Raw genomic sequence first — 144,179 nt, forward strand, 5'->3', positions numbered from 1 at the left:
AAGTGAAAGAGGGGAATAGTAGAATTAATTGATGTAATAGCAATATTATGAATTTAGAAGAGTTCTGACAACTTTTGGGCCTAGTACCACTGCACCTACTGCACCATACAAATCATGCCCCTAGTGCCTACAAGATAACTGCATTGGTGACTGCCTGTTTAGTAGAAAATATAGCAATATTTGGTGTTTGGAGGAGTTATGACAACTTTTGGCCCAGGTGCTGCTGCTCCTGCTGCACCATTCAGATCATGAACCTATTGCTTGTCCGGTAACTGCAGTTGTGACTGCCTGTTTATTAGTAAAATACTCAAATATTTGGTGTTTAGAGGGTTTCCTAGAGCTTTCGGCCCTGGTGTCACTGCAAGTGCTGCACCTTTGAAATCAAAATCCTACTGCCTACAAGGTAATGCACTTGTGATTGCTAATTTAGTAGTTAAATATAGCAATATTTTGTGCTTAGAGGAGTTCTGACAATTGGCCCTGGTGCTAATGCACCAGCTTTGCCATTGAAATCATGGATTGTGCCTGCTAGATAACCGCACTTTTGACTGCTTGTTTAGTTGTAAAATATACCAATATTAGGTGTTTAGAGGAGATCTTAGAACTTATGGGTCCGGGGCTACTGTGCCTGCTGCAGCATTCAAATTATGACCCTGTTGTCTGTAAGGTAAATGCACTTGTGACTGCCTGTTTAGTAGTATAGCAATATTAGGTGTTTAGTGGGGTGCCTAAAGCTTTTGGTCCTGGGGCTAATGCACCAGCTGCACCATTCAAAGCATGACCCTATTGCCGGCTAGCTGAATGCACTTTTGACTTGCTTGTTTAACAGTAATATTTAGCATTAATCAGAGTTTAGTGGAATTCTTAAAACTGTTGGACCCGGTGTCACTGCACCTGTTGCAGCATTCAAATAAGGACCCTGGTGCTTGCAAGATAACTGCACTTGTGACTGCCTGTTTAGTAGTAAAATAAAGCAATATTTGATTGTTTAGTGGAGTTATTACAATTGTTTGCGCAAGTGCACTGCACCTGGAGCCCCATTTAAATCAGGCACCTATCAATTGCAAGGCAGCTGCAATTGTGACAGCCTGATTAGTTGTAAAATATATCAATGGTATGTATTTAGAGGAGTTCTGGCAACTTGTTGGCCTGGTGTCACTGCACCTGTTGCACCATTCAAATCATGACCCTAGTGACTGCTAGAAACCTGCAGTTGTGACTGCCTGCTAGTAAAATGTAGCAATATTCTGTGAATAGTGGGGTCCCTAGAGCTTTTGGCCCCGGTGCCATTTCACCTGCTGCAACATTCAAATCAAGCCCTTTTAACTGCAAGATGACTGCAATTGTGTTTACCTGTATAGTAGTAAAATATGGCAATATTAGTCGTTTAGAGGACTTCTGACAACTTTTGGGCTTTGTGCCACTACACCTGCTGCACCATTCAAATCATGAGTATTGTTTGCAAGGTAACTGCATTTGTAACTGCCTGATTACTAGTAAAATATAGCATTTTTTTGGTTTTAGTGGGGTGCCTTAGTTTTTGGTCCTGGTGTCGCTGCACCTACTGCATCATTGACATCATGACCCTGTTGTCTGCAAGATAACTGCATATCTGACTGCCTGTTTAGTACCAAAGTATAGCAATATTTGGTTTTTAGAGGCTTCATGACAACTGTCGGCCCCGGTGCCACTGCACCTGCTGCACCATTCAAATCATGAACGTACTGCCTGTAATGTAACTGCACTTGTGACTGCCTGTTTAGTAGTAGAATATTGCAATATTTGGTGTTTAGATGGGTACCTTGAGCTTTGGGCCCAGGTCTCACCACACGTGCTACACCACTGAAAGTAAGACCCTAGTACCTACAAGGCAACTGCACTTGTGACTGCTTATTTAGTAGTTAAATATAGCAATAGTAGGTGTTTAGAGGTGTTCTAACAACTTTTGGCCCCATTGCCACTGCTCGAGCTGCACCATTGAAATCATGGCCCTAGTGCCTGCTAGATAACTGCACATGTGACTGCCTGTTTAGTAGTAAAATGTATCAATATTCTGCATTTAGTGGAGTCCTTAGAGCTTTTGGCCCAGATTCCATTGCACCTGCAACACCATTCAAATCAAGCCCCTTTTAACCACAAGATAACTGCAATTGTTTCTGCTTGTATAGTAGTAAAATACAACAATATTAAGTGCTTAGAGGAGTTCTGACAACTTCGGGGCTCGTTGCTACTGTACCTGCTACAGCATTCAATTCATGACCTTGTTGTCTGCTGGTAACTGCACTTGTGACTGCATGTTTAGTAGTAAAATATCACATAGCTCTTATATTTTGACTTTATTTTTAACGTGCATTGTTTATTACAACATTTAGGATTTGATCATAATGACCACATAGATGACATTGAAAAAATCAATCTGATAAAGCCTACAAAGTGCTTAGAAAGGTACTGAGGCATGAATAGGAAATGCAGCAAACATTCTACAGCTAAAGCATCTGCTTTAAAAAGCGAAGTAATAAAAAGCAAGCCTTCCAGCGTACTGTTAGAAGCTATCTGTCTTTTCCTGGGAAGAGATCTTATCTTGATAGTGAATGGTGCTTAAACAGTGTGAATACCTTCAGTAAAGGTTTCGTAAATGTGTGCAACCAGGGGAAGTTACAAAAATCAAGTACTACCCAAAAGCGATTGAATACAGTAATTTAGCCCTGGGAAGTGATAAGAGCCCCCTTTTAGGAAATATTAAATACAAGAGATTTCACAAGCACACTGCAAGTGCTGTGCAGGCAAAACATAAAAAGCTCCTACAACCTCATATCTATGTCCAGTGCAACCTAGAAACGAAGGAGATGCAGAGGATAGTGAAAAAGGTAATACACAAACGGCAATGGAAAAGGGAGGGGAAGTGGTAAGGGGCTAGTAATTTCAATGCAAGGAAGGGGCACAGAAGGAAAGAGAACCTCGATGGTTTTAGGGAAAACAGGTAAAACAAGAATGTCAAAGACGAAAAAGTAAGAAGGAATGGTCAGGGGGATAATATAGCAGAAAGATGGCACTTTGGGAGGGGCGGATGTAAGAGAAAAAAACAGCAGGGAAACAGAAGTTAGGGGAAAAGAAAATCATGCAATCATTATTTTTCGCCAAGAAGGATATTAACGACCAAAATAAAGAATAGCATCAGCTCGATATGAAAGTGGCCTGAATAACAAAGTCACGTTTCTATTTGCATCTCTCTTCACATTAAAAAACAGCCGTAGGTGCGATATTCGATTTGAATTAAACCACCATAACCCACCATAATTGAAATCACTGGACTAAAATACAACAGAATGATTGCACAGAAGTAACAGAATATGAAAGGTGCTGACAGAAACTGGCAGAGGTGTGGAATTAATTAATTTGTACTCTGCTGTAATCCAAAGAACCTCCGGTTCTCTTAATGGAAAATGCAGGAAAACTAGGGCAATTGTGGAGGCTATTTTTGTCTATGACATTCAATTTTAAAATAGAAACCAGTGCAAAAAAATGAAGTCTCTAGTGTATCTAACCAGCCCAGACCACAAAATGAGAAGGCTAACACATAACATGAAAGAGATAATGCAAAATATTGAGTATTATTTTTGTATGCACTGTTAATCATTAGAAACCTGATTGCTCATCTTTTCATGTCAAACATTATGAAACAACTTAAGAGGTCGTTTACGCTTAAGAGTATATATGTCGGTCTCTTAAAGCAAATGGCAATTACACCGGACCGGGGTGTAAAAACAAGCATTGCCAAAGCCAATTGGTCGAGCCTGTGCAAGATCTGTGGGCTTTGTCAATGTTTTTCAGCCATGTTGTACAGCAGTCAATCTACTGTGATAATAGCGAACTATAACCAGGGCTGGACTCAGAACCCAAAGCAGCCCTGCAATTTCGTCAGTTGTCACCATCCTGGCAGAGGTGGGGGGAAGTGTGAAGCACTGGAGTATAACAAAACCGGCCCCAGAACTGCTGCTTTTGCTACTGGGCGTCGATATTGTATACTCTCTGTAAAACCGGCCCCCAGTAACAAAACCAGCACCCCACTGCTCCAAAACCAGTCCAACACTTCCAGCCTCCTGAACAAACACCTGATGCCCAGTATGGCCAGCCTGGCCCTGCCTGTAACCCGAAAATTAGCTTGCTTCATGAGACCTGCCTGGCTGGTCATGGTAGTCCATGGTATTGGAAGGAGGGATCACGGTGTGGGAAGGTAGGGAAGTGGAGGAGAGCGAGGGAATGGAAGAAGTGTTGAGAGGGGAGGGAAGGGAGTGCAAATGTTTAAAAGGTTCATTTGATGAAAAGAGGAAAAGCAGGATGGGCAGGAGGAAATAGGAGATGAGAATTTGTGGTAGGGGTGATAAAGAACACTCCCATTGAAGAAGGACGTGGATGAGAGACAGCCAAAAAGTGAGAGGGCAGTACTTCATATTCCTTTGGAAGAAAGTGGATATTGAGAAAAGTAGAAGGAAGTAGGGTTGAGAATAGAATGCTGCCATGGATAAAAGGATTTGCCCAAGTAAACAGGAAATGAGGTGGGTCAAGAGTCGACATGAAACCTTTGCTATTTCTGGTATATTGACACTGCGAGACAGTGAGAGCATCCCCACGTTTTGACATATAAAATATTTGATTACAGAGTGTGAGAAATTGGGTTGTTGGTTGACTGGAGTGGGAGCCCTGGTTAAGCAACAGTCACAATCCCTTGCAGGGTAAACCACAAAAGGTCAGTAAACTAACCACGTGCTTAACCCTGAGAACCTAAGCACAAAGAGCTAATCTAAGGCTTAACTTAGAGGCAATGTGCCAAGTATTTATTCAGCACACAAACATAAATCAAGAAAAATCCCAATCATATTTAGAAAACTAAAGTACATTGGCATAAATAATTTGACACCAAAAAACAAAAATCCAATCAGTAGAAGTAAAGTTATGAATTTTTAAATTTCTAGTAAACACAAGCCCTTAAAAAATCAAAGCGTAGCCCTGGGCATCTAGTTGTGCGAAACTGGGCTGAAGTAAAAAAAAAAAAAAGCGATAGAGCAGGGTTTGGATACAAGCAGTGGATTGGGCCCAGTCAGTGCTTACCTTTGATCTTAGATAGAACTTTTTTGAGAAAGAGTCTGAGAACATAAGGTTGAGCAGGACAGGCTCCAAGAGGTGCTCAAAGAAGGAGCATAATCATCGGATGGCCTTGGGTCAAAGCCACAGTGAAGATTTTTACGTTCAGACTTAGTACCAAAATGGAAGTCGAAAATCTGCACCGGGACAAGGCAGAGGGCTGTAGCCTATGACAGTCCTGAGACTTCAGATACCCTCTTAGCGAAGGACCACTGAAAATCATTTGCTGCTGCAAAGAACATAGGGGGAGAAGCCGCACAGTTATTTCGATCGGGAAATGCACTTTGGGTGGACAGGCAAGTGGGCTGGTCCCGGTCTCTTCTTGGTTCTAAGAGCTTTTTTGAGCAACATTTTTCTAAATCCTCAGTTTTGGAGTTTGGCCATCTGGGCACCTTTAGCAACGCATCTAAGGGTCAAGACCGGTCAGACACTTTTGGGGGTCAAGGACTCATGCTGGGTACAAGTGCTGGTTTCAGATGTTGGAAGCCTTTTATGTCCCTGTGGCTCTGAACAGGAGAGCAGAGAACTAGTCTGTCAAATTATTCAAGTAGTCCTGGTTGCAGGAGAAGTTGTAGGATGCAACAGTAGAACTTGTCTCTGAGGGTTTATGGCAGACTCAAGGCAGCTAAGCAGTCCTTCCAGGTTCAGCTGCAGTTTGTCAGAGTGCACGTCAGGTCACAGCAGGAGCCAGTCCTCTGTGAGACCTTCTGCAGTAATAGTAGTGAACTAAATAGTGGGTAGGAGGGTCCTATTTTCATACACTGGGGTCTTTCTTCTAGAATATGGGAGAAGCTTCTGGAAAGGTTCTTTGAAGTGCATGGATTTTCCTGATTCCCTTGCCCTGGCTTCAAGGTGGCTGCAGTGACAATGCAGGGTTGTTAGGCCCTTTGCGTACAGGAAGAGCAAAGGCTATTAAGTTGCAAGTTGGGCTGTGCTCAGCTCTGCCCCCCCCCAGCACTGAGGCACACCTACTCCCTTTATTGTGTGACGTGGAGGAATTCACAAAGTCGGTCACTACACCTAGTCAGGTGACCCAAGACAGGCTGCAGGCACAAAAAGGTCTAAGAGCAGGAAAATACAAAATTCCTAAAAGTGGCATTTTCCAAATCATAATGAAAATGTGCTTAACCATTAAGGATGATTTATCATTACAATTTAATAGATGCCAAACATGACATAGCTCCTACTCCCATTTGAAAATTACATCTTTACAAAAGTAACAAGGTATCCTCAATGTTATTCTATGGGAGGGGTTGGTCTCACATTAAGGAAAAATGAATTAAATGTTTTTTTTCACTACCAGGAAATATAAAACACAAACATGCATGTCCAACCCTTTATTTATACAGCATCCTACCCTATGGGCTACCTAAGGCATGCTTTAGGGGTGACAAATATAATGAAAGAGGAATTTAAGGTGTGGTGAGGGGGTTTAAATGCCAAGTCAAGATTGCTTTTTAAAACAGCATTCAGGGTGCAGTGACAGGCCTGGGAGATGATTGAAAGTACTAAGCATGGGTGTAAAATTCGTTCCGCTTGCGGATTTTGCGGATTTTCCGCAATTTCGCAATCCGCGAATCGCGCAAAATCACGGCAAAATCCGTGAATCCGTGAGCGGGACGAATTTTGCTCAGGTAGCACTTACAGGGTTAAAGCAGGTGCCCAAGTTGAAGCTAATTTCTTTGTAACCATTTACAAAATGGTTACAAAGAAATTAACTTCAACTTGGGCACCTGCTGTAACCCTGTAAGTGCTTCCTGAGCGGCGCCTCGTTGCCTACTTGCAACTATTCTCTGACCGTGCTCTGACCCTCGAAGCAGGGTCAGAGAATAGTTACAATTAGGCAACGAGGCTCCTGTCACTAAAATTAAACCTCAGCAGGAAGCCCCAGTTGAAGCTCAAATTCAGTAACGCATTATAATCAGCCCAAGCATCTAGTGAGCATGGTCGATGCTAGGCAGGTGTGCTTTCTCCCCAGATCTACCGTCTACAATTAGCTTTAATCCATGATGGAGGTCTAGGCATCCACGAGTTTCTCGAGCGCAATCCCGCTGTACTTCCAGTGACCAGGAGGCTGCTTTCTCCTCATCTGCTGCGCTGATCGGCCTCTGACCCTTTAAACGAGAGGCATGTGAACTCGCACAGAAGCCCGGCCCCAGCCCACACACACTAGGCTTTGCAATCTCTTTCCGCCCTTACCCTCACTGTGATGGACAGCTCACTCGAGGGACCTCGGCGCCTATGGGCGCGGTGGCAAACTTACAGACACACGGGATCACTAGAGACAACTCTTCTGGGCCTTTACACAGCTGTAGTGAAGGTAAAGCACAATACATTTACCCAACGAGGTAGCACATACTGCTTTCTCCTCATTTGCTGCGCTGATCGGCCTCTGACCCTTTAAACGAGAGGCATGTGAACTCGCACAGAAGCCCGGGCCCAGCCCACACACACTATGCTTTGGAACCTCTTCCCGCCCTTTCTCCCACTGTAATGGACAGCTCACTCGAGGGACCTCCAAGCCTATGGGCGCGGTGACAAAGTTACAGACACACGGGGTCACTGGAGACAACTCTTCTGGGCCTTTACACAGCTGTAGTGAAGGAAAAGCACAATACATTTACCCAACGAGGTAGCACTTACTGCTTTCTACTCATTTGCTGCGCTGATCGGCCTCTGACCCTTTATACAAGAGGCATGTGAACTCGCACAGAAGCCCGGCCCCAGCCCACACACACTAGGCTATGCATCCTCTTCCCGCCCTTTCCCCCACTGTGATGGACAGCTTACTCGAGGGACCCTTGGCGCCTATGGGTGCGGTGGCAATGTTACAGACACGCAGGGTCACTGGAGACAACTCTTCTGGGCCTTTACGCACTTGTAGTGTAGGAAAAGCACGATACATTTACCCAACGAGGTGGCACTTACTGATTAGCCAGTAGAAAGTACTCCAGTTAAATATGGTGCAAATCGCAAAAAAATCCATGTTTTGTGGGAAAATCCGCAAATTTGTGGATTTTTTGCGATTTTGCACGAATTTGCTGACCGCTGATTCGCAAAATTCGCCCATACTTAGTCTCTGGTTGGGCAATCGGCCCATTGAGTTTATAGTCATCAAGGTTTGTTATACGATTTAGTTGGTTGTACTACATCTGGGTTTGTTTAGATGATTCTCGTTGTGTTCAGCCCCTCTTGGGCGACTCGGTTTGTGTGGGTGTCTCTTCTTCAGGGGTGGCTCAAGTCTTTCCGGCGGGAAGGTAGTGTTGCTTTTTATTCATTTTCATGGGTTTGGCTACTGCACTCCATCCGTCGAGCCATTTTCTGGCCTCTTGCGGCGTGGCAAAGAACAGTGCTTTCCCCTGCGCCTCTACTCTCAGCCTGGCTGGGAATAGCATAGAATATTTAAATTCTCTGTCCCTCAATTCTTTTTTGATGTTAAAGAAGGTGCACCTTTGTTTCGTCACTGCTGCCATGTAGTCTGGAAAGAAAGTGATCGTGCTATGTTCGAATCTCACCGGAGGGGCCACTCTGGCTGTTTTTAGAATGTGGTCCCAGTCTCAGAAGTTAAAGATTCATGCCAGGATGGGCCTTGTAGGGGCACCTGCTCTGGGTCTGCTTCCTGGGACGCGATGTGCTCTTTCCACTGTGAAGTGGAGGGAGAGGCCCTTCGGTTGCAGGTGCTGCCTAATAAGATCTTCCACGTAGAGGTCCATTGCTGAGCCGCCTGTCCCCTCCGGCACCCCCACTATTCTGACGTCATTTCTCCTTGATCGGCCTTCAAAATCTTCTAGCTTAGGAGCCATCACCTTGCTCTCAGTTTCCAGCAGGCGTACTTGGCGTTTAAGTTCAGTAGTATCTTCACTCAGATTTCTCGTGGTGGTTTTGAATTCTGTGACTTTGGTGCTCATGTTTTTGAAGTCCGCACAGATGAGAGAGTGTTCCACTGTTATCGTGCCTCTCCACGAGTTGAGGGCTGTGTGTACTTTATTCAGAGTAGATAGAATGTCCTGTGGAGTAATTTCTTACCCTTCTGGTGTAGTTTCCTCCAATGTTTTGTCGTTAGGTTGGTCCGCTGACTCCTGCTGGGTTTTCGTGTACGCATATTCATCGACTATTGTCTGCTGCGTAGCGTGTTGTCCTCGACCTCCCATCTTTTCTGCCTCAAGATGTGTCAGACTATTGCAATAAGGTGGGTCTATGTACTCAACACTGCCTGCCCAGGTGATTCAGTGTCACCTGCTGCCTTTCGGGTTTCCCAACCCCGAGTGTAGGCTGCCACACAGTCCCTGGTTTATATAAATGCTTGGTGAAGGGGTCACAGTGAGGGATTGTGTGGTGATCTGTGGTTACAGGCGTTATTTCAGGTGCCTCCACTGTTGTAGCGTGCCGTGAAGGCGGATGTATGACGTTACAACGGATGCTTTTACCACGCATGCCGTTACAACGCAGTTTTTAAAACGCAAACCTTTACAACGCCTAGCGCTTTGGGGTGCTGGATAGTGAATAGTTTAATTTACTATTCCAACTCCAGTCCCCGTGGACACTAGGGAAGGTGTTGGATAGTAAATTAAGTCTATTCCCTATCCTAGAGCGCCCCCAGCGCAATGCGTTGTAATGGTTTTCGTTGTAAAACCTGTGTTGTAAAAGCACTGTGTTGTAAAAGTTTCGTTGTAAAGGATGTTTCCCAGTGAAGGCACGTGGGCTACTATGCAGGCACTATTGTCCTCAGTGGGAGGCGAGGTTGTATTTGCCACAGTTTGTGAGGTGTTGTGCTGGGCCGGCTTTATCAGAGGAGTCTGGGAGGGAGAAGCAAGTCACTGTGGGTCTCTCACTGCCGCAGCTCCGCTATTGTTCATGTCCTACTGTGTCCCGCTGGGAGGCCCATTCACTCATAGATTCATCTGGCATGTTGCGCATTAGTCTGGCACGTTGCGCCTTGCTCATTACAGCCGTGCGGTGTGGGGGCAAAGGCAATCGATGTAGAGGGGGGCACTGTCAATGACAGACAGAAGACTCACCCATTCTGTGAGGCAGGTTGGTGCTTATGTAGTGTTGTCCTGAGCTCCGTCACTCCAGCCGCAGGGATTGAGGGGTTCAGCGCCTGTGATCCCGGGCCTCAGCACACTGTTGGTCCTGGCTTCTCCTTTGCGTGCAGGCCGCAAGCACTTCTTTGGACACGGCTGCGTCTGTGGGTATTCAAGCATAGCCGCAGGTCAATCCATTGGTGCCCAGATCTCTGAGGCGTGTAGACCACCGTGGGTATACTGCTATGCAGTGTGGATTAATGTATGGATGTCCTGTGGGGGATCGGTGAGATTCTAGGTGGCAGCCACTTCTCTTGGCTGCTAGCCACGTCCTCCTCAATAAATATTAACTTTGATTAATCTAACATTGTGCACCATTTGATATCCAATGAGAAGATTTTCACTTTGGAACATGTCATGAAGGAAGGACCACTGGACTTGCAACCAGATGGACTGAACATCACTTGCAATAGTTTAGGCTAGTCTAGTCTAGCCCTTATGGGACTTCCAGCGCTAAGTAGCTATTATCAAGATCATATTTAACTGGTTAAAACAAATAGCAACGTTTTTAACTGTTTTCTGAAATTCAATTCCTCTTTAGTTTCGCATATCTTCTCAGGTAACTTGTTCCAAAGCCTGGGAGCGAGATGTGCAAATGATCGGTCCCCACATCTAACTTTCCAGATCTCAGGGGCGATCTGTTAATGTGAACCAGTTGATTGAAGAGATCTATTAGAATGTAAGGACATATAAAATGATTGGTGGGCCACGCAGAGTACTTTTGACTTAAGCCTCAGTTTAACAGGTAGCCAGTTAAGAGAGGCCCATGAGCCGTATACTTGTATGTGTTTTGGGATCTTTAGCAGGAGGCGTGCAGCTGCATTTTGCACCACATATAGTTTTTTTTTTTACATATTGTGGGCTTCTGAGGTAAGGCGAATTCCTGCAATATAAACAATGGGAATTTGCACCTAAACCAGGGGGTTGGAAGGCTAAGAAATCTGACCAACACATCAGTGACCAATGTGAAGTCATTAGCTAATGCCATGACTTCCATTTTATCCCCATTTAGCTTGAGAAACCTAGCTGACATCTATTCTGCAACATCTTTTGGATGCAACCTAAACTGATACAAGTTAAGAGTTGTATCAGGCATGAGAGAATTAACAATCTCAGTATTCTCAGCATATGGCACTACTGTGAGGCACATTGCATGATTTTTGGCAATGGACGTACATATAGATTAAATAGAGTGGAGCTCAAAAATGAGCCTTGAGGTACTCCATGCTTCAAGGAGTTAATCTTTGAATAAAACGTCTTCTCATATAGCTGGAATTCCTATCTATTAGGAAATTTGAAAACCAGTTCAAGGCCTGCTGGGCAAAACCTGCCTCATTCAGTCTCTGCAATAATACTGGGTGTGAAACAGTATGACAAGCTAGACTCACATCCAGCAGTATTACTGCTGCTGAGCTGCCATGGGGAAGTATTTTTCTCAATATTTCTGTGACCGCTAACTGCACAGTCTCTGTACCATGTCCGGGCCTAAAACCTATCTGGGTGGGAGGGAAACACCCCTGGCTTTCCCAAAATGACAAAAGTCAGTAATTAAGATGTTTTTTTAAGATTTTACTTTTCTCCAGAAGTAAGAATATTGGCCTATAAGTGTCTACTACTGTTGGGCTTCACAATATTTTTTTTAATGAAGGCCTTACAATCGCATGTTTCCAAGGAGTAGGCACTACACCGCTCTGTAGTTAAGGATTCAGCGTCTCTTCCAAAACAGGCAGAATTAAACCAACACCTTGTAGACGATAGGAAGTTGTGCAGGGTGAAACTGAGAGCTATATTTAACTGTTTTAATTAATCCTGCTAAATCTTTGTTACTAATAAGGGGAAATTCCAGATTTCAAGATATATCAGGACGGAATGGATTACACTTTCCACATGGACTCTTAATCATGATGCTTTTTGAAAACCCAGCAGTGTCAGCTATCAGAAACTGAGCAAACATGTGTGTGCTTCCTTAGTAAGGTGGAAGTTGAAACATTGTAGTGGAAATATATTTTTGTAGTTGGCAAATCCATGTTTTTGAGTCAGTATTTGGCACAAATTATATTATATTTGGGCATGAGCTTTATTTGTTTTAGATAACTTCAAGTGGAGAATTTCCATGGTTTTGTTTGCTTAAAATGGTATGTTCTATCTGACATTTCCCCCTAACTGTAAAATCCCATTATACTTAGTTTTTTCACTGAAGTTCTAAGGCTTTTAAAAATGTAAGGTAACATATTATGAATGAAATGGAACTTGTATAGAGCATAGCTGCCCTGAGGCCTCCCGGAGCTGTGGAAAGATCAAGTGGGCAGGGGAGCAGGTGTTAAAGGGGGTTGTTGAAAAGATGAGTTTTTAGGAGTTTTCGAAATGCTAACAGGTTAGACTCCTTCCGCAGATGGAGAGGGAGAGAATTCCAGGAGTTGGGAGCATTAAAAGAGGAGTGCCCTCCCCATCTGGCCCTCCGTATTCTATGCGTAACGGCAGAGAAGGATAAGTTGGAGCGGAGGCTCCTGGGAGAATGATAGGGTGTGACCAGGAATTGGGTAATTGCTGGGCTACACTTCCAGAATGCCTTGTGCACCAGGCACATGGCTTTGAACAGGATCCTTGCCCTGATAGGGACCCAGTGAAGGTTCCTTAGTGCTGGTTTAGCAGATTGCCTGCACAAGATCTGGAGAAGCATACGGGCAGAACAATTTCGACTAATCTGGAGCTTATGATTGGTGGTTTGGGGGGCTCCCAGATAAATAGCATTACCATAGTCCAAGCATGAAAGAATGAGGGCTTGGACCAGGATCCTTCTTGCCTGGAAGGGGAGAAGGGGGAGGATCTTGCGAAGCATCCTCAGCAGGCCGTAGCATGTTGCTGAAAGCTTGGTTGCGTGATAGTTAAAGCTAAGAGTGCGGTCAAGCCACATGCCGAGGCTTTTGATCTGGTCTTTTGAATCTTTTACAGGACCGAGACAGTCGGGCTAGAGCAGAGCAGGGTTGAAGGAAGGGGAGTTGCCAAGGAGCATGAGCTCAGTCTTATCCCCGTTGAGCGTGAGGCAAGAGAATTCCATCCACTTGGCAACCTCCTCTAGGCAAGGACCTAGGGTGCTAGATGACCTCTTGGGGAGGTTTAATGCCACCACGAGTTGCGTTTCATCTGCATAGGTGATGATCTTTATGCCAAATGAATAGACAATCTCCGCCAGGGGTCTCATGTACAAGTTAAATAGCGTGGGGCTCAAGGAGGAACCCTGACGTACCCCACAAGTAAGAGGCAGCCGGTTGGAGACGACATGTCCTTCAAACACCTGAAAGAAACGGTCACTGAGGAAGGACTGGAGCCACGTTAGTGCAGTGCCAGTCACTCCCCAGCTCATAAGTTGGAGGATCAAGCTGTTGTGATTGACGATGTCGCAAGCGGCACTGAGGTCAAGGAGGATGATTTTGGCAGTGTCTCCTTGGTCCAGTATTCTCCTGGCTTCTTCTGTTACAGCAAGGAGAGCAGTCTCAGTCCCTAACTGAGGGCGGTACCCGGTTTGGGTGTAATGGAAGATATTTTTAGATTCTAAGTGCTCTACCATCGCAGTGTTTATATGCTTTTCAAGCACCTTGCTCAGCCAGGGAAGGAGAGAAATGGGATGATAGTTGGCTGAATTAGACTGGTCATGGTTAGTTTTTTTTAGAAGTCCCTTGACCAGAGCACATTTCCAGGCAAGGGGGACCATTCCAGAAAGAATAGATTAATTTAAAAGATCAAGGATTGCAGGGCGGATGATGTTGGCAACTAATTGAAGGTACTGAGGGGGGGCAGGGTCAGTGGGTGCGCCTGAGTTTACTTCAGCCTTGATTGAAACCTGTAAGGCTGGGTCCAGGAGAGGAAATTACCTTAGTGAAACATGAGTTTCAGCAGGCAGTCCTGAGATATGGAGAATGGGTTGTTCACTCTGGGAGGCAGCGAAAGACGGATAGATGTTTTGAATTTTCTGTTGAAAAAACGCTGCCAAGTTGTTGTTTCGCATAAGTGCCCCCTCTGAAGTTTGTTGTTTCTGGGGCAGGTTGGAAAGAGTTTTAGCAATTTGGAAAATTACTTTGGGGGAGTTTGCAGCTGAGTTGATTTTCTCCTCATAGAAGTCACTTGGGGAGCGTTAATTCCAGATTTGTAGCATCTAATTGCCTCTCTATAATCTAGCTTTCTGGATTCAGAGTAATTCTGTCTCCAGCTTCGCTCTAGTCTTCTGCTTTCTTGCCTAAATTGTCTTAGCTTTGGGGAGAACCAGGGGGCCGTTTTCAGTCTGCATTTCTTGTGGGTGAGTCTTTTAGGGAGAACTGAGTCAAGGGAGCTTGTTATTCAGTGATTGAACTTTCCATTGGCCAGGGTGGGATTAGGATCACTAACCGGTCTAGTGGCTTCGAGATCCGACATCCAATGGTCGGTAGGGAGCTTGGGCCCATTCTGTTCCAATACTGGGATAGTGTTGGGGGGGAAAGGGGTCGCTGGACTGCCCATGTTAAAGCGACCAAGGATGCGGCCTTGGGGTGCCTACGATGAGCTCATGTAGGTTACTGAAGACCGGGTCAAGTAGGTGGCCTTTGATATGCGTGGGTGATAGTGCTTTCTGAGTGAACTGAAGTGCAGAGAGATTCGTAATCAACTCATTGGCCATATAGTCATTGCAGGGATCTAAATGGAAATTGAGGTCCCCAAGCACAGTAAAATTGGAAGGGGCAAAGGCTAAATTAGCAACAGAGGTTGGAAGGGCAGTGGTAAATTGACATAGCCCCGGGGGAGCGATAAATTAATAGGCCAGAGAAGGTACTCGTAGGACAAAACTCCAAGGAGAAAGCCAGGCTCTCACATTCCGGAAGAGAGTCTGTGGTGATGCGACAGTTATGTGTGTCTTTGTACACCACAGCTATGCCCCCTCTTCTACCAATCTTGCGATCAGCCCTCAGTATTAAATAACCGGGGGATGGTTTGGATGAGGACTGGATCTGCTTCAGCGTGAAGCCAAGTCTCAGTTAAAAAAAGAGGGTAAATTTTTTATTCTGGCAGGAGTAAGGCCAATTCAGTTGAGTGTTTTGAGAGTGATCTGCAATTCAGGAGGAACAGCCTAAGGCGTGGTGAGGTGGTCACAGGAATCATAGTTTTAATGGATGGCTGGAGGGCAAAGTTGTAGTGTGAGCAACGTGAGTGTTCATTAGAGGCGTTCAGTGAGTGCCTGCAATTTATGTTTACGTCCTTTCAGACCGAATACAATTTTTGGGGGCTATAAGCTATGAAGTTGCTGGGAAAATATGCAGGGGTTGCAGCCACAGGATCCCTCTCGGCGTGGGCAGGCGCAGACGGGCTTGCATTTGGCGTGCCGGCGGTGCGCCCGCTGCGTGTGTCTGCTGCGCGCATCCGCTGCTCAGAGGATCTGACATCAGTGTAAATTGGGAGAAAGCTCTGGCCCCTCAGGTCTCCTGCCCGGAAGTGGGGTGGGGCGAGAAAGGTGCTGAGTACCCCCTCCGCTCAAGCAGGTAAAGCCTGTGGTGGACCGGGGAGCAGTGCGGTTCATACGGAGAGGTTAGAGAAGTGTTTTGAAAAGATTACAACGACGTAGAGTTTAAAATGCAATTTAGAACAATGAGTAGTTCAAAATCAGCATGCTCACATGCTTAGCTTCCCTGTCAGCCTGTGGGCATCTTCTGCACTGAGGATCTGACAGCGGTGTAAATAGTGAGAAAGCTCCGCTCCCTCCGGTCTCCTGCCCGGAAGTGGGGAGGGGCAAGAAAGCTGCTGAGTACTCCCTCCACTCAAGCGGATAAAACCTGTGGTGGACCAGGGAGTAGTGCGGGTGGTAAGGAGAGGTAAGAGAAGTGTTTTAAAAAGATTACAACAGCTTAGATTTTAAAATGTAATTGAGAACAATGAGTAGTTAAATATCAGCACGTTCACACGCTTAGCTTCCCTGTGAGCCTGTGTACGTCCGCTGCGCCGAGGATCTGACAGCGGTGTAAATAGGGAGAAAGCACCGCCCCCTCCGGTCTCCTGCCCGGAAGTGGCGAGGGGCAAGACAGCTGCCGAGGACTCCCTCCACGCAAGCGGATAAAACCTGTGGTGGACCAGGGAGTAGTGTGGGTCGTAAGGAGAGGTAAGAGAAGTGTTTTTAAAAGATTACAACAGCGTAGATTTTAAAATGTAATTGAGAACAATGAGTAGTTAAATATCAGCACTTTCACATGCTTATTTTCCCTGTGAGCCTGTGCGCGTCCGCTGCGCCGAGGATCTGACAGCGGTGTAAATAGGGAGAAAGCTCCGTCCCCTCCGGTCTCTTGCCCGGAAGTGGGGAGGGGCAAGAAAGGCGCCGAGTATACCCTCCAATCAAGCGGGTAAAACCTGTGGTGGACTGGGGAGTAGTGCGGGTCGTAAGGAGAGGTAAGAGAAGTGTTTTAAAAAGATTACAACAGCGTAGATTTTAAAATGCAATTAAGAAGAATGAGTAGATAAAAATCAGCACATTCACACGCTTAGCTTCACTGTCAGCCTGTGTGCGTCAGCTACGCCGAGGATCGGACAGCAGTGTAAATAGGGAGAAAGCTCAGCCCCCTCTGGTCTCCTGCCTGGAAGTGGGGTGGGGCGAGAAAGGTGCCGAGTACTTCCTCCACTCAAGCGGGTAAAACCCACGGTGGACCGGGGAGCAGTGCGGGTCAGAAGGAGAGGTAAGAGAAGTGTTTTACAAAGATTACAACAGCGTAGATTTTAAAATGCATGCTCACACGCTTAGCTTCCCTGTCAGCTTGTGCGCGACCACTTATTGCAGTTCCTATCCATAACGCCATATTTACCTTTGGATTGATTTTTCTGTGAATATCTATTTTTTATAAGATAAAGTATGATGTTGATCGCCATGTGCACCATGGGGTTTGGCAAAGGGCCAGGCCATTCACTCAGCCCCCTGCGAGTGCCCTATGCCCACAGCATTAAATATTTGGCAGTGCGCTGCGGCGGTCCCTCCATACCAATTAGGATGTGACCGCCACCCTGGCAGTCACATCCCATATCTTTAACCTTGCGGCGGGTGCTGCTCGAAGCAGCACCCGCCGCAAGGTTAAAAATGCATGCTTTGCATTTACATGCACAAAGCGGCAGGCATCGCGCGGTGCCTGCCGCTTTGTGCATGCAAATGCAGGGGGTACCATAGGTACCCCCCCATGTGCACCCCCCATCCCCTGACACCCTGGGGGCCCGCAAGGGCCCCCCAGAAGCTATTGTCCACATGCTTTTCCACGGCGGTAAATCCGCCGCGGAAAAGCATGTTTACAAACCCATCGTAATTTGGCTGGCGGTGTCTTGCAGACAATGTTCTGTCATTGTGAATTGTAAGTGTACCCTATAAAATGTCCCTTTTTACACATAGCTCTGTCCCTGGACCCGGTCAGCAGAGCCCAGGGAACAGGCAGAGTCAGTTAACACCCAGTAGCATTCAGCAAATATGGGGTGTGAACAGGGCTAACATGACTTTCTAACACCATGCACCAGCCATGGTATACCCCCTTGGCACTATGTGCTGCTTTGCACTTCTTTCAAGTGATATCCCACTACTAAACAAGTTTAGCACTGGAAAGTAAATTGGTAAAAAGAGGAATAGTGTTGTTTTGAATCACTTGTGTGATGCAAACATGCGCTAAAATCTAGTAAATATCCTTCTTTGCATTACAGGCTGTTTGTTCACACAGTCTTTCTAGAACACATTGGATTGATTTACAGTTGACCTGTTACTTGTGTAACATACTTTCCAAAGCTTCACACTACACCGCTACACTACATCCATGTGGGAGTGCCAAGGTCTTTCATTCTCTCGGGGCGTGGCTACACCGTGAACGGGATGGCTGAACAGAGCAGAAGCTCTCCCGGCCTCGGCAACCAAACAACCGTTTCCCGGACTCTGCTGCGGTGCACAACCCCGGGATAGCAGGGTGAACCTCCCGGGACCACGATGGTGATGACTGTGGCGTGTAATTCAGCCTGAAAGAGGAGAAGCGATTGTGGTCCGTCCCGCTCCCTGCCGGAGCGTATTACAAAATGGCAGCGGTGCTGTACCCTTCGAGAGCGGAGCCTGCAGCTGGGTGAGGAGGCGACCCGAGATCACTACGAGGGCGGTGCGGTAAGTGCTGCGTGCGCCTCGGCGCGACTGTAGCTCTTCCAGTGGTACAGCAGGCGTCCCGCGGTCTGGGAGCTCCGTTTGGCTCCTACGCGGTGTGAGAAGTTAGCCTGGCATATGATGTCCACTAGTTCTAGTGGGCACCTTGTACCAGTCTAATCAACCCTTATTGATGGTAGTTGTAAAGTCAACCTTATAGAGAGCTATCCTAGTGGTAGCATGAACCAGCAGTCTTCAGGCTAAGACTTCAGTAGGCGAGTTAAGCAAGTTGTTTTACCATATATAATCCCTTGAATACCAAATGAAAGGACACCACCAAAGGTATATGTCAAATATATATGTATTTAATCTAAACACAACCCCTCTGCACTCTTTATGAGGTCAGAGGTAAAAATACAATACAAGTCACACAGTTAATAATAAGTTGCACAGTATACGTTATGCCCTAGGGGCCTCACTAACCATCTACTAAGAAAGTGGTATAAGTACCACGTGAGAGTTAGAAAGCAGGCCTAGGGCCTGTAGAATCACTGGGTCTACACTAAATAACCAAAGGTTAGGAAGTAGGAGACGCACGGGAGCCGCATGCAGTGTCTAAACACAGGCGCGGGTTCCCATTGACTTTCTATGGAGTTCGTAAAAGTTACAAAGTTACAGATTAAGGACACTTCCGGGTGGACTAGGATGGAACCCTTTTAAACTAGGACACTTCGAGAGTCAAGACCCACGGGAGCACCAGAGTTCTCGTGTTACCTCACCCAGGGAAGCCGGGTCCATAGGTGCCTTTTCGTGTCGGGTTTCGTCGTCGTTTCCTATGGAGAGCTTCAAAGAAGTGTTGCAGGCGACCAGAGGAAAAGTGTCCGGGTAGATCCAAGGGTGGATCGGAGATGTGAAGAAGCTGAAAGCAGAGGGGACAGAGTCTGGGTCACTAGCCAGTGACCAGGAAGGTACCAGGAAGGAACCAGGCGATGTTGGGTGCTTGAAGGTGAAGAAGGTGAGTTTGTCTCTTCAGCCATGAGGTCCAGGCGGCATCGACGATGACCAGGAGGTGGATTCACGCTGTCCCACAAAGGATCTAGATGACTGCAGCATTGGTATCCAGATTGGACCCAACAAGTCTTGGCAACCACAACCCACACAGGATGTCGAGATTGGCTCTGTTGCAGACCAGCAAGGTCTGTGGCGCTTCTCCTTTTCAGGGATGCTGGAACAAACCTGGAGCAACTAGGATCGCAAGTTAGATTCAAGATGGCGTCTTCAGGGGGCTCACTAGCTAATGGGCAAGGAGCCAGGAAGACGCATCGAGCACAAATATAAAGGCAGGGCCCACGGGACACTCGCACAGTGTGGGGGCCTGAGCTTTGGCTCAAATAATGCTCGGGCAGGGGCTTCTTGTACCCCAATGCACAACTTACGGAGGCTTCAGGAAAGGAGTGCAGGTAGCAAAATGCAGGATATCCAAGATGTCCGGTCCCACATCTCTCGTGTCCGCCACTGGTCACAGCTTTGCTGTGGATTTGGGTCGGGGTCAGAGAAGTCTGGAAGTCTAGTTCTTGAGTCGTAGAGTCTTCGGGTCCTGGCGGGAGCCTTGAAACTGCAGACCAGCAAAGTTGCTGTTGGTGCCTGTTGGCACAGGGGGGTCATTCCTTGACCACAAGGGAGATGTCTTCCATTTCCAGTCAGAATGGAATGTCGAAGGTCCAAAATATGTCTTACAAACATCCATCCAGGATAATCTAAAGTCCCAGGGACACAGCTCCTATACTTATACTAAGAAAGGGGCCTGGATTACCTGACTAGGTCCCTCCTATGGGTGGACCTGAGAAGGGGGTGGTTACACCCCTTTCCCTTTGTCCAGTTTTGCACCAGAGCTGGGGCTGGAGGGCCCCTGCAACTGGTTTGAACCGGGCTATGCATGGAGCACCTTGTGTGCCCCAGGCAGTGTCTAGATCCATTCACTGAATGCAGCCCTCCCTGCCCCAATACACAAAACCCCTGTCTGAGGGGGTGCTGGCACCTCCCTGGACAGGAAATATATTGTCCAGGCTGCCCTTGCTGGAGTTTCCCCCAGCAACAGGAGGTCAGACTCGTGTCTGTGGCAGCAGCATCCATTTTGTGATGCTGAGGCTCTGTTTAACTTTAACCCGGTAAAGCAGTACCATACATGCCTTTTCCCTCTAGAAGGGTGGAATGCTACCCCCGCCTCCAGAATTGGCGGGTTGGTAGTATCCCAAAGTGTTTGACACCTTATAACGACATGTTTTGATAAAGCCAAACCAAAGTTAGCATTAACCGCGAGGATTATAATGCACTTAAGAGTATATGGTATGGTGGACCGTCGGAAGCGCCGGAGGGACGCGGCTCTAGTGACTGTGAATTGCTCAGGTCACGGTTACGGACACGTGAACATTTGGCACGGTGTCCTGAGGAGTGACGCTGGTATGTGCCGACATAGCGCACTCCAGGTCCAGTATAACGTGAAAAGTTTGAGAATAGTAAACCCCTCATATGCCCTGATGAAATCGCCACAAGAAGGAGCGATGAAACATGTCGGCTTGAGGAGATAAACTTTGATGGTATATAAGTAACCATTTTTAATCAGTAGTGCTTTGCTGCATCAGAATAAAACGGTATCAGCAAGCAAAGCACCACTACACAATTTATTCGTTTTTTTGGTGTGGTTTGTTTGGGGTTCTGTTACGTGTCGCTGAACACATTTAACAGGTATCAGTGTGCTGATACGTTGGTCACTATTTGTGTTTTTCCTTCACTATTCTCACGTCCGCACTACTCTTCTGTTGACTGCACGTTTGTCTTTTCACAATAGAGAGAGTCACCAATGATGAGAAGTGGGTATACCGGGAATCATTAACCGGGAACCCCCTCAGGTTGTTCTACCGTGAGGTACTCTCTCTATCTTTCACACTTTTCTTTGGGTGAATGATCTGGTCCTGTGTGATTTTGTATTTGTAAAGAAAACATCCAGACCTTTTGGTTTATGTTATTGGACATATTCCAGGTAGTATTGAAAATGTATATCTCTACCCGGTCCACGTAATATATGGATGTTGACATGGGTGAGGCATTATCTGTTTGAATACTGTTTGAGTGGGGGGCTGCCTCGCCCATCCCCATCCCCCTCTACCCCTTCAGATTGTGCATGGCTATATCATAGAACAGCTATAAGGAGATGGTTCCGAAAGCTGCAGAGGGGCTCAGCTCATGCTAGGGCACCCTCTCACCTAAAACCAAGCACTATGCCACCAGGATTGTCGAGGCCTACCATAGGAGTGGCTTATAGGTGTATATGTGTCTGTATGTAAAGGTAGATATAGGTATACTATATCTAAGTAAGGGGTGATTACACCACCTTACCCAGGCTGTGTGAACAGACCTGTGGTGTCGGTTTGGAAGGCAAACCAGGGGTGGCACAATACATGCGGCAGCCCCTGGTAGGCATAGGGTGCGCCTATTCCCTGGGTACCTATGGTACATTATAAAGGGGCTCACAAGGGTGACCCAGTAACCAATCTGGTATGTAACTAAAGTACATGGAGTCCATTTTATATAGAAAGCAGATAGTCTGGGGCCCTGAATGGCAGGGAACCAGGCCAACTAAGTCAAAAACCAGCAAAACACCAGGAAAAAATTTGGTTAACCATATAGTCAGATTCCGCCTTCCTACACACGGCGCACACATTGAGCCTCGGGAGCCGCGAGCGCTGATTGCAGAGGAGAAGAGGCCTATTGGATCTCTCCACAGTGGGCCCTGACAACAGCACTTTTTCCTGCGTCTTTGCGGCTCTCCCGAGGGCAAAGATAACTTTGAGCTCTGGCGCATGAGTGCGTGTTGCGCTGCCCCCCTCTCCCCACCGCCCACCTGAAAACAGCAGCACTTTGACCGTGGCCTTCCTCCACCGGAGTTTGCGGGCTGATCCACGAGCTGGCCCCTCTCTCATCACAGGGCCAGCTCAGGAATACTCATACTTTTGACTGCTCTGCACCTCGCCCGCTGCCATCTAGACTGCCACTCTGCGGATACTCTCTCCCTCTATTGCTTGCACTGTGGGACCCATTGTGTGCTCTTCTTACACTCCGTTTGTTGCGGTCCTGAGCCTCGCTGTGTCCGACGCATGCTTGCCACTGTGACAAGGTGATCCTACATGCTTTTTTGCCACATAAGGCTCCCCCTGCAGCGCTTTCTCAGCAGCCTCACACACTGACTGTGCTCTCACCTCCTTTTTCACGCCTTCCAGTACGATCACTGCTTGAGCCGCAGAGACCCTAAGTAACGTGTACTTCCCTTCGAGTAACTTGTGGAATCTACCCGTGACCAACCTAGTGACATGGCGGAAGACCGGCAACCCCCTTCTACCTCGGCAGACGACGCTAACCACTTGAATCCATTACTGTTGTAAATGAGGGTGGTATTCAAGGCGCTAGATGTCCGCTTTGACTCCTTGGACAAACACATGGCAGATATGGGCGCAAAGCTCCAGGTGCATGATCGATGCCTTGATGTGGTGTAGTCCCGCACGTCTGACCTGGAAGATGGAATGGCGCAATCTGTGAAAAGACCACATGGAACGGATCCTAAAGGAGGTTGCGACGAAGAATGAGGATTTGGAGGCGCAAAGCGTCGTAACAACATCCGCCTTATGGCCGTGCCCGAGTCCACAGCTTCGGGGCGCATGGATAACCTGGTAGAGACGATACTAACAGACTTGTTTGGGAAAGAGGCCTTTACTTCTGTCTTAGAAGTGGAATGCACCCATAGGTCACTTGGAGCCCCTCTCTAACCCAGGATGCCCGCCTAGGCCCATCATTGCGCGAATAATTGAATTCAGAGAGAGGGACAGAGCACTGCGACTGGCACGTGAACAAGGCGAACTCTCCTGGCAGGGCTCCAAACTATCTCTATACCCTGATTTCACTACCCTGGTTCAGGATACGAGGAGGAAATATCTTGGAGTTAAAGCAACGTTCAGGAACCTGGGGTTGAAATACGGTATGCTATACCCTGCCAGGCTACGGGTGGAGGTAAATTGGCATGTCCTAGTCTTTGAGAATCCTACGGAGGTGCATGAATTCTGCCACACTTACAAACTCAACAATAAACTCCCCACCGAGACAGACGCCACCCCACCCCCACACAGTGGTTCAGCTGTCAGTGTGGATTTATTCTCGAACTCTGGTCATGGCTGGCTGATGGAGCAGAGTGGGAATGGCTGCATTATTGTTTTTAGCACTGCGTGCGGTATAGCATTCTTGAACAATAAACTTCAGATTTTGCATCACATAACATTGCAAGTGATACTGAGTTAAAAATTGGAAAACAGCAAAGAGACTTCACGGGATGTTAATAATTATGTACTTTGAAAGTTATACGTTTTACTGTTATGTTCAATTGACATTTCATACTCATTCCAAGCCATAAACCTTTCTTTAACTACATCACCCCTAATGTAGACTGTATTTAGGCTATAGAGTAGGGTGCTATGTGCTTAGAAAGTAAGACATGTACGTTCATGATTCAGTGAATCAAATGCACATTTCCAGACCAATATGCTCAATTAAACATCTAGTTTCCCACCCACACTGCAACTAACATACCTACTTACAAAAGCGTAGAGGCAATCACCCATACAGGCAGAGAAAGAGCCTCTTACACATTCACTCTCACAACCACACAGCACTTATGTAACAAACAGTATCAGACCCAGTTGAACAAACAGTTCTATAACCCAATACTCAGTAAAACAGTCAGTAACCTATACGGGCAGTTACATCCACATACACAGACCCATAGAGATACTATAGTCATATAGCGACATACTAACCTACATATCTAGTGACACATGCACAGAAGAAATGGCACACTCACTCAGATGTTTACTCAAGTAATGACAGAACCAAGTTAGCCATCCAGACAAGTCACCATTCAAAAATGACTCAGGCCTGCTGCTGCACAGCGTGTGTGCAGTTTTAGTGCTAGCAACTAGCAAAATTTGAGAGGAGCACTCAATAATGTGAATGACAAGCAAATGTTTATGAATTGATATAGATCTTCCGTTCCTTCTTTATTCGTTTCTTTATTTCTTTTCTTTACAAAATGCAGAGGCACAGCCAACGCGTTTCATTCCCTTTTTTATGTGCCTTGGGAATTTCGTCAGGGCAATAATTTCATCGTCTCAATCCCATATTCGAAGGGAAAGGCTCACCATAGGCGCAGACGAATTGTTATCAATAACCGACTGTCCAATACCTTCATAAAAGGTGATATCCCAGAGAGAAATCCAAGTACGTTCCTCCGTGTGTGGGAATAGGTAATGCTTGCAGACAAGGCAGACAAGAGTTCTTACCCCCTTTATTAGGGTTCACGGCACCGTCAGTTCCTTCGTCCGTGTTCGGGAAAGACGATCACTTTCCCGAACACGGACGAAGGAACTGACGGTGCCGTGAACCCTACTAAAGGGGGTAAGAACTCTTGTCTGCCTTGTCTGCAAGCATTACCTATTCCCACACACGGAGGAACGTACTTGGATTTCTCTCTGGGATATCACCTTTTATGAAGGTATTGGACAGTCGGTTATTGATAACAATTCGTCTGCGCCTATGGTGAGCCTTTCCCTTCGAATATGGGATTGAGACGATGAAATTATTGCCCTGACGAAATTCCCAAGGCACATAAAAAAGGGAATGAAATGCGTTGGCTGTGCCTCTGCATTTTGTAAAGAAAAGAAATAAAGAAACGAATAAAGAAGGAACGGAAGATCTCTATCGATTCATAAACATTTGCTTGTCATTCACATTATTGAGTGCTCCTCTCAAATTTTGCTAGTTGCTCGTGACAAATAGACATCATTGGCAGTGGATGTGGAGAGCGGTAGCACCACAATAACATAAGAAACAGCGGAAGTTAATGTGCTAAACCTTGCTCATCTGCTGTTGACTTGTGTTTTTGCAGTTTTAGTGCTAGGCCGACGTCCAACTTAAATCGCTTTGCTTAGCCTTAAAATCCCCATATACTACATATAAGTCATCCCTAAGGTAGGCAGTAGGTAGCCTATAGGGCAGGGTGCAAGGTGCTTAACACCTTGCCTGCGGTGCCGATTCTCCCCAGTGCTGAACATTCCATTTGCGGGTGTGGTCATGACGGAACGGTTCCGTCATGAGCACAGCGCGACTAATGCTTATGATGGAACTGTTCCCTCATGAGCATCGACGGGGTTAAAAGGTAAAGACATGTACTTTGAAGTAACAGTGAGTTACCCATGCACATACAGACTCATAAACCCAGTTATACATTCAGACTCCCACCCTTATTGTGATTCACATACCTATTTACAAAAACATAGAGCCACTAACACACCCAGTCACACAGAGAAAGAGGCACTTACACATTCACACAGCCATACAGCACATACTTATCCAGCAGCAACAGAGCCAGTTGCACCCAAAGGTTCATACCGCAACAGGTACTAAAACAGCCCGTAACCAATCCATACACCCTCTTAGATACAGATTTAGAGATCCATACAGGTTCTAAGATACCAGTCATATAGTTAAATACTTACTTACATAGCCAGAGACACACACGAGTACTATCACAACCAACGAAATCATCCAAGCAAGTCACCCGTTAACATTTCTTGAACCTGATACTGCAGAACCTATGTGTGCACTTTTATTGCTAGGCCAACTTGCCATTTAAAACCCCTTGCCAAGCCTTAAACTCCCCTTTTTTCTAGATATAAGTCACCCTTAAGGTAGACCGTGGATAGGATATAGGGCAGGCTCCTATGTACTTAAAAGGTAAGACATGTTTTTTATGTTTTAGGGAGTTACACATGCATTTACGGTCTCATATGACCACTTATGGACGCAGTCTCTCAGCTAAGCTGTGCGTCCCATACCTACTTAATAATAGTGTACTTTTAAAACGTATATGTATATACTGTGTTATGAGTTGTACTACTAGGTTGATTTGGTATTGATAACCCCTAGACAAGTTTTAAACTCTATTTTTTTTATAACGAGTTACCCCCAAGGGAGGTTGTAAGTAGGCCATAGGGAGGTTGCTATGTGCTTAGAAGGTAAGACATGTAGTGTGAAGTCTTAGTTTTTCACAGGCACATTTGCAGACCTATGTGCCCGCTATACATCCAGTCTCCCACCCATACTGGGATTCACATACTTATGTACAAAAGTATAAAGCCACTCACAGGCCCAGTCAGGTAGCAACAGAGGTATTTACAAATTCACCCACAAACACATACAGCACTTATGTATCCAGCACTGACAGCCAGATTCACATACAGTTAAATATTCTAACACTCACTAACACAACCAGTAAGCAAATCATACAGACACTTCATACACATTTACAGACCCATGGATTTACTAAGAACTAGTCATATGCGGACATAGTTGCTTACATATCCAATGGCATGCTCACAATGGGATTGATGCACTTATTCAGATGTTTACTGCGGAATGGCCATACCAAGTCACCCATCCAGACAAGTAGCCTTTAAACATGGGTTGGGACTGCTACTGCAGAGCCTGTGTGTGCAGTTTTACTGTCAGGTCGAGTTGGCATTAAAAACTGCTTGATAAGACTTAAACTGGTGCTTTCGCTGCCAGACCAACAGACAGGGTGGGTGGCACCATATTTTTTTTACTTGCCCATGGTTGAGGGACTTTTGGGAGACAATTTTTGTAGACATAGAGCTGGCAATTGGGAAGAGAGTTCAGCTTGAGGCAGAGGCTGCTCTGTTTGGATTATGTAGAGACAGAATGATGTTAACAGAAGCTGAAAAAGTTTCTATATTTATTTCTTGTACTTTAGTTCGTTCTTTAATTCTTCAGAATTGGAAATCTAGTGATGCTCCCTCTCATTTGAAGTGGTTTAATAAAATGAAAAAGACACGAAATTTTTAACAAGCTTATGCAAGACGGGTGGGAGCCACTAAGAAATGTGAAAAATAATGGAATTATTTTAGTAATTTAGAAAAATTAAAGGAGGGATATTACCATTCAATATTGATGTAGAAGTTGTAGCAGTTATTGCGATAAAGAGCACTAGCACTTTTCTTGCTGTTGCACTTTAGAAGCACTAGCACTTTTCTTGCTGTTGCACTTTAGAAGCACTAGCACCTTCCTTGCTGTTGCACCTTACTACGTTTTTGCACATTGTTATTTTTTGTAATTATTGTTGATGTTATTAGCTGCTACAGCCATATCTTTTTAAATTTTGTCATGGAAAGAAGAAGCTATCGTATCTTTGTAAAACATGGTTTCAATAATTATTTTAATTATAATATGTATATCATGTACTAACAGGTCTAAATGGAATGGAGGATTTGATTACTCTTCTTTGATTTTACTGGAATATTACTAATCTGAGTACGCTGCCCAGCACTTTTCACATGAAAATCACTCTTAAAACCAATTTGTGAATGAAAACATATTGAGTCTGTAGCTGATAAGGCAGTTGCGCTGAAGAGGAAGCTATTTATTTTGAAACTAAACAGAATGAGAACACTGGCTAAACAATGTTGTCTATGAAAAGAAGACAAAATAATAGCTTTGTGAATGGAAGTAATTTTTGCAACATTTTCAGAGGTGAATAGAAGTTCCTCCAGTACTGAGCCTGTCTTTAATGAAGAAAGTTACTTCCAAGAGAACTCTTTAGTGCAAGCAGTCCAAATAACTGCTTGATGTTACAAAGTGAATGATGGTACATTGCAAAGAGGAGATGGTTCCTAGGAATGTAGAGGAAGCGATGGCTGAAGAGGTACGGGGAAGTCATAGACAGGCCCCTGTATACAAATGGAACTGTGTCAGTATTTGTAGTGTTCATGAGCAATCAATTAATATATTAATATATTAAAAGCTTTCCATGCAGAACTCTGAAAGAGCAATTAGCAAAGTAAAGAAGTAGACTAGTTTACAGGGACATTCACTGGCGAGTCATCAAAGACAATGTGCAGAAAAAGTTTTTCTGTACTTCAGAATGTTAACTGTTCATCACTATAAAATGCTAAATTTTGTTCGGAGACTTTACTTTGTGAAAACTCCTGACTTATGTTTAGAAGAAATGAACTGAGCTCTATTGCATAGTAAAGTACCAGAGGTAGAAAGAGTTTCTGAAGATATTCACTTTGATTTCTTTGGTCCTGAACAGGAGTCTAGGGTAAAGGAGCAGTTGGTATGTACAGGTGTAGCGGAACAGGACATAGGTGTTAGTATTGATAACTTTACACAAAAGATTGCAAAGTTTAACACAGTTTCTTCAGAGAAACCAATCTGTGTTTGTGTTTCTTGTCGATGCACTCACTACAAAAGGCAAACTCGCAATGTTATTTTGTTCTAAAAAAAGACAACAGAGAAAAGTGGCAAAAATTCACTTTAATTTAATTGTAGAGGAAACTTTGATTTGTCAACACAGGAAATTATATGTAAGTATTGCTATGATAAATTAGAGGATAACAAAATGCCAGACAGAGCAATTCATAACAAGTAAGAATTGGTATCATTTCCAGAAGAACTTTGAGAATTAAATATACATTTTGGAATCATTTCTCATCCAATTTAAACATTCATATTAGGCAGCAGTTTGAATGGAGCGAAAGACAGGGAAGCAGCCACAAACTGATTTAAGAAAGGCCTTAACTGAAAAGCTGTCTACTTATCTTTTACATTTTAAATGGAATTTTGAAACTGTTAAAGTAGACAGAGATGTTGATGAGCCACGTATCATTCTTGTAAACGGGATTCCTACCAAAAACAAATCAATCTGCCAAGAGTTAGTGGATGTTAATAAAGTAATAAAGCTGTGCTATATCTCAAACTGACGAATATCTATACTACTATTATAAAGGCATTCCGCATTTTGGTAAGCTTATTAAGGCTGCCAGACCGCTGCGCAGGTCAGATCTTGCACCAGCGCGCTTGTAACTGCTGTGGCGTTTTTTAACTGTGTTGCTTTTAATATTATCAGCGCTGCTGGCATTACACTTCAGAGCCACTAAAGGGCTCCATTGACCGTGCTGCTATTCCTTACCGTTTAGAGGCGCATTGTTAGGCCGGGATCCAGCTCAGGCTCACCAGCATTTAAATGTTTTTTTCACCCGCACTTGGCGGGATATAGTTAGGTTAGCGGGTCCGAGCGCCATCTTGGGTTGGGGGGAAGGCGAGGAGCACTCCGGGCGCCATCTTGCTGAAGGCAAGGGACGCCGGAGGCGGACTTCCGCTCGGTTGAATACCTCATTAGGATGGAAGACCAAGCGCGCAGCGGTCACGCGCAGCGGGCGCGTCGTAGGCGCGCCGGAGGTGCGCCAGAGGTAGGCCCGTTTGCGCCCGTTCGCGCAACGGGCGCGCCTAGGGCCGCTACCTCTGGTTATCCGCACTTAACCCGCTTGGTCTATTCCCGAACGGATTTGTTGGAACTAAGACCGTCCCAGGCACCCCTGATACAGAGGGCCATTGATCTATCTTCGCCCCAATCTCTGTCGTGTGGGCTGCTCAACGTTCGATCGCTCTGTAAGCACCATACTGAGATTGCCTTTTTGATTGACTCCTCAGTGCTGGATGTCCTGTTTTTAACCGAAACGTGGACTAGGGAGGACTGCCTAGTTGAACTGGGTTTGGCTTGCCCCCCAGGCTTTAAAATCATCCACACCCCTCGGCCGAAGAACCGCGGTGGTGGAATTGGGATCATTTATCGTGAAAAGCTGGGTCTCTTCCAGCTTAAAATTAGCGAGGTATCGGGGTTCGAACTGATGGGGTTCTCCATTAGAAATCTGGAGAACACACTGATTTCGGGTGTGCTGTGTTATCGGCCGCCGGGCTCGGCTCCCTCTCTATCAGAGTTTCTTGACCTAGTGTACGATCTATCTAATACCCACTCAAAGTTGTTAGTCCTGGGCGACTTCAATTTATGGCAGGGGGGTCCTTCAGACCGAGCGTTTTCGTCTCTCTGCCAAGCTCTTGCTGACATCCAACTGCAGCAATTGGTTTCCTCGGCGACTCATAGGGGTGGTCATGTCTTGGACTTGATTTTCGCTGACGTTCAATCGGCAGTGATTAATGATATCTTAGTCCAATGCTGGACCGATCATGCGCTCGTGGCCTTCTCCCTATGTTTAGGGGACTACTCCTCCGAAGCCGCCGGGGTAGGACTTTCGAAACTGGGTAGACCCTGGTCCCGACTGCTCAGCTCATCTCCTTTGCCTTCCCTAATACCTGCTAATTTTTGCTTGAGTAACTCGGTGGAAGAAAGCTATTCCTCCTTGTGTCGGTCTATTACTGACACGCTGGACAAGGTGGTGCCCCTCCGTAGATCTAGAGGGAGAGCGAACAGGGCTTTTCCCTGGTACACGGAGGAGCTACGACAACTGAAATTGAGCTGTAAACGTGCTGAGAGAGTGTGGAGGAGGGAGTACTCCACCTCGGCAAAAGCTTCGTTTAGGCTCGCACTGAGAGGCTACAAGGTTCAGATTAAGCGGGCCAAGGCGGCTTTCTTAGAAGCTTCCCTGACTCAGGCGCCTAATAAATCTCAAGCCTTGTTCAAATTTGTCAGGGACCTGTCTCACCCTGCTTGTGCGGCTAATACGGTTCGGGCGTCGCAGGCTCTTTGTGACTCGTTGGCGATTGCCTTCGAGGAGAAGACTGCTAAGATCCTAGAGGGACTAACGCACCCTTTACCTGCGGGAGCTCCGAGTCATCCAGTCGACCCCGGTCGACTGTTCTTGCCCTCCTTTCAGGACCGCCTGGTACGGGAGCTCCGGTTGGCCTGCCCAGTCGACCTCAGACGGACACTGCTGACCTTGGTCTGGGAGCTCCGGGCAGCTCATCCAGTCGACCCCAGTCGACCGGCTCTGCGGGTGTATTGGGAGCATCTGGTGTGGGAGCTCCGGTGAGCCTGCCCAGTCGACCCCAGACGGGTGTTGTTGACCTTGGTCTGGGAGCTCCGGGCAGCCCTTCCAGTCGACCCCTGCCGATCGCCCCTGACCTTTGGTTGAGAGCTCCGGATATTCCCTCCAGTCGACCCCAACTAAGGTCTTTCCCTTTTCCCTCCTTTGAGGAATTCTGTAAGGTGGCACACACGGTGTCCTCAGGGTCCCCGCTTGACCCGTTGCCCCCTAAATTCTGGAAGGCTTTCCAGGCAGAACTTTTCTTGCCTTTGTTTTCGATCTGTCTCCAATCTTTGGATTCGGCATCGGTGCCAGAGTGCTGGAAGCTAGCAGTAGTGTCACCTCTGCTAAAAAAGCCAACCTTGGACCCGGCCTGTCTCTCCAATTACAGGCCTATCTCTCTGCTCCCTTTTCCGATTAAGATCCTGGAAAAATGGGTGACCCGCTCACTCTCAGGTTTCCTGGAGAACATCGGCTGGTTCGATGAGGCCCAGTTTGGCTTCTGCCCCGGACACGGGACGGAGTCCGCGCTGGTGACCGCGTTGGACAACCTCGGTTCGCGTGTCGACAGTGGCCGGGCAGCCTTTTTAGTGCTGCTCGGCATGTCGGCCGCGTTCGACACGGTCTGCCATCGGACCCTTGTCAGGAGACTGGAGGAGTGCGGGGTCACTGAGGTGGCTAGAGACTGGCTGATATCCTATCTTGGTGGCAGGCAACAGCTGGTCTCACTCCCGCCATTTAGCTCTGTGCCAAGGAGTGTAGGACGGGGGGTTCCACAGGGCTCGGCCATCAGCCCTATATTGTACAACCTGTACCTTCGCCCTTTAGTCCAGCTAATAAAATCTTTCGGTGTCTCGGCATTTAATTATGCCGATGACACCCAGCTGATCTTTTCTCTGGAAGGGAACAATGCGGTCCCGCTAGATACTTTCCATCGCTGCATGGCAGCTACAGCGGACTGGTTACGAGCTAATTCCCTCCAATTTAATAGCTCCAAGACGGAGGTGCTCCATTGTTCCATCGACCGGATTCCACGGGCACTTCCAGAGAACTTCTGGCCTAGTACCTTCCTTGAGCCAGTGGTGGCGGCGGAATCAGCCCGTAACCTGGGGGTGATCTTTGGCCCTAACCTACAGCTTGACATACACGTCAATAAGACTACTGCTACGTGTGTGATGCTGTTGCGTATGCTTCGCAAAGTTCTTCCCCTTCTCCCCGCTCAAGCCAGGCCGGAAGTAGTTCGCAGGACCATACTAAGTCGGCTCGACTATTGTAACGGGCTGCTTCTGGAGGCCCCAAAAAACCTGACGGGGAAGCTACAGCGGGTGCAAAACATGCCTGCTAAGCTGGCTCTCTCCCGCCCTAGGTCCAGCTCCTCTACTCTTGCCCTACGAGATCTACATTGGCTCCCGGTAGACTCTCGGGCACAGTACAAAGCTGCCTGTCTGGTGTTTAAAGCTGTACACCAAAAGGGCCCTATTCCTTTACAAAACATGTTTGCGTGGTATCATGCTTCGAGGCCTCTCCGCTCTTCATCGGCGCATCTTCTTGTGGTTCCGAGGTTTCATAGAGTGAGGATGGGTGGCCGCTCCTTTAGCGTTGCAGCGGCCAAACTCTGGAACTCCCTGCCACTCTCCTTGAAGAGTCACAAGGACTATCTTCCGTTTAGGAAAGCGTTAAAAACACACCTATTTCCAAAGACGGTCTGAGCGGTTAAGTGTACGGTTTCTTGATCAAAGCGCCAGGATGCCCTCTGGGTGACAGGTTCTGTGCTCTATAAATATACTAAATAAATAAATAAATAAATAAAGGAAGAACTTTGAACCTTTGAGGCGGGTAAACTCGGGAACCACAGCGCCAATCCACACACCCGATACATCGTTGTAATCGTCAGGGTGTTCAGATGGACATAGGCTATATAAACGTAATAAATATACGTTATTTAAAAAATTTACCGGAAAAAAAGTAGTCCCTTGGAAGGAGCGCCGGCCGCGACGTGCATGCCCGACGTGAGGAGCGCGGGGAGGAGCGGCGTCCAGGAGCGCGAGGAGGACCAGCAGACATGGCGCGGGGAGGAGCGGTGAGGAGCAGCGAGGAGCGGCGGACAGGCGGTGCGACGGACAGGCGGTGAGGAGCGGCGGACAGGCGGGGAGGAGCGGTGAGCGGCGGATGAGGTAGGTTATTTATTTATTTATTTGGGAGCGGTGAGCAGCGGAAAAATGAAGCAAAAATGAAAATCGTGAGCAAGAGGAAGCAAACGGAGCATTACAAAAGTGAGCCAAACGGTGCATTACAGGAGGAAAAAGTTACGTGTGCAGGTTACAAAAGCGTAGAAAGTAAACATAGAGGTATAAGAGGAAAAAGTGACGTGTGCAGGTAGCAAGAGGAAGCAAACGGAGCATTAAAAAAGTGAGCCAAACGGTGCATTACAGGAGGAAAAAGTTACGTGTGCAGGTTACAAAAGCGTACAAACTAAACATAGAGGTATAATACTGCAATATATGGAGGAAGGCTCTGGGGGACCCAAGGACAACGTCGGGGCGGGCGGGGGCCCTGAAGCCTAATTGCTCCCGGACAACGTCGGGACGGGCTGCTAGTTTGTTATAAATATATAGATGTTGTTGGAGATGTCAGTTGTATTGAGGATTAAACAATACCATCAAGTGGGCAGATCGATGAAGTGGATAGATCCAAAATGGAAGAAATATATAAACACTATAGTATGCATCCATTGCATTCCAAAGAAGTAATTGGCAATGCTATTCATCTCCTTCACATTAAACAAGCAAAAATATCTCAAATGAGTGAGTGGGAGATAAGTTTAGAAGTTTGTTGTTTTTATCAACCAGATTATATTCAGAGGATGACATATTTTGGCAGTGTATCCCATACATATTCCATCTAATATTTAGGAGTTACTTGTCTGTACTATCATATGCTATACACCACATACTGAAGATGGAGCTAATCTACAAAATTTCTCTTCAAAGGAATTCGCTGAACAAGTTCATGGAAAGGATAAAAGGTTCAAATACAATTTGATTCATTTGATGGCATGCCAACGTGGGTATCGTCTTCATGGAGAACCGTAATGTATGTTGAGGAACCTAGATGCACCTATTTTTTTTACGACAGTCAGCTTTGCTGAATACTCCTAGGATTACTTACATGAGGTTTTTTTAGAGAAGCTAACTCAAACATTAAGGACATCAATGTGAAGACAACAAGAGAACTTTGCTCTTTGGATTCTGCTAATGTTTGTAGATATTTCAACCACAGGTTTCAAGCCATGCTGTCTTTCATCCTTAACAAAACAAATCCTCCTCCTGGCAAAGTAAAAGATTTATTTTGATGTAAAGAGTACCAAGCTAGAGGTGCTCCTCATATTCACATGCTGTTATGGATAAAAGATGCACAAGAATTTGGTGCAGACAGTGATGACTCTGTATTCTCTTTCATAGAGCAGCATGTGACATGTGCTATCCCCAGTGACAGTGGTGAAATAGGCCTGAGACAACAAGTTCTGTGTTTTCAAGCACATAGATTTCACAAGTTCTGTCATCAACGATACAGGGCTAAAGAAAAGTTTTATAATTTTTGATTTACAAGGCCTGTGATTTCCAAATGAAAAGTGAACAGCTTTTCATCTGCAGTGACACATATTGAATCAGAAATCACCCAAAACACTTAATATCTCAGAAGAACAGAGAACTCCAAATATATTAATGACTATAATCCTGTGATTTTCAACATGTGGAGAATATGACTATCACCTTCATCCAACACCCTACACAAGGTACACCTATTCATCTAAAAGTCAACGCTACATGTGACACCACTAATTAATGTGGTATACTTTCTGAAATGCCCTTGTGGTTTCCCCTACGTGGGCAAGACTGAGCGAAAAATCTAAATCAGACTCACAGAACACCGCAGTAACATTATGACTAAAAATACTAAATCTTGTGTAGCGGTACATTTCACCAACCACTCTCACAATGTCAGCCAGTTACGTTTCCTGATTTTGGAAGTCGTGAACAAAGCCGCAGGAAGAGAAAATAAGAAATTTCTTTTACAAAGAGAACATTATTGGATGCACAAACTGAACCCCATACATCCTAAGGGCCTCAATGAGAGACTCGAATACAGTTGCTATCTATGAAACATTTCTGTGTGCCAGCTGAGTTGTGTTTTGATCCCTCTGCTACCTTTCCTACTTTTTTCACCTTACAGTCTTTTTTCACCCATTTTATTCAGACTGGTTACCTATGAGCTTACTTTTTCGTGTCTTCCATTCTTCCTATTCCTATACTTCTGAGACTTGATCCGTTTCTCACTTGCTCTAACACTCTCTGTTTTGTACTTTTTCACACTTCTTACAGGTTCACCTTTGCCTACTGTTCTTCTCAGTCAGAACACATTTTCCTTTGGTGCTGGATGCACTTTAGCCTATAGTCATTTACACCGTTGCAGTCTCTTCCGCTTTATTCAGGTCTTTCATTCTTTTTTTACCTTCTTTTTTACCCTCTCGGTATTTTCTCGGTCTTCACACTTGCCTGTCCCACATTCCATCCTGATTTGTTTAATTATTCCACTTAAATTTTTTTTTCCAGTATTATCTTTACCCATTCACAGTGTGGTTGCTATTTTGTTCGATTATTTCCACTTTCCTCACACACATACATTTTAGATTCTGCATTTTTTATGCCGATTTTGTCACCTTTATTACGTTTTCCTGTGTTTATTTCATTTATTCTTCTCTGACACAACTTTATTAACTTGGTGATTGTCTTTATCCATTTCTTTCACATTTGCACTTTCAGTCCTCTTTCTATCTCTGCCCCGCGCACACTGATAACGCCATTTCGTTTTCCGGCACAGTTCAGTGCGTTTGGTCTACCTAAGTGCATGCTGTTTTTGCACAATGCGGTAAGCAAATACTGATCGTTTTTCACCCCCTCACGGCTTAATTCTTTGCAGCTTTGCTGTTTACCTGTTGGTTCTGTATCATGTTTAAGTACTTGCACCGTTTGACTCGATTCATTTTTCATTTTTTCACTCTGAGCATGCCTTCCTGCGGCACACGCTTAATGGCGTTTGTAGGAGAGTAGGGTCTGCTGTCCTATGGTCACCCCAAATTTTTGCTTTTTGCTTCACTGGTTTATGACTTAATGTGGCTGTGGGCCTGCTAATCAGACCCTCAGCCTGCTGTTCTCTCTCTAAATGAATGCCCATGCACATTAGGTGCATTACGAAATTGGAACTGGTTCACCTTATTGGCCCCTGTAACAGTGTACCCCAGGTACCCAAGGCATAGGTGCTTCCAAGGCCTACCAGGGGCTGCAGCACGTATTGTGCCACCCCTGGCCTGGCCTCCATATTTGACACAACTGACTGATCACTCAGCTGGGGTAAGTCGGTGTAACCACCCCTTACTTAGGTATAGTATGCCTATGTCTAACCTAAAATGGACACATATGTTCCTATCAGCCACTCCTATGGAAGGCCTCATCAATCCTGGAGGCAGAGTGCTTGGAAATATGTGAGATGGTGCTCTGGCATGAGCTGGGCCTGTCTACAGCTTTTGGAACCAAGTCCTTTAGCTGTTTCATGATACTGCCATACCATATACTCTTAAGTGCAATATGAACCTCGCGGTTAAATGCTAACTTTGGTTTGGCTTTATCAAAACATGTCGAGTAAGGTGTCATACGAATTGGAATATTACCCCCTCGCCAGTTCTGGTGACGGGGGTAGCATTCCACCCTTTTAGAGGGACATGACATGTACCTAACCTGAACCCCGGTTAAAGTTAAACGTGAGCCTTAGCATCACAAAATGGATGCTGCCACCACAGACACAAGTCTGACCTCCTGCTGCTGGGAGTCCTTCCAGCGAGGGAGGCTCGGACAAAGGGTTTCCTGCCTTGGGAGGTGCTAGCACCACCCCAGACAGGATTTTGTGTATTGGGTAGGGCAGGGCTGAATAGATTGAGACATGCCTGGGGCACACAAGGTGTCCCTGTGCATAGGCCAGTTCAAACCAGTGCTGGGGCTCTCCAGCCCCAGTCTTGGCACGAAGTTGGACAAAGGAAAGGGGGTGTAACCGCCCCCTTCCTGGTCCCACCCAGAGGAGGGACCTAGCAGGTAATCCGGCACCTAGATTTAGAATAAGAGTAGGAGCTGTGTCCCAAGACTTCAGATCATCCTGAACTCGACATTAAATAAAGAAGAAACTTGGACTTCGACATTCTGCTGCACAGAAGACTCAAGAGAATCTCCCTTGTGGCCAAGGAGTGACCACCCTGTGAATACAGGCACCAACCAGCAACTCGACGTCTGCTTTGCTGCCGCCTCCCGCCGGAGCCCGAGCCCAGAGCCTGACAAGACCCAGACTCCCAGACATCTCAGAGCCCGATCCACAGTCCCTGAAAAGAAGAGACCCATGGAGGCACCGAGAGACGTGGGACCGGACCCCTTGAAAGACCCCCGAGAAGCTGACTGCGCAGCACCCAAGGCATCCTCGATGCTGTGCTTTAGGGTTTGAGAAGCCCCATCACCGAGCAGCATTTGCACCGAAGATCAGCCCCCCAGCTTCTCCACGATCTGCGTGGGCCCCTTTTGTACTTTGCCACTCGACGCACCATCCCGGCCACTTGCCACGTGGCTAGCGGCCATCTTGGCGACGAAAACTACAAACAACACCACTGGTCTGGTTGCTCCAGACTGGCCATCGCTCCCCTGAAAAGGAGCACCCACTCTGACCTTGCTGGTCCGAGTGAGAAGCTTGCATCGATTTCTGCGTGGCTTGCATTAGCCAAGGCCTGTTTGCTCCGATCAAGAAGCCAACACCGCCGTCAGCTAGAGCCTTCGTGGGACAGCTCTGGACGTCCTTGACCTCTTCGTGTCCACGTGGCAGCAGAGACAATCTTCACTTCTTCACCTGTTTGCACCCGACATCGCCTGGTTCCATCCTGGTTCCACGGTAGTCACTGGCTAGTGACTTTGAACATTGTCCCCTCTGCTTTCAGGTCTTCACATCTTCAGATCCATCCTTGGATCCACCGGAACTCTCCTCGACGACCCGCCTGCAGCATCTTCATCTCTAGGCACCATCGACCTGCGTGACGAAACCCGACTCGACTTGGCACCCGTGCACCCGCTTCCTGTGGGTGAGGTAACTCAGCAACGCTGGTGTTCCTACACTAGTACACACCTCTAGTGCCTAGCTCTAAAGTTTTGTCCTTCTAGGTCAGTCGGAAGGTTCCTAAAACACTAACTTTGTAACTTTTACGCACCATTGACATTGCATTGGTCCATGCGTGTGCTTTAAGCGCTGCACCCGAGTCCCGCGGGCCTTTCCCGACTTCTTCACTGTTAGTCCCGAACAGCTCCAGCGATTCCCCAGGCCCTAGGCCTCCTTCCTTTCCCAATGGTGGTTATTATACCACTATTTTAGTATATGGTTTAGGTGGCCCCTAGGGCTCATCCATATTGTGCAACTTTTGTGTATTTAAACTGTGTTTTGTTTTAACGCATTGGCTTCTGTGCTCATAAAGAGTATAGGGGATTTTGTAGTAAATAAATATATATCTATTTTCAATATATCTGTGTGGTGTCCTTACATTTGGTATTCAAGGGGATGGTGTATGGTAAAACAGCTTGCTTCACATGCCTTTACAGAGTTTAGCCTAAGACTGCTTTGTCCATGCTACCACTAGGATAGCTGGTCTATAAGGTTGACTTACACCCAATCATCATAAGGGTTGCTTGGCATGGTACAAGGTGATCACTAGAACTAGTGAGCAGCATATACCAGGCCAACTTCTCACATTGGTGAGCAGCGGATTGGAATTTGAGCTTGATGTTGTTTTACCATTACAATCTTTGAGAGTATCATTTGAAAGATCATACATGTACCTGTTAGGTACATTAAAAACAAGACTAGTATACTTAAGTTCTACTGAACTTAGTTGTTGTAGAGGATAGGGAGTAGCACACCCTGACTACAACTACTAGATATGTTTAGTAGGTAAACACCAGTGTAGGTAGATTGCAACACATCCACCCACTCTAGAGCAATGTCTGGAGCAGAAGGGTCCACTCGACCTATCTCTGTTGAGAATGACCCTCCAAGGGCACCATCCAGATTTGCTATATTCAACTTTCAAGAACTGAGGCAGCTGTGTACCTTAAGAGGTATCAAGACGGGTCCAGCCCTACCACAGTACACCTCAGAGAGCTTTTAGACCAGTCTGAAGCTCTAAAGACCTCCAAACCAGGCCCCTCAGGGAATGGAGATGGAGGCTCTCCTTCTGAAGATGATAACACTGATGCCCCTGTCCCTGTCATCCAGATAGATGATGAAAACCAGACCACTGGGGATACTCAGCCTGAGGATGAGGATGAAGAGGAAGAGGAGGAGGAAGAAAGTGATCCTGATGATGGCAGAAATAGTCAGGTGTTAGTCAGCAGGCTTAACCAGGCTAACTTAAGCCTATTTGGGACTGAAAGTGGGTCCAACCCATTCAGACCCCCAAATGGACTTAACCAGGAGCAAAGGAGGAGGAGGAATCACTCAGGTGAATCCAAAACCTCCCAAGCTTCTAGAGGCTCTCATGGTCACTCCAGTAGAGTGATGTCTAGCCCTCAGAGAAGGGAACATGAGGCCAAAATGAAAGAGGCTGAACTTAGGATCCAGAAGCAAGAATTAGAAGTTGCCTTGGCCAAAGGGAAACTTGCTAGAGCAAGGCAGCCTAGAGAGAGTGGATTAGGATCCACTGGTGGCAGCATTATCCCCAAGGATAAAGACAGGTCTTTTGATAACAGAAACCTGAGTAAGATTGTGCCCCCCTACAAAGCTGGGGATGATATCCACAAATGGATGACTGCACTTGAGAGAGCCTGCAGAGTACAGCAGATCCCTCAGGAGCAGTGGGCAGCAATCTTGTGGCTCTCCTTGAAGGTAGAGGCCGAGACAGACTCCTCACAGTTAGTGATGGGGATTCTAGAAACTACCTGGTCCTGAAGAGTGCTCTGATTGATGGGTTAGGCTTAACCACTGAACAGTACAGGTTAATGTTCAGAGACACCCAGAAGACACAGACTCAGGACTGGTCTGAATTTGTTGAATGTGCCACTAAGGCCCTGGATGGCTGGTTGATGGGAAGTAAGGTTACAGACTATGAAGGATTGTACAATTTGCTTATGAGAAAACAGATTTTAAATAACTGTCAGAACCAGCAGTTGCATCAACATTTGGTTGACTCAGATCTAACCTCTCCCCAAGAATTGGGAAAGAGGGCAGACAAATGGGTTAGAACCAGAGTTAAGCAAAAGAACCAGAACCAGGGTGGTGATCAAAAGAAAACAGACCAGAAGGGTGGGGAGCAGAAAGCTAAAGACCCGAAGTCTTCAACAGGGCCCCAACCTAATACTGAGGGTGGGTCCCAAACTTCCAAGAAGAAGAAGAAAGACGGTCAAAGGAAACCCTGGTGTAGTACTTGCAAAAACACCTCTCACTGGACAAGTGATTGTAAAAAGGGTGGAGCCCCAACACTGCAGCCCCTAAGGCACCAGCACCCACTAGTACAGTTAGCAGTGTTGGTCCACAAACTAAGGGGGTAGTAGGTATGACCTTGGGAACTGAGGGACATTCTGGCCTAGTCAGAACCCCTACACAGGCTGTTCTGATTTGTGATGTGGAAATTGATTTGTCCACTACTGTCAGTCCCAGTAATCTGGGCAAGTACAGGCAGACGCCTTTGATTAATGAAAAAGTGGCTCAAGCATACAGGGACACATGTGCCAGTGTCACCATGGTGACACCTTGCTTTGTGGACCCTGGACAATACATACCAGGTGATAATTACCTGGTGACCAATGCCAGCAATGTCACTACTACCCATAGTGTGGCAATTGTTAACTTTTCCTGGGGAGGGGTAACTGGCCTAAAAAGAGTTGTGGTTAGTGCAGATATCCCAGTTGAATGTTTGTTGGGCAATGACCTGGAGAGCTCTCTTAGGTCAGAATTTGAGTATAGGACTCATGCAGACATGTTAGGGATATCATCACATGTCCTTGCTGTGACCAGGTCACAGGCCAAAAAGTGCCTCTCTGAACCTCAGGTCTTGGACCCTGGAACAATGGACCAAGCACCTTCCAAGACAAAGAACAGGAGGGTAAAGGCTGTGCCTTCCCAACTGCCTACAAGTGAGGATCAGCCTTCACAGGAAGATGATCTTGAGACCCCTGAAGGAACTGTCCCTGAAGAGCTTGAACCTGATCAGGTTGAGTTTCTGGGGACAGGGGGACCTTCTAGAGCAGACTTGGGGCAGGCTCAGTTAACCTGTCCTTCTCTTGAACCCCTCAGACAGCAGGCTGCTGCTGAGGCTGCTGGGAATGCTCAAGGTACCCATAAAGTATATTGGGATGGTGGGCTCCTTTATTCAGAGGGTAGAGACCCCAAGCCTGGCACAACCAGGAGGTTGGTCATACCTCTGCAATTTAGGAGCTTCCTTCTTACCTTGTCCCATGATATTCCCTTAGCAGGACACCTAGGCCAGAATAAGACTGGGGGGGACAGGCTTGTCTCTCACTTTCACTGGCCTCACATGTCTGAAGATACCAAGGAGTTTTGTAGCTCCTGTGTGACCTGCCAAGCCAGTGGCAAAGCAGGTGGTACCACAAAGGCCCCCCTGATACCACTACCTGTGGTGGGGGTGCCCTTTGAAAGAGTGGGGATTGATATTGTAGGTCCAATGGATCCCCCTACAGCATCTGGGCACATATTCATACTGGTGGTGGTGGACCATGCCACCAGGTACCCAGAGGCAATTCCACTTAGGACCACAACAGCTCCTGTTGTGGCCAGGGCCTTACTTGGAGTTTTCTCCGGAGTGGGGTTTCCTAAGGAGGTAGTATCCGATAGAGGTGCCAACTTCATGTCAGGATACTTAACAGCTATGTGGAAGGAATGTGGTGTCAACTACAAGTTCACCACTCCCTGTCATCCACAATGCAATGGGTTTGTTGAAAGATTTAACAAGACCCTAAAGGGTATGATCAAAGGATTACCAGAAAAGCTCAGGCGGAGATTGGACATCCTTCTACCCTGCCTTCTGTTTGCTTACAGGGAGGTCCCACAAAAGGGGGTTGGCTTCAGCCCCTTTGAATTGTTGTTTGGGCACCCTGTAAGAGGACCCCTGTGTTTGGTGAGGGAAGGATGGGAGTTACCTCTCAAAAAGCCCAAGCATGACATAGTGGACTATGTACTTGGTCTCCGCTCCAGGATGGCTGAGTACATGGAGAAGGCATCAAAAAACCTTGAGGCTAGCCAAGAATTACAGAAAGCTTGGCATGACCAAAAGGCTGTCTTGACTGAGTACCAGCCTGGACAGAAAGTATGGGTGTTGGAGCCAGTGGCCCCAGCAGCACTCCAAGACAAATGGTCTGGACCCATACTATCATTGAAAAGAAGGGAGAGGTTACCTACTTGGTGGACCTAGGAACTCCCAGGAGCCCCCACAGGGTGCTCCATGTTAACAGTCTGAAGGCATATGTTGACAGGGCAGACATGGGCTTGCTCATGGCTACAGATAAGGGGCAGGAGGAAGAGAGTGACCCTCTCCCAGACCTGCTGACTCAGAACCCTGAGGATGGCTCAGTTGATGGTGTGGCCTTAGATGGCAGCCTCACTGAACATCAGCAAAATGACTGTAGACAAGTTTTGCAGTCAAATAGACATATGTTCTCCCTGACACCCAGTCAGACTAACTGGTGTACTCATGTGGTGGACACTGGTGACAGTCTTCCTGTGAAAAACAAGATTTACAGGCAACCTGACCATGTCAGGGATTGTATCAAGACTGAGGTGCAAACAATGCTGGAATTAGGTGTTATTGAGCCTTCAGAGAGCCCCTGGGCTAGCCCAGTGGTTCTGGTCCCCAAACCTCACACCAAAGATGGAAAGAGAGAGTTGAGGTTCTGTGTGGATTACAGAGGACTCAATGCTGTCACCAGGACAGATGCACACCCTATTCCAAGGGCAGATGAGCTCATAGACAAATTGGCTTCTGCCAAGTATTTGAGCACATTTGACTTGACAGTTGGCTACTGGCAAATCAGGTTAGCTGAGGAGTCTAAAGCCAAAACTGCATGTTCTACCCCAGGTGGGCATTACCAATTTGTGGTGATGCCCTTTGGTTTGAAAAATGCACCTGCCACCTTCCAAAGGTTGGTGAATCAAGTCCTTACTGGGTTGGATGACTTTTGCGCAGCATATCTGGATGATATTGCTGTCTTCAGCTCCACCTGGGAGGATCACCTGGTCCACCTGAAGGAAGTGCTAGAGGCTCTGCAAAAGGCAGGCCTCACTATCAAGGCAACCAAGTGCCAGATAGGGCAGACTAAAGTTGTATACTTGGGCCACCTTGTAGGTGGAGGCCAAGTTCAACCACTGGATAGTAAGATCCAGCCCATAAAGGACTGGTCCCCTCCAACTACCCAGACTCAGGTCAGAGCTTTCTTGGGCCTGACTGGGTACTACAGGAAGTTTGTTAAGAACTATGGGTCCATTGTGACTCCTCTTAATGATCTGACATCCAAGAAGATGCCCAAAAAGGTTCAGTGGACAGTAAACTGTCAAAAGGCATTTGACGACCTGAAGAAGGCCATGTGCTCTGCACCTATCCCGAAGAGTTCTGACTACCCAAGAGAGTTCATTGTCCAAACAGATGCTTCTGAGTTGGGAGTGGGAGCTGTGCTTTCACAACTTAATGTAGATGGTCAAGACCAGCCCATTGCTTTTATTAGCAGAAGGCTGACCCCCAGAGAGAAACGTTGGTCAGCCATTGAGAGGGAGGCCTTTGCTGTGGTGTTGGCCCTGAAAATGTTGAGACCATACTTGTTTGGCACTCACTTCAAGATTCAGACCGACCATACGCCCCTCTTATGGCTTAATCAGATGAAGGGTGAAAACCCCAAACTGCTCAGGTGGTCCATTTCCCTACAGGGGATGGACTTTACAGTGGAGCACCGCCCAGGGACTGACCATGGTAATGCAGATGGTCTCTCCAGGTACTTCCACTTAGAACATGAAGACACAACTGGTCAAGGTTAGTCTAATGTCTCTGCGTTTGGGGGGGGGGTTGTGTAGGAGAGTAGGATCTGCTATCCTATGGTCACCCCAAATTTTTGCTTTTTGCTTCACTGGTTTATGACTTAATGTGGATGTGGGCCTGCTAATCAGACCCACAGCCTGCTGTTCTCTCTCTAAATGAATGCCCATGCACATTAGGTGCTTTACGAAATTGGAACTGGTTCACCTTATTGGCCCCTGTAACAGTGTACCCCAGGCACCCAGGGCATAGGTGCTTCCAAGGCCTACCAGGGGCTGCAGCACGTATTGTGCCACCCCTGGCCTGGCCTCCATATTTGACACAACTGGCTGATCACTCAGCTGGGGTAAGTCGGTGTAACCACCCCTTACTTAGGTATAGTATGCCTATATCTAACCTAAAATGGACACATATGTTCCTATCAGCCACTCCTATGGAAGGCCTCATCAATCCTGGAGGCAGAGTGCTTGGAAATATGTGAGATGGTGCTCTGGCATGAGCTGGCCCTGTCTGCAGCTTTCGGAACCAAGTTCTTTAGCTGTTTCATGATACTGCCATACCATATACTCTTAAGTGCATTATGAACCTCGCGGTTAAATGCTAACTTTGGTTTGGCTTTATCAAAACATGTCTAGTAAGGTGTCATACGAATTGGAATACTACCCCCTCGCCAGTTCTGGCGACGGGGGTAGCATTCCACCCTTTTAGAGGGACACGACATGTACCTAACCTGAACCCCGGTTAAAGTTAAACGTGAGACTTAGCATCACAAAATGGATGCTGCCACCACAGACACAAGTCTGACCTCCTGCTGTTGGGAGTCCTTCCAGCGAGGGAGGCTTGGACAAAGGGTTTCCTGCCTTGGGAGGTGCTAGCACCACCTCAGACAGGAGTTTGTGTATTGGGTAGGACAGGGCTGAATAGATTGAGACATGCCTGGGGCACACAAGGTGTCCCTGTGCATAGGCCAGTTCAAACCGGTGCTGGGGCTCTCCAGCCCTAGCCTTGGCACGAAGCTGGACAAAGGAAAGGGGGTGTAACCGCCCCCCTTCCTGGTCCCACCCAGAGGAGGGACCTAGCAGGTAATCCGGCCCCTAGATTTTGAATAAGAGTATATATATAAATTCTTTATTCGGCTTGTTTCACAATGGAAAAAACCATAAAAAAGCAGGGAATCATACAATACAAAAATGCAAGTGTTACATAAAATTTCATATAAAATTCATTCCGCAGTATAAAACTTAATCAAGGGGTGCGAGGGGCCGCTCGAAGTTAAAACTTACAGAGATTTTAAAGGTTCTTTCTATGTCTCATAATACATTTTAGAAAACTACTAACAAAATAACAGACATTTTCCGTTTCCAACATTTGCAGTCTTAAGAGAACAGGTCTGCACTGTCTTAGCCCCCAGGTTCTTAATATCGGTAAGATCCAAGTCTTTCTGTGGGCTTGATAGTATTTACAGAGCAGGATCACATGCAAATTAGACTGCGCTGACAGACCGTCACATGGACAAGGGGAAAGAATGTCACTCCAACAGTTTTGGATAGGAAAAGTAACCATTCTGAAGAAGGTATTAAGCCTGAATCTTGTGATTAGCATTCTCTCGTAAATTGTTATTTGAAGTGCCAAGTACGGGTGGATGACGGGGGCTATTTGGATCATATTTGCATGAATGACTGCCGTTTTTGAGGAAATGGATGCAAGTCTTAAAGTTTCCAGGTGTCTTAGTGCTTTCTGTTTAAGGTCTTTTTTCGAAATGTCTGTTACTGACACCGGGTCCAAGTAGTAGTTCTCAACGCCTAGGTCGTTAAAAAAGTTTCTCACGTAGGAAAGCCATTTTATTTTTGCGGAGTAATCCAAGTTCATTGTGTCTGAGATAATGGCTTGTGTCAGGGCGTTTTTATCTGACTTCCAGATGCGTTGCCACAACATCAACGGTTCAATTTTAATTAGGTCCTCTATATAGGGTATGGCTAATTCTAAATGAATTGCATAGGTAGAGGTACCTTTGGGGGTGGCTAGCAAAAATCTTAAAAAGGCGTTTTCAGCTTTCTGAATGAGGCTAGTGTTTGTGTAACCCCAGACTCCCGCGCCGTATGTTGCGATTGCCTGGCATTTGGCGTTATAAATCTTGAGGAGCTCTACTGGTGGTCTTTTACCTAATCTCTGTGAAAAAGTTGTTAGGGCAGCAATTGCCCTCTTAAATGAATGTGCCCTAGTGTTCACTGCTGGCTTCCAACTAAGTTGATCATCTATCATGACCCCCAGATAGGGGTACTGAGGGGTAGCTTCGAGCTTTTGGTTGTTGAGGAAAATGGGGTTTGTTCTTTTTTGGCCTCTGCCGACTGTCATGACGAACGTTTTTTTTACGTTCACCTTTAAGTCGAGATTGCCCATAAATGAAGTGTACTTGATTACTGCTTTCTGAAGTTCTCGGGGCGTTCGCGCAAGGATGACAGCGTCATCCGCGTAGAGCAGGGCTGGGATCAGGCGGCGATTTATGCGTGGGAGGTCCTGGGCCCCCCTCAACATCTCCTCCTCCAAACCATTAGTGTAGAGTGAGAAGAGGAAGGGGGCCAGGACGCATCCCTGCCTGACCCCACGCCCTACGCTAAACGGTGACGTCAGCTCTCCGTTTACCCCGAAGCGAACTCTGGCTGTTGCCCCGGTTTAGAGCTCTCTTAGGAGATCTAAAATGGATTGATCTACTCCCATCTGAGCTAAGACCTTCCACAGCTTTGCGTGCGAGACGCAGTCGAAGGCTGCGGACAGGTCGACAAAAACCATGTATATCTTAGAAGGAGTAGCCTGGGTATATTTGCCCATTACTAAATGGAGATTAAGGGCCTGCTCTAATGTACCAAAGCCCTTGCGGAAGCCAAATTGGATATCGGAAATTATGCCCCGGTCCTCACTCCACTGCTGGAGACGCTCTAAGATCACTCTCCCCACCACTTTCCCGAGCGAGTCCAGCAGTGAGATGGGCCGGTAGCATTTTGGATCTTGGCGGTCCCCCTTTTTAAAAATGGGGACCATTATTGATTTGGTCCAAGAGGTAAGGATTCCCTCATTCACTGCCGCTGTGCAGGCTCTAGTTAGGATGGGTGCCCAGAGGTCTAGGTTGTTTTTAAAAAAGTCCACTGGGACCCCATCCGGTCCTGGAGCCTTGCCTGATCTACTGCTCTGGAGTGCCTCTGTAAGGTCTGAGATATCGAAGGGAACCAAAATGGGGTAGTGTGGCTTTGAAGGCATGGGTTCTGTTAGTGAAGTATTTCTAAAAATTTCTTCAAAGTGAGAGACCCATGTATTTTCATCAATGGCGACTTCTATTTTTGGAGTGCCATTATCAGTAAGGTATGGAGTTCTTACTGTGCGCCAGAAAAGCTCGCTGTTTTTTGAGACTGCACCTTTATGAAGATCGTCCCATAATTTTTGCTTAAGTTGGGCAGTTCTCAGCTTTCTTTCCCCTGTGTATTGGCGCCTTAGTAGTTGAATCTGGGCTACATCTCGCGTTTTGCTTTGAAGCGCAGATTTTAGTTTTTTTAGGGCCGCAGTGCAGTTATGGTTGAACCATTTTGGTTTAATGGAGCGGTTTAGTTTGGGTTTTGAAGTAAGTAGGTCCTTTATAGAATCCAAGATTTGTTTGAAATTTATCAGGACCTCCTTGTGACTCGATGTAAGGTCCAGGCATTTCACAATGTTTGGGTAGGCCCGTGTTATTAATTTTTTCAAAATGTCAGATGGATTAATTTTTGCCCACTTGATTGTAAAACCATTGTGTTTACCAACCTGGATCTTGTTTTGTGTAAGAGTAATCGCCATCTCCAGTTTATGAGAGGAGTTGGGTGACATGAATAACTTTATTACTAAGGCGGAATGGTCACTGAGGGGGGTGGCGATAACCCTGAAATCTTTGAGTTTATTCATAAGGGTAGATGTGAGAAGTATGAAGTCTACTGTGGTTTGGTGACCTCTGCCCACATAAGTCGGAGCAAATTCGTTTGGGTCTGCATCTAGGTGGTTTACGATGTGGAGATCCAGATCCGATAGGACGGTGTTAATAGAGTTTCCTAATTTATTGTGGGCAAAGTGCGCCGTTGGGACGTTGAATTCGTCCATTATCCCGCAGCGCAATGGGTTGGAGACTGTACAGGGGTGGAGATTGAAATCTCCGCCCCAGATTAGATGGATGGCCTTATTTAAGGATCTCCGATGGTGAATCTGTTTTAATTTATCATGAAGGGTAGTGAGAAGGATTGCAAAGTTTTCTTCCGGTAGGTTATTATAACTATTGATCAGGATTATTATTTCTTTGTTTACAAGGGTTAGTGAAAGAATTTGGTGGTTGGGATCCTGAGAGAGAATAGCCACTTTATTAAGCGGAAGGATGTTTGAAATGTAAATTGTTAACCCACCCTTTGGTCTGCCCATTGGGCTTGGTAGTGCTGGGACAGACAAGGTTTTGTAGCCTAGTAGGTGTAATTCCTCTACAGACCATGTCTCTTGGAGACAGATAAGTGAATATGGATTTAAAAACACCTGCGCGGAACCATCCTCGATTTTGTTTCGGAGGCCTGCGGTGTTCCAGGAGAGTACTGTGATTAGTGAGGAGTCAACAGTGCATTCATCTGTTGAAACTGCAAGTTCATTGTTTTTGGGGACTAAGGAAGTTATAGGAGACTGAGGGGAGGGAGGTGCCTGAAGCTCATTTGAGGGGATTTCTGTTGATGGTCAATCGACCATTTCTAGGCCATTATATCTATTGTGTAGCGTGATGTTATGCCATGGGTCCCACCGGGACTCATTGAGTATAAGGCCTTCTGTCGTCCCAACGTCCACCCTGATGGCGTTGTCCTACCGTATGCCAGGAGTAATCTGGCTCGTGTAAGTTAGGGGGACCGTGGTATCTGGGGATTAATAGTTCGTCCTGTCTAGGGAATGGAGCAGACCAGAGAGGCTCCTGCTCCTGTATATAGCCCCCTGCCTGTCTGAATGGATAAAAAAAAGAGAGTGGTTTGATCTTGATTCCTCCGTTTGGGGTAATGTCTTCCCATGCGCAGACATAGTCTGTTATTCGCGGGTCCTCAAATGTGATTGTTATGCAATCACCGGGAATGGTTTTTCTAGTACTGCCCACCCACGGCACCCTGGCAACAGATCTAATTCTTCCACGCCAGGAAGATGGAATCGGGCGGTTGGTCTGGAGCCAGTGCTGGGCTTTATTTTTTAAAGACCAGATAGGTTCTGGGGTAGAATCTGTTAATTCGGGTACTCCAGCCATCACCACCACAAACGGTGAGGCCTCAGGAGGGAAGTCTGCCTGGAGTCTCGGAGGACCAGGATTCCTTGCAGCATTTCTCTTGGGCCTATCCGCTGGGGTTTTTGGTGGAGGGAGTGGAGGGGCAGAAGTTTTTGGTACTGGTTTAATTACGTTCTTAACAGAGGTTTTGTTAGTAGAAGTACTAGGTGCTGCCGGGGTAATGGGAACTGTAGGTGCCACGCCTGGGGAGGTTAAACTGATTATCTGCTGCGAGTTATTAGTGGAGGACACGACTGTTACAGTATTTGGTGTTTTAGATGGATTTGATGTATTTTTATTAACGGGAATGTTTGGTGTAGTTATCCGGAGCGTTTTTTGTTGTGAGTTAAGGAGAGATGGGTTTGCAGTAGTGATTGGTTTTTTAGTGTTGTTTCCTCCTGTTTTCTGTGGGCACGATGGGTAAACTGACTGTTGAATTTTTAGAAGTTTGGAGATTTGTGACTCTATAGTTATTAACCGGTGTTCTAGTGGTTGTAATGCCTGTTTAACTATATTAGCTATTCCGGTGGGGGTTAGCTCCTTAACCCCCGTAACCTTTGAGTCCACTTGGGCTTGTTTGTTGGAGTGGAGATCCGAGGCTATCGGGGGGGCTCTTTCCTTCTCTATCTGATGGACTGATGCTAAGATCTCTATTTGTACTGGTCTATCATCATGAATTTGTGGGGTGCTAGATGGTAGTGGAAGGCTTTCTAGCGTGATGGAATTTCTAAGCGCCCTTTTCTTGCTAATGGCTCCCTCCCTCCTACCCCTTTCTATTCTTTTGTCTGTGGGGGAAATTTGTGTGGGTGTTGTCGAAACCAGTTCTGGGGTTTTTTCTAGATCAGAGCTGAGCTGGGAATCCGCCAGCTGGGATACTGACAGATCTACTGTGTTTGGCAGGCTACGCCTCTCGCGTGTCTGTGCTCTCTCGGCGTTTGAGGCTCCCCGTGCTGGAGATCTGGCTTCCGCTAAGGTACCTAGTGAAGATCTTTTAGCGAATGCCAGATCTAAGGAGACCCTTTGTTCCATTAATGATATACTTTCATCTATAAGGGTGTTAGCCTTCGCTAGGAAGTCGTCCATGGGGCCAAGTAATTTACCTGCGGAGGTGGGGGTTTTGGATTTAGGTTTCGAACCCCTCGTATTCACCAATATTATCCTTATTAAATTCAAAGGAGTGACAGGTATATGAATAAGGATGTCAGGGGGGTGGCCCAGTCCAGTCTCTACCAGCCTCTAACGGCCTAGAACGGCCCGGTCTTTGCCCGGTCTTCGCCCCGGGCTGCGACCCGCGCGCGACCCGCGACGCGTTAGAGACTGGCTGATGTTAAAGGAGGAGATGAGGGCGTGGCCTCCGGGGGAAGAGGCGCCTGCTGCAGAGAGCGGTGGTTTCTGGGCCTCGCAGTCCCCCGGTAGGCTTTTCCAAGGCACAGCCTATGCGCTACAACCTGGGCGGGTCGCGCTGAGAGCGAGGTGGAATACCGCCGGTTGCAGTAACGCTCCCACCAGCCGACCTCAGCCACAGGGAACGCGATGGAGTTCGTTAGCAGGGAAGCAGTTCCTCAATCCAGGAGCAGGGAGCAGGTCAGTGAGCTTGAATAAGAGTAGGAGATGTGTCCCAAGACTTCAGATCATCCTGAACTCGACTTGAAATAAAGAAGAAACCTGGACTTCGACATTCTGCTGCACAGAAGACTGAAGAGAATCTCCCTTGTGGCCAAGGAGTGACCACCCTGTGAATACAGGCACCAACCAGCAACTCGACGTTTTCTTTGCCGCCGCCTCCCGCCGGAGCCCGAGCCCAGAGCCTGACAAGACCCAGACTCCCAGACATCTCAGAGCCCGATCCACAGTCCCTGAAAAGAAGAGACCCGTGGAGGCACCGAGAGACGTGGGACCGGACCCTTTGAAAGACACCCGAGAAGCTGACTGCGCAGCACCCGAGGCACCCTCGATGCTGTGCTTTGACGTTTGAGAAGCCCCATCACCGAGCAGCATTTGCACTGAAGATCAGCCCCCCAGCTTCTCCACGATCTGCGTGGGGCCCTTTTGCACTTTGCCACTTGACGCGCCAGCCCGGCCAATTGCCACATGGCTAGCGGCCATCTTGGTGACGAAAACTACAAACAACACCGCTGGTCTGGTTGCTCCAGACTGGTCCTCGCTCCCCTGAAATGGAGCACCCGCTCTGACCTTGCTGGTCCGAGTGAGAAGCTTGCATCGATTTCTGCATGGCTTGCATTAGCCAAGGCCTGTTTACTCCGATCAAGAAGCCAACACCGCCGTGGACAGCTCGTGACCAACGCCTGGACGTCCTTGACCTCTTCATGTCCACGTGGCTGCAGAGACAATCTTCACTTCTTCACCTGTTTGGACCCGACATCGCCTGGTTCCATCCTGGTTCCACGGTAGTCACTGGCTAGTGACTTTGAACATTGTCCCCTCTGCTTTCAGGTCTTCATATCTTCAGATCCATCCTTGGATCCACCGGAACTCTCCTCGACGACCTGCCTGCAGCATCTTCATCTCTCGGCACCATCGACCTGCGTGACGAAACCCGACTCGACTCGACTTGGCACCCGTGCACCCGCTTCCTGTGGGTGAGGTAACTCAGCAATGCCGGTGTTCCTACACTGGTACACACCTCTAGTGCCTAGCTCTAAAGTTTTGTCCTTCTAGGTCAGTCGGAAAGTTCCTAAAACACTAACTTTGTAACTTTTACGCACCATTGACATTGCATTGGTGCATGCGTGTGCTTTAAGCGCTGCACCCGAGTCCCGCGGGCCTTTCCCGACTACTTCACTGTTAGTCCCGAACAGCTCCAGCGATTCCCCAGGCCCTAGGCCTCCTTCCTTTCCCAATGGTGGTTCTTATACCACTATTTTAGTATATGGTTTAGGTGGCCCCTAGGGCTCATTCATATTGTGCATCTTTTGTGTATTTAAACTGTGTTTTGTTTTAGCGCATTGGCTTCTGTGCTCATAAAGAGTATAGGGGATTTTGTAGTAAATAAATATATATATATTTTCAATATATATCTGTGTGGTGTCCTTTCATTTGGTATTCAAGGGGATTGTGTATGGTAAAACAGCTTGCTTCACATGCCTTTACAGAGTTTAGCCTAAGACTGCTTTGTCCATGCTATCACTAGATAGCTGGTCTATAAGGTTGACTTACAACCAATCATCATAAGGGTTGCTTGGCATGGTACAAGGTGATCACTAGAAGTAGTGAGCAGCATATACCAGGCCAACTTCTCACAGCGTTTTCACCACAATCCCCAAATTCTTTTTCTTTTCCGTTGCACTCATTCGGGAATTTTTAATGTCACACCTTGCATGCGGGCCTTTCTCGGGTTCTTTTTGTACATCTTTACAATAGCACAGAATTGTTTTCGTGTATCTTTGCTTTTGTGCTACTTTCAAATTAACACACGTAGCAGCATGTTTGACCTGTAATAGCATTGGTTGCCATCGACAATTTACATAGCATTGTTATAATTTTTTTGCTCCCACCTCGCGCTATATCTCCTGTATCTTTCGATTTATTTTCAGACATTCCCCCTGATGAAGAGCACTGCTCGAAATGCATAGGGGATACATTGATGAACGACGTGTACATATATACCTTGCTTGAAATGCAGCAATGTTGCAATTTGTTTTTTGAAATCATTCAGCATATGAAATAATATTCTGAAGATGGATTCAAATTAAAGCATTTACTAAAACGAACATTTGAGATTGTTTTGGAATTTTACTATCTAAACCTGTATTTACGCGCCAGGAAGAATCGAGATTTTTATCTTACACTGTGTAAGATTTTCTTTGTTGGATTCAATTTTGCAGTGCCTCACAGTCAGGAGGTGAACATCTCGATACCCCTAACCTTGATAACTCGCATTTACAATTGGATTATCTTTGTATCATCCCAGAGTGCTGTGGCCCCTTCAACTTATAGAGACTATGACTGTGAAAGACAGCATTCAGTGTTCAGTTTTTACAAGCTATTTGAGAATATTATATGATGAGATTGAACAAGAAGAAACTTTTGCTGCTGAGATAGCTAAGGAAAGTTCACAAAGCAGCCAAAGTTTAGGATCACTGAGACAAGATCCTGTTGGACAGCCAATTATTGAAAAAAAGGTGCCATAGCCATGAATGGGTTTGAAAAACCAATGCAACAAGCAAGACAGGAAAGTGTTGATTTGGAACAGTTATTTGGACAACTGAAGGAAGAGAAAACATAAATATATATGGAAGTAAAAGAGACAATAGAACATGGATTTCTTCATGGGAAGAAATAGTGTGCATGCACAACATTTAAGCTAATACTATTATGGAGCTTCTTATGATTTTGGGCTGAATCACTTCCGCCCGACTCGGTCATGGGTCCTGACCTCCTCATTTGGATGCGACTGAACACTGTTTGGTCCCATTCCTATATTTCACTATGAGAGCATGCATTACGACCGTAAACCAGCCTTAATGAATGCTCCCATAGTGAAATGGAATGTGCAGTTCATCCCTGCACCCCGAGGCAGGCACCTCAAGGTGCCAGTCCCAAGGGGCAGGGAACAACCTTGACCTCCAACTCAAAAGCTGGCCCTGCCGGGGGCCCTCAAACATGCTTCCCAACATGGTTTCCATGTTAGATAGACATGCTAGGAAACCATGTCGGAAATGTCAGACAGACCGGCATGGAAACCATTTCGGAAACTGTGCATTGTAATCTCAAGGGCAGAAAGGCTTGCCCTTGAGGTTACAGGTCACATTCCAACTGGCAGACAGGCTCTCTGAGCACGTTTGAAGCCAGCTGGAATGACCGTCTGGTTTATTTTCCAACCGCCTCCAAAATAATAAGGCGGCCGGAAAGTAATCTGACCGGCCCATTACAATGCAGCCTTAAGGGCTCTGACCAAAGGTCAGAGCCTTTACGGGCCGTACTGTAATCAACCCCTATATGTCAGTAGTCAAGTTGGCACTGGGACAAGCTTTTTAATTGAAAAGCTCATTGCTTTCCTAAAGAGTACTACAGACTTTGTCATTTGTAGTAACAGCACCCACAGGATTAGCTGCATGCTACATTGAAAGAATTACTTTTGCATCGACTTCTTATACTGCTTTTGGAACATGATAACAAACTGGAGTACCAAAATACAAAGAACTACTTAGGAATGTGCAGAAATATTCTCAAGGATATTAGAGTAGGAGTTCTCACCAGAGAGGTACAACATCAATTTGAAAATCGACTTGTTGAGAAACTGTTTCCTACAACCAAGACAGCAGCAGAGCTCATGTTTAGTTTCATTAAAAAAAATCAATTGTCTGCCTAATGTCTACACTTCAAGAGTGCTCCATTTTTAATTAAAAATTACTAAAATTGGAGAAAGAATCAATTTTGCAGCTCACAGTAATATACAAAATGGAACAACAGGGTGTGACAGTAATCCTAAGTATAAAACGACAAGCAAAACAGGATTGAATGGAAACATCTGTATCCAGAACTGAGGGATTGGAGAAATTCTTAAGTGTTTGCAAGAACTGTAGAGTAATTTTGTGTAGAAATGTAAATGTAGAGGAAGGAGTAGTGAACAGCCTATGGGTACAATTAATGATTTCATTAACTTTCCAAATAGGAATGAGATTGAATACTTAGCAATAATATTTGATCAGATTGATAGCATAAAGCTGATGAGTAGGTGCAATGTATTGTTTTTGCTTGTAACCTACTTGTATGTTCGGCAGCAGCAGGTTCCAGTTTCTCTAGCATACACTGCACCTAGCAAGCCTGGGCATAGTTTGCAGAGTTTTGCTACAAGTAGTTCCACAAGTGGAAAGGTGCTGTAATCTTTCTGCCGCTCGGGTAGAAATTCTATCTGAGCGGCAGCTTGCGCTCTCGAAGTTACCATTCACGATCGTGAGCAGGGAAAAAACTATGCTGCACTACACAAAGTGGAGTTTTCTGCACTCCATGAGCTCAGCGTAGTGCACAAAACTCCGCAAACTCCATGAACGGAGTGGAGTTCACCACCCAGGTCTAGTGACTATCCATAAATCTCAAGCTTTAAGTGTAGAAACAGCTTTTATTAATATTGGAAGTACTGTGTTTAAAGAAAGTATGTTATATGTAGCGTTACTCAAGTTAGAAGATGGTCCAGTTTGTTTTTGATTAAATTTGATGACAGGAAACTAAGTGCTGATGCTAGTTGTGTCAAAGAGTAGAATTGGTTAAGAAGTGTATAAGTGTCTCATTTAGGACAGTATCCCATTTATGAAAAATTGATAGTCTGTCCAAAGCAGCAGCTTACAAAGGATTCTAAGGATATTGCTGAAAAGAAGGAGAACAAGGAATCTGTCAAACTCGTCTGGTGTCAACTGCTATGCTAATGTTGTTTTCAATGTACTCTTTCAGTTATAACATATTGTAAATGCAATTGAACAGAAACCAAAGACGATATTATGTACTGCACTGTGTAGTATGCTGCAACGTTTACATAGTGATAGGACTGTAATACATTATGCTTAAGGCATCCAAGTTCTAGTAGATATATGTAGTGGATCAGTACACACAGCAACATGTACAGGAGTTTATAATGGTTATCCTTGGAGATTTAGAAGAAGAAGAAATAAGTATTGATTATTTTTGAGTTAAAGATGGAACCATGAGTGTGAAGATTGCTCTCTCATGTCAAGTACACAATTAGATTCAGAGCAATTTCTTTATTTAACACTACCAACTTACAAAACTGTGTCTTTTGACAGATTTATAAAAAATCTAACCAAAACAACACCTGCTCAAATGGTTCAATCAGAACAAACAATGATACAATGATGCAGAGCACATGAAAGAAATTTGGAAACTGGGATTACAAACTTCAAATTCGGACAAATATCTATTTCTCGAAAAACTTATACTACCATGTCCATCATCTTTTCTGAAGGACTTGGTGTGACATCTGGACACTATACTGTCTATTTAAAGAGAGAAACTGGATGGACAGAATGCAATCACAGCAACCTTAAATTCAAACTAAAACTGCTTTTCAAACTGGCAAATTTGTATCTTTTGTTTCTTTAAGCAAAGGTCTAAGAAATATTACTATTAAAAAGTGGTATAATGTATTTGCTCTACGTCTATCATTAGTGTTTGTCATCATACGGCCTACCAGTGGTGATTTCACTTTGAAGGTTTTCATATGCCAGTGTCCTTTATATCTATTAGTAGTGCAATACGAATTTTAATAATAAAGTCGTTATTTTCACATATTTTTGTTTAGATTAGTTCAGTAACTATAAGTAAAACAATTGATTAAATAATTGTAGTGAGTGCAGTGTATAGTGTCACTTACTTGTAGTGATATAGTCTTCAGTTCTGTTTTTCTATAATCTATATGATTGTTTTTCCCCACTCTTCAAGGATGAATCCTTACAAGGTACATTATCAGAGGACAAAGGATTTTGGGGTATAAATATTGGGACCCCGATCTCAAGAAATTAGATCACTTTTGGACAAACAAGAAGAAACCATTGCTGAGGAGAGGAACCTGTAGAAACTGAGGAGAGACTATCCCTAAGCTGAAGTGCTGCTTGGAGGATTGGCCTGCAGTGGTTGCCTGACTGCCAAAGAAAGGAGAGAGGAACTTTGTGTGTACTTTCATCAACTTGTGTTAGGATCTCCAAGGGCTTGGTACAGAGCTTGCCTCCTACTGAAGTCTCAGGGACAACAGACTTCACCCACCAGCTCCTCAAGAGTTCTCCTGAAGTGCCTGCAGTTGTGCCGGACTTTTTGGGGACTTGCATTTCGTAAGGAGCTAGAAGCTCGACTCAAGATCGAGAAGCGTCTCGCATCGCCGGAGGAGACGATCGATGTTGCAGCAGATGCCGCCGCATCGCCTGGCAGTGTGTCGCAGGAGTAGAGGATCGACATTGCATCAGACGCCGCCGCATCTACGAGAAGCGTGCCGCAGGGGTCTGTCACGGCTCATCGCTGGAGAAGAGGATCGACGTCGCAGCAGACACCGCTGTATCACCGGGAAGAGTGTCGCCAGGCCTGTCGCGGCTCGCATCATTGTGGACGCAACTCGCATCGCCAGGAGAGAGGATCGATGTCGCAGCAGATGCCACTGCATCACTGGGAAGCGTGTTGCAGGGCCTGTCGTGTCAAGCATCTTGCATAGCCGGGGGAGCGGATCGACGTCACAGCAGATGGCGCCACATCACCGGGAAGTATGTCCATCAAGGAGAAAGCTCCATCTTTATTTCTTTGCACCGGATCTTTGCCGCATTTCCATCGCATTTTAAGAACTAAAGAGAACTAAGCCAATTCTATCATTTTAAGTACACTATGGTGGATTTTTGTTGTTTGTGGTCTTGTGATAAGTCTACATAAAGAATACTTATTTTTGATTTTGAGATGCACCATCTAGTGGAGTAATGTACTTTACTAAATATTTCCTACAGTGTTCTTTGACAAAATTACATTTCCAAAGTACACACACACACACTGAGGCAGTTAGTGATACAGCTACTAAGATATTCAGGTACACATTGATACAGTCACTAACATATCCAGTCAGACACCAATATATCCACTCACGCAATCACTCAGTCAAGCATTCAGCCACTGACACATTCACTCACTCACCTATATAGCTACTCATCCATACAGACACGCATCTTCTCACTCACCCATCCAAACACTGACAGACCTAGTCGCTCGCCTATATAACCGTTGAGATACCCACTCACATACCCACTTCCTCACACAGCCACTCACAGTCACCCATCCACCCAATAACACAGCCACTCACTCAACTATACAGGTACTCACACAGATACTCACACAGATACTCATACACTCTTATAGATACATACATCCTTACTCACCCATACAGCTACTAACACACACTCACTCACCAAAACGCCACTCACAAATGTACTCACTGAGCCATAGTCACTGACACACCCACTCACTCATACATATAGCCACTCACACACAAAGTCACTCACTTATATAGCTTCTCACACACACACAGTCACTCACGCATACAGCCACTCACACACATGCTCACTCAACCATACAGTCACTCTCATAGCCACTCACCCATACAGTCACTGACACACTCAGTTACTCACCTATACAACTACACACACATCCACTAGCTCACTCATAAAACTATTCAGACATGCACTCACTCATTCATACAGCTATTCACATATACAGTTGCTCATCCATACAGCCACACACACACGCAGTCACTCACACAGTCACTAACACACCCTCTCAATCACCCATACAGTCACTGACACATCCACTCACTCATCTGTCCAGCTATTAACTCACAAGCTCACTCACCCTTACAGCCACTCAGGCATTCACTTCCTCACCTGTACAGATACTCAGAAACGTAGCCACTCATCCATACAGCCACTCACCGATGTACTCACTCATCCATACAGTCACTGACACATCCAAACACTTACCTATAAAGCTACTAACACACACACTCACGGATGTATGATGGTACAACGCGGTACATAACACCGCAGTACCATCACAACGCAGCTTGTACAACACAAGTTGTTACCACGACTTGCGCTGTAGGGTGCTGGACTTAGGAATAGTATAATTTACTATTCCAACTCCAGCCTACGTACAGTAGGGAAGGTGTTGGAATAGTAAATCACACTATTCCTTAGTCTAGAGCGCCCTCCAGCGCAAGTCATGTTAATGACTTGCCCGCGTTGTAATGGTACTGCGGTGTTATGACCGCGTCGTAATGGTTGTTTCCCCACACTCACTAACCCATACAGTTACTTACACCCCCACTTACTCACCCATACATTCATTAACACACAAACTCACTCATACAGCTATTAGCATACATACTAACTTACCCCTACAGCTACTAACACATACTCACTCACCCATACAGCTAACACACACTCCCTCCCCCATACAGTTATTGACATATACACACATTCACCCATACACATGCACTCACTCCCAATACAGTTACTGACACCCACTCACTCACTCATACAGCTATTCACACATGCATTCATTCACCCATAGATCTGCTCACTCATATACCCCCTCACTCACCCATACAGTCACCAGCACATCCCATCACTCTCCTATTCAGCTACTCAAACACCCACTAACTTACCTATACAATCACTCAGACGCCCACTCATTCACAATTTACATAAATACCCACACATATAGTAACTCACCCATATAGCCACTCACACATGCAGTCACTCACTCAGTCACTAACACACCCACTCACTCTCTCATACAGTCACTGACGCATCCACTCACTCACCTATACAGGTACTAACACACTATCTTTCACCCATACAACCAATCAGACATCCACTTACCCGCCCGTACAGCTACACACACATGTAGTCTCTCACCCATACAGTCACTCTCATACCTACTTACTCACCCATACAGTCACTGGTACAGTCACTGGTACATCCTCACACTCACCTCCACAGTTACTAACACACAAACTCACCCACCCATACAGTCGCTGTCACAACCAATGACTCACCAATACATCCATGAAAATACCCACTCACTTACCCATACACCTACTGACACACATATTCACCCGCCCATACAACAACTAACACACCCACTCACTCACCCATATATCTACTGACACATGCACTCATTTATCCATACAGCCTGTCAGACATCCACTCACTCACCCATACAGGTACTCACACATATAGTAACTCACCCATATAGCCACTCACTAACCGATACAGTCACTCACATATTCATTCACTCACCCATACAGTCATTGACATACCCAGTCACTCTCTATACAGTTACTCACACATCCTCTGTGAGAATGTGGTTTGGACCATCTCATCCACTCTGATTTTTACTTATTGATCACCTGGTTTTTCACCTTTTACTTTGGAAGAGCCTCATAACCTGTGACTCACCCACAGTAAACTCATGGTAAAATAGACTACAATTGTTTACCAACAGAGTGTGCCTGTTAAGATAAGGCTGCTGTGATGCAGCCAGGCAATGGGGCACTTGGCTGGTTATACGTGAGCACACGTGTGCACCCATGAGGGTTGCATGTGGGAGACTCCTGTTCTGTGCAGCCCCAGAACTGCACCCAGGCATACTGGCACAGAAGAGACAATGCAGAGTTGGGTAGTAAGCTGAAACAGGCCTTATAATGTCAGTGTACACATGTACGCGATAATCAGTGTGCTTTACTGTTTGACTATAGAGACCATTCGATAAACTCCAATGGGTAAGGTTGCCTTAGCGTGCAGCTCCAGTTCTCTGTGGGGTAGAGACTCCAGAGTTGCACCAATGTACACAGTAAGCTGTGTGAAAACAACAATTCTGTTATGTCCAAAAGCATATCTGTACAGTTTAAGGATCATACAGGTATTTCATAGTTCTCTTCTCAGCTCAGTATCAGAGCCTAGGCCATGTTTCACACTGCTGGGCTGGGTTATTTATTTTTCTCTGCAGCCGCAAGAGCAGACGCCTCACCCCACAAAGGGAGCAATTACCCTTGATTAGGTCAGTTCCTCAGAAGGAAAAGGTGGAGTAGACTGCTCTATGTCAATCAGCAAGCAATCATGTGCCAGGAAGAGGGCCGGCCTAGGCCCTCTCAACAAAGGAGAGAGCCCCGAACTCTGCAGCCAAACCAAGCGGGCTCCATTGAAGATTTGCACAAGCAGACCCTGGCAGTGATGTCAGCGAGGGGTGGGGCTGTGACCCCCCAGATTACATGTGGCAATTGGCTCCTTGGTGATGCCATTTTGAGTTACTCCAGAAGACTGTGCAGGGAAGTTGGAACATGGGTGGAGAGATGATGTGGCACATCAAGATAGGCCAGAGGCACAGCCCTGCTGACACCCTCCAGCCTCCACTCAAAAGATCTTGCACAAAGGAGAGAGCTCTGTTGATTGTGGATTTTTACAGAAGACTGATACTGGAGGCTGGTGCCATGGATAACTGGAAGGGAGAAACCCTTGAGTCCCAACTGGACCAAGAACTCTTCACAAGGAAAATTAAGCCCAGAAAATACAAAGTGAAAGGTTGGCCCAGCGACCCAGCGAATATAGCTCCCTGCAAAGTGTGTCACCTTTGTAGACCAGGAGGCCTGCAGAAAGTGTTCCTGAGGGCTAGGGCTATCCACCAGGAGAGAAACAACACCAAAAGCATTGAATTAGCCCAACAGTGCCTAAGTTATAGCCAAGTTAAAGCTGGAAGACCTTTGACCATTCCTGAACCTGGCAACAAAGCATATGGGTTCTGCGGCTGGAATTTATCATGCCTCTGTGGTGGTCCAGGAACAGGAGGCTGCCCCAAGCAGAACATAAATGAGGTTGCACATTGCGCATCCCTCGTGAGGTAGGGACAGGGCCCATGATCCCATCTCTGGACAGCAAGGTGCCACATATTCAGGGTAGTGCTATCGCACAGTGCCCACCATGCAGGAAGGTGGCAAGGAACCCATCCCTAAGCCCCAACAAAGAAGAGAATCTGGGAGCGCCATTGCATTCTCCGAGTAGCCGCAGGTGGGACCAGGACTTCATCCCAGGGCCCAGTAAAAGAAACAAAGCAGGGCAGCACCATTATGCTCCCTGTGAAGATGGCAGGTGGGCTCAGGACCCCATCCCTGGGCCCAGCAAAAAGAAGTCCTGTGTAATGCTATTGTGCTCCTCTGAATATGATGGGCAGGACCCCATTTTAGGGCCCCAGCGACAAGAAGAAGAAGAATGCAGCCACTGACCCTGCCACACTGCATGTGTCTGCCTGCAGGAGCTGGCAGAACAGAAAATAAGTGCTAGCTCCAGTGGCAGCACGCGAGTGTGCTGGCCATGTGGGAAGCTGGTGAGAGCAGCCAGGGGGTGGGATCCCATAGCTTCTCTCCAATGATGTTTAAAGGCCATCGGTGCCCAAGTGGGACCAGACACCCCAAGAAAAAGGAAAGAGCATGGCAAGGCCACTGAAGAATCAAAACCTAACAAGGAAACCATAAAGCTCTCCCCAACACAGATGGGGGTCTGCTGTTTAAAAACACACCCAAATTCACAGAGGAGCTCAGAATAATGCCTTGCGGGCTTGACAGTTTCAGCCACATTCCAAAGGGATAACCTAGGCTTGTGCTGTCCCCAGGAGAGTTTGGTCACCACCAAAGTTTTCCGAACGAACGTCAAAGAGTCCCCACTCTGTTTGGTGGGACTCTATGAAGAACAACCTCTCAAGGGTTTCAAGTATTTTGTAACTTTTCCCTTCGTTGGAAATTTTGTTTTGCATTAGAAAAGACTGAGCCCTCTGTGGGTAAACAAGGTGTGTTTCCCCTCGTATTTCATATTAAAAAGCGATCTGAAATCCTTAATGAATCTGATTGTATTGTTGATAAACTGGACAGAACCTGATCTGTAGTGTCTGTGACAAGTGATTTCTTTCTTTTCTTGTAAATGTATTTATTGAGTTTTAATAAGTAACATCAAGCATGAAATATACAATCATGACAGACACATATATGCATTCTCTTGTTACATGTACATCTTTTACAGAGTTGTGCTGCCCAATACATTGTAGATAATTACTTTGTGACATTCAGTCTTGAACCTGGAATAAAAGAGGTACATTAAGAGAAAAGTACATTATGTCCGCACCTCTGAGAGGTATTTCCTTGGCAGATTCCAACATCAAACAAGGGGCAGAATTTTATAACATGTCATCAGAGAAAATCCAGTCATAACTTATTCAGTAACCCAATCTCTTGTAGCCAAATAGCCAAGGGATTTCTTTCTTGTTGTGTCCTGGTGAGAGCAGAGTCCATGGTTTTCTCTGTTAATTACCCTCAGTATGCAAATGCCCAAAATTATCTGCAAGCTCCTCCTGTTTAGGCCTTTTTGTTTTTCTTAGTAGTGTACAAAGGCCTTCTTCCTATTCCCACATTGATGTAGAGCTTACCAAAAGGTCTCTTAGCACATTTCCTATCAATTGTGGTGGCACAATATTGATGCAGATGAATACAAGGACTTCTCCACCAAACAAATAAACACTTACTTCATTACCTTAAGAGGAAATACCCTTATTTGGTGCCGAGTCCTCTCTTTGTAGGCTCATTCTCTTTCCTAACAAGGATTCATGTTATCAGAGACTTGTGTATCAAAAACTCATGGAACAATCACATTACCAAAATTACATGGACACAAGGTCACTGGAATTATTTCCTTGTGGTCTATTATTCAGCTGTGGTGTAGATTATGCACTGCACATTTACCAAATGAGGTAGCACTTATAAATTAGCCAACACAAAGTTCTCTAGTTGGATAGGCATTTTGTGTAAAACTGGATAAAGCAGCAGGTGGGGTTCTGTTCTGGTCCACTCACTCACACACCTACTGACACACCCACACAGATATTCAAACACCCACTCACACATCCATTCAGCCACTGACATATGCACTCACAGATCCACACAGTCAGTCATGCAACAACACACTCATGCATACAACCACTGACAAAGCCACTCACTCTTCGATACTGACACAAAGCTACTCACTCACCCATTCATTGTCATCACCCACAAAACATCTCTCTTACTCACAGACTCATACAGCCACTCAAACACCCACTCACAGATCTACTCAGACCCTCGCACACCCACTAACCAACCTATACAAGCACAGTCCCATTCTGAAATTTAGCAGATTAAAGTAAAAAAAAAATGTTTTAAGCCTTAGATGTTAACTGCAAAAAACAAAGGATAGATGAACGTTACAGTTAGGAAATAACATTAAAAAACCTTAGAAATTCACAAAACAACAAAAGATTAACAGGATGTTTTAGTTTGGAAATAGAATTTTTAAAAATTAGAAATTCACTAAAAAAACAAAGATTACATGAACATTATACTAAGGCTCATGTTTCACTCGTACACTAGTAAAATTCAGCAGTGATAGTTACCTGGGCTAACTATAACTTACGCCCTGGCAATGCACTGCTAATGAAGTCACATATTGCATCACTTATAACATGGTCAGTGACATCACTCATGACATCACTGACTACATCTCAAATGACATCACTGATGACATTATCCTATGATTGTGAGCGTTTTCTAAAGATTATGAGTCAAATATATATACTAAGGTACAGGAAAAGTTAAATGAGTATTCTTTGCATACTGCTAATGAGTGACACAATTTCTAACATATATATCATGTGAGCAGTTGTGGGACTGTGTGTATAACCTGTGCCCTAAGGTAACTATAACTAGCACCATGCCCAGGTCTTTCATCATTAATTTCATTGTAAATGTTGCAGTGAAATTATCAATGAAGTCATAGAAAATATCATGAGTGATGTAATATGTGGGGTAATTGGGAGTGCATGGCAAGGGAGCAAGATATAGTTACTTTAGGGCAGGAGAGAATTTTTAGGATTTTGTAATGTAAAGTAACATTAAATTACCAGACTTAAAGCCTGCGCAGCAGGGTTGTCAGTCCTGCATCCATCCCCTTACAGGCAGCCAACCCCATGCCCCTCACAGCTTAAAAAGAAAATAGTACCATCAGTCCATAAAAATTGAGATGATCCTGCAAAACCCACCCTCTCTGCGCCTATAGTGGCCCAGGGAACCCCATCTCCTGGTGCCAGTCAACCTTGTTGATGGGTGCCTTGTTGCCCTCCCAGGCACTCACCCAACAACAAAGTGGGACCTTAGGGAAAGCTCAGGGCTCCTGAGGGCCAAGTCAGGCCCCCGCATTCATCTATCCTGTGGTTGTGAGAGCCGGCATTGCTCTAAACTGATAGGAGTATTGGTAAAGCTCCCACCAAGTGAGAGCAGACATGCCTCCCCTCCACAATAATTAAGCCTGCAAGCTCAAAGATTAGGTCCTTGGGACCTTTTAAGGCTTGGGGAGGGTGCAGCATACCCCCTCCAATTTTATTTGAAATTGGCCCAGTAGGATGGTGTAAGATGTTGGCCTGGTATATGCTGTCCACTAATTAAAGTGGGCACTTTGCACCAGTCCAAATAACCCTTATTGATGATTAGGTCAAAGACAACATTTAAAGAAAGCAGCCTTTAGGCTAAGTCTCGAAGAAATGTAAAGCAGCTTGTTTTACCAGATCAAAACCTCCTGAATAACCAAATGAAAAGAGAACCACACAAGAGATATATAATATATATATATATATTTATTACTAAACACTCTCTATTAACCTCTATACGAGATAAGAGCACAAGGCACCCAATTATTAATCTCCAGAACGACAGTAAATAGCACAATACACAGCGGGCTCCAGGGGGAGACCGAACATATACCAAGAAAGTGGTATAACAACACCGACTTAACTAGACACAGTGCCTATAGCATGTAGAATCGCTGGGACCCCAAAGTAGTGACACCGGGGACCCACGCAGGACGGGTGCAGTGTGAGAACACAGACGCGAGCTCCGTACAACTCTATTGGAGAGTCGCTGTTGGAAAATTACAGTTTAAGGAATCTTCGAAGAGGACTTCCAGCAAACTCTTTGGAACATAAAAGGTTCTAACAAAGGCCAGCACCCTTGTGGGTACCAAAGTACCTGTGTTACCTATCCCTGGGGAGCCGGGTGCATAGGTGTTAAGTGATGTCGGAAACCTTCATTGTTTTAAATGGCTTGACTCAAAGAAATACTGCTACTGGGAAGATGAAAAGTGTCTGGTGGAATCCAAGCCTGGATCAGAGGTGAGAAGAACTTGAAAGCAGAGGGGACAGAGTCTGGGTCACTTCAGGGTGACCAGAGGCTCGGTAGACGAATGCCCACCGATGTCAGGTACTTCAGGTGAGATGACGGGATACTTGACTCTGCGGCCAAGGGGACCAGGAGATGTTGATGACAGCCAAAGTCTGGAGGTGAGCTGTCCCACAAAGGATGTTGAGTGCTGAGGGTTCAGTGTCCGGATTGAACACCAACAAGCTTTGGCAAATGCAACCCACACAGGCAGAAACAAACAGTCACTGTGAGCACCAGCAAGGTCCAGGAGACTCTCCTAGCTATGGGGAGTCAGGGCACATCTGGAGCAAGAAGGAAAGTTACCTTCAAAGGACCCACAGCCCAACGGACCACAAACCACGAAGGGCCCTTGAGCTGAATCAAAAAATACCAGCCCACGGAACACTCATGGAGTTTAGGCTGGAAATCTTCAGTGCAATTACTGCATGGGGTCAGGACTACACATAGCCCAAAGCACAGCCTCAGGGATCACTGAAAAGCATATACTGCTGCAAAAGGAAATGGTGCACAGGGGTTGTCAGGTTGCACAGTCCTCACGAGGGATACTGGTCTCAGAATTGCTGAGAGGCCAGATCAACCTGAGAGACACTCAGGAACCCACCTTCTGTGTTGCAGAAATTTTTGGAAGCTTAGGAGATGCAAACCGGTCAGATGCGCTAAAGGTGCCTGCCATGCAGGGGAGTAACTCTTTTACTCCAAGGGAGATTCTTTAGTCATCCAGTGTAGTGTAGATCATTGAAGTACTTGGTTTCTGCTTGCAGAGTTTAGTCCTGGTAAAATCTAAAGTCCTGTAATCAGGGTTCCTACTTTATACCCAAGGAAGGGGTTGGACAGACAAATCCTGGGGACCCACCTATGGGAGGCTCAGGACAGAGGGGTAGCTACACCTAGGTCCTTTGTCCAGTTTCGCACCAGAGTAGGAGCAAATGGCTCCTGCAACCAATTTGAGCTGGACTATGCACATGGAGACCAAATGTACCCCCAGTGCAGACTTTCTGGCACTCTCAGAGTGCACCCACCCAGCCCCAATATACTAAATCTTGTTTGGGAGTTGGCCACACCTCCCTGTGACAGGAAACCTTTTGTCCAGCCTCCCCTGCTCCAGCTCGGCTCAGCAACAGGAGGGCAGACGCATGTCTGTGGCTGGCAGCATCAATTTTGTGATGCCCAGGTCGAGAAAAGCTGGTACCAGGTAGCCCTACAAGGGAGGAATCATACCTCCCACACCAGTTACTGGTGTGGAGGCATGCTTCCAAGGTGTTTGACACCAAACACAACATGTTTCTAAAAAGCTGTTTTAAAGTTAGCATTTACTGCGAGGTTATAATGCACTTAAATATATATGTTTGGCTGCATCACAAACAACCCTGGAAAATAGGCTCCAAAGGCTGCAGAGGAGTTCTGCTCATGAAGGAGCACCCTCTCACATAAAACCCAGCACCCTCCCTTCAGGACTGATTAGGCCTGCCACAGGGGTGACAGATTGGTTTATATGTGCAGTGATTTAGAATAGATATATGGAACCTATATCTTAGTAAGGGGTGAATGCACCACCTTACACAGGCTGCAGTAGCAGACCTGTGGTGTCAGTTTGAATGGTCTCTCTGGGGTGGCATAACACATGCTGCAGCCCCTGGGAGTCCTCTGGGGTATCAATGCCCCGGGTTCATGGTGTTCCATAAACTAGGGACTGATAAGGGAACCTCGGTATCCAACCTGGAGTGTACCTAAAGTACAGGCAACCAATTTAGAAGAGAAAGCAGCTTGACTGGGGTCCTGGATAGCAGGATCCCAGTCAGTCTAAGTCGAAAACAGCGATACATCAGCAAAAAGTGGGGGTAACTATAAGAAGCAGATCCTACTCTCCTGCAGATGGGGTCCCCGGGGCCTCTTGAGACTCAGAGAGGGGGCCACGCAGCCTTCAGTTTTTTAATATGTTAGACCCAGGAGACGGGGTCTGCGCATCCTATTTAGGCTCGGGATGGGGGGCTGTGCGACCCTTCACTTTTTTTTTTACGAAGGTGACCTGGGGAATGGGGTACTTAATCTTGTGGAGGGTTGGGGAGAGGGGCTGAACACCTCTTACCCTTTATTTTGATGACCAACCTAGGGGATGGTCTCTTCAGTCTTCTAGGCCCTCTGGAACCCCCAAACACCTGGCGTAAGGGGCAGGGAATCCCTCCTCCACTTATTTCTTTTTGTAATCTTTTTTCTAGGGCTCGTGTCAGAGTCCACAGTCTTATAACGGCTGCCACCTCGTCATTGTAATGTGGTAACAGCCAATAAAATCTCGGCATACAATCTGTCTGTTCACAGATTTGCTGCAGCATGAAATATGCAAAGTTTTGGAGCATTAATTGTATGTACCAAAAGGTGGATAATAGAGCCAAACAGAATCAAAACAGGACGGTTTTTAGTCCACATTCCTGAATTGCATATCATGATATCATCAGCCAAAGAAACCAGCGTATCAACATCCTTTTAAATCTAATTATGAATTTAGGAAGTCATCATCATGAGATTTATGCCTATATTCCAAGCATCAGGCAAAACCAATAACATGGTTGTAATAGTCTGATTGGAGCAAGGTAATTCAGAGAAAGGAATGGAATGGGAGCATTTCAAGGTGGGAAACGAGGTTGGTCAGATAGTAATCATATCATTTAAAAGATTTATATTATTACCAATGATATCACATGTGCAGTTCTGCTTCTAAATCCGTGACAGCGTTGGAGCAGGAGCTCCGCTGCAATCCTTCATTTTCCCAGTGACTCAAACTTGCCAAACTCTGCCTAGCTGCAGCTGGCCCTTCCTGTAGTTCCCCCGCCGCCACCACTACCATCGGGCAGCCGCTGAGAGGGGACTACCTTTTCCATCAAGCATAGCGCCGGGCACACCAGGCACGCCAGGCACGCGCCAGGAGGCACTTTAAATCAGCGTCATTGCCGGCAGAGCGGGTGTTCTGCTTCTAAATCCGTGACAGCGTTGGAGCAGGAGCTCCGCTGTAATCCTTCATTTTCCCAGTGACTCAAACTTGCCAAACTCTGCCTAGCTGCCGCTGGGCCTGCATGTAGTCCCCCCGCCGCCACCACTACCATCGGGCGGCCGCTGAGAGGGGACTACCTTTTCCATCAGGCATAGCGCCGGGCACGCCAGGCACGCGCCATGAGGCGCTTTAAATCAGCGTCATTGCCGGCAGAGCGGGTGTTCTGCTTCTAAATCCGTGACAGCGTTGGAGCAGGAGCTACGCTGTAATCCTTCATTTTCCCAGTGACTCAAACTTGCCAAACTCTGCCTAGCTGCCGCTGGCCCTGCCTGTAGTCCCCCTGCCGCCACCACTACCATCGGGCGGCCGCTGAGAGGGGACTACCTTTTCCATCAGGTATAGCGCCGGGCACGCCAGGCACGCGCCAGGAGGCGCTTTAAATCAGCATCATTGCCGGCAGAGCGGGTGTTCTGCTTCTAAATCCGTGACAGCGTTGGAGCAGGAGCTCCGCTGTAATCCTTCATTTTCCCAGTGACTCAAACTTACCAAACTCTGCCTAGCTGCCGCTGGCCCTGCCTGTAGTCCCCCCGCCGCCACCACTACCATCGGGCGGCCGCTGAGAGGGGACTACCTTTTCCATCAGGCATAGCGCCGGGCACGCCAGGCACGCGCCAGGAGGCGCTTTAAATCAGCGTCATTGCCGGCAGAGCGGGTGTTCTGCTTCTAAATCCGTGACAGCGTTGGAGCAGGAGCTCCGCTGTAATCCTTCATTTTCCCAGTGACTCAAACTTGCCAAACTCTGCCTAGCTGCCGCTGGCCCTGCCTGTAGTCCCACCCGCCGCCACCACTACCAACGGGCGGCCGCTGAGAGGGGACTACCTTTTCCATCAGGCATAGCGCCGGGCACGCCAGGCACGCGCCAGGAGGCGCTTTGAATCAGCGTCATTGCCCGCGTCGCGGGAGCGCCCGGGCGAAGCCCGGGCCAAGGGCGGGCCCGTTGTTGCCCGTTAGTGGCCGTAAGGGACCGGATTGGACCGGGCCACCCCCCTTGTCCTCCCAGACCTAGAGTAAGTACTTTCTCTCTAACGTTTTGTGTGATTCGTCCACCTGTCCAAAATGACCTGAGGAACCCGTAAAAACGCTAAACCTGCCCAATCAGTAAATTACCTGACCGGCCCGATAGACCAATTTATATCACGTACCAACGATGTCATCGACCAGAGCATTTCCATCTTGGAACGCAGAGTATCTTTAGATCTCGCAAATGCCAAGCGTTCTTCCATGGGCCATTTGGCTACTGCGGTCTCTCCTAACCAGCAAGGCCCTATTCTACCTATCTTGACTATTCCAACTACCACCGCAGCAGATATCCACACACTTCCTTGTACAGTGGACCTCTCTGCTACTCAATCCATATCTGACTCTCTTTCTTCGGAGGATCTAGAGACTACTCCTAATTTGGAGCTTTGCCAAACTCTGGAAACATCACTAGATAACCACCTTCGTGGGATCAGAGAGGGTGCAGTTCCAAAAAGGGGAAATGGTAAACAACATTGTATCTCTAATAGATCTGAAGTCCAACATGAGACCGGGGGGGATCAGTTTTCTCTGCTTGTTCAACCAAGCACTATTACAACTATTGTTACTAATCCCATAATAACTAATACCGATACTGAGAACATGACTGCAAATCCCCCTAGGACCTCCCAGCACGAAAATCATTGTTTAGTCTGTAACGCCACCCCTTTTCTATTACCCACCTTTAGGGAACTCCTCATCGAGCAATTAAAACCTGTGCAAACGAGCTTGAGGAACCTAGAAAAACAGTTGGCATTATTATCCCCTAAAACACTCACACAGCCCACCACAGAGCAGACAAATCAGGGGACAGGGAAACCGAAACCTCCAGTAAAAATTTCACAAGTATTCCAACCAGGCCCCACTAGTAAGATGCCAGCAATGTCCAACCCACCCAACATTTCACCTAAACACCCAGCCCTCTCAGCATCCCATTTGACCAACTCCCTCGCAGGCGTGCCTCCGGCTGGACCAAGAATTGTCCAGACCCCGGTTGCACAAGGTTCGGGGACAAAATTGAATCAATCGGTTGATAAAAAACAGGTATCCCTACATCCCAAAACATTGGAAATTAAACCCTCAGAGATACCAAAAAGGGGAATGCGCTCAAGGCGTCCAGTGCATCTTCCACCTGAGGCATCCCCTTATACGGTTATTCTCACCGGAGTTCCTGAACTCACTGAAGGCACAAATAAATCTTTTTGGTCCCTCAAAAATAAAGTTTTACAGTGGCTAAGTTTAAATAGACCACTACAGAGGCACCATACTAGCAGAATAACTACAGTACGTAGAGTAACTTGGATAGGGGAAGAACAAAAATCAATTCAGGGCGATTGCATCATAGTGAACTGTGTTGACCCTAACACAGTTAACCACATTTGCTCTTGGCCATCCTTGGAAAAAAAGGAGGGTATCGATGCCTACCGCCTTTCCTTTTTTTACCCTCGAGAGAACATCCAAAACTATTTTCCCATGGGAAACTGGCAACAACCCCCTGAAGAACACTGGAATCAGGTGGCCTACACTAAAAGAAATAGTAATAGAGACTGGCAGACACAGGACTGGCACTTCCAGCCCTGGCTTCCTAGAAAATCCCAGTTCCATAGGGAGGGGTGGCAGGGCTTTCCAACCAGAAATCGTTACGATTGTCTGGATATGGTAGATTGACCATTAGCCAATATAGTACATAAGATCCAGGCCTCATCGATTCCTGTTGTCCCTACCAGTCCTGAACAAAAATTAAGCCTGACTAAACACCAACCTCCTATACTATCGAAAGTGCCTATTCCAATTATTAGTGAGGATGGACGTTTGGTTGACTCTTCTCACATTGATATAAGTAAAATGTCATGTGTTCCTCCGGAAGCCCCCATTGGAGCAAATACTACAAACCACTGTCAGACCCAAAATACTGACAAAAATACACCAGGTGTAATCTCAGCAGAGTATCTGAGCATTCCAATCGTGTATTGGAATGTTGCAGGCATGCGAGCCAAGATGGTGCTCCAACCATGGCTGGACACAGTTTCCAATCATCAGATAGTCTGCCTTCAGGAAACCTGGTCAATAGTTCCACAACATCTACTAGGCTACAAAACGTTCCATAATCCAGCTATCCAAGGAGTCATGGGTTGACCAAAGGGTGGTTTGGCGGTATACGTTGCTAATACTCTGCCCCCCCTAACTATATGTATGCTCAAAGAAGATCCAAGTTACCAAATACTACAAATACATTTTAACAAAAACAGTACCTTTATTTTGATTAACTACTATAATAATTCCGAAGTAAAGGACTGTATAAAATTGTTAGCTGAAGTTACCACTTTTTTAGAATCCTTACAAAATGATTTACGTTCAACCACCGTATATACAATTTGGGGCGGTGATTTTAATACTGCATTATGCACAAACCACAATAATGGGAATTGTGGCCTGTTGGATGACCACGGCTGCCCATTGCCACATTTTGTACATTCCACCTGTGGGAACAAACTAAATGAGTGCCATTTTTCCCTAGAACTTGAGTTCGCAAACAACCTAGTAGAACCCCCCATAGATTTTTCCCCAACGTTCCATGGTAGAGGGGCCTCAACCATAATAGATTATATTTTGACCTCACAGACCCTGAAGGGCCAATTGACCAACTTCTATACAGGGACAGATGTAAGCAGCAATCATTACCCGATTAGTGTAATACTTTCCCCAAAAAATGTTAAGATCCATTCTACCTTTACCAGCCAACTAACGCAAAGTTGCTTAACCATGAACAAGGTGAACGGCTATTCAGTTAAATGGGCCAAGGTCGATCCACTTAAAATCACGGAACGGGTCCTTGATAGAGCCGGTCCCTGGGTTCTTGATTGTTTATCTGCGGATGCCTCGCCCAAAACAACTGTGACAAGTTTCCAGAAAGTTGTAAAGGTTATTGGGGAGGAGTTTACCCGTAAATCCAGGAATAAAAAATCCAACTCTGAAAGATGGTTCAACGCAAACTGTCGCAAGGCTCTTTCAAATCTAAAGGCCGCCCTGCATAGTCCTCTGAGGGACACTTCGGAAATTTCCAAACTACGGAAACTCTACAATATAGCGAGAGCGGAACGCAAGAAAGAAATCAAGAACAATCTATGGGCACAGTTACATCTTAGTTGCCTTAACAAAGACAGCGCTCTCTTCTGGCAAGTGATCAGATCTCCCTTTCTGGCCGATTCATCGAAGGCCCAACATCTGGACGTGGCCGTCACCGCTGAGGAATGGGTCGCCCATTTCTCAAAAATCTTTGGACCCCTTCAAGCAGTCCTCTCTGAAGATGAACAAAGAAATGGCAACATGCCAGGGAATATTACCTATCCGATCAATATAATTTTCACCCATGGAGAGGTTGTAAAAGCACTAAAGGCGTCTAAACCGGGCAAGGCTCCAGGGCCTGATGGTGTGCCCTTGGACTTTTTCTTATACAATCTCGAACTTTGGTCACCCCTCCTTACCCAGGTCCTCTGTGCTGCAACATCTACAAGGCTGCTAAAGTCATGGTCAACGTCAATCCTCCTTCCCATTTTCAAAAAGGGTGATCGCAACGATCCTGTCTGCTACAGGCCTATTTCCCTTCTGGACTCCATAGGTAAAGTTGCAGGCCGGGTGATACTGGGCCGACTACAATCTTGGGCCCAGACAAACAACATCATGACCGACCTGCAATATGGCTTCCAGAAGGGTCTTGGAACTGTGGAGCAGGCTCTGAACCTTGCCCTTTTGATAGGGAAGTATGCTGCAGCGAAAGGGGGTAACATCTTCCTAGTGTATGTCGACCTTAGTGCAGCCTTTGACTGCGTCCAGCACTCCAAACTCTGGGCTATTTTAAACAACCTCAAAGTTGAACCAGCTCTCATAGCTTTTCTACGGGAACTCTACGGGGACGCAACGGCGTCCATCAGATATGGAGTCAATGGCGAGTTGTCCCCATCTTTTTCCATCAAAAAAGGGGTAAGACAGGGATGTGTACTGGCTCCCTTCCTGTTCAACCTTTACACCAATGGTCTTGAGCTGGCCATGCTAGAAGGGAGCCAGGACTTACCCCAGATCAACCATCGCCCTATACCAACGCTGCTTTATGCAGATGACTCAGTCATTTTTGCAAGGACACTCAATCAACTACAAAAGCAGCTTGATAATTACTCTTCTTTTATGGGCTCCCGTGGTCTCAAAATTAATATAAAAAAGACGTTCACTATGCATATTGGCCCCAAGGTCAAGAAACCCAGTTATTGTCGTGGAAAAGTCAAGATTGGAAAAAAACGTCAGCCTATCCATATTTAGGGATATTGGTGGATGATTCTCTAAGCTGGCGGCAGGCCACGGCCAGCAGAAAACTTCTTTTCCAGCAAGCAACAACGGCCTTGGTCTCTTTCTCTAGAAAACTTGGTAAACCTGCTCCCCAAGAACTCCTGAAAATCTTCTATGCAAAATGCCATAGCGTGGCCACTTATGGCGCAGGAGTCTGGGGCCACGGTCCAATTGATCCCATCCAAGTAGTGGAGAACGGGTTCGCTAAATACCTGTTGGCCCTTCCACAAAGCGCTCCGAACTTTGCTGCCCACAACGAGCTTGGAATGGAATATATCACAGACTATATACGTGTCCAACCAATTCTTTTATGGCAACGTATATGGTCAAAACCAGAATGTCACCTGACACGCTCGCTGATTGAGGACTGTATGGCCCTAACAAACTGGCGTAGGATTTCCTGGCTAGCATATGTGGAGAACTTTTTCAAAGATTTAGGTCGTAGCTCATATTTTGACGACCCACCGAGTGTGGAGGATATATCTAGAAAAGATCTAAAGAAAATAAGCATGGACCACTTGAGAGAACTTCGTAGCTCAACTGAGATTCAAAAGTCTTCTAATCTCCAAATTCAAGCAATTCAACCCGTCAAGCTCATACAACCCTACCTGTCATATTATCTGTCTAATTATGAAAAATATCTTTTGACAAAATTCCGTTTTAATACCTTTTTTCGACTGGTTTCCTTTCCTCGAACACAGTATTGGTCGAAAGACATTACGAACTGCCCATGTGACGGAGTATCGACCCAATCAACCCTACACATTATCTTTTTCTGTTTATATTACAAGGCACCACAAAATACTTGGATTCTTCCACTGCTCCGATCATCTGGCAATAGGTCCTGTCATCTAGCCTATCTTTCTTTACAACTTTTGAACTCAACTCATTCTGCAAAATGCATAGCCACATTCCTAAAAATTACTATCAAAATACGAGAAGCTCTTGTTTGATATTATGTCCTTTTGTGTAATTATACCTATTTTATTTTTTCTTGTTATGTAAATCAATTTTATTTCTACTGTTTTTATCTGTACTTTTTATGGTTGCAATCAAGTGGTAACCGAATAAAAGAAATAAAACGAAACGAAACGAAACATGTGCAGATAATAGACACTCCTGTCTTGTATGTGCTACATAAAATAAATATGCATTATACAGAAATAAAATTAAATGTAACTAAAGAAAATAAAATGTAAAGTTTAAAACAAAACATTGAATAAATACACTTCCATCGCTGTACCCAAAAACTCTTTAAAATGGCATATAAATAAACCAACAATAACATTAAAATAGTAATAAGTACAATAAAAAAATACAATATGTGTGTCATTCAACCTCTGATGTACTTCAACCCTTATTTTCCAAGGATACATTGTCCGGTGTAAAAACTCTTTGCTTCCTGGTGCAATTTCATTCTGAGCAGCCTGCTTCCTATCCCCTTGTGCTCCCCTGCCGGACTTCGCCCTGCTCTTCCCAGATCGTCCTCATCCTTTTCTCCACTTGTGCAAATCAGCTTGTGCTCCCCAGGTGCACAACATCCTCTGCCCCCTGCCACACTTCACCCAGAATTCCATGCCTGTGCATTGCCTGCTCCTCGTCTAAACAGCATCGCTTTAAGAACATCGGTGTGGGCCATAAATGCACTTTGTCCTGTGAAAAGGCCATGCACATTATTATCTCATGCATCAGCTGGGCCCCGGTTCACTTTGTTTTGCTTTGGCTCACCAGAATCTGTACTTCCCACTGTACTTCACTCTGTTATCCTCTTCTGCAAACCGCCCTTGCGTCACCTTCTGCTGACAACTCTCTTCTCAAATCACTCAATACCCCACTGCTGTGCCTCATTATACTCCCCAATGTACATCGCCTTGTGCTCCTCTTATACACATCACTTTGTTTCCTCTGCTGGCATGTGATTATATGCTTCCCTGATGCACATGACCATATATCAAGTGCTTGCTGCACAGAGTCAGCTTTGGCTGCTGATCTACTTCCATTTATGCCTGCAAGTGTTCATCTGTGCGCTTTGCATGGACGCCTTTATAGGATTTGTTGGTCTGTCTGCACGGGTGCCTATATATGCTGGCCTGTGTGCATTAATTTCCGTATGTCTGTGGCTCAGTGAGCATGAGTGTCTGTAGATGTGTTTGTCTGTGTGCACAGGTGAATGTATGTGTGTTAAAAGCATGCTTATGTGCTGGTGTGTTTTGTGCTTCTGTAAACATACGCTGAATTAAAATCAGATCTAGCGACTATGTCAATGCTTTTTCGTAATGGGATTTGAGGCACTATATTTGCTCCTGCACAAGTGGCTTCTCTTTTATTCCAAGAGAATTCAATGAAAGTTGAAAAGTTTGTACTTTTAAACGTGAGAAGTCGTACAAGAATGTAGAATGTGACTAAAGGAACTGTTCTGGTACAGTAACCCCATCGGGACCTTTGCTATGTTTTAACTTTGAGCCCAACACACACATCAAATATTAACTGGCTAACTCTGTTTAATATTTCACTCAGTTGTTTAAAACACGTTTGCATTTCAGCTATTAAGCCCTAAGAACTTTGAGCAGTGTTAAGCTTCTTCTGCATGGGCCTTTCATAGCTGCCTTTGTAGCATCAATTTCTTCAACTTCACAGAAGCCAAAATAAAAGAGATTTATTTAAATCCTCTTAGAAAACATGTCCTTGTTTGGTATTTGTTTTCATACTCCAAGGACGCGATGCAAGAACGATATACGTTGAACGAAAGCTTAAGAGTCGCTCTTCATTGAACAACATTTTTTATTCAGACTCAGGAAAAACGTGCTTTAAGATATTCCCATCTACAAAATCATATTCATTTCAGATCTTTCATAATAAAAAGCCAGTTATACATCATCTTCACTCATACTTGAAAACTGTAGTGGTTGTGAACATCCAATCAAAACAAATCTGTTTCTTCGCAAGTGAAAGCTGGAGAGCTTTGAAATAACCTTGACAGTGTGGTGGGAAACGGTGTGGCGCCGCGGCTCGGGCGACTGATGCAGGAATCTGGGGCTGATGGTTCGACCGGAGGCAGATAACTCAGCACCAATAGCTTGCTTAATCTTTCCGACAACCCCTAGCGCCGGGATCCCTTCCGGTAGCTGTTTATGCTCTACAAATACTGGATTGACATTTATTTATGTTCTGTTGTAAACAAACACTTGTACGCCATCTTGTCAATTAGACTGTCTATAAACAGCTCCGGCTCTAGGCTCATGGTGGCCCTGTGCAGGGAGCGTAGGTGGAGGCCCCAGAAGAGGGGGTCCGGCCGGGGCGGCGCTCAGGAAGGTGTTTTAATAATACGTCCAGAAAAGTCATTAGATGACCAGTACCTGCGGCTGCTCCTACCCTTGCGAATTCGTCTCAGAACGATACAATTTAGGAGGAGGAGGGCATTGTGACACACAACGTCGTGAGCCCCTGCTGCCGCCAATCAGGAACGGGGAACAGAAGTCGGTGCGGGGCCACTGCCAGAGGCCAGCAGGGAAGTGAAAGGGTGGAGGAGGGGAGGAGGGGTGACTCAGGCTTTGGTTGGAAGTTACTGGAATGGAAGTTAGTAAAAAGCCGGGGTCCGAGGCCGCCAAAACCTGCCAGCGGCCGCCAGTGCCACGAATATTGTATGATTGGTATCCGATGGATCCGATCCTCGTCGTCGTGGCGCATAGCTGCCAAGGTTTCAGATTGCTATGTGTGACATTTTCAAAATGTCAGTGTCATTATGAGTGACATTTCAACAACTATGAGTGACACTTTCTCCCGAGCAAAATCAAGCAATTTAGACTATTGTGATATACCACCCTTTAACAGTGACCCACAAGTCTCCATAACCACTCTCTCACAAGCTTTTTTGTTTTTTTAAAGCTACTCATACCAGCGTAGGGTGTCAGAGCACTTAACATCACACAGAGACAATGAGTTATATGTGTGTAAAGCAGTGTATAGGAAATGTTACATACGAGGTGTACAAAAGGAGTCATAGGTCATTTAAGCTGGGCATAGTATAAGAGTGCTTGATCTGGAGAAGCAGAATTTCAGAATTTTAAAATGTGCCACCATAGTTGGTTATTCTTTTTACTATTAAGAATTGATTTCTACCCAAATGAACCCCTTTGCAACATTATGATAATGAAAGACTGGGGAGAAATCAACTCTTAAACCTATACCTTGCAGTTTGCATGCAGCTGTTTGATAATTGTTTATAGCTCACTGTGCTACATTACGATTTTAATGTATACATTTCAACTATCAAAAGTATCTCTCCAACAAAATCAGTAAGGCTCTGAACTATTTAAATTATATGCATTTCCGTGAGCTGCCCGGTGCTCGTGCTTTGCAGCAGGCATATTAACCTTTACTCTGTGTAAAATTTCTACTAGACAAAACTCTTAACAATATCCAGGCGGTCCATTAATCACGAGAGTTGCTGGAATCTTGGCATTTGTATTGTTGCTTGAAACTTGGTGGGGATAAGGAACCTGTCTGTGCCATTGGAATGTGGCAGATATATCGGTGAGCGTGGGATATTGGCTGACATGAGGTCTGTGCCCCTCACCAAGGCCAGCAAATGTGCAAACTGATGTGGGTACATTACCACCGATCTGCAAGAAGACCCGGGTGGCCTGCGGGGATGAGTCTGCAAGGCATCGGTTAAAACTCCGGTCAAATCAAAAGGAGCAATCAGGTGAGCACAGAACAGCTGTGCACTGATCATGTGTGATAACGTTCGTATGCAAGCCTGCTGACATCTTTACCAAACGTTGCTCCATCTGCATGATTTGGACTAGGGTCGTGTAAATGACACAACCCTGTGCGCTGCAGTGCGTTTGTTGCTGTAGTTAACTTATATGGATCTATACCCCAAGGAGGCAGACTAACTGCATTTTCAGTTTTCAGTGCTCAATGCTGCTTTCCCTGCGATCGACCAGGCCCAGCTCCCACCCATCTTCTCAAAGAATGCCCTGCTGTCTAGCTAATGCTCCATCTACCACCTGCAGCGCCTCCGATCGGCCTAAATTACAGCGGGGGTCGAGCCCCTGCACCCTTGGTGTCCATCTGAACCCGGATAGACTAAGTAAGGGTGTCTTTACTGTTGGGCCTCACAGCTTGGACCCCCTCCTACTTTCGCCCTTTCACTGAACTGCTGCACTCCAAACACACACTAGGCTCTGTCTGCCAGCGCCAGCGCCCCCGACCTCTCCCCCCCCCTGTCAGGGAACCTGTGAGCCTATATGCATACAGCGGGTCAAGTCACTGCCTCTCTCTGCCATGATCCCTGCTGCTTGTGTGCCTCCCTAGTACATCGGTCACTTGATAGAGTTACTCACTGTGCAAGGCGAGAATGGCGCAGCAATTAAGTAGGACCCGGCTCGTGGCCACAACTCCTCCCGTGGCAAATGTCATCCGGACTCCGGCATGATTCAAAGTGACTCTCAGCAATAAATAAGAGTTCCCTTGGCCGCCGTGGTCCACGGTCAGCTTTGGACAGTATCTCTGTATTTTAATTTCTTTCAAAATTTACCACATCGATTTGAGCTCTGCCTGCCATTATCAGTTCAACCTCCCCCCCACAACCATCCGCTCGCGATGGAGCTCTCACTGTTGTGATGTCATCTATCACGAAAGCCGCGCGGGTAATATTGTTACATTGTTGCTCTCGTGCTCTTCTGCAAGCCAGTCCCAAAGCCTGCCCGAAGCAGCACCGTGCATGGTGCACTGCTGCTTAGTGCTAAATTAAACTTTACTTGTCTCAGTGTGTGCGTCTGAAACAGGCGTGGTGGCGGCCCCTGGGGTTTGGCGGCCCTGTGCAGGTGCACACTTTGCACATGCCTAAAGCCGGCCCTGCTATAAAGAATGACTTCAAACAACAAACCAATGCCATCTTTGGGAGAATAGTTGAGAAATGCACCGGAATATCTTGGCTTTAGATGCACTATGATATACGTACAGAAACAAAAATAATTATTTTCCAAGATCTTTAACTATGAACAGGGCTTTAAGTGGGGAAAAAAACCTGGTGGTGCTCTAAAAGGGGCGTGGCAAATTTCTTGAATGGGCGTGGCCTGGCCGAATAGGGGCGTTGTCTAAATCAAGATAACTAGCATTGTGTGCTTAAGAAAATCATGAGGTCCCATCTAGTAAAGGATAATAAAATAGGCAAAAAAGTATATTTATTAAGTTTAAGCCCCTGTCACTCACAAACCAGACAATCAATACACAACCAGGCAGAGGCACACAGAAAGGTTGAACAGGAAAATAGCTACTTTCTAAGAGTGCTATTTCCAAACTTAGAATTTTAAAACCATCTTCACTAAAGGATGTGTTATTAAATTCTGAGTTCAGGGATACCAGGTTCCAAATGTCTATCTTGCCGTTATGGGAAGATATGCAGGTAAACATGTTACACAGCATTCCCCATGTTATCCTATGGGCAAGATAGCCTTTCAATAGTGAAAAACGAAATTGGCAGCATTTCACTATCATGACATGTTACCCACACTAGTAACACCGAACAAAAACCGGGATGCCTGATCACCCTACCTTTGACCTTTGAGGCCCGAAAATAGAGCCCTCTAGAGCCCCTTTGAGGCCCCCCCCAAAAAACCGGGGGGGCTCAGACCCCCACAGACCCCACCGACTTAAAGCCCTGACTATGAATGAACTGCTCATTGTGGTTTTTCCATTAGGTTGAACCCGTCCTAAGCATGCATTGATTGGAGTGATCTGTAAGTTATTTAACAGGAGATGAAAAGTCACTTTCTGTTTGTACTTCGATATGTCACAGCAAATAAAGGGTGATACATTCTAATTGCATTACTTGAGGGGTGACTTAGGCATCATCTGACTTCCATGTTGGTACACTGCAAGACGAGAATGTGAAGAGAGTCTCTCAGTCTTCACCTGGTAGTCTACCATTATCACCACCACCAAATGGGCATGTTCAGGGTTGCAGTGCTGCAACCCTAGCTTTAACACTGCAATACACATCCGCTGATAGCTTCTGACATTATAAACAACTACATGTGTGTGCTAAATTTGACATGTTCATGCTGGGCCGGACACGATGCCCGCGGCACATAGCAGCTAGTGACTGCTAGCACCTCCCCCACCTTGAGGTCGCTCCTGATGATCAGATGCACGGAAGGTGGAGAAGGCAGCACGTGGTGCGCGAATGTTCCAAGAGGTGCAGTCGGAGTATGGAGTATGACAACGGTAGTGGACAGTTGCAGGAAGCCAGGATTTTTCACTTTTCCAGGCTCACGACGTGCAAGTAAATCGCTGCAATGAAGGCAGTTTAAGGCCGGCAAGAGGCTATGTGTGCCCTATGTGCCCCGAGGCTTTGATGCTGGGTCTACTCCAGCGCTGAGTGCGGGAAAGGGGATTCTGATTTTTCCTCCTTACTGATTTTTGTTGTGACCTTGCGCTCTTTGCACCCTTTTTGTTTGGAGTACTAACAAAATGGAAGGTTATAGGAAGAAGATGACTGTGGAGATCTGTGGGGGCAATTACTATAAAAGGCTGGAAAGCAATCCAGAGGAATCCCTAAGGTCGCGCTGTGTCAGGGTGATTGAAGGTGAGCACTTTAGCTAGTAACTGGCAAATTCTATGGACTAAGACTTGAATCTGGTGCAATATAAGGGGGAAAGTGGGGGCAAGAGTTCTAGAAGTAGAGGGGAGGGGAAGTGGGGCCCATAGAGTTCTCCCCTTTAGCTTGATTAGTGGCTCTGGATCAGGGCCAGTTCTAGGATTTGCAGGGCCCTGGGCCAAAAGGGAATGTGCGAGGCCCCTCTAATTTAGGTAAGTGACCCCTAGAAAGGAGGCCATTCAGAGACTCTGCGGGAGGCCCATTGTCCAGCATTTTAGCACCCTCACAGTTTTAACTTTTAGCCCACAAGCAATTCTCACACCTTCAGTCCGATAGGTGTGAGAATTGCTTGCAGGCTAAAAGTTAAAACTGTGGGGGCGCTAAAATGCTGGACAATAGAAGTCCTGCAGTGTCTCTGAATGGTCTCCTTGCAATTGGTACAATAGGAAGTGTCTCCCGCCCCTAGGCCTCCAGACACCATCCCTGAGAGGCCCGGGGAGGGGTGCCGTCCCATGGACCCTAATTGCAAGGCGACACCTTTCTTTAAAATTGATCGCCAGGGAAACAAGAGGACACACCACCAGTGCGGGGCCCCATATTGGTGGGCTAAGTGCAATGCCCTGGGCAGCTGCCCACACTGCCCATGTCTAGAGCTGGCCCTGCTCTGGATCCCCCCTCATCACAAGAATCCATCCTGGGGGGCACTTCCAATAATAAAGGAAAGCTGGACTTTGGAGGTGCCAGCGCGACCCAATCTGATTAATCACCCCCTTTTTTGCACCAGGAAGGCTTTTTGCCTTTGCTGTAGGTGAAAGAAAGAAGGGAAAGTATTTACAAATAACAAATCTAATGGCTAAAGTAGACTCAGCTGCAAGCCTGAAAGCCAAACCACGATTAGCACAAGCAATGGAAGCATCAGCGGCAGCAAGAGCAGAGCATAGTCAAAAAACACGTACTGGCTCTATTAGGCACAGAAGAAGAGCTGGCTGAAACCAGCCAGGACCTTGGAGCAAGAGAAACAGCAATAGCAGCTGTAGAGAGTGCAGCAGATGAAGACCTGGTGGCTAGTTTAACCCCTCCCATGCTCATGACGAGCTCAATTCATCATGAGCCACGGTGGCCGTGTGCTCATGACGAGCTGAGCTCGGCATGACCGTTGCGCCGCGCCCACGCGGGGATAATTCCCCTGCTGTGCTGGGCGTTCCATTGAAACGGGCGTGGTCGTGACGAGCTCAGCTCATCATAAGCACACGGCCACTGTGGCTCATGACGAGCTGAGCTCGTCACGAGCACCGTGGCGCTGCACGCGCCCGCCAACCTCCCAGCACAGCCGGGGAATTAGCCCCACAGGCAAGGGGTTAAATCTAGATCAAAAGCGGGACCCGCTCAACGAAATATTGAAAAAAAAGAAGTCTTAGCTACAGGGTCTTGGGAAAGTGGAAAGAGTAAAGTGAGTTCTCCTCCTTCACAAGATAGCAGAAAAGACAAAATGGTTAATACCAGCAAGCAAAGAACAAAGGAGTATTTGCTGTTTTCTAAAACACCCCTGGCCGTGCCGGCTCCAGCGGTGCTATTTCTAGGTCTTCCCGGGACAACACCATTCAGCTCCTCGCAGGAAGATCAAGCCTCGACGGATCAACCAGTTACCCTGGATGAAAGTAATGAGCACAGTTGTCATCAACAGGACTACAGCTCTTTTACAGAACAGTCGCAGGCCCCACTATCACCTTTACCCCGCTGCCATGTCTACTGTTGCACTCTCAGCAACAACAGCAGCCCTAGAGGCTATGTCAAATGGGATTGGAGGTATCAGGCCATCAAGGAGGGATTCCAAAAGAAAACAAAGGACTCTAATCCACCCCGTCGATACAAACTCAGGAAGAAGGAGCTCTTCGGCAATGCAACATAAAAACTATGTTGAATCACATCTTGGATGAGATAGGGGAGCTCAGGACCTCACAAGCCAATGAGATAGCATCCCTTCATCAATGCCTCTCAAAGATTGAAGAAGCAGTTGGAAGTCTGCTGACAAGGATGAAAGAAGCAGAATCAAGGTTTGCGCATCAAGAGGAGCAAATGACTGCAATTCAAAAACAGGTGACTGTGGTCACCAAAGAGCAAGTCTCCTTGGAAAGTAAATCAGAGGAGCTTGAGAAGAACCACTCAGTCCATGCAAATCTGCACATAGTGGGTGTCCCAGAAGGGAGTGAAGGGTCACAACCCCTCCAATGGGTCGAATCTGTTATCACGAAGAGCGTGCTCCCAGAATTTACAGGTGATCTCACCATAACAAGAGCGCATCGGGTCCCTTCACTTACTTTGCCGAATGTAAAATTTCCTCGAACAATTTTGCTCAACTTTTCCGACTACCGCATCAATGAGCAGATTTTTTCTAAGGCAACCCCGCAGCGACAATTTACAACTGATGGTGTTTCTAACTGTCGAATATTTGCTGATATGTCAGTAGCCGCCACACTTCTGCAAAAATAATTTGTTAAATTACTCTATCTCTTTAATGCACAGGGAGCACATGCATCAATAATAAAAATTGAGGGTGTTAGTGAGGGGCAAGTTCCTCATGTTTGCGAATATGGAGGAAGCACGGGATCTGTTGAAATAAATCTCTTCTGTAAAGTAGATAAGAAGTATTAAAATGTTAGGTTAGGGGGTGGCTGCAGGTAGCGGGAGGCGGGGGTCACTCAGGGTGCAGCGCCAAGGCACCCCACAGAGAGGTATTTGGGAAGGGTGGAGATGAGGGTGCATACCCTTGTCCCATCTCCTGTGGAGGGTTAACTACGGGAAGGGGTTGGGTGCAGGTGGGTTCTGGGCACAAGGGGTAACAAATGAGCAGAATCATAGGGGTAGGATGGCAGAAAAACAGTGTACTGTGCTGAATAGATCATTGCAATATATAAGCATTAATCTCAGAAATGAAATTTACATGTTGGATAAGTTCGGTCAATATAAACGGTGTTTTAAACAAACAGAAGTATGGAGGATAATAAGGTGACTAGCTTCATTTTCACCACAAGTCCTCTTCCTTCAAGAAACTCATTTAAAAACAAAAACTCCTAAGCTTTTTATACTTAAAATGTTCTCTAAAGTTTTTTTGCGTCAGCAGGGTTGGCAGTAAGGGGGTCGCCATACATTTAAGTCGGGTGGATTGGGAATTGTACAGAGGAATCCACTTGGTCGATGGCTTTGGGTCATAACAAGTTTAAACAGGAATATTTTTAACTTTATTCATTATTTCGGTCTAATAGTTGATGATTGGTAGTTATGGTGAAGATCAATGAGAAACTCAGAGGGGCTACAAGGCAAATTATTTTTGGTGGTGATTTCAATTATATTCAGGACTTGATGAAGGACACCTTGAAAAAAAATAAAAAACAGCTGAAGCTGAAGACCAAAAAAGTAATCGATGTTATCACACAAGACTATCAGCTATTAGATCCATGGCGTACAGCCCATTGTGAACAACGAGAATATACTTGTTATTCTCGACAATTCCAATCAGCCTCACGCATTGACTTCTTTTTGATATCTCGTCCTTTGAAATATTCAGGATCAGAAATGGCGGCTAATTCTTTTTCAGACCACTCGTTGGTCAAAGTTGAAATATAAATAGATGAGGTTAGGAGGATGAGATCCAGGTGGAAGATGAATTGACTCCTTCTTTCAAATCAACAATGGCGACTGGATACTAGAAAATGAATAGTGGAATTTTTTTAAGTCTATGAGGGCACTGCAGATCTTTTTCAGCCTGGGGGGCTTTAGGGCCACAATTCGTGGGGAGCTGGTTGCCTTTATAGCAGCACAGTCCAAAACTCGTAGGACTCACATATATCAACTCTAGTCAGCGGTTGATTCTGCCTTGCTTCAGAAAAACGTTTCTTTAAGAAGAAACGATCCAGGGCAAGGGCAGCGAGAAAAAGCTAAACAGGAGTTAAAAGAGTTTCTCATTCTCTAAGAATTGATCAGCTCCCGGACATTCCAGCAGTGTGTCTATGAAGAGAGGTAAATCAAAGGCAAGCTGCTGGCTTGGTCCACTAAGACAAAACAGGAATCAGCCCTAATTACCGAAGTTCTAGTGCCCAACATAGGAACCCCGGTGACTGATAAGGAAATGATTTTAAAAGTCTTTTTGCAGCATTTCGAGCAGTTGTACGCAACTAAATATATGGTCGGTCAACAGGCAATCCAACAATATTTTGAGGGTATCAATCTTCCACAGCTTTCAAACAGCCAGGCAGAGGAGGTTCAAGCTGAGATTACTGTAGCTGAAATTCAACTAGCCCTTGCCTCAATTACGGGAGGAAAAGCGTGTGGCAATGATGGGTTACCAAAAGAATTTTGCAAAGTTTACACCAAAGAATTAACACCTTTTTTTGGTAGAGCTTTTTAATTATGTAAAAATGGGGGGGGGGGCTGGTTCCGACAGCTTTTAAGGAGTCTATCTTTGTCAACTTTGTAAAGAAAGGAAAGAATCCCAGAAAGATTAACTCATATAGACCGATTAGACTACTTAACTCTGATTATAAAATGTAATGAAAATTTGAACACAGCGCTTTTCCCCTCTTGCACAAAAAGTGATCCATAAAGACCAGACAGGGTTAATTGCAGGGAGGTTAATGTCCACAAATACTGGGGGGCAGATTTATGTTGCCTGACGCATCTCTGCAAATCAGCAGAGATGCGCCAGGAAAGATACGGCAGGCAAGTTTATCCTTGTGCCACCCATGATGCGCCGCATTTACAATGCGGCGCACCATGGCGCAGGAATAAACAGATGCGTGTTGCAGGTAGGGGGTGAAGTTGGCGCAGTGCTGAAGTTATGTTGCATGCGGCACGCAACTCCAACACTTTTCCAACTTGCCCTATCTGTTAGAGTGGTGCGTCAAGCCTTACACCTGCTTCAAGCAGGCGCAGGGTTTTGACGCATCAGCGTTAGTAAAGTGACTCGGTGAAATCTTGTAGATTTCACTGAGTCACTTTCCAGGGGCGTTCCTGCGATGGAATGCCCCCCCCTTTGTGGAAATGCCCACATGAAACCTGACGCAGGTTTCATGTGGCGCAGGGCTTCACAACGTGATGCATCTCTCAGATGCGTCACGTTGTAAATACCCCGCACCATGGCGCATCTTTTGTGCCGCCGCTGCGTCACAAACGTGACGCAACGGCGGTGTAAAAAAGGCGCAAGGGGCTTGTAAATCTGCCCCTGGGTTTTTAGTACAAGACCTTGACTTTTTCAATTGTAATCAAACTCCAGCTCTCATCATGATGGTCGATGCAGAAAAGGCGTTTGACCTAGTGAATTGGGATGCCCTTTTTTATGGTCTGAGTAAGTATGGAATTCCCTCCCAGGTTATAAAAATGCTTTGTAATATCTATCAAGGGGCCCAGACACAGGTGATTATTAATTCTAATCCACCGGGGATGGTCACTGTCAATTGGGACCCGGCAAGGGTGCCCACTTTCCCCTGTGCTTTTTACCTTTTTTATTGAACCCTTAGCTACTAGAATCCGCAACAATATGGAAATTAAAGCACCAATACAAGGTATGGCTAAACTGAAGCTCTTTGCTGATGATATTATTCTTTATGTCTGCCCGGGAAGACAGAATATTGACTCAATGTTAGCAGAATTTACACAATTTCAATTAATTGGAGGTTACAAAATTTATCATATTAAGAGTGAGGTTTTAACAATGAATACTTCAAATGATTTTCTTCCCGACACTTTTAAACAGCTAGCCCTTACCCCCAATCCAATCCGATATTTAGGGATTTACGTCAGCAGTCAAAATACGGAAATTTATAAATTAAACTATGAAGCGACAATGAAAAAGATCATAAAGCTGTTAGAAGAGTGATGTAGGTAGAAAAATAACTTCCTTATTCCATACATTCTTTAAAAATTCATTGAGTTTTGCTGATCTTCCCGCTCTCGGGTCTCCCCCCGTGGATCCCGTCTAGATGTCCGTCCTCGATTGTGGAGAGCGGATTTAAGTACCTGGGGATTTACATTACCAGAAACAGAGCAGAGTTCTGCACCAGGAATTTTGAACCCCATCTGCTGCGCTTGGAAACAGATGTGAACCACTGGAGATCGCTACTGCTGTCGCTTATGGGGTGGGCCGCCATGTTTAAAATGCTGGCATAGAAGCGGGTCTTGTATATCTTGCAAAACACGCCATATCCGTTTCGGGCGGGCTATATCAGCGGATTTCTCATGCAGTATGGACATTGTTCTGGGAGGGGGGCAACCCACAGATTGCACTATGCAACTTAACGAGGGGAGTGTATGACTGGGGGCTGGCCCTCCCAGACATACAAATATACTACTGGGTGCCACAGCTGCAGGTGGTCAATGACAGGGTGTATGCGGCAGGGTCGGGCCAGCCTATAGGGTGGACAGAGGGGTTATGCCTGCGGGGAACTATGAGCCACTCCTGTATGCAAGGAGGCCGAGAAGGGACCTGCCATCGCACACTGGGGTAGTGATTCAGTGCTGGAGGGAGGCACATAAGTTCCTGGGCTGGTAGGGCTCTCTAAAGGGTAAAACCCCCTTATGGTTTGGGGATCAGCTACCAGAGGTGACCAGGTTGACCGACTTCAAGGGGTGGCAGTTAATATGCATAGAGTATTTGAGGGATGTATGGAAAAGAGACGCTCCCTGGCCCTTTGACTATTTCCAAAAGGAATATGATCTACAAGACACACAGCACTATCACTACATACAGCTTACTCATGCCCTGCGTTCACATATGCGGGGGTTACATTTCTCCCGGACTACTCCCCTTTGGAGGACAGGCTCCTCCTAGACTCCAAAGGAGAAAAACTCATGTCCACAATTTATCGTAAACTCATCAACAACACGCCTGATCCCCTAGTGTTCTTGCAGGAAAAATGAGAGGGTGACATAGGGGACCTGGAGGACGACGACTGGCAGGATGCGCTGCAGAGCCCCCCCACGAAATAGCCATTTGCGCTAGGTTCAGGCTGATACAGTTAAACATTCTCCACCTGATTTATTACCCTTGAACGCACTTATATGCCTGGAGAAGAAGTCAATCGGCCCTCTGTTCTAGGGGGTGCAGGGGAGAAGGCACGTTCTATCACATCTAAAGGGTTTGTCCGGAGATTGTACTGTTCTAAACTAGATTAGTGGACACAATGACAGTGGTGGTGAGTACCCCGGTCCTGCTGGAGCCTAGATGGTTACTACTGATGATCAAAGGGGCCACGGACTAGTCCAGATTCTATGATATCTGGTTAGCAATGGCATAAACATGACAAATTTGTTTCCCCAAGATAAAACTGATCATCAGAGTCGGGGAAACAATAGATAGTTATTTTACTCAGTCAGTCGTGCATGCTTTGTTTCACCAGAGGTGCAGAGAAAATAGAAAGACGGGCATTTTCAATAAAAGGATTTATTGAACAGTCTTCTTTCTCAAGCATAAGAAATGAACTGCTACAATCATAAAACTGGTTGCAAAATATAATGTATACAGTAGAAAGAGTAGAATAAAATAATACTGTAAGAGCATTGTATGGTTCCTAAACCATAGATAAATACATACATAAATAACAGAGGCTAAAAGTACTCAACTGGTGCTTCTAAAATACGCCTACCCCGATGTACCTAACCTAAGCTTAGTACAAGGGAAGAAGTAAGTGAGGTGTAGCATAAATGTAGTATTCTTTTGCCAAGAATCTGTCCAAGATTTCTCTTAGGGTCTAACCAGCTTAGAATGAAGAAGGTCAGTCTCAGGACTCGATTTCCCAGCAACCTGCAAGGGTAGCCTGGAAACACTGGAGCTGGATTTCTCGGCAGGAGAAAAGATAGCGTCTCTCTCAGTGCGTCTGCTGGAGAGTCGGCTTCCTTCGGCACTTGCGGTAGCAGCATGCGTCGGGCAAGTAGATAGTTGAACTGCTCCAAACACTGTGTGTTTGCTAAGGCAAGTGTGGGCATATTTATACCTTGAAGTTGCTGAGTTTGACGTGAAGGTGGACATAATAACGTCATTAAAGACTCTCAGTTCTTTGAAAACTCCATGAGCTCTGGGACAAGTCAGTTCTCGAGCAAGGGAAAGTCCTTAGCTGTTGAAGCCGAGTTTTCCAAGAAATCGTTGTGGATTTTCGGAACTAGTGGAAGTAGCCCTCCCGTATTTGGACTGCATGAGCTATGTCTAAATATGGTTATGATTCTTATGCCTATATAAGGACATAGTGATTTATACCTATATACGGGCATGAATTGGGAAATTTACAATAGTGTCCCAAAATGGTTCACAACAAAACTATCTACAAATCCAGGGGATGTGTAAAGAAATGGAAAAAGGTCTGGGGACCATGGATGAAATATAGGGTCCTGAACATTGGATTAGACCCAGACTAATGAATATGAACAATCCTCCCGATGTCGGCGTTGGCACTTCATTGTATTTTGTAACGTCATCTTACCTCATGCTATCTGATTATTCTATTGATGAGAATGATATCATGAGCAATGTTAATAAAATTAATTCATTCCAGTCAACGCGTTTCATTCCCATATAGGGAACTTCCTCAGCATTCCTCAGTCCTTCTTCCTCGTAGTCAGCCTGTCTACGAGGAAGAAGGACCGATTGATTGGCGACGTTGAGGAATCCCTCGTTTTTACTTAGTGTTCATACGTGCCATGGTGCAATACACTGTACCCTCCGAGGATTTAGTGTTGGGATATTTCTTTTTGCTGTAAGAAAACTATAGAGGCACTTCTAATCTTCTTGCCAAGTGAACTTTTGCATCTGTTAAGACAGTAGATTTTCGTTATACTGACTACAGTCACCATCCATCCTGGGTGACCACAACAGTCATATACCTCGTTGTCAACTTCTTCTTTTGGGATCATCTTATCACGGTTGGATCCCATCCTTCCAGATAGCCAGTGGAAGTATTTTTCTATCACATACAGCATATACTTGGTTGCTGATCTTGTCATAAGGGGCCACTTTACCACATTTGTACCCTCTCTTCCAGGAATCCCAGTGGGAGATGCTTTCCTGTTAAACACAGGAGTACATTGGAGTACATTGCTCCATGTGATGAGCGACTGATTTCCATACATCTATCATTGACATTTTGTCGTTGACGTCCTTTTCAAAGTGTACGCTACACGTGACATATTGTTTGCCCTGAGGAAGTTCCCTATATGGGAATGAAACGCGTTGGCTGGATTGTCTTAACTCAATGAACATTTAAAGAATTTGGAAATAAAGAAGTTATTTTTCTACCTACATTGGCCTATTGGACTTCTTGAGCTGCGCACCCCCATTTGTTGCATTATTCTTTGATCTGGAGCACAGTGACGTCACTCAACGACTGGTGCAGGGGTATTTTGCACAGCGACTCTACATATAGGAACTGGCACGAGGTGCGGCATAGGAGGTCCATCATTGTTGCTTTGTGATGTCTGTTAGAAGAGTGGTTGTTATTACCACTCACATTGATAGGCCGGGTAGCTCTTATAAAAATGTCAATTCTACCTCTACTTGTTTTCTGTTGATAAATCTCCTTATAAAAATTAATATGACTTATTTTAAGGAGTTAGAAACGTTGTTTAGAAGATTTGTTTGGAATAGGAAGGCTCTGAGAGTAATCCTTTCAGTGCTCCAACTTGAAATTAGTCAGGGGGGCTTGCACTCCCTCAAGTCCGTACATACTATGAAGCAGCCTTTTTAGATTTAACAGCCTGTTTACTTGACTGTAAGGATTCTGTCGATGATTTTTTCATAGAGAAGATGATGAAAAAAGCGGGTTCACAGGTTCCGGTATTTTTGAAAACAGCTAAACTCCCCCAAAAAACATGGTACGAGACCCTGCAGGAGTACACCTACAGACTCTCATATTTTTATTTGAAACAGGCCTGCTCTATATGATTTAATTTTTTTTAAATACCCAAATGTAAGAGCTTGCGCCTTCAAATTCAGGGCAGTCATCTAAGGTCCTGGACTAATTGGGGATTTAAAGAGTTAGGGCACTTTTTAGTGGCCAATAGAGGCATTACCTGGCAAGAAGTCTGAGTGAGGTGTGGCGCCCCAAGTAATCCTCTCTTTTTTTAATACATTCAGATTTCACAACTACTAAAAAAGTACTGTCTTTTATATGGCCCGCCCCAACTCCATTTGTGACTGCGTTATGTAGGGCAAAATTGAGAGAGGTGGGCAATTAGTATCATTGTATACGATCTCAAGGGGAAACTACCATTTAGAAAAAGTGTTACTGGAGACTCAATATAGGTTTTCAAATTGGGATTGGCAAGTCATTGCACAGCTAGGCAGTAAGGCCCTACGAGCGGCTATTTTTAAAAGAATGGCTTTTTTGTCTCTCTGGATGGCATACTATACTCCCCAATCCCTCAACAAGATTTCCCCAGAACTAGAGAACAAATGTTTTCGCTGCCAGATGCTAGGTGGGGGAGGTTGGCTCTATATTCTTTTTACCTGCCCAAAGCTAGAACAATTTTGGGTGATGATCTTTTTAGCTTTAATTTGGAGAGTTCAGAAAAGCTTGGATCCTGATGCTGAAATGGCACTCTTTGGTCTTCTAAGCCAGAGACGAAACCTTGAAATGTCGAGAGGGGAGGAGACATTAGTAGCAATTGCCTCCCTCATGGCACGTTCACTGAAACTGCAGAATTGGAGGTCTCCAAAAATGCCTACTTATTCGGATTGGTTGATTAAATTAAATTTGTACTAGTACATTTGAAGAAGCATATGCTAAGAGAGTAGGTGCCAATAAAAGATTCAATGGTGCATGGCAATTTCTGGAGAGGTTGGGGACCCCCTCGGAGATGTAGGGTCGAATTAAAAAAGGGGAAAAGAAGGCCCGAGAAGGAAAAAAAAGAAAAAAATTATTTTTGGTTTTTTTTCCTTCACTTTTGCACTCTAGCACTTTTATGCACTGCACTTTTGTGAACAATTTAGAAAGTATTTGTAGTAAATTCTACAGGCTTCACTTGGAGGGAATAAGATGAATGTTTTCTTTTCTTCTACTTTCTCTCTCTCTTTTAAAGTATGTTTAGAAGGAAAATCACAATTTTGCACTTTAGGCTGAACTTTAACCGGAAGAAGAATGTGGTTAATATCATCTTTTGATGGTAACCAGCTTATTGCACTTTAATCAAAAATATACCAATAAGGAGCCAATCCTTATTGGATAGGAATAGCACATATTTGTGATATATTGCTTCTTGCACCTTATTCATGTCTGCTGACAATGTATTGCACTTTGATTAGTTTTAACGCAAAGATAAATGCGATTTTTATGTCTAGATGAAAATTGGCATACTCCGTTACTATTGAAAAATATCTGCCAATGTCAACTCCATTAGGAATGACAGATTGTGGTTGAATATAGCATGTTGCACTTTATATTTGACGTAGTTGGAAATTTATATGTAAATAATGATGCATATAATGAAGCCTATTTCCCAAATTATTTTTGCAGTGTTTTCCTCTTTTGTATCTTCTGTGTTTGGGCTCAATAAAAAAACAAATTACGCAAGTTGATTTTGCATAATTATGTGAAATTCAGGAAACATTATTCAAAATTATGCCTAATGAAAAATCGATATTTAGCAGTATATTTTAGTAGGAAAGGGGTCCTTGTGTCCATTTTGTATTCAAGGACATGATTTGTGCTAAGAATATAGGACAAAATAAAAGTGCCACTAACAATAGTCACTCACATTGTGGTTGTTCATGTTGTCCCGGTGCTCTCGTACTAAAGTTTGTCATCATTGTGATAGTTAGCAGTCTAGTTTCTGCGAGCCTGCCGCATTACATCCGCAGGCCAGGCGTGGCCTGCGGGGCAAATAAATGGAAGCGCCCGCTCGGGTGCGTCACTTCTGGAGCAGAGGCGAATGTGTGGCCTGAGTTCTTCCGCACTGGCGCTCCCACCCCTGCGCGCACAGCGAGCCCGCTGTGACCAGATAGGCCCACGGAACACTGGCCCAATGGGACACCCAGCACCTTACTTACGGCCCGCCGCGCCACACCCACAACATAACATCGACGGGCGGAAAAGAGATAAAAAGAAGGTGAGTGAGCTCTCACGCGCTCAACCTGCCCCAAGAGCCTGGGTACAGTTAAGCCATGCCCCTGCATAAGGCCTCAGCAGTGTGCGCAGCACACAAAGGAGCTGCCAGAAAGACATTGAAGCCCAAAAGCAACACCCTAATGAGCCAGCACCTCCCCGACCACCGAAGGCCGGCAAAACATATAGGGAAGAGGAAACAAAAAAAAAAGAAGAAAGAAAAACATATAATACACACATCTGCGCAATAAGGAGACCGGCACTCACCCACATCTCCACGTGGGCAGCCCTGCGCCATCACCCCTGCTGAGCTAAACCTGCAAGTGAGGAGCACGCCACTTGCTCCAGCACACCCAGTGTTTCCTGCAACCAACATACCATGGGAGACAATGACCAAGCGGCAGCACCGGCGCACACACCCTTTCAGCATGTGGCCTCAAGAGTCCTACGCCTATTCACTGAACCTGAGGACCCCGCGACGGCCTCTCCCCGTTGGAAGTTTTGGATTGAAGGGGGCGCTAGGTGGCGCATCTGCTGAATGGCGACGCTTAGCGAGGCTCCCGCGGTCCGGTAGATTATAACTAATTTATCCTGTCAGTACGATACTAACATGTACTGAAATCGGTGGGCGTAACTGGCGGAAATGCAGCGGCTGATGGTGACGGGGTTTTGAGGTGAAACGGTTACGGCTGAAGCTCCGAACCGCGGCTGGAACTGTGGCTGCAGTGAGAACTTGCAGACTGCCGGGAGCCTTGCACGGGAGGAGGCAGCTACAAGAGCACTGGGGAGCCCACGTGGTGTGCAGGCTGTGGAAAGCCCGGCAGATCCCATGACGTGATTCAGACCGTGGAAGGTGGCGGAGCTGCACAGATCTGGAAACAGGTACCTGTCCTGGGCTGCTGGGTCCCTGGGGCCTGAATGTGAGGTGAAACAAACGAGCACTGCTGCCTCGACGGGAGACAGATCACATTGACGGCGGCCATACTGCCACTGTATTTGTGGGGCTCCACAAGCAGAATCTTACTAATGTGGGCCCTGCCTTTGAGTGCCACCGCAACGACTTGACGGGATATGGTGATGCCGGAGTGAGCTGGGCTGAGTGCGGACCTTGAATTGAATGCGTGCCACTAACCCGGTCCCTATGCCACAGGAGTGCCCTTCAGGGCGGCCATATTGCAGGAACAGCGGGGCTCGATTGTGAGGTGACAGGAATAATTGATCCCAGCACAGGGGGTAATTTGCGATATTAGAAGAAGTGGGGGATGCTAAAGGCTTCACTGGAGCTATTTCAGATACGCTTATCTCTGCAGCAGATAGTGCTGTGCGCTGGGCTCCGGACGGCCTGTGGCGTCGGGAGGCCTGTGCAGACAGGGCTGCTCACTTGAAGGCAACACTGCAATGGGTGCCCTGGCCGCCATTTCAGGATAACCACGCTGACCCAACAGGAAGTATAATCAAATATACTCAACCGCACGAACAGAGTGCCATCCCCAGAGACTGGTAGCTGAGCACAACTGACACTATACCCTATTTGGCCGGGCTGAGTGAGATATAGGGAGGGAACCCCACTACTGGCAGAAACGAATCTCCCGCTACTGGACTGCGGCGTCTGACACACCGGAGGATACTATATCTGTGCCGGAGGGTGGCATGTCCTTACATTTGCCGTGAGTTCTGTGTTCATTACTGGTGGCTGACTGCTGCAGACACCTGACCGCACTGTTGGTGCCCCACTTCAAGATTGACATTCATTCTCTACCTGTTGAAGGGGGTCACTGAGAGCCATCGAATCGTACACAAGAGGCAGGACTACGGGGCTCTTTTTAGAGCGGCTCTGCTCTAACATACAGATATTCTGCTGCGGTCTGCGTGCCTGAAGACACTATGGGTCATCTCGATTCTCGCCAATCACGCCTCATGTTTGAGGGCAAACGGACTCCCAGAAAAACACCAGCAGAAGAGGGGCCCGCTGAGGAAGAGGCTCTGCCGGAGAAAAGTACTGGTGCTGGCGGGGACTTACAGACCATACTCACAGAAATGCGGCAGGGGTTTGCGACGATAGCCTCTAAGGTTGATGCTCTGACGGCCCGCATTGATGGCATCTCCCATAAGATGGCTGGTCACGAAACTAGGCTTAAAGAAGCGGAGCAGCGGATATCCGATTCTGAGGATGTCACGGAACAACTAAAAACAGCACTGACCCAAATGGACAAGCTCCTGCAAGTAATTGATGCCAAGAATGAAGATATCGAAGCCAGAAGTCGCCGCAATAATGTCCACATTTTAGGAATACCAGAAAGTACAAACACGGGTCGCCTTGAACAGTATGTGGAAAAGCTACTTATGGCAATCACGGATGAGGGCACCTTGTCCGCACAATTCATAGTGGAGAGGGCACACAGATCACTGGGACCCCGCCCGACCCTGGAGCTCCACCTCGCCCCATAATAGCTCGCCTACTCAATTGTCGAGACCGCGATGTGGTCTTGAAGGTGGCAAGAGACCAAAAACAGCTTAACTACTCCGGGATTCAGTTCACCATTTTTCCGGACTTTACAGCTCGGGTACAAGAGGAACGCAGAAAATTCAATGGCGTGAAACAAAAGCTTCACCAGGAACAGGTGTATTATGCTCTTTTGTATCCGGCGTGGCTGTGGATTACTCATCAGGGTAAGCAGAGCATCCACATGACACCACAATCGGCAGAGAAATTCCTGAAAGAGTTGAAATGACAAAAGACCGCCTCTGCAGAGGAAGATGACTCTACGCAAAAACCTTTGTCGGACGTGGAACGAATCATTGATACTTCACAGAACTTACCATGAAGGGACGACGGCGATGAGGCGAACAGATGTCATGGACTTGCGTAAACTTGGCCTACGGAAACTGTAAAGTATATCATTTATAGTTAAATAGGCCTATTCTTAAGGCATATAACTATGGGTTCCAGGCTCATATATGGCAATGTTAGGCAGTACAGGATTTGATCTTTCCACCGGACACCCTTGCTGGCTTGGGGGGCTGCTAGACATAGTTGACCCCTTAGCTTATAGCACAGTTTCAAGTGCGCCATCTGGAGTACGACCCCCATGGGTATACCCCTACTATTTTGTGGCATGGTTCTTTTGAGGGGAGGGTGGGGGGAGTGATGGAAAATGTCTGGCATGATTGGGATGCTTCAGTGGGAGAGGGAGGGATGGGAGATGATGGTTCCTATCGGTTACCTACATTGCTGGGAGAAACTGGGTGGGGGAGGGTACTGTTGGCATGTTGGGGGAGCCTCAGAGTGGGAGGGGAACGGAGGGAAATGTTTCAGTTTGCCATGATGTTTCTGGATGCACTGGGAGGAATACTGAGCAGTAGTGAATTATGAAGGACGGTGCTACAATTAAGGACCTTGTGGTTGTATGTCGTGTATATCATGCCTAGTCCTGATGGGTGAACCACCTACAAACACTTATACGGTACTATCCTGGAATGTAAGAGGACTTAAGGATGCTCGGAAATATACACAGGTGCTGGCCTACTTAGATAGACATAAAGTAAATATGGTATTGTTACAGGAAACGCATATACCCCCTCACACCAATCCCTCTTTTGCTAGCAAATGGGCAGGTATCAGAGTATTTTCAAATTATTCTTCCTATGCTAGGGGCACTGCCATATTGATACAAGGATCAGTCCCTTTCACACTCCTGGGGCAATCAGTGGATGCCGCTGGACGCTATGTGATACCGTGGGGGAGATTGGGAGATGGTACAGTTACCATTGTGAATTGTTATGCTCCGAATCCAGACAGTCCAGAGTTTTTCACACTGATATGGGGGTAGATACTGGATATAGGCTCTAGACACATCATCTGGGGGGCGACTTCAATGTAGCAGTGGCACCTACGCTAGATAGAGCAGATGGCCAGGCACAGTATCATCCCAAGATGAGAGAGACACTACAGGGCATTGTGGAGTAGGGCAGCCTAGTGGACAGTTGGATGTACTTGGACCCAATGCGCCAGGAGGGTACACACTTCACCTCTTACACAGGAACATGGGCAAGGCTTGATTACTGTTTTTTGTCTAGAGAACTGGCTCTTGGCATGACCGTTGCAAGACATTTGGCTAGGACCCATTCTGATCATCCTCCTAGATTCTGTCTTTCATGAGGAACTAGGGTAAGACATAAAGGATTTTTTCCCTCGTAATAAAGACACGGTAGATAGCGTTGAGATAGTGTGGGAGGTCTTCATGGTCACAGTTCGGGGCTGGTGTCTTGCCAAAAGTTTTGGGATACTGCGTGATATTCAACGTACACTGCATAAATTGGAGGGTGAACTGAAGGGACTGGAAAGACAGATGCTGGGAAGGGATGGAGGGATGGCACACCAAAAGATTAGAACTAAATTGTCAGAATATGAGGAGGCGATGCGTCAAACGAAATTTAGGAGTAAATATTGGGTTGCCCGCAAAAATGGTGAAGGAGAAAGGGCGGGGAGGGCATTGTCTGAGGTAACACGGACTGCCAGGGGCTCTAACACCATCTTAGAACTTAATGGAGGGGAGGCCTGTAGGGACAATGACCGAATTTTGACAAACACATTATGCGCATTTATATACTACACAATCCACGGGGGATGTAGATCTAGACGGATTCTTAGGAGAGGTGGCATTATGTTGGCTGAGTGACGTGCACAGAACATTTTTGAGTGCCCCACTAGAACTGGATGAAATCAGAGAGGCCATAATGTCTCTTGGTAACGGGAAGGCACCGGGTTTAGACGGGATATGTTTTTACTGTTTTACGAAAGATGAGCTTCCCCTCAGTCTTTCTGGCATGGGTGCAATTGTTATACACTGAGCCCACGGCGAAATTCCTTGCAAATGGACACCTCTCGGCGCCGCTAACAATAACCAGGGGCACCCGTCAGGGATGCCCGCTATCCCCCCTTTTATTCGCTATTGCGATAGAACCATTAGCGTGTCGAATACGACAACTGCATCAGGATAGCACCTTCCGATGCTTTCAGCGTCAGATATCCATCTCAATGTACGCAGATGATGTCACACTTTATGTCACGGACCCTCAAAATAAATTGAATGCCCTGTTGAGCGAATTTGTCGCCTTTGGGAGATTATCCGAGGTCGCCATTAACTGGGAAAGTCGCAGTTTTTCCCGTTAACTCCCGCGGTGACTGAATTCCTCTTAGATTTTCCCCTGAAATGGTGCCACTCTGATTTGCATTATCTAGGAATCCAGATTTCCAGGGATAGAAAAGAAACAATACGGCTAAACTATGGAACGGCCATTACGAAACTAATCAACACTGTCACGCGATGGATTGGTTTTCCTTTATCGCTGGCTGGCAGAGTTTCACTTATTAAAATGGTCATATTACCCCGCTTCTTATATTACTTTCTTAACATTCACTACTACACAGGAACCTTTTTTTTAAAGACTTTGAAATCTGAACTGATTAGACTAGTATGGGGGGCGGCAACAGAGGCTGAAATGGGCTGTTATGGCACAACCATATAACAAGGGGGGCTTTGATATACCCGACTTTGAGGCGTATTACCTTAGTGCGCAGGCCCACTATCTGTATCACTGGGTGAAACCCGCTCCGTATATGCCCCAGACAGCTGTAGAAGATTGGATTGCTCACCCCATACCCTTAAATGGCATTGTTTATGGGCCCGCTAGTGCACTGGACACTCCCCTGACCACGGTGTCATGTACGATGGATGCCTGGTAGAGAATGCTACACAGATTGCGGGTGTCATTGCTCTATGCACCACAAATGTCCCTTACATATCATCCCCGGGTAGCACTACTACAGGAACTAGGATTTCAGAAAATGTGCCAAAGGCTTAACATAGCTACATGGGGAGATTTGTTTATTAGAGGTGAATTCCGTTCTCGGGAGAAATTTTTGGGCGAATCCGTCCCTAACCCTCTGGAGGTTTTTTACTATATATACGATTGAGGGAAGGTATGAAGGCACTACTCCCAGAATACCCAAAGGAACCGACCTGCATTGCCCCCTTAAATGCTGTTTTATGTAACACTGATGGCACACCCCTGGTCTCACACATTTATAGTAGTCTTCGCACTCACACCCAGGAAGTGACAGGCACAGCTAGAGGCCACTGGAATAAGGATCTTGAAAGGGAGGTGACTGATGAGCAATGGGAATATTGCTGTGGAAGTACGGGGAACCTACCATCCAGTTGTCGATTCAAAATCATTCACTATAAATTCCTGCACAGAATTTACTACACACCTGCACGTAAATACAAGTTTCACCAAGCTGACTCGGACTGTTGTGAATGCTGTAGGCAACCCGGAGCTGGCTTCTTGCACCTGGCGTGGGAATGCCCTCAAGTGGGGAGGTACTGAGGACAGGTGCATGACGCACTAGAACTAATGCTAGATAGTAGTTTTGCCAAAGACCCACTGATATTCGTATTAGGCTACACGGCACAGATGCCGAAAAGCAGCAGGAAATTTCTGGATGTGTCATTACTATTGGCCAAACGACGTCTAGCCAGTAGGTGGGGAAGAGGACGTGCCCCCAAATTCAAGGAATGGGTAAAGGATATGGTACACTGCCAAGAACAAAGTAGGATTTATGCAGAGACTCAACCCATGAACTCCAGACCGAAAGATATCTGGGGTCCATTACAAACTTACATGCTATATCAGAGGACGACACCAGTGGAAGTACCTTTCTCTGAAATGAGAGTACAAGAGGAGGCTACCGAGAGCAATGTCTCCTGTCAAAGGTAAAATGGATAGACATTAATGTACTAATAAGAAGCTAAGGATGTGGCACTGAAGTGAGGTGACACACACAATACGTTATGACATGATTAACTTATTTTGGCTATGATATTGTTGAAAGATGGTTCTTCATATGGCTACATCGCCCCGAAGAATGTGTACCCACTTATATAACATGTGTTTGTAGGCATTACAATTGACTTACCTGTAATATTCTGGTTACTGACCCACTTGATGTAATTCACTCTCGTGCTGGACAATTTGTACGAATGTATGATGTTTCTAAAATTCCAAAAATGAAGGTTTAATAAAGTTTTGGACTGAACGCCTCAACAACTATTTTGTCGCAACCCGGGAGACAGATGAAGCGGTAAAGAGATCCCTGCTACTGCATTATGCTGGAGATGAAATCTTTAAACTATTCAAGCACCTGCCTAACACAGGAGCAGTGACTGACTATAATGCAGCGGTAACTGCGTTAGATGCCGACTTTGATCCACAACTGAACCCTGATTTCGAACGGTTCAAACTACGACAAGCCCACCAAAGGGATGGAAAGTCCATGGACACGTTCTACGCCCGACTCCGCAAACTCGCCAGCACATTCACCGAGGATGACCAACCAAAAGAAATCAGGGCACAACTCATTCAAGGATGCCGAGACAAGATGCTGAGATGCCTCATCCTGTGCCAACTGAAGATCGCGCTCGAAGACATGCTGATACTGGTGAGATCACATGACCTGTACGCGGCCAGAGCGAATGAGATGGACGAAGCACTCATCAAGCCCCAGGAAACGGTCCAACACCATCAAAATGGAGCGAGTGGACGCCCTCCGAGCAAGGCAAAAAGAGGACTCGTTCAGAAGACCAAAGCCAGAAACGTCCAAGCCAAGGTGTGGATACTGTGGACACGAACCACACGCCGGAAAAGTCTGCCTCGCACAAGGAAAGACCTGCACCAACTGCGGAATACCCAATCATTTTGCTAACGTATGCCGGAGGCGCAACAGGGGTCGTGACTTCGGAAACCAGAGGACCCCGAAAAGGGCCGTGCGACAACTGTCAGTAACAGAATCAGCGCCACCCAAAGACACACAGAGGAAAGGTAGGAGATACCAGGAGCAGGCGGAAGACTCCTCAGCAGATAACGACGAAGAGGTGTATCTATTCTATTTTGCGAGGGAGATCAAGCGATGCCGCAGGCCTCAACCAACTTGCATGATACAGGTTGCAGGAACAGAAATAAAAGCGGTCATTGACACCGGAGCAACTGTGAATGTGATGGGCCTCCAAAAATATCGCCGTATACGGCCATGTCCACCAGTGATGCCACCCAAAACCAAAATCTACGCCTACGGAGCGGACACACCTCTGCCATTAAAGGGAAAATTTCAGTTCCCATCAAGGCAGACGACCTTGAGGTAACAGCGACAATCCATGTCACTGAGTAGCCACTTAGCAGAAGACCTCTGACTCATTTCCTTCGCGAGGAGAATCCAGACTCACCAGGTGGAAGAGCTGCTCAGTCAATTTCCTGAACTATTCCAATGGCTTGGGCGCATTCATGTGACCCCATCACCCATCAAATTACACATTGACAAGACAGTCACCCCAGTTACCCTGCAACACCGAAGAGTTCTGTTCCCCCTGCGGACGCTGAAGGAGAAGGAGCTCGAAACCCTGGGGAAGCAAGGCGTCATTTAAAAAGTATCAGGGCCTATGCCCTGGGTGTTCCCAGTGGTCCTCGCGGAAAAGCCAAAGCAGCCTGGGGCCCTACGCCTCTGCATTGTCATGAGGTTACCAAACAAGGCCATTCGAAGGGAACGCCACATCACACCAACGATGGACGACATCATCGCCGATGTAAATGGGTCCAAATGGTTTTCAAAAATTTACCTGAACGCGGGATATCTCCAGCTCCCGCTATCAGAAGAAAGCCGCTATATCACCACTTTTAGCACCCATCTGGCACTCCGAAGATACAAAAGACTGAATTTCGTAATATCCTCAGCAGCTGGAGTATTCCAAAATACAATACCGGAAAGGTTGTCAGGTTTACCTGGGGTGCTAAATGTGAGCGACGATATCTTAATCCACTCAGTGATGGCCACAGACCACCACATACACCTCTGCAACACACTGAAACGTCTCCGCGAGTATGGAGCGATCCTGCATAAAGACAAATGCCAGTTCTTCCAGCCTTCCCTTGAATTCTTTGGGTACATGTTCAACCAAGAGGGCATCCAGGTAGACCCAAGGAAATCGCAGGCCATCAAGGACACCCCCGCGCCGACAACACCAACAGAAATACGCAGCTTTCTGGGCATGGCCATGTACTGCGGGAGGTTTATCCCCGGACTGGCCACCCGAGCGGAACCACGGAGGGCCCTTACCAAGGCGGACGCCACGTGGCAGTGGGGCCAAAGAAAAGAAGAGGTGTTTCAAGGCATAAAAGCAGCCCTCTGGGAGGAGCTACGCTAGCATACTTTGATCCGGAAAAGAAAATAGAAGTACTAGTTGATGCAAGCCCAGTGGGACTCAGAGCTGTGTTGACCCAAGAACATGAGCCAGGTCAATGGGCAGCCCGAGCATTCGCCAGTAAGTCCCTAACACCAACATAAACGAGGTACGCTCAGATTGATCGGGAGGCTTAAGCCATCAAGTGTGCCTGCAATCATTTTTATCTATACCTGAAAGGGCAACCATTCACCATGGTCACGAACTACCAGCCTCTTGTGCCCCTCTTCAAAGGTACAGCACCACATTCCCACCAACGCATCGAACAATGGGCAGTCCAGCTACACCCATACGAAATGGAGGTGGTATACCGACCGGGAGCCAAAAACCCCGCTGACTTCCTGTCTAGACATCCTATTCCGCCAAAGACACAGGAGGACACAGAAGATGTGGAGCACTACGTCTATATGGTATCCAAGGCAGCGTGCCCCCAGAACATGACCCTGGACGACGTCAACACACCAACGCAGTGTATGTCAGAACTCTCTGGGCCGTCCAAGAAGGGTCAAGGACAAATTATCTTCACCAAGCCAACTCCTGGAGCCCAGAGGATAGCAAAAACCTAACGAAGATGTGGGGGATACGGAATGAACTTAGTGCAACAAGTGACGGAATACTGTTAAGAGGGACCAGGCTCATAATACCCCAAGCCCTAAAACACAGGGCGACCCAGTTAGTCCACAGAGGACATCAAGGGGTAACAAATATGAAGGCACGCATGCTGGAAAAGGTCTGGTTCCCAGAACTCGAGATGATGGTCGAAGGACATGTTTGTCGCTGCCCACCGTGCCAACAGACAAGTGCCCTGGAGAGACCGATCCTAGTGATCATGGAAGAAGCGTGCACGGTCCCTTGGTCCAAAGTGAGCATAGACTTCGGGAGTTTTCCCAGAGGGAACCACACGGTAGTGATTGTGGAGGCCTTCTTGAAGTAGCCCATAGTGGAGCCCCTTGCATCCACAGCATTCCACCACGTGGGTCCCATCTTGGAAAAAGTGTTCACTATGTTTGGACTCCCTCATGAGGTACGCAGCGACAATGAGCCCCCGTTTCAAGGTGCAGAGTTTGCCACATCTTTGAGACAGCGAGGAATCCATCACCGACGATTCCCTCCTCAGTGGCCACAAGCCAATGGCGATGTTGAACGTTTCATGCGCACACTGAACAAGATGTTCCGCATAGCAGTAGTGGAACAGGCGGATACAGAAAAGAGACTCCATGAATTCTTGAGAGAATACCGGTGCACCCCTCACTGCACCACTCAGAGGAGCCCGTGGGCACTGATGCTCCATGGTCCAAGAAGAGACTTACTTCCCACCTGCCCAGGGTGGACACCACCCCTATTTTAGGCTGAGAGCACGCAAGACCGGAGAGCTCGCCGAAACCAACAAGTAAGCCTCCACCGCCGGGCTACACCAAGAACTCTCCGCACAAGGGCCACCGTCCTCCTCTGGGACCGTCGTCCCAGAGGGAAGTTCAGAACAAACTATCAGCCTGGAACCTGGACAGTTATTGACAACCATAGATCCATGGGGACTGCACAACGCGGAGGGGAAGAAGTGTCCTGAAACGTTTCATGGTTCAAGGAAGTCCCGGCAGAACACCCCGCGAGACCCTCCGATGACCAACCCGACGGCACAGCTACCCCACTTCAAGCGACCCCCAGCGGAAGGCCGAGGATCAGCGGAGACCAAGAGGCTCAGGAGACCAGCACCCTGCCACCGTCCAGTCCAAGTCCAGATGACCCAGCCTCTGACAACACGAGACTCCGTGGCTACCCCCAGGGATACAGTCTGAGACCGAATCCTCGTCCAGCCAGCGACTGCGGGATTTTGCCTGTTGCTGACATCCAGCTTCCGCACCTGAGGATCCACGCTAGTACCAGGAACTATGTGTCTGTCAGTTTGAACTGTTTGACCTGTTTGAATTGTTTAGTTTTCAAGGGCTGAGTTCAATAGGGATGTGATAGTTAGTAGTCTAGTTTCTGCTAGCCTGCCGCATTACATCCGCAGGCCAGGCGTGGCCTGCAGATCAAATAAATGGAAGTGCACTCTCGGGGGCGTCACTTCCGGAGGAGAGGCAAATGTGTGGCCTAAGTTCTTCCGCGCTGGTGCTCCCACTTCTGCGCACATAGCGAGCCCGCAGTGACCGAACAGAACAATCATGGCCTAATTTTCTGCCGACGTATTGGAAATTTCATTCAGGCACAGCTTAAAGTATATGACAATAGAATCTTGAAGGTCTCTAAATACCCTGTAGTTTCAACAACAGATAAAACTATTTAGTGTTTCCTAGACATTTTATGGCAGCAGGAAGCACTTGATTAGCGATAACACACACAAAGTAAAGAGCTACCCACACCTTTTCCGAAACTACCTCAGCAACAGGGATAGTATTGATGGTCCCTCCACTTCCACACCAAGGCTCTGATAACAAATAATGTGGAGAAAAATGAATTCTCAATTCCGTGGGGTTTTACTTGCAATTGCACAGTACAAAGGAGGTTTTACTTAGAAGGAAGGGCAAAAGGGAGCGTGTGCTTTTCGCACAGCCTCTCAACCTGCAATTTAGAATCAAGTTTCTATTCAGGACGCAGTTAGGCATACACACCACTTGGTATGCCTAACTTACGGGGGCAACAGCTGTCCCAACATATTATCACTGGTCATTCTGTCATGTGGAATTTGTGCAAAATTGATGAGTTCTATATGTATGATTTTTAACGGGCAGAGCCAGTTTACTAAATTGCTTGTAACGTCTGGCCCTTTGAACTGACCGGGTTACAACTTTAAGATAGTGTCCATTTTCACTTTTGTTAGCTTGGATTCATTGTATATTCAGTCCATCTACTATTGTTACCAACATGTATGTAATGAGTTTTTTTTTAACTTTCACCTTGTGTGATCAAGGGAGCTTGACTTTCGAAACGCATCACATCTAGATTTATGAAGTAATAAGTTGTTTGATTTGGACATCCTGGTTTGATCTCTGAGAGCGCTTTTTAATGAACTCTGGTTTTGGATATATATAAATATATATATATATATATATATACATATTAACATATTTATACATATATATATATATATATATATATATATATATATATACACGTATGGATATATACATGTATATATACGTATATATAGATATATGTATATACATTTATATATTACCTACTGGCGGTCGCCAGTAGGTAGTTATAGTTAGGATTGATTTCCATAGGGAAATCGCAACATTCTATTTGGAATAACTTTGGCGCCGGTTGAGGAATCAGCCTGATTTTTTTAACAGCTTTGCCTCGCTGCTCTCTGCTCCTTCCCTGAAAGTTTGGGGGGGATTCGTCAAGCGGGGGCCGAGATAAAAGGGGGGTCCCAAAACGTGTTTTTCCCATGTTAATTTCCATAGGGCGGTCTGTCGCACTTTTAGCTCGAACGGCTGAATGGATTTTCACCAAACTTGGCAAAATTGTAGGGACTGGTAGACCGATGTGCCTTTGCTATGTCTCAAGATATGTGCTCCAGAGGATTTTGAGTAATTTAGGTTAAAAAAAATTATATATCTATGGCAGCGCCCCGGTACGCGTACCGGGGAGCGCTCCGGCCGAGCCACGCGACTTGCGCACGGCAAGCTGATTGGTTCTCGGGTGTCTGTAAACATTCAAAACAGTCCGCAGCGGCCGCCATCTTGTGTCTCGTTAGGATTGAGACACAAGAGGTGGCAAATATCAAAGGGGGAAATGAGCAAAAGGGGGCAGGGTACACCCTGACCCTCTAGGTTTGATGTGGGGGCCATAAAAGGGTCCCGCGGGACAAAAACTAAAATGTAATTTTTTTTCGATTTTCGCTGGGGGAGCGCCCGGTACGCGCACCGGGGAGCGAACCGGGGAGCGTACTTTGATGAAAAATAGTGAAAATAATAGTGTAAAATAATCATTTTGAGTGATTACAGGTAGGGTAGCTCTGAAAAGAGCTTTTGGGTTCTGTGGCTGTTTTAGGTACCTACAAGTACGTCCCACACACACCCACATGCACACAACCCCACACCCCCACACCCACACACTCCCCACACACACCTCACACACGCACACCTCTACCCACACCCAAACACCCCACACCCCCACACCGACACCTTACACATCCACACCCACACCCACACATCCCACACAGCCACACACACACCTCACCCCCCCAATACACACACACACACACACACACGCACACACAGATACCTCACAGACACACCCCACACATCCCACACACACACCTCCCCCCCACACACACACACCTCACAGACACACACACACATCCCACACATACACACACATCCTACACACATACCCCCCACACCCACACACACCCCACACACACCTCACACACCCACACTCCCACCTACACCCAAACACCCCACACACCTACACCCACACACACACCTTACACACCCACATCCCCACCCACATACCCCACACACCTATGCACCTCATCCCCCCAGACACACACACACACACACATACACACCTCACAGACACACCCCGCACATCCCCCACACACACCTCCCCCACCCCCACACATGGGGAAAACTCAGTGAAACACTAACATAATCATTTAAAGTGCTTGGAGGTAGGGTATCTCTGAATAGAGTTGTTGTGTTGTGTGGGTGATTTAAGTACCAACATGTAGGTACCAAAGCAGAGTCTTAAATTCAATGTACACCGTTTCCTCTGTAGATAATTTGCATGTTGTTATAGAAGTTATTGTGGTATATAGAATCCATACCATAGTCTGTCAGGAAAGCAGAAAGAACATGGAGGCAGGAGATGAAAAAGAGATGTCAAATACAAATTGGAGATAATATAGTGGGAGAAAGGAAGTATCTATGAGCAACATTACTATGTAAAACAAAAAAGTTGCACAGTATACTATAAGTCTGACTTTACATTATAATCAATTTGGTACTAGTTTAAGAATTACATATAAAAATGAATAATGTCTCAAACAATTTTAGAATGATTAAATATACATTTATTTTTGAGATTCATTTTCCAAATTAAATATAACGTCTAACATTTGACTGTCCGAAATGTCCTCTTTTTGAGTGAACATAACTTCCAACATTTGACTGTCAGAAACGTCCTCATATTGAATTAACAAATCCACAGATTCTACACATTGTAGAAGTTCATGGTCCGGTGATTCATCCATGAATTCCAAGTCATTGGGTTCAATGATTTCTTCATTGTTCATCCCTTGGACAATTTCAAAGGAAACGTTCTGTTCTCCATCCATTTTTGTGCTGAAATTTGCATTAAAAAAAAAAATCTGTAGAAATATGGCACTGTTGGGTTTAAGTTCATACAGGCAGTTTTGATTTTTTAACAGTGAAGTTAACTTTGGGCAGTGTATGGTAACAGGCAGGAAGTAGAAATATAAAAAAGTGCCTGTGAAGAAACGTAAGTAAATTCATAATTATAGCAGAGAAGCCTAAGTCAATCCATAAATATAACAGAGGAGCCTATCTCTATCTATAACTGTAGCAGAGGGACAGTAAATAACTATCAGAAAACGTTTTTACAAATTAACTTAAAGTGCCCCTTACAAATTATCAACTTACTTTACAGAGAGGTGAAGAAGACAAAATGCGAAAATCCTTTCAAGATGTACCTCAAGTAGTTGTAGTCAAAATGGCCGTGTTTCCCTCTCATTTTTCATTTATATTCATGTACATAACCAATCATAGAGAAGAGGTCTACAGGCTAAATGGCTCAATGGAATTCCATCGAATTTGGAAAAATGGTAGGGGTTGGTATGTAGTATGAGCTATTCTATATTTGGTGAAAGTGTTTCCAGTGGTTTTTATGTAAATTAACTTTTTACATTTTTTTTAGAGCGCTTCCTGGTGCCCGCCCCGGTACGCGTACCGGCAGCGCTACGGCAGTCCTCCATTTTGTTTTCGGTAGATTTAAGACAGAAAATGGAGGACAAAGAACGTTGGGAATGGGTATAAGGGGGCATCGTAGGCACTCCTTGACCCTCTATGTTTTGTGAGGGGGTCTTAGGAGGCCCAAATAGGCAAAAAAAAAAAAAAAAAATGTTTTATTTTTCGCGGGGGGAGCGCCCGGTACGCGCACCGGGAAGCGTACCGGGGAGCGCACTATGGTGAAAAATAGTGAAAAAAGTTTGAAAAAGATAATCATTTGAAGTGATCAGAGATAGGGTAGCCCTGAAAAGGGCTTTTGGGTTCTGTGGCTGATTTAGGTACCTACAAGTAGGTACCAATGCACAGTCTTAAATTCAGGAGGAATATTCTATTCCCCTCATCTGAAGAGTGCACACCATCTCCCCTGTAGATATCTTGCATGTTGTAACGCAAGTTATTATTGTATATTGAACCCATTCCATAGTCTCTCATGTAAGCAGAAGCAGATTTATTCACATGTTTCCGTGCTTTCTCAAATTGTGGACAAAATTGATTGGACCACTTCCATTTCTGTCTTTGGCATATATTGGAATATACTAAGGCAGTTTGAGGAAAAAGTGCCATCAATTGATCAAAGGTGTCCTTTAAAAGCATTTCCAGATCTACCCCAGTCAAAGTGCCCAAGTCATTTCCTCCACAGTGCACAATTAAAAGGTCAGGGTGTGGCAAATGCAAAAAGGTTTTCACCAATGGTATCAATTGGTGACATTTCAATCCTCTCTGGCCAATCCATTTAATCTTCACATTTGGTAAGTCAAGGTTGTGAACATTTCTGGTAGCTGCATACCTTTGAGCCCAGTGGATATAGCTATGTCCAATAATCCAGACAGAATACATGGTGAGAGGAGATTCTGATGCAGTCAGATGAAGTGTGGAAAAGAAATGGCAGTTGGAACAATAGGAGTTTGCAAAAAAAAACCTGTGGAGTTTCAGTGCTCTTGAATCACAAGCAATGCTTGGTGGAATGAGATAGTTGAAAACTGAAGGTTAGGGTGCATGGTTGTGTTCTGTGTAAGAAGTAATTTGAATGGTTAAAAAAAAGTCATTTAAAGAAACCTTGCACCAGAAAAGCTGGTGTATTCGCAGGTCAAACATCCTTGCTGAGGTGATTTGCAACATTGTAGAAAAAACTTTTAACCCTGGGAGCTCAGTGAGGAGGGAGTTGCTATGGTAACAGGTAGAAAGGGCTGAGGGGGGGAAGGGTGTTGGTTTGAAAATACAGAAGGAAGAGATTTGATTGGTTACCATGAGCAATATGTGTGTAGAATTAGAGGTTTTCTGTGCCTTTATGGTTTGCAGTGCCTGGAGAACATACCTTTTGCTCTGCTAAAGAAATATTAGTGTGTGTATCTGACACTGTTCTGAATCTCCTAAAATATTTGTAAAGGTGAGTTATGATTGATTTAATATACATAGAGACTTGTATACTCTATGGAGAAGATTTGGAAGCAAATTGTGTTTTTTTAATGTTGCTTTGTGTCATGCTTTTTGATAATGCTTGGTAAAAAGTTTTTACTGCATAGAGTAATTGTATTTTGTAAAATTGTGAAATTTTAGTAGTGACATGGAATGCTTCTACATAGGACCTGTGCTGTGTTTTTTAAATGTGATGTCAAAAACGATTTTGGGAAAAAGGATGGCTTTTACATTTTTTAAAAGGAATAAAGAATGTGTGCATGTTTAAAGAAATACATTTGACTCTTTACAATGATGTTACCAGTGTTAACTCAGTGTAGGAAGCATATTGAGTTTGTTTGCATAGAGGAATTGTATTTTGTAAAATTGTCAAGCTCCATGTGAAAGCTTTTGCCTCAGTCTTATCCCTGCTGTGAGGCAGATGTTTGTACATAGGATCTGTGCTATTTTGGGGAAAATTAATGGTTTTTACATTTTTGAGTATAATGTGGCGCAGAGGTTTAAAAAGTGACACATCTAACTACATGCGTCACTTTTTAAATATGGTGCAAAAAGGTACATGTTTGGGCTTTCCTGGGGAGCGTAGGATGTGAGGTTTGTATCTAAGAGTGCAGTGGACTAGGCTCCATGAAGTCTATCCCCGTCTGCATTCTTAGACACAGGTGTCAATTTGACTCTTTACTATGATGTTACCTGTGTTAACTCAGTGTAGGAAGCATATTGAGTTTGTTTGCATAGAGGAATTGTATTTTGTAAAATTGTGAAGCTCCATGTGAAAGCATTTGCCTCAGTCTTATCCCTGCTGTGAGGCAGATGCTTGTACATAGGATCTGTGCTATTTTGGGGAAAATGAATGGTTTTTACATCTTTGAGTATATTGTGGCGCAGAGGTTTAAAAAGTGACGCATCTAACTACATGCGTCACTTTTTAAATATGGTGCAAAAAGGTACATGTTTGGGCTTTCCTGGGGAGTGTAGGTGGTGAGGCTTGTGTCTAAGAGTGCAGTGGGCTAGGCTTCATGAAGCCTATCCCCGACTGCACTCTTAGACACAGGTGTCAATTTGACTCTTTACAATGATGTTGTGATGTGTTTCCTATTGGAACTGTATCGATATTCCTATTTCTGACCCTTGTCCGGTTAATAAATCACTAGTGACTATACAACGGCACAGAAACACGTTTTCGGATTAGGTCATAGCGCATGCTATCACATTAGGCAAGCACTATCCCTCCAGCCCCCCTAGAAAGCATACAGAGTTCTCAAAACAAATCAAACCTCCAGCAACCTGGGAAATCCCCCGCAGCTATTGTTTTGATTTAGCCAAGAACTCCAGTAAAGAATGTAAGAATGACCAGTTCTTATGACATCCTTATTGACGTATTTATGTCCATCCTTACGTCAATCTCGGCACCTTTCAGGTATAAATAATACCGTCATTGCCCTAAGCAAACACACGGTGGTGACGCGATTGGAGCAGCACGACTTGCCGAGGAGCCCAGCTGATGCAGAAGCCCACGGACGCTGCCCCTCCCTTTTGACGTGCTGAGAGAGACGCTGCCTTTTCTCTTGCCGAGAAATCCAGCTTCGGCGTTTCCAGCCGCCCTCGCAGGCAGCTGGGATATCAAGTCCTGAGATAGAGATACCAGCCCTCCAGCCTTCTAAATCCCATGTACTGAACTGAATAACCCCTTACAGAGAATTCTTGAGTCAGACCCTTGGCAAAGCAAACTTAACTTAAACTGCTACTTATCTACTCCCGCCCACGTATTAGGCTTAGGTCAGGTACACTGGGGTAGGCGTAGTTAGAAGCACCAGTTGAGTACGATTAGTCAATGTATATATGTATGTATCTATTTTATCCATTTTAAAGTATCATATGGCTAAGAAACCATATCAATGCTTTTACAGTATTATTTTATAATTCTGCTTTTACTGTATGCACTGTACTTAACTATAAGTATTGCAATAATAGCGATTCATTTCTCTTGTATGAGAAAAGAGACTGATCAATAAATAACACCTTTTTATTGAACACGCCTGTCTCTTACTTTTCTCTAAAATCTGGTGAAACTAAGAATGCACGTACTGACTGAGTAAAATAAGTTGTCTTTTGTTTTCACACGACTCTAGAGATATACTCTTGATTAGGGGGAGCAAAGTTGTCATGTTCTATGGTTGTCAGAAACTAAATCCCTTCTTGTCTATCCAGGGTGGTTAAACTCCTCCTTGCCTATTCGAGAAAGTTTCTAGTGAACTCTGAGCTAGCTGGCACACATAACTTTAAGTCTAATATCGTCAGTAGAAGACCTAGTTAAGCACAGTCCTACGTCTATACTATTGAAGATATTATTCCAATGCGCAGAGCCTATTGGGATAATAGGAACTACACTACAATGTTACCTGTGTTAACTCAGTGTAGGAAGCATATTGAGTTTGTTTGCATAGAGGAATTGTATTTTGTAAAATTGTGAAGCTCCATGTGAAAGCTTTTGCCTCAGTCTTATCCCTGCTGTGAGGCAGATGTTTGTACATAGGATCTGTGCTATTTTGTGGAAAATGAATGGTTTTTACATCTTTGAGTATATTGTGGCGCAGAGGTTTAAAAAGTGACACATCTAACTACATGCGTCACTTTTTAAATATGGTGCAAAAAGGTACATGTTTGGGCTTTCCTGTGGAGCGTAGGTGGTGAGGCTTGTGTCTAAGAGTGCAGTGGACTAGGCTTCATGAAGCCTATCCCCGACTGCACTCTTAGACACAGGTGTCAATTTGACTCTTTACAATGATGTTACCTGTGTTAACTCAGTGTAGGAAGCATATTGAGTTTGTTTGCATAGAGGAATTGTATTTTGTAAAATTGTGAAGCTCCATGTGAAAGCTTTTGCCTCAGTCTTATCCCTGCTGTGAGGCAGATGTTTGTACATAGGATCTGTGCTATTTTGTGGAAAATGAATGGTTTTTACAATTTTGAATATCATGTGGTGCAGAGGTTTAAAAAGTGACGCATCTAACTACATGCGTCACTTTTTAAATACGGTGCAAAAAGGTACATGTTTGGGCTTTCCCGGGGAGCGTAGGTGGTGAGGCTTGTATCTAAGAGTGCAGTGGACTAGGCTTCACGAAGCCTATCCCCGTCTGCATTCTTAGATACAGGTGTCAATTTGACTCTTTACAATGATGTTACCTGTGTTAACTTAGTGTAGGAAGCATATTGAGTTTGTTTGCATAGAGGAATTGTATTTTGTAAAATTGTGAAGCTCCATGTGAAAGCTTTTGCCTCAGTCTTATCCCTGCTGTGAGGCAGATGTTTGTACATAGGATCTGTGCTATTTTGGGGAAAATGAATGGTTTTTACATTTTTGAGTATAATGTGGCGCAGAGGTTTAAAAAGTGACGCATCTAACTACATGCGTCACTTTTTAAATATGGCGCAAAAAGGTACATGTTTGGGCTTTCCTGGGGAGCGTAGGTGGTGAGGCTTGTGTCTAAGAGTGCAGTGGACTAGGCTTCATGAAGCCTATCCCTGACTGCACTCTTAGACACAGGTGTCAATTTGACTGTTTACAATGATGTTACCTGTGTTAACTCAGTGTAGGAAGCATATTGAGTTTGTTTGCATAGAGGAATTGTATTTTGTAAAATTGTGTAGCTCCATGTGAAAGCTTTTGCCTCAGTCTTATCCCTGCTGTGAGGCAGATGTTTGTACATAGGATCTGTGCTATTTTGGGGAAAATGTATGGTTTTTACTTTTTTGAGTATAATGTGGTGCAGAGGTTTAAAAAGTGACCCATCTAACTACATGCGTCACTTTTTAAATATGGTGCAAAAAGGTACACGTTTGGGCTTTCCTGGGGAGCGTAGGTGGTGAGGCTTGTATCTAAGAGTGCAGTGGACTAGGCTTCATGAAGCCTATCCCTGTCTGCATTTTTAGACACAGGTGTCAATTTGACTCTTTACAATGATGTTACCTGTGTTAACTCAGTGTAGGAAGCATATTGAGTTTGTTTGCATAGAGGAATGGTATTTTGTAAAATTGTGAAGCTCCATGTGAAAGCGTTTGCCTCAGTCTTATCTCTGCTGTGAGGTAGATGCTTGTACAATAGGACCTGTGCTGTGTTTACTAAATGTGATGTCATAAACAATTTTGGGGAAAATAAAAAAAAATAGATGCGTCTCTTTTTAAACCTCTGCAGCACATTATACTCAAAAATGTAAAAACCATTCATTTTCCCCAAAATCGTTTTTGACATCACATTTAGGAAACACAGCACAGGTCTTATGTACAAGCATTCCATGTCATTACTGAAACCTCACTATTTTAAAAAATACAATTCCTCGATGCAAACAAACTCAATATGCTTCCTACACTGAGTTAACACAGGTAACATCATTGTAAAGAGTCAAATTGACGCCTGTGTCTAAGAGTGCAGTCAGGGATAGGCTTCATGAAGCCTAGTCCACTGCACTCTTAGACACAAGCTTCACCACCTACGCTCCCCAGGAAAGCCCAAACATGTACCTTTTTGCGCTATTTTTAAAAAGTGACGCATCTAGGTAGATGCGTCACTTTTTAAACCTCTGCGCCACATTATACTCAAAAATATAAAAGCCATTCATTTTCCTCAAAATCGGGTTTGACATCACATTTAGGAAACACAGCACAGGTCCTATGTACAAGCATTCCATGTCATTACTGAAACCTCACTATTTTACAAAATACAATTCCTCTATGCAAACAAACTCAATATGCTTCCTACACTGAGTTAACACAGGTAACATCATTGTAAAGTACATAACACTTGACAGAGGTATAATGTGGCGCAGAGGTTTAAAAAGTGACGCATCTACCTACATGCGTCACTTTTTAAATATGGTGGAACAAGGCACATGTTTTATGCCGCCAATGCGTCACAAAAAGTGACGCATCAGTAGCGCAAAACTGACGCATGGCTTTATAAATGAGGCTCATCTTTTTCTTGCACACTACTCCAGTTTAGTCCTGTCCACTGCACTCTTGGACACAAGCCTCACGTTTTGTGCTCCCCTGGAGAGTCTTCATCTCATCTGCACTCCTGCTTAGGTGTGAGAATCGTATCACATGGGGAAAGCCCCATGTGAAAGCGTTTGCCTCAGTCTTATCCCTACTGTGAGGCAGGTGCAAGATTTTGACATAATAGTTTCCTAAAAGTGACGCAGTGAAGTTTTATAGATTTCACTGTGTCATTATTACGAGGCTTTTTGCAGAGAAATGACCCCTCTCTGTACATTACACTTGACAGAGGTATAATGTGGTGCAAAAGGTTTTAAAAATGACGCATCTACCTACATGCATCACTTTTTAAATATGGTGCAGCAAGGCACATGTTTTATGATGCCAATGCGTCACAAAAAGTGACGCTTCAGTAGCGCAAAACTGACACATGGCTTTATAAATGAGGATCAATTATGTCATCTGTGTTACCTGAGATTAGGAAGTAGATTGTGCAGATGAGGTGAGGCATGTTCAGAGGGACAGAGGAGGTGAGGTTTATGATCAAGACTGTAGAGTGAGAGAGGCCTTTCTCGGGAAGCATAGGTGGTGAAGCCTGTGTATAAGAGTGCAGTGGACTTATACACAGATCTCATCTTCTTTGTACTTGTGGACAGAGCTGTCTTCCACTATACTCTTCAATACAGGCCTCACGTTTTGTGCACCCCTGGAGAATCCTCACCTGATCTGTAACCCTGAATAGATTGTTTGCTTTTTGTCATTGCTTTGTTGTTTGGTAATAGTGGTCTATAATGTGCTATTTTTTTCTTTAACACATATTAAAATCGTTATTTCAAGAGTAAGCAAAGATGCCCACAAGGGAAAGGACAAGAAAACAACGTAACCGAGAAAAATCAAAAACAGCAACGTAATTACAGTACTCTTCCACAACAAATACTTCAAAAAACAGGAACCAAGCTCCTGGTAAGACAACTAAGTCTTTTATTCGGAACATATGTATTTAAAAAAAAAATAATGGACAGCATGTAGAAAAAGAAAATGAGAGAGTATATTTGAAAAGGAAGGAGAGAACCTCAAAGAATCCTACAACTGGAGCAGGAGAGAATAATATGTATAGGAATAGAAGGCAGAATCAGTTTAGAGACATTCGTAGACGAATGTTTCACAATAGGGTGGTTTTAAATTTGTTAAAAAACATTAGGAAAGGTAAACAGAGAGCTGCTTTTCATAACAAAAAGAAAAGTGTAGAGAAGATTGTTGATCAGGCTTTTGAAGTAAAGAAAAAATTATTTATTTTAATAATCAATAGAATTAGGACACTTAAGAAGACAATTGATGTTTTCAAATCAAACAGTAGATGGAAAAGAGTAATTAATCGGACACATTTTTGTAAAGTTTTTTCTGGAGAATGGATGCACAGTTCAAGTTGTGAGCCATTTTTTAATGAGGAGAGTTACTTCCAGGAGAATGATTTAGTGCATGCAGTTGACACCAGTGGTCGAGCGTATGAAGTGAAAGACGGTTGTCCGATTGAAAAAGAGAAACTTGTGCCTAGAGAACCAGAAGAGGTGTTAACTGATGAAGTTTTAGGGAGACGTACTAAGGGTCCAGTGTACACTTGGAAGTGTAGTCGTGTTTGTAGTGTGCGACAGGAATCACTTGATTTGTTTTGTAATTTCTTACGTACATATAGTAAGAAAAGTCTAAAGCAGAAAGTGAAGTTGTTGCAAGACTTAGATCCTTGCAGAGTGAGAGAAAAGACAGGTTTGCAAGGCCATTCACTGGCTTGTCTTTCTAGAAAAGTCTGTCAGAGTGTTTTTCATCATTTTAGGATGTTAGCAGTGCATCATACCAAAATGAGGAAATTAGTGAGAATGTTGTATTATGCAAAAAGTCCAGCACTTAAGCTTAAACAGTTAAACAGTGCTCTTTTGCACGGAACTGAATTAGATGTGAAGAAGATTTGTGAAGGAATTGAGATGTGTTATTTTGATAAAAAAGAGGATAGTGTAGAAATTGACACAGCAATTCAAGGTAATGTGGAAGACAATGTACAGATTTCAAGTACAGAAAAGTTTGAGCAGGAAATTATCAGGTTTAAGGTGAAATCAAGTGAAAGGCCGAATTTTACTTGTGTGTGTTGTCGACGAAGTCATTATAAGCATCAAACTAGATTAGTTGATTTATACGTAAAAAGTGAAAAGATGAATAATTATGAGTACTTATTTGTGGGTGGAGAATTGTTTTGATTTGAGTTCTGATCAGCGTATTTGTAAATATTGTTATGATAAATTAAACCAAAACAGAATGCCTGCTAGAGCTGTTCATAATAATCTGGAGTTGGTAGACATTCCCCCTGAATTGATGGATTTAAATACATATGAGTCTATTTTGATTCAATGTGTCCACCCTTTTCAGGCAATTGTTCGCATGGAGCCTAAGATAGGGAAATTGCCTCCTACAGATTTGCAGAGAGGATTAAAGGGAAGAGTTGTTTATTTGCCTCTAGATTTCAAAAAAAATATTGATACAATTGGTATAGAAAAAGTAGAAGAGGAACCTTTAGTTATTCTAGTTAATGGGGTTCCGACAAAGAGTAAAAAAATCTGGCAAGATTTAGTGGATGTTAGGAAAGTCAAATAGGCAACGTTGTATTTAGTCAAAAACAATGAGTATTATAAACATGTATGTGTTGCAGCAGAGGAAACAGCTGCAGATGAAGACAGTGATTGTTCAGTCGCCAAATTGAAAAAGTTGATGTCTCTAGAAGTGAAGAAATATATGAATATTACACTGTTCATCCTTTGCATTCCAAAGAAGTAATGGGGAATGCAATTGAATTGTTTCAAATGAAAGCAGCAAAAGAAAGTCCCGTTAGTGTATGGGAAGAAAGTTTGGAAGCTCGTTGTTTTCCACAGCTATTTCCAACAGGTCGAGGTGGACGATATGACGATCGACCACTTCAAATTCCTGCATCTGAATATCGAACTGTAAGATTATATGCTGAAGATCCAAGGTTTCGCCAATACATTCCCTATTTGTTTCATCTACTGTATGAAAGTGACTTGTCTGGGCTTTCTTATGCAGTAAACCATATACTGAAAAGTGGAGCACATCTGCAAAATGTTTCGGCGAGGGACTTTATGGAGAAAGTGAATCTGCAAGATAATATTTTGGAATCTCATGGCATGTCAGCGTGGTACAAACGAGTATTGGTACCGTCGTCATGGGGAATTGAAATGTATGCTAAGAAACTTAGGAACTCCTACATGGTTCCTCACTCTTAGCTGTGCCGAGTATGCATGGGATGACTTACTTCAATTTCTAAGAGAGGCAAATGCAAATATACAAAATATAGAATTCAAAACACCTGGAGAACTGTGTTCTTTGGATCCAGTAAATGTATGCAGATATTTCAATCATAGATTTGAAGCTATGATGTCTTTTATTACCAACAAAAAAAATCCTCCCCTTGGAGAGGTTTTGGATTTCTTTTGGAGAAAGGAGTATCAAGCGAGAGGTGCTCCTCACATACATATGTTGTTGTGGATTAAAGATGCACCCACATTTGGAACAGATTCGGATGAGACAGTGATGAGCTTTATTGAATAGTATTCAACGTGTGCTGTTCCGAAAACTACTGAAGAAAACAGTTTAAGGCAACAAGTTTTACGCTTTCAATCCCATCGTTGTGGAAAGTACTGTCGTAGAAAATTCAGAAACAAGGACAAGTTCTACACAAAATGTCGTTTCGCCTTCCACGGCCAGTGATTTCTAAAGAAAGAGTAAATAATTTGATGTCTTCTCTGCGACATACTGGAAATCACCAAAAAATACATACAATTTAAAAAGAAACGAAGAGTCCAAGTACATCAACGACTACAACCCAGTGATTTTGTCCATGTGGAATGCTAACATGGATATTCAATTCGTTGCTGACAACTCTATTGCTGTGGCTCGATATGTGACGTCTTACATCACAAAAAAAGAAAAGACAGAACTGAAGGAAATGTGGGAGGACATTTTACATGAAAAGAGTCTAAGCATGAAATTATACAGTTACAGTCTGAAGATGTTGTCGCATTGAGAAATTGGAGCATATGAATGTTCTGATCGATTGTCATCAGCAAGTCTATATGCCAAATCTAGAACCATCATTTGGGTGAGTTTAGGTCTTGCTGCAACACGAAATCGAGTTTTGAAATCTTTACAAGAAATAGAGTATTTGGTGGAGAAAGAACCAGAAAGTACAGATATTTTGAAGACCAACATGTTGGATACATACTATCCAAATAGAAGTAGTCATCTTGAGAACGTTTGTTTGTATGAAGTTCTGCAAAACTATATTTATAAGAGAACCATCAGAGAAGATATTAACAATGGAATATATGCTATCATTGGGTGTGAAGGATGTCTAGTGAGACAGAAAAAAGGCCATTTGATTAATCATCGAAAATTGAGTTGCGAAAATTCAGAGAAAAGGGAATTTTACTATTTATCTCTTTTGCAACTCTTTAAGCCATGGCGTACAGAAGAGGAACTACTTGGAGATTTTCTCTGTGACAACGATTCTTTTAATGCAACCAAGGATACCATAGAATGTCCTGTTTTTCCAAATTATCTGCAAATGTTGAACGAAGAAATAGAGCAAGAAGACACAATTGCTGCAGAGATTGCTAGAGACAGTTCTCAAGACAGTCAGACTTCTGCTTCATTGAGTCAGGATCCACTTGGAGGACCAATTATCCAAAATGAAGCTGCCACTGCCATGTATGAGGTGGAAAGAGCTATGGAACAAGCTCAAGATGATGAAGTTAACTTAGAAGATTTGGTGAAACAACTAAACCTTGAGCAAAAACAGATATATGACGAAGTCACAGAACAGATTGAACATGGATTCAGTCATGAGAAAAAGAGTGCTCATGTACATCATTTAAGGCTGTCCAACTGTACGTGAGTGGAGAAGCGGGAACTGGAAAAAGTTTTCTGATTAAAGCAATTGCAACTTATCTGCAGAAAAGGACTGAATCATCGCTGTCATGTGTTGTTACCGCTCCAACTGGGCTGGCAGCACATAACATTAAAGGGATTACTTTACATCGTTTACTGATGCTGCCAGTGGAGCATGATAACAAATTGGAGTATCACAAGCTATCTGGAGATGCGTGTTCCGAAGTTTCGAGAGTCCTGAAGAAAATGAAACTTCTTATCATTGATGAAGTAAGCATGGTGTCAAATATAATGCTTGCTTTTGTGCATTTCAGAATGCAAGAAATTCTTAGAACAGACTATGATGTCTTATTTGGAGGAAAACATATTATTGTTTTTGGAGATCTTCTGCAGTTGACTCCAGTGAAAGGACAACCTGTGTTTAAAATGCTCACGCATGAAGATACCAGGAAGTGCTTAGGGAGCATTGGAAACGTTAATATATGGTTAAAATTCAAATATGCAGAACTGCTTCAAAATATGCGGCAGGCAAAAGATGAAGATTATAAAAATATTTTACAAGATGTAAGAATCGGAAAACTAAGTGAGCAAGGGAAAGAAGCTTTACATGGACGATTAATTTCAAATTTGTACCCAAATGAAAACATTCTTCCAGAGAATATTTTTAAGAAAATTAACGAGAGGAAATCTGCCATATGTTTGATGCCAACTCTGAAAGAATGTTCCATGTTCAACAACAAAATGTTAAATTTAGAAAATGAAGAGATAGTGAAACAGGAAGCTACAGATAAAATAGAGCATATGGGAGCAACAATTGTTTTGTCTGAATATTTGAAATCAAAATTGGATTCATTAGAGAAGAGTATATCTAAAACTGTTGGTTTTGAAAAGACTCTGAATGTGTGTTTGAATTGTCGTATCATTTTGAGAAGGAATTTAAATGTTGAAAGAGGTCTGGTAAATGGAGCAATGGGTCATGTTGTTGGTTTTGTGAATTACAAAAATAGAGATGGAATTGAAATTTTAAAAATTAAATTTGATGGCATTGATGAAATAGAACAAATTTGTCGTTGTTCAGCTAGATTTTTGCTTGTGAAAGACTTATATGTTCGCCGAAAACAGTTTCCTATTTGTTTGGCATATGCGGTGACAATTCATAAGTCTCAAGGTTTATGTGTAGATAGCTCTTTGGTGAACATTGGAAGTTCTGTGTTTAAAGAGGGTATGGCATATGTGGCATTATCACGAGTCAGAACTTTATCAGGATTGTACTTGATTGAGTGTGATGAAACAAAGATTTGTGCAGATCTAGATTGTGTTAAAGAATACAATAGGTTAAGAAGAGAGTATGCTCCACATTTGCCTCCATATCCTCTGATTGAAAAACGTGTGGTAGGCCGAAAAAGAAGAAATGAGAGTAATTGCAGTGAGGTAGTAGCAAAAAGACAAAAAGTAGATGAAACTGTAATTGTAAGCAGAAGGAAAAATGATTCTGTTAAGGATGTTGTTGGATTTCAGTTTGAAAACAGTTCTGGTTTCAACTGCTATGCTAATGTAGTAGTTAATGTTGTGTTTTTTTCTTCAAAATTTACAAAAACAGATTGTCGAAAATCGGAAACAAACATTGTGCTGTTTATTGAATTCTGTGTTAGAGAAATGTAGTAGTGATAGAGCAAAAATAGAAAGTGTTTCAGAAATTATAAATCTTCTAGACATATGTTCAGGTCAAAATCAATTTTCACAGAATATTCAGCAGGATTGTCAGGAATTTTTAATGTATATGTTTGATGTATTGCAAGATGAAGGAGTAGATATAAAAAATATTTTTAACCTTTCTTATCAATGGCAACATGACTGTGATAATTGTGCTTCATCAAGTACTACTAGAATAGACTCTGAAAGATTTATATATTTGACTTTACCAGACTGCAAATCAGTGCCTTTTAATAATCTAGTTAAAGCAGCGGATCACAATATGGTGTGTACCCAATGTAAGTCTGCAATGCTGTCCACATTATTTCTACAAAATTATGGTCACTATGTCATTTTAATGTTCCAACGATGTAGACCTGATGGAACTAAATTGACAACTTCTATTAAAAATTTCATGGCTTCTCAGTTATCGATATCAGGAAGAACCTTTACAACTGTAGCTATTATTTTTCATGACGGTCCTTCTACAACATCAGGGCATTACACATGCTATTTAAAAACTTCTAAAGGTTGGACCCAATGTAACGACACTCATTTGACTTTCAAACAACGTTTGCCTTTTGGCTTTATAAAGTTATTTTGCTGTTTAAAAATATATTCTGAGTAAAAGTGATCCAGGCAATATAAAAAATTGACTTGTAATATAGGTATTGTAAGTGGATCTCTTAGTAATTGATGTTGGTATTATACAAAATGATGAACATGAGTGAGTCAGAGATGGTTTTACAAATACTTAAATATTGTGAAAATGTTGTAGAGCCTTTCTTTCACAACATCGGGAAAAAGGTCATTTCAGAGTGCCTTGGAATTAATGTGTATATATACTCATACATCTGACACTATTTGGCCAAATGGAAAGGTGCAGGAATGAGTAAAGAGTCATGACTGAAAAAAAGGAGTATATGAAAATATTGAAAATATTTCAGATTTTTTTGGAGCTTTTCTTATAGAAAGTTGATGAAATGGATTTTTAAGTGAACAGCAAAGTACTTTCCAACGAGAAAAGGACCACCATGATACAGTATTTGGCCTCAAGGAAAAGTAAGTCAATCTAACTTTAGCGTACATTTGTCATGTGTCAGTATTTAAGTTTTTTTTTAAAACACAATCTTTTAGATTGGGTTTTTTTTTTTTCCCGCTGTCATATGATGAGTAATTTGAACTCACTGTTTTAAGTGAAATTCAATATATTCTAAGAACAGCAAAAATAAACTATGTAACATGTTGTACAAGTTATTTTATACTTTGGATTGTGTAAATTTAATTGTATTCCCATTCTCTGACACTTATTTTCCTTTTTCCATCCTCTTTCAGCTCTTTTTACTCACTTATAATGTCTTTCTCTCACTCTCTGTAACCCCCGTTCCCTTACTCCACTTCTTTGAAAACCCCTCATTTTTATTTCAACTGTGTGTATCCCGTTTTTCCGTTGCATAACTTTTCAGCTTTCAGTCTCTCTGCTTTACTTCTCTTTTCCGTATTTTCCTCCTTTGCTCTTTTAGTAATTCCTGTTTACTCACTCAGCAGTATTATTGCACCCTATCACTATAAATCACCCACTCTCCCTAGCTTATCTTTGTTTGCTCCTTACTTTTGACCTCTTCTCCCTATTTTTCGTTCACTACTTCTATGTCCTCAGTGTCTCACTCTACTTGTGTTATTTTCACTTGTGTTTATCTACCTTCTATCACTTCTTTTACAACAACTTCACTGCTCCTCTCTCATCGTTCTTTATCCCATTTCTTTTACTCTGGTTCCATTACTATCCCTCATTTCCTTTCTTTCAATGTCCTTCTCTTTACTTTCATCACCAAATTATTTTCTCTCACTACCACTGTTTTAGTCGTCTTCTCCTCTCTTTCCTTCTTTTTGCTTCCTTACTAATTTCCTTTTCTCACTCATTGTACTCCACCTCACTCAGTTTTTCTCTTAGTGTGTCTACCTACTAACTTCCTCAGTCCATTTCCCTCAATCGTTGTATATTATCCTCTCTCCCTTCATCCTTTCACTCTATGACTGTTCTTCACTTACTCTCAGTTATCTTCTAATCCTCATTCTTCTAAATGCATCCTTAATTAGACTGTTTTCTGTCTCAGTCATTATCTTTTTACTTACTTCTGTTTCCTGATTTAGTTTTGCTAACTCACATTGTTTTAGTATCTTTCTTACCTTCAGTTAATTTCTCTGTTCTTCTCTCTCTTTTTGTCAGTGAATCTATATGCCTTACTCTTTGTAATTTCCTCTTCTTCTATTTCTTTTTCTCTCTTTTTGTCCTTCTACCTTGCTTTATTTCCCTTTCTGTGTCCTTCACTCTAACTTTATTTCTAAATAGAGTGTTATGATTTTTACCCTCTTCATTTGTATCTTTGAATTTAAAATACATATTTTACTAATTATAACTTATTTTTTCTTCTCTCTTTCACAGATACAAAGTGTTGTAAAAAAAAATAATTAAAATTACATTTATTATATGGTAAGTATGACTTATAAAAGTGACGTAGTGATATCGCATAGATTTTACAGCGTCACCTCTACGACCCTTTCTTGCGTCAATACGTCCCTTTATACGTAGGTATAATGTGGCGCAGGGGTTTACAAAGTGATGCATCTACCTAGATGCGTCACTTTGTAAATATGACTGAATAAGGTGGATTTTTAACAGCACTGGTGCGACACAAAAAGTGACGCACCGGTGGCGTAAAAGTGACGTATGGCCTCATAAATGAGGCCTTCAGTCTTCTAGTCATGTGTCATATTAAATATATGACGTATTATTTCGCAAGTACTTACAGAAACGTCACTATTTCAGACGTATCTGTAAGTGCAAAAGTGATGCATTGCTGGAGTGTGTCACAAAAATTATGCAACTCCAGCAATGCATCCTTTCACATGGGGCCAGGCCCCATGTGAAATGGCCTGCATCAGTCTTACACCTGCTGTGAAACAGGCGCAAGATTTGGACGCAACAGCGTCATAAAAGTGACGTAGTGATATCTCACAGATTTTACTGCGTCACCTCATCGACCCTTTCTTGCGTCAATACGTCCATTTTGCATACATTACACATGACGTAGATATAATGTGGTTCAGGGGTTTACAAAGTGACGCATCTACCTAGATGCGTCACTTTGTAAATATGACTGAATAAGGTGCATTTTTAACAGCACTGGTGCGTCACAAAAAGTGACGCACCGGTGGCGTAAAAGTGACGCATGGCCTAATAAATGAGGCCTTCAGTCTTCTAGTCATGCGTCATATTAAATTTATGACGGATTATTTCGCAGGTACTTACAGAAACGTCAGTATTTCAGACGTATCTGTAAGTGCAAAAGTGATGCATTGCTGGAGTGTGTCACAAAAATGATGCAACTCCAGCAATGCATCCTTTCACATGGGGCCAGGCCGCATGTGAAAGGGCCTGCATCAGTCTTACACCGGCTGTGAAACAGGTGCAAGATTTGGACGCAACAGCGTCATAAAAGTGACGTAGTGATATCTCACAGATTTTACTGCGTCACCTCTACGACCCTTTCTTGCGTCAATACGTCCATTTTGCATACATTACACATGACGTAGGTATAACGTGGTGCAGGGGTTTACAAAGTGACGCATCTACCTAGATGCGTCACTTTGTAAATATGACTGAATAAGGTGCATTTTTAACAGCACTGGTGCGTCACAAAAAGTGACGCACTGGTGGCGTAAAAGTGATGTATGGCCTCATAAATGAGGCCTTCAGTCTTCTATTCATGCGTCATATTAAATATATGACGTATTATTTCGGAAGTACTTACAGAAACGTCAGTATTTCAGACGTATCTGTAAGTGCAAAAGTGATGCATTGCTGTAGTGTGTCACAAAAATGATGCAACTCCAGCAATGCATCCTTTCACATGGGGCCAGGCCGCATGTGAAAGGGCCTGCATCAGTCTTACGCCTGCTGTGAAACAGGTGCAAGATTTGGACGCAACAGCGTCATAAAAGTGACGTAGTGATATCTCACAGATTTTACTGCGTCACCTCTACGACCCTTTCTTGCGTCAATACGTCCATTTTGCATACATTACACATGACGTAGGTATAATGTGGTGCAGGGGTTTACAAAGAGACGCATCTACCTAGATGCGTCACTTTGTAAATATGACTGAATAAAGTGCATTTTTAACAGCACTGGTGCGTCACAAAAAGTGACGCACTGGTGGCGTAAAAGTGACGTATGGCCTCATAAATGAGGCTTTCAGTCTTCTAGTCATGTGTCATATTAAATATATGACGTATTATTTCGCAAGTACTTACAGAAACGTCAGTATTTCAGACGTATCTGTAAGTGCAAAAGTGATGCATTGCTGGAGTGTGTCACAAAAATGATGCAACTCCAGCAATGCATCCTTTCACTTGGGGCCAGGCCCCATGTGAAAGGGCCTGCATCAGTCTTACGCCTGCTGTGAAACAGGTGCAAGATTTGGACGCAACAGCGTCATAAAAGTGACGTAGTGATATCTCACAGATTTTACTGCATCACCTCTACGACCCTTTCTTGCGCAATACGTCCATTTTGCATACATTACACATGACGTAGGTATAATGTGGTGCAGGGGTTTACAAAGTGACGCATCTACCTAGATGCATCACTTTGTAAATATGACTGAATAAGGTGCATTTTTAACAGCACTGGTGGCGTAAAAGTGACGTATGGCCTCATAAATGAGGCTTTCAGTCTTCTAGTCATGTGTCATATTAAATATATGACGTATTATTTCGCAAGTACTTACAGAAACGTCAGTATTTCAGACGTATCTGTAAGTGAAAAAGTGATGCATTGCTGGAGTGTGTCACAAAAATGATGCAACTCCAGCAATGCATCCTTTCACATGGGGCCAGGACGCATGTGAAAGGGCCTGCATCAGTCTTACACCTGCTGTGAAACAGGTGCAAGATTTGGACGCAACAGCGTCATAAAAGTGACGTAGTGATATCTCACAGATTTTACTGCGTCACCTCTACGACCCTTTCTTGCGTCAATACGTCCATTTTGCATACATTGCACATGACGTAGGTATAATGTGGTGCAGGGGTTTACAAAGTGACGCATCTACCCAGATGCGTCACTTTGTAAATATGACTGAATAAGGTGCATTTTTAACAGCACTGGTGCGTCACAAAAAGTGACGCACTGGTGGCGTAAAAGTGACGTATGGCCTCATAAATGAGGCCTTCAGTCTTCTAGTCATGTGTCATATTAAATATATGACGTATTATTTCGCAAGTACTTACAGAAACGTCAGTATTTCAGACGTATCTGTAAGTGCAAAAGTGATGCATTGCTGGAGTGTGTCACAAAAATGATGCAACTCCAGCAATGCATCCTTTCACTTGGGGCCAGGCCCCATGTGAAAGGGCCTGCATCAGTCTTACGCCTGCTGTGAAACAGGTGCAAGATTTGGACGCAACAGCGTCATAAAAGTGACGTAGTGATATCTCACAGATTTTACTGCATCACTTCTACGACCCTTTCTTGCGCAATACGTCCATTTTGCATACATTACACATGACGAAGGTATAATGTGGTGCAGGGGTTTACAAAGTGACGCATCTACCTAGATGCATCACTTTGTAAATATGACTGAATAAGGTGCATTTTTAACAGCACTGGTGCGTCACAAAAAGTGACGCACTGGTGGCGTAAAAGTGACGTATGGCCTCATAAATGAGGCTTTCAGTCTTCTAGTCATGTGTCATATTAAATATATGACGTATTATTTCGCAAGTACTTACAGAAACGTCAGTATTTCAGACGTATCTGTAAGTGAAAAAGTGATGCATTGCTGGAGTGTGTCACAAAAATGATGCAACTCCAGCAATGCATCCTTTCACATGGGGCCAGGACGCATGTGAAAGGGCCTGCATCAGTCTTACACCTGCTGTGAAACAGGTGCAAGATTTGGACGCAACAGCGTCATAAAAGTGACGTAGTGATATCTCACAGATTTTACTGCGTCACCTCTACGACCCTTTCTTGCGTCAATACGTCCATTTTGCATACATTGCACATGACGTAGGTATAATGTGGTGCAGGGGTTTACAAAGTGACGCATCTACCCAGATGCGTCACTTTGTAAATATGACTGAATAAGGTGCATTTTTAACAGCACTGGTGCGTCACAAAAAGTGACGCACTGGTGGCGTAAAAGTGACGTATGGCCTCATAAATGAGGCCTTCAGTCTTCTAGTTATGTGTCATATTAAATATATGACGTATTATTTCGCAAGTACTTACAGAAACGTCAGTATTTCAGACGTATCTGTAAGTGAAAAAGTGATGCATTGCTGGAGTGTGTCACAAAAATGATGCAACTCCAGCAATGCATCCTTTCACATTGGGCCAGGACGCATGTGAAAGGGCCTGCATCAGTCTTACACCTGCTGTGAAACAGGTGCAAGATTTGGACGCAACAGCGTCATAAAAGTGACGTAGTGATATCTCACAGATTTTACTGCGTCACCTCTACGACCCTTTCTTGCGTCAATACGTCCATTTTGCATACATTGCACATGACGTAGGTATAATGTGGTGCAGGGGTTTACAAAGTAACGCATCTACCCAGATGCGTCACTTTGTAAATATGACTGAATAAGGTGCATTTTTAACAGCACTGGTGCGTCACAAAAAGTGACGCACTGGTGGCGTAAAAGTGACGTATGGCCTCATAAATGAGGCCTTCAGTCTTCTAGTCATGTGTCATATTAAATATATGACGTATTATTTCGCAAGTACTTACAGAAATGTCAGTATTTCAGACGGATCTGTAAGTGCAAAAGTGATGCATTGCTGGAGTGTGTCAAAAAAATGATGCAACTCCAGCAATGCATCCTTTCACATGGGGCCAGGCCCCATGTGAAAGGGCCTGCATCAGTCTTACACCTGCTGTGAAACAGGTGCAAGATTTGGACGCAACAGCGTCATAAAAGTGACGTGGTGATATCTCACAGATTTTACTGCGTCACCTCTACGACCCTTTCCTGCGTCAAAATGTCCATTTTGCATACATTACACATGACATAGGTATAATGTGGTGCAGGGGTTTACAAAGTGACGCATCTACCTAGATGCATCACTTTGTAAATATGACTGAATAAGGTGCATTTTTAACAGCACTGGTGCGTCACAAAAAGTGACGCACCGGTGGCGTAAAAGTGACGCATGGCCTCATAAATGAGGCCTTCAGTCTTCTACTCATGCGTCATATTAAATATATGACGTATTATGTCGCAAGTACTTTTAGATACGTCAGTATTTCAGACGTATCTGTAAGCGCAAAAGTGATGCATTGCTGGAGAGTGTCACAAAAATGATGCAACTCCAGCAATGCATCTTTTCTTACCCTTCCACACCCCCGTTCCTTTTCTACATTTTGTTTGAATAACCACATTCCCCATGTTCACTCTCCTTTTCCTTACTTTCGTTCCCAACACTCACCTTCTTTCAGTCCCCCTACTTCACTTCCTTTCTCCTCTCATACTTTTCTGTTCTTTCTTACTCATTTTCCTTTCATTTATCAATGCACTCCACTACACTTACTCTTTTTCATTTTTTTAAGAATATAGCTCTTTGATGAGAATTGGAGGTAGTTCTGAAAAGAAGTTTTTTATCTTCTTTTTCTTTTTTTAGAACTACAACAAAAACAGGGAATGGAAACTGCTCAACAGGAGCAAAAAAAAAATTTAAAAAAATTAGGGCTGGTAAAGGCAGTGATGGTTCTCCAATGCTCGTACCATGAGCAGAACACTTTGCTCCCCACAGGAAAGTAGCTGATCACAGTATCTGCATTTAAGGGCACCTTTGTTAAATGCAGGCTGAATGTTCGGAACATGCTCTTGTGATCTCCCCCTCACCGATGGTGTTCGTCCTCCGGTTGATGTAGAGGCCCCATCACTGGGAACCTTTTGTGCCAGAGCCCTGAGACTTTCTCGGGCAAAATTCTGGGGGTGCCTTCTCTCCACATGGCGAATCATTGTGGAGTTCCCAAAAGAATATTTTTTATTGGGGTTACCCCGTGACAGGACTGTGTGACAGATCCTGCACTCCACTTTTGGAGTATTTACCTTTTTTTGACCAGCAGGTATGGAAAATAAATTCCAGATGAAATGTTCTTTTATTTTTGGCTGAGGAGGCTCTTCATTGATGAATTCTTCGGAGTCATCTTCACTGCTGGATGGTCTAGCAGCCATGATAATTGAAGATATCTAACAAAGAACCAAGAGCAAAACAGGCAGGTCTTTCAGTCACAAAAGTGAAAGAAGAAGTGAAGGAAATGGGTGGGGATTTCATTCTTTATAAAAAAAACTGTTAGCAACCAATCAAAAGTGTTATTTTCAGGTCACATGATCCGACGCGCTTACGCCACGCGCCCCTGGGCGCGTCCGTAGGCGCTCCGGGGCGCTCCCGCGGGCGCGTAGCGTAAGCGCATCAGGACGTTTCGCGATCGTATACGCTCGCGTGCTTTCGGTTGCGCTTACGCTGTGCGTCATATGACGCATCACGCGTGTACGCGATATGTCACGATGTTGTTTTCGTTCGCGACAATAGCGTTCCCGGGACGTTCCCCGGTATGCGCCCCAGGGCGCGCCGTAATATTGCGCTTACCCATGCGTTCACCGGTACGCGCCCCGGGAGCGCCCCCGGGTTATGTTTTTTTTACATATTTATACTATATAAAATTCGTTTTAAAATTTTTCACTTTCTATACCTATAAAGATTTGTTATTAAAAAACCATTGAAATTCACTGAAAAAAACATAGGTTTCACACCAGTTATAGTTAGCTGAAAGTTTTACTCGCATAAAACCATTGAAATTCCCACGTTATAGTTAGTTGGACTCACTATAACTTGCGCGTGCAATGCACTGCTGATGACGTCACATATTACATCACTCATGACATGGTCAGTGACATCACTCATTCATTAAGGTTTTCTAAATGCTAATTCCTAACTATATATGGTCTATAATCTATGTTTTTTTCAGTGAATTTTCAAGGTTTTGTAAATGCTAATTCCTAACTATATATGGTCTATAACCTATGGTTTTTTCAGTGAATATATATATATATATACATATGTTTTACATTCCAAATAAATGATTTTTGCTATTTTGCTATTTGAATTTTCTAACCAATAACTCCTAGTCTAGATTTTTTTGGTGAAAGCAAGAATTTATGGCATCAATATGAAGGTCGACAAATGTCTAACACACAAGAAGAGTTCTTGAAGATATAGGTCTTGCACAAGTTGTATGATGATGTGTTTTGTATATTATTTTGTGGAAACTGATACCAATATATTTCTGATCACCACCAAAGGACTGCTTTGAACAAACACATGGTTGACTTAGAAAAAACTATACATGAATTTGTTTGATGTTATAAGGGACCATTTTACCAAACAGGCCAACATTTTTAATTGTTTCATTGTGTCAGGTGTGATGCTGCATCACAATTGTGAACGACGTTACGTTAACCCTATTGCAGGTGACGCAGCTTAAATCTGATACAATGGATGTTCCAAACATCCAAACATCGCGATCATGTGTTAATATTATAAACAAACAATAGTGAGCATGCAAACCAAAATGACTAGAAAGTTTAAATGGCTACAGTTTTTTATTGCAAGCATATTAAAAATATGTTTTTTTAGTAAAAAAAAATGCAATTTAATTTATGTTAAAAGTGACAGATTTGCATGATGTCTTACTCCTTCACAAATGTGCATATAAGCCCGTCTGTTTTTGAAAAATGTATTTAATAGGCTTAAAGTTTTTAACAAAACAGGCAGGAATGTCAACATATTGGTGACAGTGTAACACATACCCAAAAACATCAACTTTGTTATGCCCAGAAGATAAATCAATAATGAACAAACATAGATTACTTAAAGGGACGTTTGCAAATGGATTGTTCTGTCACATATATGTTGGAGTATCCCATTTGGAAAACTCATTATCAGGCACAATAATTAGCAAATTTCTGAAATGCATCAAGGTTTAATCTTTTTCATATTGTATATTTTTTTTAACCAATAAAGTATCCCACAGGATCATTACTGAAGCTGACCCAATATTTATATCTAAAAACTTATGAATCCAGCCTTTCATGTGTTCCCTGTAGTTATTATCATATAGGAGGGCTTTTTCAAAGGTCCAGTTGGAACTTGACCCGCTATTTACCAATCCCTCTAAATTGATGATAAGAGGATTGTGGTCTGTATGGACTTGGGCATCAGTACCAATAGCGCAATCGTGAACCATGGAAGAAAATACTAGAAAGTAATCCAGCCGACCAAATGACAAATGATGAGCTGAAAAGAAAGTAAAACCATCCTGGTTAGATTTCAGATGTGCCCCCACGTCTTTCAGGCCATGAGTTTTAATCAGATTTATCACAGCCTGGAACACTTTAGGTTTCCCACCCCTGTAGTTCCAGGACTCATCCAAGTTCCAGGTACTAGGCAAATTTAGATTTAAATCGCCACATAGTATTATGGGTAGTGGCCAGTGAACTAGCTCCTCATTTAGTCCATTAATTACCCCTGGATCATCAAGATTGCTTCCATAAACAGAGCAGATTGTAAAAATGAAGTTAGAGGGGAGAGAAAGAAGAGAACATCCTGCTATCACCCACTGCCCTAAAGAGTGTTTTTTTGCCTGGTTGACAACTAAAGGTAGTCTTTTCGACACTCGAATCCTGACTCCCTTGACCCTGGCCCCTTGAGAGGTTGCCCCAATAACTTTATAGCCCAAAGTGTTCAACAAGGATTTTGACATGCGTCTCCTGGAGGCATACAATGCCCACCCCCATTGTTCGCAAGACTTGAGCAGTTTTTTGCCTTTTCGCAGGATTGTTTAAGCTGCAGATGTTATGCGAAACAAGTTTGTTTAGTATATTTGTTATCAGCTTTTAAATGCATTAACCCTGCGAGTTTGTCATTAAAAATCATTCTCCTACCAACAACTAAACAGTACATAAATTGATTAGGCCTTCCCCTACCTCTCCCCACCTCCTCCTGACCTCCCCACCCATCCCTTGCCCCTCTCACCCAACCCCCCCGGCCACACCACCCGGCTCAAAGCTCCCAACCCAGACCCCTTGTTATCTCTATCTCTCTTCATTCTTACCAGTTTTCTTATATCATTTCCAAAAATAAACAACCAAAGTTTTAAGCCAAAGCAACACTTTTCCTACCACTGTGTGTATTCCAGATCCCCAACCCCTCGCCCCTCCCCCCCATAAACAGGCAATCAGGAAAAACCTGAATGATGGTGAGCATGTGTGAGTTCCAGTCGCCAGGTCACACATTAATTTATCAATTGGTCAGCGGCCTTCTTTTTTGGCTGTGGTTTATTTTTTCCTCCGCCCCCCCCTTTTTTCCCTTTTTTTTATTTTTGCACGCATGATCCACAATTTTCGAGAGAGAGAAAAAAAAAATGAGTGTATAGCAATTATAAAAAAGAGTGACAATTAAAGCCCATACTGGGATAGTTCAGGTGAACTAAGTTCAATCTTTTTCTTCCCGCAATGTCTTTTAAATATTCCTCAGCCTTGATCTCAGACAAAAAAACTTGTGCTGTGCCTGCGAATATCACTTTTAACCTTGCCGGGTTCATTATGTATACTTGGGCTCCTTGCTGTTGAAAGGGTGTAATCAGTTGGCGCAATCTCCACCTACGTTCAACTGTTGCATGGCCGAAATCGGGCTTTGAGAAGAATTTTATTCCATTGACTTCTTTTTGAGAATTCGGCCTGGCTTGATCGTATACCAACTGTCTCAAAAGGAAGTTCCCAAAAAAGACTAAGAAGACCCTGGTTTTCTTGTTTCCGGAACAACTACCATCTCGTTGCTGCTTTAAATTGAACGGAAAGCGGTGTGCCCTCTGGACCTCTTGATCCCAATTCCAGCTAGACTCTGATAGAAAGGCAGCGCGGAGCAGTTTAACAATATACCCTCTGGGGTCCTCGCCCTCGACGCCTTCAGGGATCCCCAACAACCTCAGGATATTTCTCCGTAATCTATTTTCCTGATCCTCTAGCTTGGACATCAGGTCAGTTAAGCAAGCCGCATGAGATGTGCCTTGATCCCTCACATTAGTTATTTCAGTTTCCAAGGACTCCGTCCGAGCTTCAACCACTGAGACTCGATCACCAACATTGGTGCAGATCTTATTTAGTTTCCTGATGCCGCCTTGTAGTCTTTTGGAGGCCCCCTTGGCGTCAAGGCTGTCAGATCTTGCTTCTTCATGAAACTGCTTGATAGAATCCAGTATAGAGGCCAGTGATGGCTCGGTCGGGCATCCAATGGTTGTATGTGGGCTCTCCTCGAGCTGGAGATTAGGGGAGTTCCCCAGGGGAATGACCCATGAAAATCTGAATAATCCCACTTCAGCTGACTCCGTCTTTTATTCCTAGATTTCTTTTTTTGCTGGATGGTTCTAGTTGTTGAATCAGATTCAGTGTCCTCTTGCTTGCTACTTTCAGTAGAACTAACCAGGACATCTTCATTTTCAGTACCAGACAATGACCCGTCGGAGACTGAAAAAAACATTTCAGTAGCTTAGTCCGGAGTCTGTGGGTCTATCTGTCTAAGGCAGCCATTTTCTTTGAGGTGATCACTAGCCTCTGCTTCCTTATTCTCCCGATGGGTCTTTTCTGCCCTGGTGGCAGCATCCAGAACGTCCGGGGTACAATTTAATGCCTCGGGGCTAGCGTTAACACTACCATATTCTCGCTAATCCCCTCATTCCTGGCACTATTTGAGATTGGTTGCAAGGTTGAAATAGTTTGTTGTGTGGCCTCCAGCTACTCGGTCCCCTGGTTAACTCCACTTAGGTTATTGAGCCGCCTCCTGACGGGTGTACTAGAGTTTGTGGAAGTAAGGGGGGCCTTAACAAGAGGGAAATGTTTGGCGATAGAGGGCGATATCGCAGTTCCTGCCACAGCACTTTCCTATAGCACATTAAGTCCTCCTGGTTACCCTGCATTCTTTTTACTATTCCCCATCCCGTTTACCTTTTGGGAGGAAATCAGTTTTTTCTGCCAGTCTCTCAGCTGGTTTCTCTATGTTGTCTCTCTGTACCCCCTTGGTTCAAAGCCATTTTCAGTTTAATGGTCTTCTGCCCCCACGTTGTCAAATTGTGCTTACTCCAGCGATAGTATGTTGTAAGCGGCACTGCATCCTCCAAGCTGTAACTCCTTCCCAGCAGACAGACTCGAGCCCGGTTCATTACAGCAGCCTCCGTTCGTCCTTTGATTGAAATATTGAAAGTGTAGCAGTTCAAGTGCAGCAAATCGGAGGTTCTGGTCCGCGAGCCTTTGTTGCTTGAAGACGGAATAAAAACAACGGATGTTTGTATCTCCAGCTCGGGCGCCGGCACCAGCGCGGACATCAGACAAACACTGCAACGGGTTAATTACAGGTCAGCACGTCGATCGCCGACCATCAGAGCTCCGGCATGCAGTTCGTGGCGTGGTGGCTGGATCGCAGGAAACTCACATCTCTTTTTCATATTGTACAGAGGTGTGCGGAGGGCGTGCTCTGCGGAAGTACATCGTGTGGCGTCTGGGAGAGGAGGCCAGCCGCTACCGAGGCAGGCAAAAGCGCTGGCATGGTCTCCAACTGTGAGGAGAGGGTCCAGCTGGTGTTCGGGACAGATGGGTGAGTCAGCTGAGTGCCTAGACAGGAGGGCGGCGCTGGCAGTGGGAAGGGCCCAAGGGGAGCTGAGGGTGGAAGAAGGCAAAGGGGTGCAAGGAGCAGGAGCAGCTTCCTTGAAGGGGCACCGGCCCAAACCTGTTCCGGTTTTTAGTGTACCTCAGAGGGTACAGAGTTTACATGAAAGTGAGGTTGAAGGACAGGAAGGGGCCGCTATGCTTTCAGGTTCTGAGGATATTCCTGCCAGGGCGTTAGTTGACTATTCAAGTGGCAGCGGAGATGAGGTCCCTGATACAGCGCCACCATCAGGGGTGGTTGCGGGGAGGGCGGGTAAGGTGCCGCATTTTGTTCACAGAAGGGCCCCAAAAGATTCAAGGAACATGTCAGCAGCTGGTAAATTTAAAATGGTTAAGAACTTAAACGTCATTTCACAGGACAGGCAAGATAATGACCTGGAGAGGTTAGATGATTGGGATGGTGACTGTGTCCAGCAGGAGGCTATGGGTTTTCAACAGGAGAGTTATACAGAATTCATGCATGCTAATGGTTTGGAGAATACATGTTTCAACAGGGAATATTTATTCCCAGTAGCCAAAAAGCGCCTGTGGGTTTTGGTCATGATTTAGGAGAGTCTGGAGACTGTTTGGATGGGCAATGGGTATGGGTGGAACATACCAAAATGGGGGACAGTCATCAAAGCACTGACAATAGAAGGACCACCAGAGACAGTTTCTGTTCTAGAGGGAGGCAAGAAGAAGTGATCCGGAGCAGGCGGACTGTCTATGGTAAGAATATGAAGACGACAGGCATTGATGGAGCACATAGCAGAGCGGCCGCTGAGCGCAGTGGTTTTAATGTTGAATCTTCAGCGTATTCATCACAGGCGAGCAGGCTTTTAGAGCGAGGGCCTGCTTTGGAATGGAATACTTACGATGGTGGAGTGGGGGATGGAGAACGTCCAGGAAGGAGTCAACAAGAACAGCTCCCAAAGGGTAAGCAGGACTGGTGGGGGGCATGCGACGTAGTTTCTCTTAGAGGTAAAGAATCTGAGTCAAGGGAAAACGTCCAAGACACAGTGGTGCAACATCAAGAGGTACGTTCAGCACAAAGTGGTGGGCTTGGGGTTGATGGTCAAGGTAAACAGCAGGAATTGACTAAAGAAGGGGCTATCTTCCCGAAGAGACTGCCATATATGGGTTTAGCGATCCCTTTAGGCTCACACTTGAATGTAGAAACTAAGCAAAAAATATGGCAAAAATGCAACCTTCTACTCCTCTTATAGTGCCCCCAAAAATGTGGACACAGCATATACAGTTTGTTATTGAGGCCATTGAGGCCCCACAAATACCACAAGCACAATTCACAGACCTCGAATCCCCCATTTCGCTGAACGAAAAGGAAAATGCCATACAACAGCTGGCAAGAAAGAAAACACCAGGCGCAGACGGATGGCCAACAGAATTTTATATGAACTACCAAACAGAATTAACCCCATGCTTACATTGCATGTATACAGATGCATATGATAGAGGCATACTACCCACCTCCTCACGAGAGCCGGTACTGTTGGTACTCCCTAAACCAGATAGGGACCCCTTACTCCTTGGTTCATACCAACCATTGTCTTTATTAAATACTGATTACAAGATACTGGGTAAGGTACTGGCAAATAGGCTAATCGACCTAATACAATTACTAATACATCAACACCAAAATGGATTAATTCCAAATAGGAGCACATTTCTAAACTTACATGGGTTGTTTATGGTAATGGACTGGGCAAAGACGCATAAGATGCAGGGTTGGGTGGCATCATTGGACAAAGAGAAAGCGTTTGACACATTGGGGTGGCACTATTTACAAGCACTACTGTCAGGATATGGGATCAGACCACGCTTCCAGAAATGGGTACCCCTGCTACACAGCTCTCCAACTGCAAGAGTCCGCACGGGTACAGAAATCTCAGCGCCATTCAATATATAGGGGGGCACTCACCAGGGCTGTCCCCTATCACCAATTATATTTGCTTTAGCAGTGGATCCCCTGGCATATGCACTCCGTACACACACCCAAGTCTGGGGTTTAAAAGTAGATAATATATAGCATATGGTATAGTTATAAGCAGATGATGCATTAATCTACCTGTGTAAATGCAAAACATTTACCAGAAGTGATGGGCTCAGTAGTGCAATTTGGTAAAATCTCAGGTCTAAAGGTCACCTGGGACAAATCACTCCTATTCCCACTGACACATTTGAACCCGGAACAGCGGAATGCACTTCCAAATACCCTGCTACCTTTGAGCTGTGAGACGTTTCCATATTTAGGCATCCAAGTGTACCACTCACCTCAGAATTAAATGAATTGAAATCTGGGCATAGTACTAGCTAGCACCAGATCTTCTCTACACTTTTGGGCTGGCCTACTGCTATCACCTATGGGTTGTCTTGCTATATCAAAGATTCTCCTATTACCCAGACTACTGTATTTTTTTGCAGTCTTCCCTATGCAAATACAAGATATTTTCAGGATTTTAAGTCACTACTGACAATGTTTATAAGGGACAATGGCTGGAAGCAGTTATCTTTGACGAAACTATACGCGCCACTAGGGAGGTCTCAGAGCCCCAAACTACGTATACTATTACGCTGCAGCACAATTGCAATGGCCAATGCGATGGGTTGCAGGCTGAAATACATGTGAATTGCGGCACTGGGCACCCATGGCCCATTAAAACATAGTTTTAGAATGGCTCCTAGGCACAGCCATTGAGATACCTAAGAGGCCAGGTAACTTACTAATGACTATAGCCAAGCATTTCTGGCACCATTATGTGCATAAGAAACAACAACCATTTCCATACGCCACAGCATTACCATTATGGGTTGCCCCAGGCTACACCAAACACGTCCACAGTCAAGAAATGGCAGAATGGGACCGCGCAGGACTTACAACCTGGGTAGATATGCTTACTGGCTCTATAATGATCAAGTTTGACACACTAGTAGACCAATATGGAATACCATCAGCTTCCTTTTTAATGCACGCCTCGTTAAAGAACCAGCTGAGCATGATATGGAACAAAACACATACAGAATCAGATACATCTAAACTTCTACAAACACTGCTCACCCCTGGCACTGCCCGCCGGGCAATTACAATGCTTTACACATCTCTACACCAAGATACAACACCACTGCTAACAGCACTAGGGACTTACTGGTGAAACAAACTATCACTAACTCTATCCGACAAATAATGTGCGCAATGCTTGTTGAACACTAAGACCATTTCAATAAATGCAAGACTCAAGTACACCCAATTTAATTATTTACTTGACAACTAACTCACACCCCACAGAATCGCTGAAATGTACCCCTGCTCATCAGATAACTATAAAACGATACAACAACCGAGGTCTACATTCCTGCACATGGTATGGTCATGCCTAAAAATAGTGACATACTGGGAAGAAGTGGCAGGGATCATGACCGAAGCTACAGAAACACCAGTGCAAGCACTAGTGCAACATTTCTTGTTAGAAATAGTAAACGCCTGCCCAAATACAAAGCATTAAACAAATTCCTGGACCTAGCCTTAGTAACAGAAAAATGTAGATTAGTTATTTGCAGGAAAGCGCCAGTGCCTCCCCCATCTCAATGGCTTAAGGACATTTGTAGAACCTTACTGGCAGAGATATAAATCTCGCAAAAACAGCATATAGATACACCAACAGGAACCACCTGCCCAGAATGGAGGTCATACCTTACTGCCATTGAATCCAGATTAGCCACGCCAACACCTTAAGACACACTAGATATGATAATGAACAGCACAATCCCCATTTGACCTGTGGACCCCCATGTATAAACATATATAGAGACCACGCCACAACAGCATAGGCGCATTTTCCTCCTCCATGACCAGGCACCAAGAAAGAAAGGGGAATGAAGACAGGAAACACACTACCCCCAAACACACAGGTATCACACATTACCCCGATTAATAAATATGACTTAAACACCTGCCACTTATGGTAGATAAGAGAAAGGCAGTAGATATGCCATCTACACTATCTCTCTTCATAGATTAAGGATGGCGAAGGTAATTTAAAACATGTTCCTTTTTTTAACATTCAGTATTCCCTTTTGCAACAAATGGAATAGTTCTGTACAAAAGGAGCACGGGCAACTCCCACTCACATGTAACAACGGTATATCATAATGATAATGCCTACATGAACAACGCCAACTGTAATAATTGATATGATACAAAATTGTATGGTATACAGTCATGCTTAAAAGGTTGACAGAAATTTGAATATTGTAAAACTTATATAGATATATATGAGAAATTCATTGTGAAACGAGAAAAATTTCAATAAAGAATAATTCACAAACAAAATGGGGGGAAAGGTCAAAAATAATATATGAGCTGTATTTGAAAATAACAAAATATGGGCAAATGGTTTCTGAAAGAGTTCCCTGCATGCAGGAGATAATGATAAACAAAACAAAGTTCAAAAGCCTTGAAGCAAGTGAAATTTGAAGTGTTCTGAGAAAACAAATTATTTCATTTATTTTTACAGATACAATAAAACTATTGTGTATGTCTTTACAGCATCTTCAGGAGGAGGTGATGACGGGGAAGCAGCTGGCCACTGTGTTTCAGGTGGTGAAACATCTAGCACCGAAGGACACAGTAGCATGGAGAGGGACTGGAACAGAGGCCACCAGCTCGTCATCATCTTCGGAGGCCTCCACAAGGCCTCCACAAGTGGCCATCCCTTAGTGGTGGTAGACCCTACAGGAACTGTACCAAGCTCATCCTTGACCACCACTCGGAAGTCAATCTTCATCTTCCCTCTTGCGATCACCCCTTGGCCAAACCCAGTCCTCTGAAAGGGCTGGGGTCTCCTTCTCCACTGGCATATCTCCCCCTGCTCTTGTCACCCTGGCTGCATTGAGTGAGGAGGCTACTGACCTCTTATGCACCATCTCTGTAGGCCAGACTGCAGTAGTAAATGGCGTCATTGGTCTCATCTGCCAAATGCAACAAATTGTTACATTGCTGGATGCCAGCCACAGTTCAATGTCTGACATGCTGAGATCGCTTGCAAATATAGATTCCTCACTCCCCCCAGCCTCCCATCCCAAGCCCAACCTTCTGCCCTAACTCAGGTCACTTCCTCAACCCAAATCCCAACTCCCACCCCAAGCTCAAGCACACTCACTTCTTTGCAGATACCCACACCAAAAGACACACATAAACACAAAGATACAACAAAACACAACCAAAATCACAAACAACATACACTCACTATTGACACTATACCCACAACTAGTAGAACCACCACCACACTCACAACAACCACAAACGCCAGCACAACCAGAAGCACCAAAACCACCACCACACCACAACCATTACCTCACACACAAGCACACTAACCACCACCACAACCACCACCATGCCCACAACCACCACCATACTCAAAAGCACCACACCCACCACCACACCCACATGCATCACAACAAGGAAAAACAACCTCGACAGCACACTCATCAGAACAAGCACACTGACAAAAAAGCACACCTATATTCAAAACAACACCAACCAAAACCAAACTCACCCCCTCACCTAAATACCAAGAACCTGGTAAAACACACATCCAAACATACACATTATACACCAGACCCACATGCAACCGGCAAACATACAGACACATGCATACTACACACTCCAATTACCACTACCACCAAAACCTAATCCTCTCCCACCCCTCCATCTCTTTCTCCTCCTCCTGAATCCACCTCTTACCTGTCCTTAACCCCTCTCAAACCCACACTCACCCCTCCCAAGAAAGATCCTTGAGGTGCCTGCTCTGTGCTTAATAGATGCCCCTGCATATGGAGTTTGCCCTATTGCAGAATGTTTAGGAGGTTCAAAACGACATTCTGTTGGACGTGGAAACCCTTTTGTTGTCCTTTTATGAATTTTTTTTAAATAATACTTTGAGAGAAGTACCTCATTTATGAATAAATAGATTTTAATGTTACAAAGTTTGTCCTAACATTATTATTAATTTATTATTTAAAATGTTAATGATGAGAGTATGAAATACATTTTCTTACTTTCAAATACTACAAAAAATACAGGGAGTTTGACATAATTGTACAGTCCAAACATTAGGGATAACAATTTTGAATGGACATTAAAATTTGATTCCATCATTTGCCATGCTAATGGAACCTTACACCAAAAAAACATGTTATTTTCTATTTTATGTTTTTAAGTGTTAATATAACTGTGGTTATTTTAACTTGATAAGTGATCAAAATAAACATATATGCATTACAGCATAAAAAAACTAAAGAGAACACTAAAATGCAGTATACAAAGGAAAATATTCACTTTATAAATATATGAAATGATTTACATTTAGAACAAACATGTATTTTACATTTATTTTAAAAACAAAATATTTTACTTTGTATAGTGCAATTTCTACATTATAGCAAATTTAACGTACTCCAATAATGTGTTCATAATGTGGTAGTTTATGAAAATTAATTGAACACTCTTCTGTGGTGCATTTAAAATGTTTAATTACTGGCAATTTTTGTTTAAGTGTCCATTATAATGAAGGCAGCCTGCACCAAATGTGAAATGAAAATAAATTGATATCTTCTGAAACAACAACATTATACACATATGCATTATACATTAGTAAAATATTGCTTGCAGGAGAGATTTCAAAATGCACAAGTCCAGAGCTAATGCAAACAGGTAAAAAAGAAGCTAACCTTTGATTCTGGCAGTGACATGGTAGATCAGATACGTGGTCAGGTAGCAGCAGCAGCAGCAAAGGAAGGACTTGGACAATCGGGTTCATGTTGGAACGGGAGGTGGAAAAAGAAAACGAGGTACCTTCAACACGCCACCTTAGGTGTGGAGGTTTACCAGCCACAGTTATGTCGGCAGAAAGGCACATCGTGATTGGCTGGGCGGCAATCTTGGCTGGCCCCGTTCTGATGTCTGCTTTTGTCTATGGCACCATCTATGAGGGTAGAAAATTCTTGAAATGAAAGAGCCACTTGGACGGATTACTGTCCATACACCTGCATAGCAGGTGGTAGCCTATTAGGTAGACGGAGAAACTGACGCAAAAGCAACAGTAAGACCAGATCCACCAAGATCTAAATCAGTCTCCAAGTCTTCAGAGAGAACCTGCTAGAACCAATGCCATCCCACCACACATAACATTGACGGCTGTGTTGCACATGTTGGCCTCAGGATCCTTCCAAACCAAACTGGCAGGCATTTCACAGGCAGCATTTTCTGCTTTTCTCCCATCCGTGTTGGATGCCATTGCAAAACTCGCACCATAGTAGTACCTTATTTCCCGCAAAAAAGCCAACAACAATGGGATACCATGCAAGGCTTCTACACCATTGCTGGTTTTCCACATGTGCTTGGTGCCATAAATTGTACACATGTCCAATTTGTGCCCCCTGCAGCAACATCGCACCTATACGAAAACCGCAACCACACCTACCCCAT

Source organism: Lissotriton helveticus, chromosome 4_1 (genome assembly GCF_964261635.1).
Source record: "Lissotriton helveticus chromosome 4_1, aLisHel1.1, whole genome shotgun sequence".
Classification (NCBI taxonomy): Eukaryota; Metazoa; Chordata; class Amphibia; order Caudata; family Salamandridae; genus Lissotriton; species Lissotriton helveticus.